The sequence below is a fragment of the Punica granatum genome, chromosome 1, assembly GCF_007655135.1.
Source record: "Punica granatum isolate Tunisia-2019 chromosome 1, ASM765513v2, whole genome shotgun sequence".
Lineage (NCBI taxonomy): Eukaryota > Viridiplantae > Streptophyta > Magnoliopsida > Myrtales > Lythraceae > Punica > Punica granatum.
The window spans coordinates 2,293,385-2,420,031 of NC_045127.1; the positions used below are offsets into that span (position 1 = coordinate 2,293,385).

The following is a 126,647-nucleotide window of genomic DNA, read 5'->3' on the forward strand; positions in this document are numbered from 1 at the left end:
ATATTTTTATATAAATAATTTTCCATATAATTTGACCGTGGGAATGAACCAAACTAATATACTAGATTCTGTGGAGATTTGGTGAGTGCAGTGCTCCACGTGTAAATATGAATAAATTTTTCCCTTTGTCAATCCCGATTGTCATGACATGATGACGAGTCTCCATTGGACTGGTTCTTTCTCTACCAATTACGTGCAGCCATCAATTTGCGATTTGGAAAGTGCAAAGCGTGCACCTTAATTGGTTAATTAATTATTAATCATCATTAGTTATAAGCTTAATTAATCATTCGGGTGATCAAAATCAAAAGTATTACAATTGATTTCAAAAAGTAATTTTATTTCAATTACATAGCATATGAAGGACGATTTAAGTCTTTGATTTATCGAGTTCCCTTCATTCATACAATTCATTTTCCTTATAGTTGCCAGTTGAGTAGGTTTCCTTGATAAAGACGTGCTTCTATGTTATAAGAATTAAACGAGCTCTCAACGATATATACTTTCGGCGCGCTAATATGAGAGGACTCCTCGTCATGGTCTGAGAGTAAAAGTGCAAGTATCACTACCATTAATGTCCAATATATTGGACTTGGTTTGTGGGAGATTTTTCAAAGCATATGCATCTTATTAAAAGTATCTTATAATATATGCGTCGTGTTGAAAAATTAAACTCCAGCACGGATGCGATTGATGTGGACCGAGCTTTTAAATCATGTCAACTCTTTGGTATATATGTCGCCGGCTTTTGAGTGATGGTGTTGGGCACTAGAGAAAATGGGTGGCGGTCATGGCGGTGCCCCTATCATGTTCAACTTTGTCATCTATGTATGGGGGATGAATCTTATACATATTGAAGTATTATTATTTCCTCTGCACCAAAAAAAGAAGATGATTTTAATTTATAAAGGATTCAGAGAGAAAAATGCTCTCTCATTGGGAACTTTATTTTCGATGCAAAACCTAACAAGATCGTTAAAAACCCATTCATAAAGACAATTAATGGCTATATATGTATAGCTAATTAATAAATCAAGTACAAGTTATTATAAGGCTAGTTGTTAGTCCAAGCGCCACTTTACAAACCCAATTTTTTTTTTTTGTAAAGGATTGTTAGTTTAATGGCTTTGTGACCAAATATTTGTTGTGTACGGTACTGATTATGTGTATAGGGAAATCGAATTAATTTAATTTCCGATTATTGGTCTTGTTAAGGGGTAGGAAAAGAAGATAAAGTGATATCCCCGTACCAGAAAGTCATATATGGGAAAATCGATTGCAAAACCTCTTCGTTTCAGAAAAAATTGCATACTACTGGACACTATTACTGAATCGATTTATTTAAAAAGAAGACCTTATATATCTTTTAAAGCATTTCATGAACATGCATAAATTGACTCTGAACATGGAATATTATTCTCGAGCAACATGCTTAGAATATCTAGTGATCCTTAAAAAACTAATCAATATCAAAAGATGATATAATATAGTAGCGCACACCCTCGCCTGCTGATCTAGAAGTCTCATATTAAATACCTAATAGAATTATTCAATTTTTCTTTCATTGTATTAAACTTTGAGCCTTTTTTGTAATAAAAAAAATTAATTAATTTTTTCCCCACCCGTGGAATCCAAAAGGGAGATGGTCTTTTTTTTCCCTACCTAATCGGTGGCAACAATCAATGACAAGCGAGACTGTTTTAGCCAAAACTAATAATAATGTTTCGTTGAGGAGAGGAGAGGAGAGGAATTCATATTTCAAAATTTGTCAAAAAGGGCATGCAATATGCAAACGCAAATGTCCAATAAATGAGTGGATGCACGTATGCTAACTCAACTCAACTCATATTCATTCACGAGAAGGCTTCAACAATAATTGTCTTAGTGAATGGCCACTGACTCCATCCCCACTTTTAGTACCCTCACACCCCCCACGAGTTGTGGAGAAAGTCTTTATTTAAATTTTCAAGGACATGCAATTCATCCACTCAACTCAATGAAAATATCTTACTATCCCTATACATTATTATACACATACGTTATATGATCTAAATGTGATTGATAATATAAAATAAAACCGCGAGTCATGTTGTCACATATTTATGTGAGAGAGTTTTGATCTTCCCGAACTTACGTACTAGACCTTGTCTAGGGTAATGCAAGAGACCAAAGTTTGGCTTTAATAAAGTAAAAACTCGATATTTATAGTATGGGAAAACGATACTTATAAGTGATTTTCGAATCCGTCCCTCCTTTTGTGTAAGACTCAACCACACAAAGAAAAGGGTCATATGCGCCTTTGAACTTTACTTGAAGAATCTGATAATTTCATTAAGTTGAGTTTCGCCTTCGGATCGTTTTGCCCGTGATGGCCACTGAATGTCCTACAATATCATATCTACCCACCATTTACCCCAAGGAAATCTAGATTTTGCTCTCTGACGCCACCACCACCTTTAAAGAACTCTTTCTTTCTTTTTCTTAAATTTTTTGGGTTGTGGTAGGTTAAATTTTTTGTCCACCTTCATCTGTTAATATATTCATGTGTATATATAAATATATATATTCATCTTTTTTCTTTTATAGTAATTTTTTTATCAACATGTTTTTTCTTGGATCTGATTGGTCATTGCTGGATATTCTCTGTTTCTATCTGATTATAAATTTGCATCCTTGGATTCCATTCCTACACATATTTCACTTCCAATCTCTCTCTCTCTCTCCCCGTGTTTTATGGACACATTTTGGTGACCATTTGTTGTTATCATCACATCCTCAGTAAACGTTGTTATTCGATCCTCAAATCCTCGGATGTTCTGATCACATATTATACCCAGGTAAGATTCTATGTCCCACCAACATATCGTGCATTTTTTGTCATTTCCGGGCCTTCGTACCTGATATTGAAGCGTCGCTGTCGTCCTCCATCTCGAATGACTGTTCTCTCTGTATCCAACATTGATTCCCTCAAAGTTTCAGATACTAAAGAGGTTTAACTATCTCTTAGCATTCGATAATTGCTTCCTGCACCTTATATTTGTTAGCACTCGAGAACCCACGGGTTCTGTGCACATAATCAATAAACGTACCTCATTTCGAGTTGCTAATGAAAGGGTTCCTGTAAGCAAAATCACCATTACAGTTCAAATTACTGTACCTAGACTAGATCAATATCACGCTTTCAATTTATTTCTGTAAAAAAGAAAAAGAAGAAGAAGAAGAAGAAGTATTGATCGAATAATTAATGCCATGATAAGGATAAAGGGGACATGTAAAAAATGATGTCACAAATACGTACATAAGTGGAATATCTGGTCACTAGTGCTAGAAGCACTTTTCAGTGTCAACGGTATCATAACGAAAAATAATTAAATCCCAATGTGGGCCTAAATTATTAGAATAATTAGTCAATGATTTCCACAGTCAGCCAATAATTCAGTACGAAATTGCTGGTTAAAACGAGATTGGTCATCACTCGCGACAATACTTATAGCAAATGGGATGTGTATCTTTTATGTTGTTCCATGTGCATTACACTATTCTGCGAATTTCCATTTTCTTCCACAAATAATTCATATAAATAAATCTAGCTTCCTTTGAAGATTAAAGGCTAATGTTATAGGTAACATGTTCCACAATTGAATTAGTGACAAATGGACTTGTTCACTAAAAATATATATTAATGAATGGGTTCATTCTACGCAGTTTTGGCATTTATTCTCCTCTTCTTTTTTTCATTATATTCGACAATGATCGAAAAAATAAAAGAATAAAAAGAAGAAGAATGAGGTTGGTCAATTACATTGATTGGAAGAGGAATAATGGTTTGGGAATGATTAAGTGGTCGCTTAAATAATTGATTGGAAGACGCATAATTTTCCCTTTTGGCAAATATAGCCTAATTAAGAAAATCCCAAGACAGAATATAGAAAAGGTGGTATTAGATCCTCCCTATATAAGGATCAAATAATTAGGCATCAAAATATACAAAAATAATTTTATAAAATGATTGAATTCACCATTTTATGAGTTTAATTAAGTTTTTTTTTTATTTAACACGATTCAGTGAAACTTTGAGTGTATATATATATATATAATTTAATCTGAAAATTTGAACTATCCTATCCTATCCTGTGTAATTAAGAAAACACACGCGTGTACAATATTCCAGTGAGGAGGTTATATATTATCTTCTTAATTAATTCGTAGACAAAATTGACTGTCGCTTTGCTTGCTTTATTCTAAAGTATTATTATTATTATTATTATCTGGAGAAAGCTATTGGTCACTTTTATTTCCTCTTTCGGCACTATATATATTTCTTTTTTCTATTTTCTTAGCAAAGAATCGTATATGTTTTCTTTGTTGTTTAAAATATTATCGATTTCTTACTTATTAGTTTATAAGAGAATAATTTGTCCGAAATTGATATTTGGATAATATTTCTTGATTTTCCCCTCGCGGTTAAATTTGCCCATTACTTAACTCAAACGACACACAAATGTCAACGTCAACTAAGGCAAGGCGAGTAATGTCTAGTACGCCTTTAAGGTTATCAGAACCGGACCGGATGACGAACCGAAAGGGTATGAGTTCATGTGTTTATGGGTCCAATCGGAAGTTTGATGGGTTGGACCGCACGTTTAATTAAAATAAAATAATTATTCATATTATTAAAATAATTATGTTAATTAAGATAGAAGTATAATGATTTCAAAAAAATATAAGAATGGTGTAAGAAAATATTTATATTTAATATTTTTTACTCCAAAATAAATATTGAATTTTAATAAGTATTTAAAAGTAGAGTTAAAAGAACAAGAAAGTAGTTGTGACTTGGTTGGTAGTATGTTATTATGGAAAGCAAGATGTTATGAGTTCAAATCTCTACACAACCAAGTAATTTTTACACTAAATAGGAAACTCATAAAACCCATGGGTCCGGCGGTTCAAATCTATAATTTGGGATTTCAGGCAAACCGGAGTAGACATAGTGCCGGTTCTTGGTTCTGATAACAAAGGTATTAATTCGAGCCTCAATTACAAATTTTAACAACTCAAACCTAAGCTAAAAGGAAAAAGCCGGAGATCTCAACCACTCGATTATATATAATTGTATATATAGTTAGGTTTAATAACCTAGGCTGCTATGGTTGTGCTTTTCGAAGAAGGACACTGTTTGACGTCGTCTTATCTCAAGAGGCTACTTGGAAGAACTTTATAATAATAATAATAATAAGGATAAAAATATATTTAAGGAGAATATAAAATATACATTGGGCTTTATTCTCCTTTTGTCGACCACATCCAACTATGTTATTATTTCGCTGACTTTACTTTGCGATCTTGTTTAATTTATTAGTTGAAATTAATTTTTATAAGTAGTTGCCTTACCTATATATGCATTATCGACTGAATTTGCTTCATATTTCAGCTCTTTGAAGCTCTATTATATATAGCAAATTAATACGCCCGATACTTTGATCATCGGCAATCACAAGAAGGACGCTGTTTGACGTCGTCTCGTCTTAAGAAGCTACTTGGAAGAACATAATAATTAATAGTAATATATAATCATTAGTAATAATAAGGATAAAAAAATATATAAGGAGTAATAATAATATATAATCATTACTAATAATAACGATAATATATATATATATATATATATATATATATATAAGGAGAGCATAATATATACACTGGCGAAAATTCTGTCACTGGGCATTATTATCCTTTTGTTGACCACACCCAATTATGTTATTATTTCGCTGATATTACTTGACGATGTTTTTAAATTTATTAGTTGAGTACAATAGTGATCTTACGTACCTATATATCCATTTTTGACTGAATTTGCTTTATATCTCAACTCTTTGAAGCTCTATATATTCTATAAATAGCTAATCCACCCTATACTTCGATCGACAATCATTTCTAGTTGAGGGAGAGTGAAATCGATCGTGATCTAAGATCGATCCAACTTTCTCATCTCTAGCTAAATGATGTGATGAGTTGCTTAGAGAAACAATGAATTAAATTCACCAGAGGAAGACCAGACCAAGAGGTAGGTGTGAATTGAGCACTGCTTGTGAAATTTCCTAACTCCTACGTTAATTCCTTCATGTTTCGTATACTTATGAAGAAGGCGACGACTTAAGCGAGCCTTCTGATGTTATATATATGCGTGCATAAGTGTAAGGCCAATTGCAATCTCTTGCCAAAGATGTTTCTCATCTTGGCTAATCCATGTATTCAATCGATTATCGACCGAATAACAGTTATGCTAATGCAGATACAAGCTGTAACGACAACAATGGCAAGGCAAATACGAGTGGTTGTCATCTTCATCTACTTGGCCATATTCTTTAAGGTGAGCCTTGCGAGGACCTACTCTCGGGCAAGCATTCAGCAGGAGGTCACGAACTATTGCCTGAGCTGGAGACTGGCTGTGGAGGCCAACAATGTGCGAGCGTGGCGTACAGTCCCCATGCGGTGTCTGCGCTACGTTGAGACCTACATGATGGGTGGGCAATACGAAAAGGACCTTGAGCTGATCATGGACCAAGTCCTGAGCTATGCAAACAGCATCGACGTTGCCAAAGACGGGATGGATGCGTGGATCCTAGACATCGACGACACATGCATCTCCAACGTCTTGTACTACAAGGAGAAGAGATACGGGTATGAAATACCGATATTACTTTGGTCTCTGCGCACAAACAATTTGAAAAACCTCCATTACGTTCTAGCATTTCCCGATGTATTCCAATTGCTAAATTATTGCACGCCACCGTGCATATATAGGTGTGATCCATTTGACGTGGCCGGGTTCAAGTCATGGGCCACAAAAGGGCAATGCCCAGCAATCCGGCCGGTGTTGAGGCTATTCAACAAGCTAATCAATGGCGGGTTTAAGGTGATACTGCTCACCGGCAGAGACAACGAGACCCTCGGCCAGTGCACGATCAATAATGTGCAGAGTCAGGGGTTCGTCGGCTATGAAAGACTCGTCATGAGGTAAGCACGCAAGCATGGCCTCCCTCGTCTCCTTTCACTAAGTACGGCTCGGCAAGACAGGACGAACTCCACGAATTCGAGTACAGATTTTTGAAGTTTGGAGTGTATATAAGCTATGGAATATTCTGCAAAAGGATTGTTAGTTGAGTTGGAAAGAGTCTCATATGATGATGTGGTTATATATATATATATATGCAAAAAAAAAAAATTGAAAAATTGAAAATTTTCTCAGTGATGTTCTTCATTAGGATGGGCTAAAGTAATTCCTAATTATTCTTTTACAATATGATTGATTGATCGATTAATTGTTTGAATAGGACGGCAGCGTATAAGGGGCAGAGCGCAGCGACGTATAAGTCGGAGATAAGGAGGCAATTGGTGGAAGAAGGCTACAGAATCTGGGGGAACGTCGGGGACCAGTGGAGTGATCTTCAGGGCGATTTCCCTGGCAATCGCACATTCAAGCTCCCAAACCCCATGTACTTTGTTCCTTAAACATATCAAATATGGTCTCCAAAAAAAAAAAAAAAAAAGAGTGACACGAGCCCAGCTTTTATCATGTAATCAAAAATCAAATGTAAGATCGACCCTCCATAGCGACGTCAATAACAACAAAATCAATTTACGTACTATTGTCCGTGATTATTTGTAATTTTTTTTTTTTGCAGTCAAGCGTATGATTAACTCGCTGAACATGGCATGACTTATTTACTTATTCGTAAAAGAAAAATCAAACACTTCGGAAAGGTAAAATGGAAAATAGTTTTGCTTGGGTGTTCTATCTTGGCCATGCTTGCAAGGTTGTCGTTTCAATTTCCTGGGATGGGGATTAAGTAAATTTCCGAAATATGTGGATTCATCTTTGAATCTTTCAAAATTTAAAACAAAAAAAGAAGAAAAACCATTCATTCAAAAACAAAAGATCTCGAGGTGTCCTAATCTCAACATACTTCGCACGAAATTTCGCATCTCCCAACCGATACATTCACTCTCGTGTGTGGTCTCTTCGGAAATTTCTCACCTTTTTTTTTTTTTTTAAAAAAAATTGTTTGTATATTAGCCGTTTTTGTTGGCTACTAAATCCTTACGTTCAGTAATATCTGCTGCTCTCCCTCTCACTTTTTGTATCAAGAGAACGCATTGTTCCATTGCAAGTGTATAAGAAAAATCGATCAGTCGGATAGACCGAAACGAGAGTCGGCAAGATGAACGACGGGGATGTGTCCAAGCAGATACAGCAGATGATCCGGTTCATCCGCCAGGAGGCAGAGGAGAAGGCCAACGAGATCTCTGTCTCTGCCGAAGAGGTCCCCTTCCCATTCCTAGCTATTTTACATTATCGGATATGAAAAATCAGAGCATTTGAGAATGGATCCGTCCTATCCTCGGACAATGTACACGTTCTACAGTCGTGATGGTCATAATTTGTGGAAGTACGAATGTAATAGCTTAAACCATGTATATTAAGAGATTGGTTAGGGTTGTATCTATAACTTTGCTCCTCGTCACATTCTTGACTTCGAATCGTATTAGATGGCTGTAGAACTCGCCCAGGTGATGTGCTTGGACTGGTTTCCAGAGGGATTGGTTGAATTTATAATTACGTAGCTGTGTTTTGTTTAATTCCAGGAATTCAACATAGAGAAGCTGCAAATTGTTGATTCCGAGAAGAAGAAGATCCGGCAGGAATATGAGCGGAAGGCGAAGCAGGTTGAAGTGCGAAAGAAAATGTCAGTTCATGCTCAAAACTGTTCCTTCAATCTCGCTTCTATTACTGTCTAGCTTGTGATCGACGTGACACAGTAACAAAAAACATCATGGAAAACTGCAAAGTAAATAGTATATCGTCTTATGAAACATCGGTATTTGGCTGTGCAGAGAGTACTCGATGCAGCTGAACGCGTGCCGTCTGAAGTACCTTCAGGCTCAGGACGATGTTGTCAACTCCATGAAAGAAGCTGCAACCAAAGAGCTTCTCCGTGTCTCAAACAATAAGAATTCGTACAAGAAACTCCTTAAAGACCTGATTGTACAGGTGCTCGAATAAGCTCCAATATTTTTTTCTTAAGCAATACGGCATTTAATTTTAGCAGGGCCGGCTTATTCTGAGACTCAGGATTGTTCCTTGCGTGAGGCAGAGCCTGCTGCGACTGAAGGAACCAGCGGTTCTGCTTCGATGCCGGGAAGTGGACCGGAAGCTCGTGGAGTCCATTCTGGAAAAGGCGAAGAAGGAGTACGCCGATAAAGCGAAAACGCAACCTCCCACTATTACACTTGGTGAGGGTGTTTTCCTCCCGCCACCTCCCAAGAGTGCCGATTCTCATGAACCTTCCTGGTATATTTTCTGCTATTCTTCAAATAAACTGGTCACGATGTATCTATCGGCTCTGATGTGTTCGTCTTAGATTATCGTTGTCTTGTTTGATAAACTATTTTTACTGGTTTCCGAAGCTCGGGTGGAGTGGTCTTAGCTTCACAGGATGGAAAGATAGTCTGTGAGAATACTCTTGATGCTCGGTTGGATGTTGTCTTCCGGCAGAAGCTGCCTGAGGTAAGCAGATCGATAGAATTCAACATTCTTTTTTCCGACTTTTCTTCTATCTTGAGTCAGTCTTCCTGAACTTTCCACTGGTTGCTGCAGATAAGGAAGCGTCTTCTTGGACAAACTACCGCGTGATTAACCATTGCAACATATACATAAATATATTCTTCTCTTTAGGTTCCACACCGAGGTTTCATTTACCATTCTTTTCCTGTTCGATTCTTTTCCGTGAAGTTTGTTCGTAATTAGCCTGCGGTCTTGTTATTATATCTTGAACATCCTACTGATAAGGTGATGTGATCTCATTGTTTTGTAATAAACAAATGGAATTGAACTCGAATAGTCCCATGATCCTCAAAGAAATATCGATTACATTGCGAAAAAAAATCGGACAACTCTAGGAAACCGAATGCCTCCTACTCCGAGATTTTCTACCAGGTTTCTGTCTTTTCCTACTGCTCTGTGTGCCGAAAATCCCAATCCTCCCGAACCCTCTCGATATCGAATTTAACAATGTCTTTCCATTCCCTGCCTTGTCCATCATCCCCTGTTTCATGACCCTCTGCTCCTTCTCAAGTTCGCTGAGCCTCACTCTCATCCTTGATATCTCGAGCTTGAGTTCTCGATTCTCCCTCCTTAACGAAGCATAGTTATCCCGAGGGGACATAGGTGCACTTGGAATCCCGCTGCTCATCTTTTGGGAGAAAAATCCATCACCAGAACTTCCCGAAAAGGCAGTCTTTAGTCGGAGCTGCTCGAAGTAGAGCACGCGAACGGTCATTTGGAGGGGAAGCCGATCATTCTGTGCTGCATGGTTGCAGGCTTCTTGAGATAACTTCTGGCAGTCTATGAACTTGCAGAGTTTCTTGCACTCGTGCTCGGTGAGTGGGTGTGCCTGAAAATCCAATAGTTAATGAGATGAGCCAAAATGCATTCTCTAGTAGTCATCGCACATCGATCATTGCAACTTTTCCGAAAACTTAAAACTTGGAGGTGAAGTCACCATGATGTAATCATTATTTGATATAATCGAGTGCAGAAGAATTGAAACTTTACCTTTAGATATATATCAACCGCTCGATATAGTGCATCATCAATCACGCGGGCATAATCTGGTAGAATCTCGATCATAGCACTGAACTTTTGCAAGCTCAGGTAAGGATCGGGGGCAATCTCTGCCAGATACGCATCGATGAGCCGTCCAACCTTGAGCAGCGAGCCATGACCAGGAGAATTAAGCATATCAGACTCGTATTCACTGTTGGCTACATTTTCTTCCTCTTCCTCCATACGCTGGAGGTAATTTACCAGTATTCGGTGAACCGTGTCTATATCAAACAAGGAATCTCCAGGTCGAACTGAAGGAATCAAAAGATCATCAAGGGAGACCATTTCAAGCCTAAACGATATCCTCCTCTCGAGCTCAAGTCTGCAAGAAACGTCTGCATCAACCATTATTGCCATCCTCAGCAATCCGAACAAGAAGCTCAGGGGCACCGAGGAGTTCTTATCCGAGGGCATCAGAGTCACAAGCGTTTCCACGACCTTCCTCTGATCTCTGTCTCCGAACCCACGGTCCGGTTTCATCCTAGACAAGCTCCAAATCTGACCTCTCCCAGCACCCTTCAGCGAGTTCTGCCCATAATGCATTAGAGACATGATAATACTATCAGGCCGAATCCCAAGTCCTCCCATTGCTCTAATGACCCTCTGATAAGATTCGATCCCTAAACTCGATAGGTCTTCAACCCACCAATCTAGGCAACCGCCCTTAAATTCCGATGACCGATCATCACATTCTAGCCTAGACAAGCCTGACACCAGCTGTTCTTTGCAAGCATTCATGGCTATAGCCTCGACACATTTCTTGACAATCCCAACCTCCTCGGCCATTGGACCCAGGGATTCGCACGAAGTTAGGACTTCCACAGACTTCTCGAGACTCTGGCAGACAACCTCGTCCAGGAATGCTTCTGTTCGGGAAACAAGGTTGTCTTCCCTGTAGTCCTCAGTCATCTCCAGGAAATCTGCAGCGCAGCGGAGGCCTGCAATGTTCGCGGTCATGATCTGGAAGTTTATCCCATAGCAGAACTTCATGGCAAGCTCGAAAGAATGGGGCCCACCAGGGAATTCGGGAAACTCGAGCATTGAAACTCCCGAATCTTTGTCGAAGCTGGCAATGAGCTTCCGTATTCTCCCACTACGAGCCACCAAGGGAAACTGAAACACAATCCAGATGTTTCAGACCATCCATTACATTTCGGAAAAAGGAAAGATAGTTAAGGGACCGTACCTTGTGCAGCAAGAAAGACTCCTCATGGACAACTATCGTAATGTCACCAGCTACATCAGAGAAGATACTGCATACAGATAAATAAGACCTTCACGAGCTAAAAGAAATCGTCACTCAGCACTCAGCTTGGAGATCAGAAAATCCGACAAATCGGTACTCCCATTGTTTAAACAAAGAAAGCAATCTGGAAGATCAAAGCAAGAACAAGTGCTCGCATGTAGAGGAAGTTCCAAACTTCAGAGTGCCAGCAGAAGCCCGTTGAAGCTGCGATATCAAGAACAAATCCCGGGCAGAATTCGACAGATCTTTTGGGGTATAAAGCTTATATTTTTGGTCAAGACACGGGATCCTTGTCTCAAGCTTCAAACAAATAAAAGCACACCAGACAAAGTTTACATGTTAAGACAGAGCAGAGTACCGAGTAGTGAAGAAGCTGCTGTTGCTGCTGAGTTTGGGAGAGCGGTTAGAGGAAGGAAGAGGATGCTCAGACACCATTTCCCCTCCAAGCTCCAGTGTTCATCAATGGAGTCAAAAAGAAAGCATTGGCTCCTCCTGGACTAATTATAATGCCAATGGAAAGAAGAGACTGCCGATATTCACCGAACAAATTATTAAAAAAAGGAGACCCATCTCCTACAATGATTCAGAGAAGCAGCCCCCACCTCTGATCTCATCGGCTGTTCGCTTTTGCAGGGGGCGCCACTACTGTGCTCCTTCCCTTTTGCTTTTCTTCAATGCTTTGTCATCTTCTGCTTTAACGTCTTCCCATCCTTTGATGACCAGAAATTAATAAAATAAGAATGATAATGATCAGGAGCTTTAAAGCTTTTTTTATTTTTTTTAATAAATGGTGCAACTTTCATTGATAAATGGAATATATACAAAGGTTACATCCACTCATCCAATGGGCAGTTTATATACAAAGAACTAGCAAAATTTATCTAAAACCGAAAGACTTGGCTATAATTGAATTGCTATTAAAGAATATAGAGAATTTACTAGAGTGTCACACACACCAAATGGTGTGAATGTATTCTTATTTATAGTAGATGAAATGCAACAATTGTGAAAATATATCAAAGATTACACAATATCATAAATATCAAATATTCTTTGATATTCCTAATTGATTTTCTCCATATCATATCCCTCGATTCTCTCCCTAATACTCCCCAGCAAGCACAACGGGGAGGCCGCACGTTGAGCTTGAAACTGATTTTAGCAAATGTAGTGTGAATAGACCCTTCGTAAGAGGACCATTGAGTTGATCGGTCGCCGCCTGATGAAGTGAATTAGAAATGGCTTGGAAAAGCTGGCTTTCACGTCCTTGGCAGTGTAAAAGCCCGTGACCACAAGTAGAATAGGTTGAAAGGGGAAAAAATGCAATAGCCCAGTTTTAAAGGAGATTGGGCGTGAAAGGTTTAGAGGGAAAGACCAACAGAGAGAAAAGCTGTGAGCATTGGCAAAAGAGAGACTTGAGAAGACGAGGCCGTGACTGGGGTTCGGGACAACCAAAAATTTAAGGAAGGTCGAGCACGACCAGTGGTTGCAGAAAAGATAATTGTCGAGATTTGGGGTGGAAGAAACGAGAGAGATTCCGCAGACAAGTCTAGAGAGAGAGAGAGGAAGGAAAAACTCGAAATTGTGTGACTCAAATCCAATGCTGACTATCGCTGCAGTAGGACAAAAGAATTTGAGGTATTCTTGTCGATAAGCGGGAGACGGAGACAATCTGCAGGGAGGAGAGATTTATTTCAGACAATCTAAGTAGGCGAGGAAAATGAAGCTTTCCCGGGTAGAACTGTGAAAGAAAGGTAGAGAAATTGGGGTTGACAAGTGCAAAATTGAGGTTGCATATTTAGCGGAAGCTTTAATCAGTAGCAGCAGAATGGTCCCGCTCTGATACCAAGTAAAATTTCCACTTGGGCCTACACAAACTTGAGCTCATCTGTAACCCAAAAGCTTAAGTTGATAAGTGGTGGTACTCAAGCCATATATTAACCCATGTATTTTCCTTTTCTTTTTCCGATGTAGGATTTATCCCATTTTACTCCTCAACACCCGCCCTCACGTGCAACGTGTGGTCTATTTCTGCTCACACGTTGTCACGTGCCCTTAAACATCCGCCCTCAACAATTGATCTCGAGCCGGGCTCATCTTCCGTGCTTGGATGAGGGGGACACTAACACGAGGCGCACTTTTGGCTGCACTCGGACATACTAGGTCTGGCGTGGTGTGAGTGCATGCGCATACGCGCGTAGGCATGTGGAAGCGTAACCCGCTCTGAATGAAGACTGAGGGTTGAAGTCAGGTCAGCCATGGGAAGTGTAGGAATGAAGAATTTAGAGGATCGAAAAAGAGAGAAAAGAGATAGGTTAGCCTAGTTAAGGTCGACCATGTTACTGGACAGCAGGCTCTGATACCATAAAGAATATAGAGAATTTACTAGAATGTCATACACACCAAATGGTGTGAATGTATTCTTATTTATAGTATATGGAATGCAACAATAGTGAAAATATATCAAAGATTACACAATATCATAAATATTAAATATTCTTTGATATCCCTAATTGATTTTCTCCATATCATATCCCTCGATTCTCTCCCTAATAGCTATATTGATATCAACATTTGGAACAGAAAATATTTTCATCCTCAGAACTTCAAAAACTTAGCGAATCAACTCAGCAACATCAGTAGCCTACTGTTGGAAAACTCTATTGTTTTTCTCAGCCCAAATCTTGTATATATATACTGTCCATAGGGTCTTCAAGCATGTTGTATCCAAAGATCTACCCTTCAAGGAGGAGACCTAAAGGAATTCAAATTGTTAATTGGAGTGTTGATGAGAGAGACCAACTCTACTTAAGATGCTTCTTCGAATACCATTTGTGACCCATAAAGAATATTAAGCGTTTGTTTTCCCAACAATATTCAACTCAACTCAACTCAACTCCACTCCACTTATCTTCAATTTAACATCACAATCATTACTTTTTTTATTTTTAATTTTTTTTAACCATTCAATTCAATTTTTAATATTAAAATTTTTCAACTATTCATTACTTTTTCACAATTCAACAACACAATCATTACTTAATCATTATTTTCTCTCAATTATTTATTACTTTTTCACACATTTTCTCATAATTCAACAATACAATCATTATAAACCAATTAAAACCAAAACTCAACTCAACTCAACTCTCAATCCAAACGCACTCTAAATGGTCTCGGGATTCTTGCTCTTCCCCAAGAGCTTAACGTGGAAAAGGAACCTGACTTGTCGATTGTCAAGATCACCATGACTTGGGTATGTAGAGCAAGTCCTCCAACCAAGCATTTTACTCCTTTTGCTTGAGGGTCACTGCTTTGAGGCCAATGCCATCCATTCTCTTTCAGAACTTTGCTAACCATTTATAGAAGGAAAACACAAGGATCTACGACTACAGAAATCGGCTAAGCATCACACTGGTAGCCATTTGTCATGTCAAAAACTAATATTTTTACTGGGCCCCACCTTATGTTCAATAAGAGGTCTGATCCATTGTTGCAGCTTAAGTATCTTTCTCCAGTTCCAGGAGCAATCTCCATGAACTTTCAATGTCCAAAAACATATCCTCTTTACGAAGTATCTTTTCACCCAGGCCACTCACAGGGAGCCTGAGTTAGTTAGGATCATCCAAATGTTCTTCATGACACATGCTTTGTTCTAAACTTCTATGTTTCGAATGCCTAGACCACCTTCTCCCTTAAGCAGATAGATTTCCTCCCAGCCGACCTTTCCGTCTCCCTTATATTCATTTGAGCCTTTCCACAAGAAAGCTCTACATCTTTGATGCACCAACTGGACAACGTTCTTGGACAATATGAAATTGGCACACTAATATGAAACCATACCAAAGAGGACTAAATTTATCAGTTGAATTCTCTCTGCATGTGAAAGACACTTTGTTGTCCATGCTTTTATTCTTTGAGTAATTCTCTCCATTAGACTCTCATAATGAAAGCTTGCCGATGTAAGAGGAAGACCCAAATACCTGATGGGTAAGGATCCATTCCTAAAGCCTGTAAGCTGCAATAGTTCCATAGATCTTTCTTCATTCAGGCCACCACAATAAAGCTCTGTTTTACCCTGATTTAACTTCAACTCGGACCAGGCATGGAACAATGTCTGCTTGATCAGACCCCATAAAGAACAATGTCTGCTTGATTTTATCATCAGATATCTCAGCAGGTAACATGTTATTCGTGGCATCAGACACTTTTTTATTGATCAGAGGAGAAAGTTGATCAACAGAAACAATAGAATTATTATTTGTGGAAAGCACCGTGTACAAGGATGTAGCTTCGTTCTTGATTTCCTCATTCTAGTCCAACTTCCTTCCTTCAGAAGAAACCGGAACTTTGATGGTGTTTCTTGAGGTCCTTTCCCTGACTGACTGGTGGAAAAAAGAAGTGTTTGGTTCCCAAGTTTGAGCCATTAAACTCGAGATTTCTGCTTAAAATAGCTTTTTTCAGGTTTAATCACCTCCATGTAATTCTTACATGCCTCCAACTCCTGTTGAACAAGATCCTCTCCTTCTGAATCATTTAAAAACTTTATTTGAATGGCCTCCATAATAGCTTTTAAGCTTTTATTAAACCGAGTGTTTCCTTTCAGTAGTTCACACCACTTCCCTTTTTGGGTGGGCAGCATGATTTCACGGCACACACTTCTCCATAAAATGTTGGCAAAGTGCTGTGCGATCACATTCTAAAGGCGATCGCGTTTGACCCGCTTCGGAACTCGTTCCACTTAAAAAATGCAACTTTGAATGGACAAAGAGAGGACCTTTAAAGTATCTTCATCGGAAATTCAGGCAATACAATTTATTGAAAAAAACGTAAATTTAAACAATATCCTTGAAGTACTTGTTAATACTCACTTTTTTCCTCTCATCGGAGTTCATGAAAAGTACCCAGAGGGTATGAATCTTTGGAATCTTTGACGCTCTATTTCACCGATTCTCACGGGAAACGGTGCATGGCAAGTGCACTACACTGTTGAGCCTAACTAAAGAAAAGAGAGTTGGGGAGGAACAGATCAATGATAATGGGGCAAACATTTGTGTTCATGTCCTGAGACAGACAAGAAAACAGAGGTAACTGTCGAAGAACAGCATTCAGTCCTAACAAGTGACAGTCTATGAAGGATCCTTCATTGAAAATTCTCTCCCTGTGTTCAATTAGGCCTTTCAAACATTTGGGTTGGGTCTACTTCAGAGATGGACTCAGAATTTCGAGTAAGTGATGAATAATGGTGGATTGAATTGATGAGGTCGGAGCATGCCTGTAGAGTTTGTGACCGATGTTACGGGATTTTTCGGGCATGGTTCGGGTAGACATCATTGTGATTTCCGCTGATTGATTCATTAGTTGTTGAATGACTCGAGTTTGGATTTAAAGGCAAAGCAGGGACGAACTCGGGATTAGGACTTGAGGGATGAGATCCTAAATAGAGCGAATAATAAGATAAAATTTTCAAGTTACGGGAGATGAATATAAGAAATTCTATTAAAATTCAAATAACTATATGAAAATTTCTATGAAAATTCTGAAGAAGCCACGTGAATTTCTGTGAAAATTCTAGGGATGACCATTTCATCCCCTCTGTCCATCCTAGAGTCAAAGGATTTTCCGACAGAGACGGAGCAATCCCATGCATTTTTGCAATAATTGGTGAATAAGATCTGACGTTCCTCAATTATATCAGACATGGACCCCGTGGACATGTGGAAATGTGGCCCACTGGGCCCAAAGATGTTTCGGGGCGGCCCCGTCTTGACACTTAAATTTTACTCGATATCTGTCCCGTGCGTTAATATATATATATATATATCAATTAATAACTTATCCAAAAAAGATAATAAAACAACAATTGCGTACATAATAAGCCTCTTTTGTCTTCTTGCCCAATAGGGGGAGGGTGTTGACCTAGACTAGTTCAGACCAATTGCCATGGAGCACGCACGCATTCTAATTTTTTGTTAATTACGATAATCATGAATAGTTGATACCTGACAATGTCTCATTAGTTTTGTCTCGTCTGAGATCTTTGGATATACGAAGAAAGTCTTAAATATTCTTATCTCACGATAATATGATAAAAGAACCGATTAGATTGCTATAGTTAAGAATAATAACGTTAATTACTTGAATGCTACTTAATATTCATTCTCTCTCTTTTTTTGGGTGAATTCTCCTTTTTTTTTTTTATTTTGCAATTTCATTAGGATCATCAAAAAACTTTTAAAATTGTTTGAAACATCCTAATCCAGAGTTTAACAGTTTATCTCAGTTTAATAGACGTGGGTAAGAGCCCTAACTAACACATCCATCTGAATGGTTCAATCCTAGAAAGGTGCATGTTCATTGGAGGATTATTAATTATTGACTAACAATTGGGAAACTTAAGCCAATTAACCGTTAATTAATTCAATAATATGGTTTATATATAACGGTCAACTCCTAACTGAATTTTAAAAAATTGGATTACACTAAATAGCCTTTCGCTTCGACTTCCAGCACTATTCAGGAATCAGTCCACTTTCCTCTCACTGTCTTCTCATCCTGTCATGAAATCCATGATGACCGATAATCGAAAGTGCCATTTTACCAAACCCTCCCTTTCTATCTATATCTGTAATTTTCATTTTAATTCTTGACTGAGCCTTCGGAGATACAAACTTACGGGACTGTCGGAGTCCTTTCCTTCTTTGTGTTTGAGGGAATCCGGAAGTAGGAATTTTTTGGTTCTTTTTATGGATTTCTATGCGTTGTGACTTGCGAATTCCCTCCCTGTTCATGGATTTCTATGGGCTTCTAATTGTTCTCGTTATAATTATAGAGATTTTTGTGCAAGTGACCTTCAGTGCGGAGCTTTTATTCTTTTTGCCTGTTTTTATGCACTGCCGTGTAATTCAGTTGCTGCTGCTGATGTCGATAAGTTAGTTCTACTGACTACCGATGGCTTTTTGCTAATTGTCCTTGATACATATACGGGCAGGAGATGGTTCGGTGTCGGCTTCTCTTGCTTGGCATTCTTGTTGCTTTAGTTGCATTCTGCTTTGCTCAGCCTGCCTTTGGGCAGATTACCCAAAGAGAAGAAGGTCCCATCAATTTCTTAACCTCGTTTGTATCTATTATCGTTGATTGTCTCATTTCCCAATTTAACTAAGTCGTATTTCACTGCAGTAATTGCCCTGAGAGCTGTCCGTCGTCAACTCAAAGATCCTAGGAACAGACTGAGGAACTGGAGAAAAGGTGACCCCTGCACATCCAACTGGACGGGAGTGGTCTGTTATTTCAATCCGAACGATGGTTATCTGCATGTTCAAGAATTGTATGATCTATGACTTGCCATCACATTCTTCTCTTTGCTTAATTGACACTGTACTCACCGAACCACTAACTCTGCCGTATAAGTCTCTAGTCTTGCCTTTCAGTTTTTCTTATATGTTGCAGGCGATTGATAAGGAGGAACCTATCGGGAAATTTAGCTCCCGAGCTTGGAAGATTGGCACATATGACTATCTTGTATGTGAATGCATTTCAATTATGGAACTGTGCTTCATGATCCAAGGATGTCGGTCTTTGTTTCACTTAAAAAGTTGAAATGCGAAACTCTTTTGCCAGGGACTTCATGTTTAACAATATAAGTGGAAGCATACCCAAGGAGATAGGCAACATGACTTCGCTGAATCTTTTGTATGTCAACATTCGCACCGTTTTGGCTACTCGACATGGACCCTGCCAACAATCTCCGGGAGACCGCTTATAATATGGGTGTTTTTCTTGCAGACTTCTTAGCGGAAACCAGATATCAGGTCCTCTACCAGATGAGCTCGGTTATCTCCCGAATATAACTAGGTTTCAACTGGATTTGAACAACATATCTGGTCCACTGCCGAAATCATTTGCGAATTTGCCCAAAGCCCTGCACTTGCAAGTCTTCCAGAAAACCTCGATCATCGCATGCTCTAAAAATATCTGTAGTTTTCCGGTGTAGGTGTTTACTTGCATTGCCTTTTCCATTCTGCAGTCACATGAATAACAATTCCATCAGTGGCCAGATTCCTCCCGAGCTCCATAAATTACCTCAACTCGTACATTTGTAAGTCCGAGTCTTCAATCATGCACGTGCTTTTTGTCCCATCCGTTAACTGTGAAAGAGATATTTTGCAGCCTGTTGGACAATAACAACTTATCGGGGTATCTTCCGCCAGAACTTTCTAGGATGCCGAAACTAAGGATCCTGTGAGCTGACTTCATTCTCATTTTACTCAACATATACCGTCTTAAATACCAAATCATTATCAATTGCTGGTGATTGCCGAGAAGCCGTAGTTTCTATCAGCATACAATCTGATATTATATAGATGTCAATCAGTGGAAAGTGAAAATGATTTCATCAGTTGCCGTAAGCAAGAACATGACAGTGTCAAATGGGTATTGAAGTTGCTTGGCTAACTCCATCGTACTTTATGTTGATAATTAATCTTGGGGTTTCAAAATTAAACAAAATGCACTGATGTCCTATTTGGCTCCTCGTTGCTCAGGCAAGTTGATAACAACAACTTTGAGGGGACCGAGATTCCACAGTCCTATACCAACATGAGCAATCTCTTGAAGCTGTAAGATCTCTCCCTCCCTCTGTATTTCTCTCCCTGAACATACTGGTAGATTTATTTGATTTCCGATCACTATTTCGATTCCCTTCTCTATTGTTTAACTCTACAGGAGCCTTAGAAACTGCAAGTTGCAGGGTACTGTTCCTGACTTCGGCACCATACCGAAACTTCTTTATTTGTAAGTTTCTGGTTCTCTTGTTCACCAGTACAAGCTTTATATTCTCCTTACTCTATCAAGATGAAGAGCCCAATCTACTAGTCAATGCAGTCTATATGCAAAAAATAGGCTTTATACTTATCAAAAGACAAGAAAAATCTACTAGTGAACGCAATATATATGCGGAAGAGTAAACTTTAAAGCAGCTTGGAATTTGTTGGAATGCACTAGAATCCTTTTAATTTCTCCAACGTTAATCCAGGTTTTTATGTTGCAGAGATCTTAGCCATAATAAACTAAATGGAACAATACCAACAAATAGGCTTTACACCGGTATCACAACGATGTAAGATTTTTGAGACATCATAGTTACTTTTCCCGATGCTTGTTATATCCTACCGCGACTATGAATGCTCTCGAAGATTAATCCGATCCTCATGAATGGTGCAGCGACCTGTCCAATAACCAGCTGGGTGGAACTATACCGTCAAACTTTTCTGGTCTTCCCCGCCTTCAGAACCTGTAGGGAGATCTGAAGTTGATTTTGCAATTGCTTTTCGAGACATTTTTTTACCTCCATTTCAGCAGACTGATAGAATTCCAATGTAGGTCTCTGGAGAATAACTTCTTGAGTGGTGATGTCCCAACGGATATATGGCAGAATAGGACTTTTGCTTCTGTTGCAAGACTCGTATTGTAAGCAAAGACGTCCTTTTCGGAAACCAAATTATCTTTTAGTTGCTTTTGGACATATTATTCTACAGGACGTCCCACTCTTGGAGATTTAGATAAGCGTCCTGATTTTGCATGTCTAATATGATTTCACAGGAATTTCCGGAGCAATGCTCTTACAGATCTTGCCGGGAGTCTTAATCCTCCATCCAATGTTACCATAATGTAAGTTGGTGTGTGCTATGAAGAAATGATTATTAAATGGAATGGAGCTCGCACATAAGAGTGGTCCAGCTTTTGGTATAGGCATAGACCAAACGGAACCCATCCATATTAGAACATGGCATGCTAAAGCTATTTGGAATCGTAATAGTAATTTCACGTATGTTCTTTCCTTAATGCATATACAGGCTTGAAGGTAATCCCATTTGTCGAAGAGCGAACGAACTAAACATCGCCAACTCCTGTGGGAATCAAACTGACACAGGCGAGTCCCCGCCAAGAAGTAGCAATAACACTTGTCCCAGTGCGTATCTCTGCCCTGTCTCCGGAGGCTATGAACTTGTCCCTGATACTCCAGTCGGTTGCAACTGTTCTGCACCAGTTAGGGTTGGATTCCTTCTCAGGAGTCCAAGTATATCGGATTTCCCTCCGTATTTCGATATGTTCAGACACTACATAACCTCAAATCTTCATTTAGATCTCTATCAGCTGCAGATCAGTACCCCATTCATCTGGGAGGAAGGTCCCAGACTTCGGTTGTTCCTGAAATTCCACCCCCACTACACTGAGGATCATTTCAATGAAACCGCTCTCCAAGATCTTGTAAACAAGATCGCGACGTATTCAATTCCCGGGAATGACACCTTTGGTCCATACGATCTGCTCAATTTTACATTCAGAGGACCTTATGAATATTGTACGTGTATCTCATGTTCGTATAAAACGCAAGTTATCTATATGTAAAATAGTTTGGGCGATGGAGTAGAGTATCATTATTATATTCTGCAGATGATATGATCCCAACAAGTTCGAGCATGAATAAGGGCGTCCTTGCTGCAATAGTGCTAGGATCCATCGCCTGCGGGGGCATCATTATCATGGCTATGGCATTTGTCTTCTATACCATCCGTCGCAAGAAACAACAAGACCAAGACCGGGAGAAACAGACAGGTTCATGCTTTCCCTAACAGTTGTTTTCTGCTGTTCTGAGTTCTCTTCCTTTGACTCCTGGTTCGTTCCTTAAGCAGTTCCAAAGATTCCGATGAAAATTGATGGCATAAAAGGATTCAGTTTCAAGGAACTCGAAGAGGCAGCAAGTAATTTTGAGATCACGAGCCAGATTGGCCAAGGGGGGTATGGAAAGGTCTATAAAGGAACCTTAGCCGATGGATCAGTCGTGGCAATTAAACGAGCACAGCGAGGTTCCCTGCAGGGCCAGAAAGAGTTCTTTACTGAAATAGAACTACTGTCACGGCTCCATCATAGGAACCTTGTTTCACTAATTGGGTACTGTGATGAACAAAGTGAGCAGGTACAATCCTGAACATTTCATTTAAATTTCGTTTAAAATTTTTGCTGAGGATCGTATCAGTATGGCAGCAGCTTCTTATATATGATCTATTATTTATTCCTGCAGATGTTGGTGTATGAATTCATGGCAAATGGCTCTCTCCACGACCTACTATCTGGTAATGGTAAGATTCTTCATTCTAGGAATAAAAGTAAGACCATTACATCAGAAAACTCGTTTTGAAATGCATCTCTTGGTATGTTAGATGATGCAGCTAGACATGGAAGTCCTCTGAATTTTGTGGCGAGACTGCGCACGGCATTGGGGGCGGCGAAGGGTATCCTGTACCTCCACACAGAGGCCGACCCACCCATCATACACCGCGATATCAAAGCAAACAACATATTGCTGGACAGCAAGTTTAATGCAAAGGTCTCAGATTTTGGAATCTCGAGACTCTTCCCTGAAGCTGATGCCGATGCATCCGTGAGCGCTCATGTATTCACATACGTGAAAGGAACACCAGTAAGCCAGCGTTATTTATTGTCATGAAAATTATCTCTAAGTCGTTCATAATGTCAGTTTTAGTGCAATTTTTAATACATTGAGCTTCTTTCTGTTCTGTTTCGACAGGGTTATGTTGATCCCGAATATTTTCAGACCCACAAATTGACAGAGAAGAGTGATGTTTACAGCCTCGGAATCGTATTCCTGGAGCTCTTGACAGGGATGCGCCCCATTTATCATGGCAAGCACATTGTCCAGGAGGTACTATAACATAGTTTGCCCTCTATCGTTCTCTGACTGAATCTAAAATCTTCTACGAATCGGTCTGTTCCCTTTTGCTCGGTGTTTCTCGTGGCAAGTAGCTGCCAAGTAATTAAAACTAGTCCGAAAAGATTGTATCAATGACCTATTCATTGTTCAAAGGGAGGCAAACTAACTCAAAAACATTCTGCACTGCAAGCTTGACATGGCAGCTCTGACAAAACACAGCCCACTGATTTGATTAAGCAAGTTTTATTCAGCAAACGCTAATGATGCTTCCCGACGTATAATTCATTTCCAGGTACTGGTGGCTTGTCGGGCAGGTCTGATGTTCTCAACAATAGACCGGCGCATGGGCCCTTACCCTGCCGACCGTGTCAAGAAGTTCATGGCAATGGCTCTCAAGTGCTGCGAGGAGGAAGGGAAGGACAGACCCACGATGCTTGAGGTGGTCCGGGAACTCGAAAACATTACTGTGACGTTGCCACAGTCGGACACAGTAACACCTGAATCGGACACTTCAAGTTCTGCGACATCGGGCTCTATCCTGTCATCTATTTACGGAAGGGACTCTTACACATCCTCTAATTTCCAAGGGAGTGATCTTGTGAGCGGGGTCATCCCCACCATCCGGCCTCGTTGAACATGCCGGTAAGTGTGCTTTTCTACATTTGCTGCATCAACGTGTAAACCTCGTAACATCTGGAGTTTGCCTTATCCAAGGATGCCGCAAGATATTGGAACGGTTGGTGTTGAATTTCCCAATAGATGTATATGATGTAATATATACAGTGGCATTTACTTGATGCGTGAACACATACATATAACACGATATATTTATATATAGAAAAAGCCAATTCTGTCAGTTTCGACTCGGTTTAAGAAGGTGACTGTATCAAAATGTTATTGTCTAATTTCAGCAACCTTGCGTACTTTATTAAGTTATTATTATGGTATCTAATTTATGATTCAACTCTTATGAGGATTGGCCATCTTTAGGTGTCTTTCAACTGTCACCGATTGGCATCTCTAGACCTCTCCCTCTTGATCAAACCTTCCCTTGTCGATCCCCGAGTATAGACTCTTCCCCTCATACAACTCTGCTTCACTGGCACATCCAATGCCTTCGCTCGCATCTTTCCTCTTCCTGTCTCTCGCTGTGTCTGCGAACGAGCACATCTTCCACCCTCTCTTTCCAGCAACATCCTGACCTCTGCAGGATCAATCCTCGTAAACAAGTCCCGCGCATAGATCTGAGAGCATAAAACCGTGCCACTTCTTCATGTCTCTGAACAATCCGGGTTGGTATTGTGAGATCTATGGGGATCTCAACATGACTTTCGCGCCACTCAGAGGCTTCAGCTTCCACTCCTCCAAGGAACAAGTTCGACCGTCCTCATCGCCTTCTCGTCTTCTCAGATCTGCAAAGAAATGATAGTCGAAAGTGACAATTTACTGATCAGGACATGGAAAGACCTCGTGAAGGTTAAAGAGAATATTGCTTCCCAATCAAGTCTCATTCTCCGCTGAACTGGTGTAGAACAGTGAGTAGAAAATATTTTCTTGTCTTGGAGTAATCAAAATTGTATAGGAATACACGACTCAGAGACAAAAATCTAAGGAAGATATCAATCAATAAAAATATACAAAGAAGGAATATACAAAGAATCGGGAGATATATTATTTAAGACGAGCCGACGGTGGTAACACCGATGGTGGACAAGGAAACCCGAGTATAACCCTTTCACGTTTCTTTGTATTAATTTTTTCCCTCCTTTAATTATCTTTCTAGGCCAAGTCTTTTCTTTGGGGAAACTCTAATGACGCTACCCAATATAGTTCGTTTCCAGTACTGGCTGCTTGTCGGGCATGTCCAACGCCCTCAATAATAGACCGAGCATGGACCTACAACTTTCTGACTGCATCAAGAAGTTCATGGCATTAGCCCTCAAGTGCTGCGAGGAGGAACGGAAGGACCAGCTCAACGATGCTTGAGGTGCTTTGAGAACTAGAAAACATAACTGCAATGCTGCCACAGTCGGACATTAGAACACCCGATTTGGACACCGCTGGTTCTGCGTTATCAGGCTCTATCCTGTCATCTATGTTCTATGGAAGGGACTCAGACACCTCGTCTAATTTCCCGGGAAGCGACCTCGTGAGCGGGGTCATCTCCACCATTCGCCCGTTGAACACAACCCATAGCCGTACTTTTCTACATTTGCCCATCAGTTTGTCCAGCTTGAAATAGTAAAAACTTTAGCTTGCTTTCAGTTTTCGAGTTGGATAAATTATTCAACTCAACTTCATTTTGTACAATGATTGTAAATGTTAACAAATACATTGATATGTGAGAATATATATATATGTATGAATATATAGAGTGAAAGACGGTGAATTTATTATTACAAAATTAATTTTAAAAATAGTTTGAAAAAAGTATGAGTGAAAAAATATTATTAAATGAAAGTTTAAAAATGATTAAGAAAAAGTACGAGTGAGAATGTAATATTAAACGAAAGAAAAAAGTAAAATAATTATTATTATATTAAATCCATCTTCGCTTCCCCTGATCACAGAAAAAGGCACTTGTTTGATTTGATGCATGGAAGGATTTAATCCATTCCTTATGAAAGTAGACAAGACAAACACAAGCAAAGTTCACGTTAATCTTGTTATGCTGTTGTCAATTCAACGTATATATTTAATGCATATGTATCATGATATATATATATATATATATATATATGTATTAGGATAGGTCAATTTAACGTTTTAATGACCACGTAGTTGGCTCATCTTTAGAAGAAAATATTTCGTTCAGTGTTGCTTTCAATCTCTCATTCATAATTATCATATGATATCTAAATTTAACGATTTGTTGATGTTGATACTTGAATATCATCGACGCGTGTTTATGAACTAGAGGTTGATTACCACAGAGTTTCAACACGAAAGTCGAGATAAGACCGCTGGAGCAAGTTAAATCTCGTGTATGGCAATGGCTTCTTTTAATACTGAAAAAAAAAACACAATGATATTTATGAATAATCAAGCAGTTAAAAGGCTGCCTCTATGTAATAATAAGGGGATAAAATTAGAAATTAATTTGAAAAAAGAAATTATAAATCCAAAATTCATTTATGCAGAAACTTAAAAGGGACGGGCTATCATGAGCTAAGAGTGCTCAGGGAGCCTACTTTGAAATCCTTCATTGAACGAATCATGTCATCCTGTGAGAGTAATTCGAATTGATATTCAATTACCAATTGAAAAAAAAAAAATTCTTCACCTCCATGAAGTTATTTTGGTTGATTTGCGCAAGGTTAGTAAAATATCACGAAATCTCTTGATTCGAAGCAATGTTTCATCTCCACAATTGGATTGGTGGTGGTCCTAAATTCACACCACTTAATAAAATTAGGTGAAAGAGTTTAATTTTCTAGAATTATTAAATTAATTTATCCTTTGTTTATTTCATTTAAGAATGTGAATGTAGAGACACTCAATCGGGAGCTAAGGATGTAGTCTAAAATCTTATGAGACAAGCTCTCATCAAATGAATTGTGGCATCTCATTGCATAAGTCTGGGGAGCCAAAATTAAATACCTATAAATAAATAATAATAGATAGCCACTTCCATTACTGCGTTGGACTTCATTTTCTCGAATTCGGAAACTGCTGCATCTACCTCGTCAATTGAAAATTCAATAATCAAAACAAATCTTTTTTTTGCTCCAAAACAACTGCTGCCATGTGCTGGAAAAATTGAATATTCAAAACAAATCAAGCAAGTGCATTTGGCAATTATGTATAAACGTATATAATGAATATTGTGCATCAGGAATAACTTGTCAAATGTCCTTTTTTAAAATAATAATTTCTCTCATGCTCTCCACATCTCAAACATTATCAAATCGAGAATTTATCTGTCTTCAAATCGTTCAAGATGCAGAGAATTTACAAATAAATATAGAAAAATAAATTTCATAATAATATATTATAATATTGTAAAATCACAATTACAAAATATAAACTTGTCTAACACATCAAAATGCTAGATAAACTAGTGTTCAATATGCGTGCGTTGCATAGGTTTGTGTTCATTTATTTATATTTTCTACGAATAATAATTATCACAATTTAAGATTCTAATTTACTTATTATTATTATTATTGTTGTTGTTATTGAAAATAAAAGTTCTCAACAATCAATTTTCAAAAATAATTTTCAATAGAATTGCATGAATGCTTTTGAATAGTTCAATAATTTTACAATCAATGTTCTTATCATGTCCTGTAAATTTATTTAATTTCTTTCATAATTTTAGTTTGTGTTATATATAATTATATTATTTTATATGTTTTAAATCTTCTATATTATTTTTTAAATTTATGGAATCGTCCTTTCGGATAAATATTGTTATTATTCTATATAATATTATTTTTTCAATTAATAAAATCTTTTTTCGTGGATAAGGACTGTTACTGTTCTATATAATGAGACATTTTATATATTATATAAATATATGTTAACTCTATCTTGTATATATATTTTTATATATTTCTTATTGTTTTAGCATTTATAAAAAAGGTAATCATTTCTATGATTTATGATTCTTATTTTAACACATTAAATTTTACTCTTTAATATGCTCATACATATATATGTTTAGTTTTTATGATAAATTATATATATGTCTCATTAATTTTAGTAAGAATATCAAAAATTTTATATCAATTTTATATGCTAGGCTCAATTTTATTAATGTCACGTTAACGTAATTGTTTATATACATTTATCACTTAAATATAATTAAGAAATTCCAAAAAAAATTCTCTTAATTGTATTTAGTAAGAGATTTAGGTGCATTTAATTGCATTTATTAAATATTTTTAATTATTATTCTTTGTTTTTAAATTTTTCTATATTCTTTTAATTTTCTTTTAATTATTATATAGTGAGTAGGAGATTTAGATAGATTAATTGAGTTTACTAAAAAATTGTAATTATTATCTTTTTTTTAATTTTCTCTTTCCATATTTTTAAAATTTTCTTTTAAGCATTTTTATATACCCAATCTCATTTATTATACACCCAAGTAAATTTTAGTTATATATAGATTTTAACAAATAATTGAAAATGATTAGTGGATAAGACGTTTCCAAAAACACTCTTGAGGATAGATAATTCTCAGCAATATTAACGGAATTATCTAATTCCGAGATACAATGCCCATGAGGAGTAGTCGTAGCTGCCATGAAAATTCCATCTTCGCTGCCCCTGACCACAGAGGACTCATCCAAGGCTTGGAATTGAATCTTCCACCAAGTGGGCTCCATTCATTAATCTTCATATGCTTGACCCCAATTGAATATAATCCACATCCAACTAGTTAGACACGGGCCTTCTCATCATCGAACCGGGTCCGAATAAAACACGTCCCAAGTATCCAAAATTAATCGAACACACGTCACGATCCACATCAAGATGCAAGATTTAGGTGTAAACACATGTATACGACTAGCATACTTAGAGTTGGACTGATCGACTAGTCTACACCCCTAGCTGAGCCTAAAAACATCCAAAAGAACGCATGATCACTTGCAAGGTAATCTCTGACTCACTTAAGACCTACATTTCCTCACGTTTGCCTTTACCTTTGAAGACTCTTAGACTAACAAGACATTGGAGAGCGATCCAGACCCGTTCGACTCGACTTTTGTTTGTTGAAAGTCTTAAGATTTTTTTTTTGTATGCTCTGAAAGGGAAAGTTGGAAGATGATATGTTTGAAGCAGTCAAAGTGATTTAAGGAAAGGGTGAAAAGATTCCGCAAGGACGATGGGTTGTGTGTCACATTATACAGTTTTTAAAAGAAAGAACAAATTTTTTTTCTAAACATCTCAAAAGGAACAAAAAAAAAAGGTGGTCATCAAAAGCATTCTATCTATAGAAAGAATAATAAAAGAACTTTAAAAAATAAATCCAATTCTATTCTTTGGATTAAGAGAAATGTTGAGAGTAAAAAAATTCCACACGGAAAAATTAAGAAAAATATAATAGATTTATAAGTGATTAGGTACCACAACTTATCAGTTCGAGTTTTTGGGTTGGAAATGAACCCAATTACTTATAGGCTTAACGAGTATTTCACATGATATCAGAGCGGGTAACATTTCAGCGCGCATATGTGTGGGTTCACATCACGCTATTTGAAATGTCTCTTTGTCGATGGGCAATCAAAGTGCGCCCATGTTTGGCCTGAGTGTGGAACTCGTAGTCTTTTTGAAATCTGAGTGCGGAGAGAAACCCGCCACAAGTTGCCACGTAAGGGCGGGTGTTGAGAGTAAAAAAATCTCACGTGGAAAAATTAAGAAGAATCTAATGGGTTTATAAGTGATTGATTACCACAACTTATCAATTTGAGCTTTTGTATTAGAAATAGACTCAATTGCTTATAGGCCCAATGGGTATTTTTACAAGAAATATCTGATCTGAATCGAGTGAAATTAAAAAAGAAAAAGATTATCATCCTGTCATGAAATCCATGACAATTGAAAGTGCCATTTTTCCGAACACTCTCTATCTATATCTGTAATTTTCGTTTTAATTATTGACTGAGCCATTCGATTTCGATGTAACGACATCAATTAGGAAACTGTGGGAGTGATTTGCCTTCAGTTGACTGTACACAAACTCACTGGACTGTGGGAGTCCTTCCCTTCTTTGTGTTCGAGGGAATCTGGAAGTAGGAAATTTTCGGTTCGGTTCATGGATTTGTATGTGTTGTGACTTGCGAACTTCTGCTTCTGTTTACCATGTGCTTCTAAATTGTTCTCCTTATAGTTCTTGAGATTTTCGCGTGAGATCGTGACCTTCCGCGTGGAGCTTCTATTCTTTTTGTCCTGCTTCCATGCATTGGTGTGTACTTCAGTTGTTGTTGATGTTGATGAGTTAGTTCTACTGACTCCCGACAGGCTTTTTGCTAATTGTCCTTGATACATATACAGGCAGATAGAGAGGGTTCGGTGTCGGCTTCTCTTGCTTGGCATTCTTGTTGCTTTAGTTGCATGCTGCTTCGCTCAGCTTGCCTTTGGGCAGATTACTCAAAGAGAAGAAGGTCCCATCAATTTTTTAACTTCGTTTCTATCTATTATCGTTGATTGTCTTGTTTCCCGATTTAACTAAGTCATATTTCGCTGCAGTAATTGCCCTGAGAGCTGTCTGTCGTCAGCTCAAAGATCCTAGGAAAGGACTGAGAAGCTGGAGAAAAGGCGACCCCTGCACGTCCAACTGGACAGGAGTCTTCTGTTATTTCAATTCGAACGATGGTTATCTACATGTTCAACAATTGTACGACCCATGACTTGCCATCACATTCTTCTCTTTGCTTAATTGACACTGTACTTGCCAAACCCCTTCTCGACTAGCTCCCTCATACAAGTCTCTAGCACCGGCCTTGCAGTTTTTCTTATATGTTGCAGGCGATTTCTCGGGAGGAACCTATCGGGAACTTTAGCCCCCGAGCTTGGGAGATTGAAACATGTGACCATCTTGTATGTGAACGCATTTCAATTATTGAATTTTGCTTCATGATCCAAGGATGTCGGTCTTTGTTTCACTTCAGTTGAAATGTGCAAATCTTCTGCCAGGGACTTCAGGTTTAACAATATGGGTGGAAGCATACCCAGGGAGATTGGCAACATGACTTCGCTGAATCTTTTGTATGTCAACATTCGGACAATTTTGGCTATTTGACAAGGACTCTGCTGTCAATCTCCGGGAGACCGCTTATAATATGGGTGTTTTTATTGCAGACTTCTTGGCGGAAACCAGATATCAGGTCCTCTACCAGATGAGCTTGGTTATCTCCCGAATATAACTTTGTTTCAGCTGGATTTGAACAACATATCTGGTCCACTGCCGAAATCATTTGCGAACTTGCCCAAAGCCATGCACTTGCAAGTCTTCCACAAAACCTCGATGATCATCGCATGCGCTAAAAATATCTGTAGTTTTCTGGTGTAGTTGTTTACTTGCATTGCCTTTTCCATTCTGCAGTCACATGAATAACAATTCCATCAGTGGCCAGATTCCTCCCGAGCTCCATAAATTACCTCAACTCATACATTTGTAAGTCCGAGTCTTCAACCGTGCACGTGCTTTTTGTCCCATCCGTAACTGTGAAAGAGATATTTTGCAGGTTGTTGGACAATAACAACTTATCGGGGTATCTTCCGCCAGAACTTTCTAGGATGCCGAAACTGAGGATCCTGTAAGATGATTTCATTCGCATTTTACTCAACATATACCTTCTTAAATACCAAATTATTTACAATTGCTGGTGATTGCGGAATCATATTGTTGAGAATTGTGTCTTGAATTTTGACCCGATTCTATTTTCTATTTTGTAGATTTAAATCTCTATTTTTGATGAGAGAATATTTTGATAATCTTGTATTTAGAAATATTTTCGATAGAGATCAAATAGGAATTTATTCTGTTGAGAGTGAATTGGGGTACTATATATATGTCTCTAAAGGTGCGGGAGAGCACGTAGGGTGTTGAGAGCGATATGTCGGTTTCAGAGGCCCTTTGTGGGTTCGGGTTTGACTTTTTGGTTTAGGCTTTCATTCCTTGAGCGTAACTCCTCTCATTTGTACTCTCCATCATTATTACGCAATGAGAAGTCACCACCATTATTACTCAATGAGAAGTTACCACTAAGACTCCTTTGTTGGTGGATGTTTCCTTCAAACTTTTCCGCCGCGTTTGAGGGTTTTATCATGTATATCTTGTGTTCAGTTCTTCTTAATTCCGCATTATCTTGATAAAGAGTCAATACCCAACGTAGATGTCAATCAGTGGAGAGTGAAAATGAGTACGTCAGTTCCGTAAATTGTACTTCCGGTTGATAAATTAATTTTGGTGTTTCAAAAGTAAACAAAACGCTCTGTCGTCCTCACAATTCTGCTCTTCCTTGTTCAGGCAAGTTGACAACAACAACTTCGAGGGGACAGAGATTCCAGAGTCCTATACCAACATGAGCAATCTCTTGAAGCTGTAGAATCTCTTCCTCCCTCTGTGTTCTCTCCCTGGACATGCCGGTAGATTTTAACGTTATATGTAATTGCTGATTACTATTTCGATTCCTTTCCCTACTGTTTGACTCTCCAGGAGCCTTAGGAACTGTAAGTTGCAGGGCGCTGTTCCGGACTTCAGCACCATACCGAAACTTCTTTATTTGTAAGTTTTTAGTTCATTTTATTCACCCGTACAAGCTTTAGGTTTTCTTACCCTGTCAAGAGACTCAAGACGAAGAGTGCAAATCCACAAGTTAATGCAGTCTATATGCGAAAGAGTAAACTTTAAAAGCAGCTTGGAATTTGTCGGGAAGTACAAGAATCCTTTAGGATTGCGTTTGGTTTTCAAATTGGATCATTATCCAACTTAACTTTATTTTATATAATGATTGCAAGTGTTGATAAATATATGGATGGATCAGAATATATATATATATATATATATATATAGATGTAAAAGTAGATGGTGAATTTATTATTAAAAATTTAATTATATAGATGGTTAGGAAAAAGTATGAGTGGAATATTAATATTAGATAGAGAAAAAGATAAAATAATAATGAATGCAGTGTTGAATTTAGGGAAGAATAGACTTGAGTTGGGCAGAGTAAAATTTAAAAACCAAACAATACTCCGACATTAATCTTGGCTTTTATGTTGCAGAGATCTTAGCCATAATAAACTCAATGGAACAATACCAACAAATAGGCTGTACTCCGGTATCACAACGATGTAAGATTCTTGAAACATCATAGTTGCTTGTTCCGATGCTTGTTATGTCCTACTGCATCTATGAATGCTCGAGAAGATTAATCCAATCGTCGTGCATGGTGCAGCGACCTTTCCAATAACCAGCTGGGTGGAACTATACCGTCAAACTTTTCTGGTCTTCCCCTCCTTCAGAACCTGTAGGGAGATCTGAAGATGATTTTGCGACTGCCTTTCGAGACATTTTTTTACCTCCATTTCAGCTGACTGATAGAATTCCAATGTAGGTCTCTGGAGAATAACTTCTTGAGTGGTGATGTCCCAACGGATATATGGCAGAATACGATTTTCGCTTCCAGTGCAAAACTCGTATTGTAAGCAAAGATGCCCTTTTCAAAGACCAAATTATTTTTTAGTTGCTTTTGGACATATTATTCTATAAGGCTTCCCTCTCTCGGAGATTTAGATAAGCGTCCTGATTTTGCATCTTTAATGTGATTTCATAGGAATTTCAGGAACAATGCTCTTACAGATCTTGCGGGGAGTCTTAATCCTCCCTCTAATGTCACCATAATGTAAGTTGGTGTATGTGCTATTGAGAAATGACCATTAACTGAAACGGAGCTCGCCCATATTAGAGCACGGCATGCTAAAGCTATTTGGAAGGGTAATAGTAATTTCACGTATGTTCTTTCCTCCATGCATATACAGGCTTGAAGGTAATCCCATTTGTCGAAGAGCGAACGAATTAAACATCGCCAACTCCTGTGGGAATCAAATTGACACAGGCGAGTCCCCGCCAAGTAGTAGTAATAACACTTGCCCCAGTGCATATCTCTGCCCTGTCTCCGGAGGCTATGAACTTGTCCCTGATACTCCAGTAGGTTGCAATTGTTCTGCACCAGTTGGAGTTGGATTCCTTCTCACCAGTCCTAGTATATCGGATTTCCCTCCGTATTTCGACATGTTCAGACACTACATAACCTCAAATCTTCGTTTAGATCTCTACCAGCTGCAGATCAATACGCCATTCATCTGGGAGAAAGGTCACAGGCTTCGGTTGTTCCTGAAATTCCACCCACACTACACTGAGAATCAGTTCAATGAGACCGCTCTCCAAGATCTCATAAACAAGATCGCAATGTATTCGATTCATGGGAATGACACCTTTGGTCCTTACAATCTGCTCAATTTTACTCTCACAGAACCTTATGAATAGTGTACTTGTATCTCGTGTTCATATAAAACACCCCATGTGTAAAATAGTTTGGGAGACTGAGTAGAGTATCATTATTATATCCTGCAGATGATAGGATCCCAACAAGTTCGAGCATGAATAAGGGCGTCCTTGCTGGAATTGTGCTAGGATCCATCGCTTGCGGGGGCATCATTATCATGGCTGTGGCATTCATTTGCTATACTGTGGGCTGCAAGAAACAACAAGACCAAGACAGGAAGAAACAGACAGGTTCATGCTTTCCCTAACAGTTGTTTTCTTCTATTCTTAGTTCTCTTCCTTTGACTTCTGGCTTGTTCCATGAGCAGTTCCAAAGACTCCAATGAAAATTGATGGCATAAAAGGATTCAGTTTTGAGGAACTCGAAAAGGCAGCAAGTAATTTTGAGATCGCGAGCCAGATTGGCCAAGGAGGGTATGGAAAGGTCTATAAAGGAACCTTAGCAGATGGAACAGTCGTGGCAATTAAACGAGCACAGCAAGGTTCCCTACAGGGCCAGAAAGAGTTCTTTACCGAAATAGAACTACTGTCACGACTCCATCATAGGAATCTTGTTTCACTAATCGGGTACTGTGATGAACAGAGTGAGCAGGTACAATCCCGAACATTTCTTTCAAATTTTGTTTAAAATTTTGCCGAGGATGATATCAGTATGGCAGCAGCTTGTTGTATGATCTGATCTATTATTTATTCCTGCAGATGTTGGTTTATGAATTCATGGCAAATGGTTCTCTCCGCGACCTACTATCTGGTAACACTAAAGATTACTTCCTTCTAGGAATAAAAGTCGGACCATTACATGAGAACTCGTTTTGAAATGCATCTCTTTGTCTGTTAGATGGTGCAGCAAGACATGGAAGTCCTCTGAATTTTGCAGCGAGATTGCGTGTTGCATTGGGGTCGGCGAAAGGAATCCTCTACCTTCACACGGAGGCCGATCCGCCCATCATACACCGCGATATCAAAGCAAGCAACATATTGCTGGACAGCAAGTTTAATGCAAAGGTCTCAGATTTTGGAATTTCGAGACTCTTCCCTGAAGCTGATGCTGATGCATCTGTGAGCGCTCATATATTCACATACGTGAAAGGAACACCTGTAAGAAAGCCTTATTTATCGTTGTCGTGAAAATTATCCATAAGTTGTTCATAAAGTATGTTTTAGTGCAAATTTTAATACGCTGAGCTTCTTTCTTTTCTGCTTTGCAGGGTTATGTCGATCCTGAATATTTTCAGACCCACCAATTGACGGAGAAGAGCGATGTTTACAGCCTCGGAATCGTTTTCCTGGAGCTCTTGACAGGGATGGAGACCATTTCTCATGGCAAGCACATTGTCCAGGAGGTACTATAACAATGTTTGCCCCTGTATCGTTCTCTGATTGAATATGAAATCTTTCACAAATCGGTCTATTCTCTTTTGCTTGGTGTTTCTCGTGGAAAAGTAGTAGTCAAGTAACTAAAACTCGTTCAAAGGGAGGTAAACTACCTGAAAAAAATTCTGTACCGCAAACTTGACATTGCTGCTCTGACAAAACACGGCCCTCTAATTTCGATTAAGCAAGTCTTCTTCGGCAAACATTAATGATGCTACCTGATATACAATTCATTCCAGGTACTGGCAGCTTGTCGGGCAGATCTGATGTTCTCGATAATAGACCAGAGCATAGGCCCTTACCCTGACGACTGCATCAAGAAGTTATTGGGGTTAGCTCTCAAGTGCTGTGAGGAGGAAGGTGAGGACAGACCCATGATGCTTGAGGTTGTCCGGGAACTCGAGAACATTACTGCGACGTTGCCACAGTCCGACATAATAACACCTGAATCGGATGCTTCCAGTTCTGCGACGTCGGGCTCTGTCCTGTCATCTATTTATGGAAGGGACTTTTCCACGTCCTCTAATTTGCAGGGGAGTGACCTTGTGAGCGGAGTCATTCCCACCATTCGCCCCCGCTGAACACGCTGGTAACTGTAGTTTTCTACATTTGCTGCATCAATGTGTAAAATTCGTAACATCTGGAGTTTACCTTATCAAAGGGTGCTGCAAGAATTTGAAGATTTGGTGTTGAATTTCCCAATAGATGTATAAAAAATAATATATACAGTGACATTTACTGAATGCGTGAACGTATATACAAGCCGATATATCTATGTGGAAAGAGCCAATTCTGTCAATTTCGACTTGGATTAAGAAGTTGACAGTATCAAAATGTTATTATCTAATTTCAGCAACCTTGCATGCTTGATTTTAAGTTATTACTATGATATCTAATTTATGATTCAACTCTTATGAGGATTGGCCATCTTTAGGCCTCTTTTCAACTCTCACCGATTGGCATCTCTAGACCTCTCCCTCTTGATCAAACCTTCCCTTGTCGAAACCCGAGTATAGACTCCTCCTCATACAACTCCGCTTCACTGCCACATCCAATGCCTTCGCTGGTGTCCTTCCTCTTCCTGTCTCTCTCTGTGTCTGCGAACGAGCACATCTTACACCCACTCTTTCCTGCAACATCCTGACCTCTGCAGGATTAATCCTCGTAAACAAGTCCCGCACATAGATCTGAGAGCATAAAACCGTGCCACTTCTTCATGTCTCTGAACAATCGGGGTTGGTTCTGTGAGATCTATGGGGATCTCAACATGATGCTTGCAACTTATGAGGAGGCAATTTGAAGCTGTTTATCCGTTAGTTCTTTTAAATAAGTAAACAGTCCAATTGACGGTTCCAACCTAACCCCACTTACAAAAATAATGGAAATGATTAAATGGCCTTTCGCGCCACTCAGAGGCTTCAGCTTCCACTCCTCCAGGTAACCAGTTCGACCGTCCTCATCGCCTTCTCGTCTTCTCAGATCTGCAAAGAAATGATAGTCGAAAGAGCCAATTTACTGATCAGGACGTGGAAAGACCTCGTAAGGGTTAAAGAGAATATTGCTTCCCAATCAAGTCTCATTCTTGTAGTAATCAAAATTGTATAGGAATACACGGCTCTGAGAAAAAAATATAAGGAAGATATCAATCAATCAAAATATACAAAGAAGGAATATACAAAGAATCGAGAGAGATATTACTTAAGAGGAGCCGACAGTGGTAACCCCGATGGTGGACAAGGAAACCCGAGCATAGCCCTGATCGGGGACGTTTCTTTGTATTAATTTTTTCCCTCCTATAAATATATTTCTAGGCCTCCTGGACTCATTACTAATTCCTAGAACTCTGGTGAACAATCCTTGTTCTTCCATCCTAGAAACCTAAATCCGTTCCTTGTCATCGTCACCGTGAACTACATGTCCGCTGTCCCGCATGGCCTGACTGGCAGGAACCCCGTCCTCCTCCGAGCCTCCCCCAATAGTGCCCGGTCCAAGCCGTGCCTAGCCGGTAATATAAGTTGAATTTGGTGACAAAACAATACTAAAAATATATTCAAGCCAGTGATCTTTTTGATGAGTTTGCTCAAGATTAGAAAAGTAATGGGCTGTGTCGGGGTGGATAATATGAATTTTACACTTGGCTCACCTAAATGGCCCATCAACCCGAACTTATGCAGCAATGGTTGAGTCTTCTTGGCCCATGCCCATCACCCCTAAATAGCACTTTATAAAATTCAGAAGAAAGTATAAACTAACTCTTCGATAAAAACTGTAAATCAGCATATCTTATAATTATAATAAAAGTATAATTCAGTTAGAATTTTTCAAAGGCATTTTGAGCTAATTTTTTATTTCTACAATTCAATTTGCATGGGACTCAATAGGTGGCAGTATTATTTAGCCAAGCCTAAAACCTAGAGAATCAGCCCAATAGTAAAGCCCAAGCGCACGCAAATATTTTTTGTGCATTAGAATTAAAAATATTAATTATTATTTGATTTAAGGCTTGTAAAGATAATGCAGGTATTTGATATAAAATTTAGTCTATATATCTATAAAATGAAAAATTATTTGAAAAATCCTGAACTATTAATTTTTTTCTCATATCTTTTTTTTAATAGTAATATTATTTACTATCAATTTTATTCCAAATCTATCGTATCAGTCAATTCAATGAATTTTGATCACATCAACTATATAATTAAAATAATAATCAAATTTTTTAAAATTTTCATATTGACCCTCTCTTCTCTTCCTCCTTCATTCTCGTGTATCAAAACATGTGTTTCAGTGGATACCGTAATGCATTGAGCTTGTTTCTCTTCTGTTTTGTAGGGATATGTCGATTCTGAATAATAGTATTCTTAGAACTCTTGACAGGTATGCAGTCCACATTTCTCATGGCAAACACATTGTCCAGGTACTCTAACAATGCTTGCCCTCTATCGGTCTCTGATCGAATTTGGAAATCTTTCATGAATCGGTCTATTCCCTTTTGGTCGTGTTCTTCGTAGGAAGTAACGATCAACTAACTTGTGACAAAAGATTGTGTGACCTGAAAGTATAAAGGCTATCATCATTGACATGTTCATCCTTCAAAGGCAGGTGAACTAACTGAAATAATTCTCTATGGCAAGCTTAACATAACAGCCAGGACAAACCATGACTTAATTTCGATTGATCAAGTCTTTTCTTTGGGGAAATGCTAATGACGCTACCCAATATAGTTCGTTTCCTGGTACTGGTGGCTTGTCGGGCAGGTCCAACGCCCTCGATTATAGACTGGAGCATGGGCCTACAATTTTCTGACTGCGTCAAGAAGTTCATGCCATTAGCCCTCTAAGTGCTGCGAGGAGGAAGGGAAGGACCGGCTCAACGATGCTTGAGGTGCTTTGAGAACTAGAAAACATAACTGCAATGCTGCCACAGTCGGACATTAGAACACCCGATTCGAACACCGCTGGTTCTGCGTTGTCAGGCTCTATCCTGTCATCCATGTTCTATGGAAGGGACTCAGACACCTCGTCTAATTTCCCAGGAAGCGACCTCGTGAGCAGGGTCATCTCCACCATTCGCTCCGTTGAACACAACCCATAGCCGTACTTTTCTACATTTGCCGCATCAGTTTGTACAACTTGAAATAGGAAAAACTTTAGTTTGTGTTTGGTTTTCGAGTTGGATAAATTATCCAACTCAACTTGATTTTGTACAATGACGCAAATGTTAACAAATATATTGATATGTAAGAATATATATATATATATGTACCTATATAAAATGTAAAGATTACTTCCTCCTAGGAATAAAAGTCGGACCATTACCTCAGAACTCATTTTGAAATGCATCTCTTTGTCTGTTAGATGGTGCAGCTAGACATGGAAGTCCTCTGAATTTTGCAGCGAGACTACATGTTGCATTGGGGTCGGCGAAAGGAATCCTCTACCTTCACACGGAGGCCGATCCGCCTATCATACACCGCGATATCAAAGCAAGCAACATATTGCTGGACAGCAAGTTTAATGCAAAGGTCTCAGATTTTGGAATCTCGAGACTCTTCCCTGAAGCTGATGCTGATGCATCTGTGAGCGCTCATGTATTCACATACGTGAAAGGAACACCTGTAAGAAAGCCTTAATTATCATTGTCATGAAAATTATCCATAAGTTGTTCATAAAGTAAGTTTTAGTGCAAATTTTAATACAGTGAGCCTCTTTCTTTGCTGCTTCGCAGGGTTATGTCGATCCCGAATATTTTCAGACCCACAAATTGACGGAGAAGAGTGATGTTTACAGCCTCGGAGTCGTTTTCCTGGAGCTCTTGACAGGGATGTACCCCATTTCTCATGGCAAGCACATTGTCCAGGAGGTACTATAACAATGTTTGCCCTTGTATCGTTCTCTGATTGAATGTGAAAGCATTCACAAATCGGTCTATTCTCTTTTGCTTGGTGTTTCTCGTGGAAAAGTAGCAGTCCAGTAACTAAAACTTGTTCGAAGGGAGGTAAACTACCTGAAAAAAATTCTGTACCGCAAACTTGACATTACAGCTCTGACAAAACACAGCAACTCATTTCTATTAAGCGAGTCTTCTTCGGCAAACATTAATGATGCTACCTGATATACGATTCATTCCAGGTACTGGCAGCTTGTCAGGCAGGTCTGACGTTCTCGATAATAGACCAGAGCATAGGTCCTTACCCTGCCGACTGTGTCAAGAAGTTATTGGCATTAGCTCTCAAGTGCTGTGAGGAGCAAGATAAGGACAGGCCCACGATGCTTGAGGTTGTCCGGGAACTCGAGAACATTACTGCGACGTTGCCACAGTCTGACATAATAACACCTGAATCGGACACTCCCAGATCTGCGACATCGGGCTCTGTCCTGTCATCTATTTATGGAAGGGACTCTTCCACGTCCTCTAATTTGCAGGGGAGTGACCTTGTGAGCGGAGTCATCCCCACCATTCGCCCCCGCTGAACACGCCGGTAACTGTAGTTTTCTACTTTTGCTGCATCAATGTTTAAAATCTGTAACATCTGGAGTTTACCTTATCAAAGAATGCTGCTAGAACTTGAAGATTTGGTGTTGAATTTCCCAATAGATGTATAAAAAATAATAGATACAGTGACATTCACTTGATGCATGAACGTATATATAAGCCGATATATCCATATGGAAAGAGCCAATTTCGACTTGGTTTAAGAAGGTGACTGTATCAAAATGTTGTTGTTGATTCAGCGGCGCACATATTTGATTTAGTTAGTATTATGATTTATGATATGATATGATATGTAAGTTATGATTCAACTCTTATAGATTGGCACCATTAGACCTCTCCCTCTTTATCGAACCTTTCTCTGTCGACACTCGAGTATAGACTCTCCCCCTTGTAGGCTGCTTCACTAGCACGTCTGATGCCTTTTCGTTTTCCTTTTGCTGCTGTCTTCGGTTCCGCTTCCTCTCTATCTCTGTTCGCAAGATGAGAACCTCTTACACCTACTCAGAGGCTTCAACTTCGACTCTCCAAGGAATTACCAGTCCGATCCAACGTCCTCATTGCCTTCTCATCCTCTCAGATATGCGAAGAAATGATAGTTGAAAGTGCCATTTTACTGAACCCTCTCTCTCTCCCCCTCTCCCCGCGATTTTGTTTTAATTTCTTGACTGAGCTCTCTTATCCTGACGTAACTACATCGATTAGCATATCTGATGGCTTTCCTAAGCAGCAGTTCACCTTCAGTTGACTACAAACAATCTTGGGGGACCGTCAGATTTCTCTCGCCCTTCACCTTCGAGTTCGAGTTCTCCGAACAAGGAGAGGGGAAAGAGACTACTTGGTGGGATTGGTAAGAGTATAGGGAGGAGGAGAAGTTGGCAGAACAAGATGGAGGAGAGTGGAAGCAATGGGTTAAGACGAGTTATGACTAGAACATGGAAAGACCTCTTAAGGGTGAAGGAGATTATTGCTTCCCAATGAAGTCTCATTCTTAGTTGGTGTAAAACAATGAGTACATGAGGAAAATATTTTCTTGCAGTCATCAAAATTGTGTATAGGAATACACGACTCTTAGAAAAAAATATATAAGGAAGACCAGATATCAATCAATGAAAATACGAAGAAGGAATATACAAATCTTCGAGAAAGACAATTAGAAGGAGCCGACTGCGGTAACGCCGATGGTTGGACAACACGATCTTCCTAATAGGGCTGCAAGGGACGTTTCTTTGTATTCTTTTTCCTCCTATAATTATCTCTCTACGCATCATAGCCTAGAAGTCCCTTAAGATGTGCAAAAATTAGGAAGCCTGGGAAGATCATTAGGAGGACGGGAATACACAAAGATAGTCCCGCGAAGCCCTACCGTGTTGCGCACCACAACCTCGCCATCGTGGGCTCCTTCTAATTATCTTTCCCGGTTGTATGTATATTCCTTCTTTACAATTTCATCGATTGATGTTTCCTTGTATTTTTTATTTCCTTTGCTGTCGAGAAGAGCTGTGTATATATATATATCTTCCTGTAGAATTGACGTTGAATACAAGAAATATTTCCTTGCATGCTTGCTTTACAACGACTGAGAATGAAACCCAAACCTGTTCCATGTCGTGGTCGCCGTGAACAACTTGTCCGCCATCATGGATTTAGCTCGAGGGGGGGGGGGGACGAGGTCCTTGGAGGGGCAATAACAATATAAACTTTCCGATTTAAGGGGCAAATCACAGTAATTTTATGAACATTTGAATGAGAAATATAAATTTCCTTAAAACATCGGAATTTTAAGGGGCAACTGTCCCCCTCAACCCCCTCGGTCCATCCCTGCCCGCATGGCCTAACTTGTAGGAACCCCGTCCTCCAAGCCTCCCCCAATAGTGGGCGGTCCAAGCTGTACCTAGAACATAAGCTACCACCAAATTCAAGAATCGATAACAAACCAATACTAAAAATATTTTCAAGGCAATGATCTCTTTGATGGGTTTGCTCCGAGATTGGGGAAGTAATGGGCTAATGTCGGGTTGGATAATATGAATTTTGGACTCAGCTCACCTTAATGGCCCATCAACCCAAACTTATGCTGTATGGGTTGAGTCTTCTTGGCCCATTCCCATCCCTACTAAATAGATAGCACTCTAGAAAAATCAAAAGAAAATAAACTAATTCTTCATTAAAAACTATAAATCAATGTATATATAATAAATTATAATTTAGTTCGAATTTTTAAAGGTATTTTCAGCTAACGTTTTATTTCTACAATTCGATTTGCATGGGACTCAATAGGTGGCAATATGTGTTGAGCCTACCCAAAAATTCAGAAAATCGGCCCAACAACAACTCCCCAGCGCACGAAAATATTTTTGTGCAGTAGAATTAAAACTGCTAATTATTATTTGATTTAAGTCTCGCGAAGATAATATAGGTATTTGATTTAAATTTAAGTCCGTATAAATCACGAACTATTCTCAAATTTATTATAATTTTCTTTTTTTTTTCAATAGTAATATTTTTTAACTTTCAATTTTGTCCTAAATCTATCATATCAGTCAATTAAATCAATTTTGATCCCACCAATTATACAACCAAAAAAAAAAAACCGGTGTTTACTAAATTTTCATATTGACCCCACTCTCTTCTCTCCTCTCATTCTTATGTATAAAAATATCTATGTTTGGACGCATTGAGTTTCTTTCTCTTTTGATTTGCAGGTATAAGTCGATCCTGAATATTTTCAGACCGACAAATTGACGGAGAAGGGTGATGTGTTTACCTCGGAATAGTACTATTCCTAGAACTCTTAACGCGGGTAATGCATCTCATTTCTCATGGCAAGCACATTGTCCGGGGAGCTAGGTACTATAACAATGTTTGCCCTCTATCGTTCTGGTCGAATCTGGAAATCTTTCATGAATCGGTCTATTGCCTTTCGGTCATGTTTCTCGTAGGAAGTAACAATCGACTCGTAACGAAAGATCAGTTACGTCACCCGAAAAGAATAAGGATTATTATCATTGACCTGTTCATCCTTCAAAGGCAGGTGAACCAACTCAAATATAGTTATGTATGGCAAGCTTAACATAAAAAACATGGCGTCCGTGATTTCGGATTGACCAAGTATTTTCTTCGGGGAAACTCTACGATGCTACCCGATATAGTTAGTTTCCAGGTACTGGCGGCTTGTTGGGTAGGTCTGACGTTCTCGATCATGGACCAGAGCATGGGCCGACCCCCTTTCCGACTGCACCAAGAAGTTCATGACATAGGCCCTCAAGGGCTGCGAGGAGGAAGGGGAGGACTGTCCCACAATGCTTAAGGTGGTCCGGGAACGAGAGAACATTACTGCAATGACGCCGCAGTCAGACATTAATAAATCACCCGAATTGGACGCGTCTATTTCTGCGATGTCACGCTCTATCATGTCCTAGAATTTGCAATTTTCCGAGCCTTTTTGCTTTCAAACAGATGTAGATAATAATATTATATTATACCAACTCAATATTTTTGGGATTTCTTTTAAGGCCAATTCTGTCGACTTCATTGAAAGCAAAGGTTTGATTTGATGCATGGAAGGATCGTAATCCTTATGGAAGTAGACTAACACACACAAGCAAATATCCAAAAATATGCTTCTTTGACGGCATCTCTTGACTTTATTTGCGTTCACATCTAATAATTAGAAAGGTGAATCATATCGAAATTACATGTTACTTCTTTTTTTTAAAAAAATTGAGGATTAATTCATAATATGTAAAAATTACATGATAGGGTATAAGATAAAATGCTCAAGAAATAATATTACAAGATCATAAATAATCAGATCTTTCCAAACATACTATATAGAATAATTGAGGTAAAATATAAAGTAGTAGTGATTCAAGATTTCAGTTAATAAACTAGAAAAGGGTCCTTAAGCCGTATATCCAGGGAAAGAAGAGGAACCATCGGAGAGAGGGGAGAGAGGAGGAGCGAATATGGCTGCTCAACAAAAGCCACCGACAAGGCGGTGGAGGGGAGAAGATCGATCATCGATGAGGAGGATGGTGGGCTCCTCTCTTCGGGAGTGTGGGCAGGCAGATCCGAAGGTGAGGGTCGAGAGAGAAGAGAGAGAAGGAGGAAGAGAGAGAAGAAATGCTACATGTTTTCTCAGTAAAATTCATGTTACTTGTGTTATGTTATTGTCAATTTAAAATATACAAATATATATAGTTTAGATTAGGTCAAACATATAGTACAATTGGCTTCAAAGTAAATTCGTACAAGGCAGTTCGTCCGCTAGATAAAACTTTGGCAAACAGTTTAACCATAAAATTGTATATGATATTGACATCTCGTTAAGTTAATACAGTAAAACATGACTCAGGCCTTATCTAGCGGTGAGGTTTGTAATTGAACAAATAATATATATACTCCTCTAGTTTTATAAGATCACGCGCATGGACCAATTGGTCATTACAATAACCACGCAATTGGCCCATCTTTACGGGAAAAAAATGTTTTGTTCAATGTTATTCTTAATCTCTCATTCAGAATTATCATATGATATATTTAAGTTGACGATTTGACGATGTTAAATAACATCGAGACATGTTTATGAACTAGAGGTCGATTGACATGACAAAGTTTCAACACAAAAGTCGAGATGAGACCACCGAGCAAGTAAAAATTCTGCGTATGGTATACCGGCGATGGCTTCTTTTAATACAGGAGAAATAGTTCAGGGGGTTGAGTTTCCATTATTGAAAGACGAGGGACTTCTAGCTGAAAGGAGAAAAAGTTGGGAGCGCGTGTTTCACTCGCGGTCAAACGTGTGGGACTGTTCCCCTCGTCGTTAAATTTCTTCTGTTTATATTCCGGAGGAACGGAATGGCGGGTGAAGAAAGTCCACTCCCGCCCCTCTCTTCTCTTCAGCAAGAGAGAGGAAGACGACAATGGCGACGCAGAACGAATCAAACCAAAACCATATCCATATCTATATATGTATGTATATATTATGAGTAAAACTGCAGGGAAGTTGGGAGTAAAATAATCGGAGCTTACGAATATCTGCCGTGTCTTTATCGATTATATTAATGGCCGATGGATGCAACCAACCTGACGACACCGCCGCATCACTCTCGGCAGCAGATCGCTTTCACACTCGATGGAAAGGCATGGATGCAATCACCATCTCCTACTATTTGATGGCTTTGCCTCTCTGGTTCTAGGGTTTCGAGCTGCGGGACTTGAGTTATTATTGCGCGTTTGACTCGAAGTTTAAAGTAAGTTCTCATCGTCCTCTTCTCTCTGTTCCAATGGCGTTCGGACCTTGAGCTCAACTATACGCATGGAAGTTGATTATCTATGACGAGCTGTGACAGTCCTTTTTTTGCTTAACAATGTGTAGAATTTTCTTCGTTGCTGCTTTCCAGATTTTGACTTCATTTTTATGTTACTTCTTGAGAGTATTGAGATTTCATTTCTTATCTGATTAGTTCTTTGGGGGAATGGACTTTGATTGTTTACTGTATCGGTATAATGCTTCATGATGGTGACAACGGGCTACCCTTTGCTTCTTGTCGTATCTTACGTTTCAGGCCACAAGGATGCCGAAGCCAATGATGTATGGATGTATTTTCACCTTTTATTGTTGCTGCTTGGCTCTCCTTGCAGCTGCACAAGTAACCGATCCTTCTGAAGGTGATCATCTGTAAACCTTGTTGAGCTAGCAATATATATATCTAAATATACTCGATCAGTAGAAACAGAGAACACAGTATATCAGGACGTTCCTATAATCGCAGAATGGTTTCCGTGTTCACATATATAATAATCTCTCATGATAGAGCATGCATTTGACAAAAAGGTTGTATATGTGCCATGTGCAGTTAGCGCATTGCGAGATGTGAGAAGCAGTCTAGATGATCCTATGAAGCACCTCCAAAACTGGAGCAGAGGAGATCCGTGTGTGTCGAATTGGCCAGGAGTTTTTTGCTATGATACCGTCGACCTTGATGGCTATCTGCATGTCAGGGACCTGTATGTTTTAGGTTTAACCACTTCTGTGCTCTATCCCGCTTATACTGTTTTTGAACTAATGATGTTGACCGGCTATTTCCGTTTTGCCATTGTCATCCAGGCATCTGCTTAATATGAATCTTTCTGGAAGCCTTTCACCTGCTTTGGGAAAACTAACCCTTCTTCAGATTCTGTAAGTTGGAAATAATCATGCATGTATTGACAAATTGATTTGTGCCAAAGATGTGTTGCATTAATACTAACATGTTTTTGGTTCTGTTTATTTCTAAAAGGGACTTCATGTGGAATCAAATAAGTGGGGAGATACCAAAGGAGATTGGGAATATTGCCTCCTTGAAGCTCTTGTAAGTTGTTTCACATTCCAGTGAATATTAATGTCACTAAATTTTGGAAAACAATTCTCTTCTATCTTCCTGAACCATTGTTGCACCCAGAAAGGAAACATAATAGAGCTGTTTATCCTCTCACCACTGCCCATCTTTTATTCATTACTAAGCTTCTATTGATTCTGCCGGTATGTAAACAGGATCTTGATCTACAATTGGACTTCATATCAAGCTGTACTATCTTCTTCTAAACACAAGGATTGTGATGATTTTCTTGCTAAGATTATGGTTGGGCTATCAGAATAATTTTCTGTAGGCAAGAATAGTTTATCCTTGACTTTGGACTTAAGTTTTATAAGTTTAAGATGAGTATATGATTATTTCAGAGTCATTCCCAGATAGGTTCTTCACTGTTAAATTGAAGAAACTTACCTAAATAGGTTCTTCTGCATAAACTGCCTGGTACCTCTGTTTTGATCTTAGTGGTTTTGGTTGAACAAATTTAGTTGAGTGAGTTTCATGATTTTGGGAACAGGCTCTTGAATGGTAACAGTCTATCAGGCTCATTACCCGATGAGCTCGGCAACCTCTCAAATTTGACTAGGCTTCAATTTGACGAGAACAATATATCAGGTCCACTACCGAAATCATTTGCTAACTTGAGTAATTTGAGACACCTGTAAGTGGATCTTCATGCACATTCTTTATTTCATTTGCCTTGATTGCATATACTAATTTTACAATCTAAATGCCTTTGTTTTAACTTTTGCAGCCATTTGAACAACAACTCAATCAGTGGGCAAATTCCTCCTGAGCTTTCAAATATGTCCAGACTTCTTCATTTGTGAGTGCATATGGATTTTGCTTTTTCAATATTGGTTTCTTCTATGTATATGAAGACTATGCTGACCCAGTGAAGGAACTGTGTACAGACTTTTGGATAATAACAACCTGTCTGGGAGTCTTCCGCGTGAAATCTCATACTTACCAAAGTTGGCTATCCTGTATGTTTCTTCACAATGCATTTGTTCTTTTGTCATATAATCTTAGCTTAGAATTCCTTTTTTTTTTTTGCATTATATATTGTATGAGATACATGCTTTTAGAGAGAATATTTATGATAGTTTTCATCACTATACTTTCTTAGTGGTACTGATTATTTCCTTTTCCTCTTCAGCCAACTTGACAACAACAACTTTGATGGTTCTGAAATACCAGCAACTTATGGAAATCTTTCGACATTATCTAAACTGTGAGTTGCTGTAAAGAGTATTTTGAGCACTATTTATTCCACCAAGTAATATATGTATCATCAAGGACTACAACTTCCATGTCTCGCAAAAAATTAATGTGCCTGTGTGTGGTTCTAGGTTAAGACTGATGACACAATGGGAAAACCTCTCTATTATGTCTCATCTTTGGTTCTTTAAAGATTTTGGACTGAGTGCACCTATATTTTTTCCGGATAACAAGTGCACCTATTTAATCCCAAGGATCTTTTCATAGGTTTTCTGAAATTTGATTGGCCATGTTCAGTGACTGCTGGATGCACAAAATATATTAAGCTAAGCACATGGAATGCTTTGATTATGTTTGAATTGATGCATCTAAACAACAATTTTGTCTCCTCTTCCTTGTTGGAATTCACATATATTCTAAATGCAAATTCAGTATTTGACCTACAGCTAAAACTGGAACATTATATACGCTTTATGGTTGTGTATTTTTCTGATAAGAGTAACTTCTGCAAAAATGCTGCATAGATCTATCCAACAGAGTTCTGATAATTTTTTGACCTTTGACGAGGCAGGAGTCTTAGAAATTGCAGTTTGGTGGGGCAAATACCTGATCTGAGCAGGATCCAAAATCTTAGCTATGTGTAAGTTTGGTGCTATTAGTTATATTAGTATTGCATTTTTCTGAGCTGTATATTAGGATATAGAATCTTCGTAACCCCCCCCCCCCCCCCCCCCCCCCCCGATAATTTGTGCGCTGTGTTTTAAGTTGAAGCTACTAACATATATCTCATTTCGATATTTTTCCTGCAGTGATCTTAGCAGGAATCGTCTCTCCGGACCTATACCATCAAATAAACTTTCTGAAAATGCGACAACTATGTATGTGGTTTATGTCCTTTTTTTTTTTTTTGCCCTAGTGATTAGGGATCTGTGCAGATATGCTATATTTAATAAAAAGAACTCTCTGTACAGCTAGCTGGATTAAGATTTAATATTCAATTGCCATTTCATCTTTGATTGCAGTAATCTGTCAAACAACAATCTCAATGGATCTATCCCATCAGGTTTTTCGGATCTTCCTTCGCTTCAAAAACTGTAAGAACTACCTATGTCCTTGTCCTGCTAAATTTTGAGTTTCTACTTATTGGTACTTCCTTTGTGCATGTTTTTGTGAGAGAAAATAAAGGATGCTATTATGTAGTCATTCAGCAGTTCATTATGTAAATGTGTTGCACAAACAACATGATGCTTCTACCATGTCTGCGTTTCTTTCTTTTATAGGTCTCTTGCGAATAATACACTGACTGGATCCATCCCTGCAAGCTTGTGGCAGAATATCACCTTCATCCCAAATGCTAAGCTTACAGTGTAAGACCTCCAAGCATAATTCGCTGCAGAAAGCTGAATGAAATATTATTTACTAACAGAAAGCTAACTGAAAATTTATTTATTTCCATATTTATCTATCACTTAGCTATTTCAGTCCGAGAATATTATGAACTGGCCATTACTCTTATTTGCGTGTCAGTCTAATGCCCATATTTTTGTGTCCACAGTGATCTACAGAACAATTTGCTCTCGACCATTGCAGGACAACTGAATCCTCCAGAGAATGTCACCCTTAGGTTTGAGTCTACTCCTTCTCTTTGCCCCTTAGAGTTAAGCTTGAAAGCTGATTAGTATATTTAATGTTTGTAGCCTTTCTAAGTCGTGGTTGTGAGGCTGTTATTTTCTCTTAAACCATCTTTTGTTTACAAATTCAGGCAGTAGTTTCCTTTAAATTTTGAAGACATGGTACCTATTAGCACGGCAATTCTATTGTTGTTAAGTTGATGTTTGCTTATTGGACGGAATCTAGGGGGTCCTTAGGGGCATGTTAGGTTTCAGTTCGTGAAACTTCTGGGGTTTAATCCCTATGAATCACCAGATCCTCGTCTCTCTGATTATCGTATGTGTCATGGAAAGTTCAACTCAATAGGCAGATTCAGGAATATGTTGTATAGCCAGCTCATTATAACATAGAAACATAAAGTTGAGACATTCAGTTGGATTTTCTGGGCAGGATATGTTTCCTGATAATTTCCGATGAACATCACCATGGAAAGTGTCTCGCTGCATGATCAACGTTTCTGTAACTTTACTAGCAAAAATGACCAGGCTTGAATTTAACGCAACTGATGTTTCCAGTTGTCAGTTCTTACAAATTTACAGCGCCTCTCTATTTCCATTATTAGCATTTTTGTTTCTAGATACAGCATGCAAAAAATTTGTCCTTGAGACATAATCCTAGAAAAATGATGAGTAAGTTCCAATCATTTTTTGTTTGGGGGTTCACTTTACCTAAAATGTTATGATCTTAAGGTTATAACCTATAAAACATCACCTTTTTTTCCCTGAAGGATGAAAGTTTACTTCTACTGATTTGTTGTCAAGAAGATGTATTCTGTATGCTCTGAGTACTTCTAATCCCAGTTACTTATCTTCCTCGTCAATATCGGCAGACTCGGAGGCAATCCTGTTTGCAGTAATGCAAATGTACCAAATATCGCTCAGTTTTGCATATCTCAGACTCAAGGAGATGAGCAACTTCCGAATTCAACAAATTCTACTTGTCCGGTTTACTCGTGCCCTACGGACAATAACTACGAATATGTTCCTGTATCACCTGTGCCTTGCTTTTGTGCTGCGCCTCTCAGGATAGGCTATCGGCTGAAGAGCCCCAGTGTTTCTTATTTCCCTCCGTACATTGATCTCTTTGAAACTTACTTGACTAGTTCTCTTAAGTTGGAGCGGTATCAACTCTCTATTGATTCATTTTCCTGGGAAGTTGGACCCCGGCTCAGGATGTATTTGAAGATATTCCCACCAGTGAGCAATCAGTTGCATTATTTTAATGCTACAGAGGTTCAGCGGATTAGACGCATCTATACATCTTGGGATTTTCCTCGTACTGACTTATTTGGACCATACGAGCTCCTCAATTTCACTCTCCTGGGACCTTACTCCTCTTGTATATACCTTCCTTTCTCTCTCCGTAAAGTTAAGCTATATTCATGGCTTAACTAGTCAAGCTTTTTTCCCTTTCCTTCTAAAAAGACTCATGCTTGGTTCTTTTGGTGCAGCGGTGCTTCCAACGCAAAACTCGGGCATTAGTAAGGGGATAATAGTGGCCATTGTACTAGCAGCAGTTGCCTGTGCAGTGTCAATCTCTGCTCTAATCACATTCCTCATCATTAGAAGGAGCAAGGGAAACCAGAATTCACTATCGAGGAAACATCTTTGTAAGTCTCTCGCTATTTTATGTTACAGCTTCTTCTGATAAACATCAATCTTACTACAAGTTCTTGTCGCCTCTGCAGCATCGAAAATTTCAATAAAGATTGAAGGTGTGAAAGCGTTCACATTCCGACAGATGGCACAAGCTACCAACAACTTTAATAGCTCAAGTAAAGTTGGACAAGGAGGCTATGGGAAGGTTTACAAAGGTATTTTATCTGATCACGCAGTTGTGGCTATAAAACGGGCTGAAGAAGGATCACTGCAGGGCCAAAGAGAATTCTTAACAGAGATAAAATTGTTATCGAGGTTGCATCATCGAAACCTGGTGTCCTTGGTGGGATACTGCGATGAAGAAGGGGAACAGGTAAATATTCTCCATTTTTACGGGCTTTTACTATGATTTCTTCGATTAATTTTGTTCATTTTAGATAAGTAAAGTACTTTAGTTATTATCGTCTAGATGGATTAGAATTATCATCGATTGGATAGGTTCTTGCCAACTTTAGCAGCTTACGTTTTTTATTGCATTTCCAGATGTTGGTGTATGAGTTCATGCCCAATGGCACCTTGCGGGATTGGATTTCTGGTATATGGTACTTCTATAAAAGTTCTTTAAACAAGTATACATGCATAATTTATTGCCAACATTTTCGAAAGTCAAAATAACGGAAAGATGCACTGTATTTGGACAAGATCATCAATTTACTTATCACCTTTTCCTTGTTATGCCGACATTGATATTCAGCGATTCGCAGGTAAGACTAAGGAGTACCTCAACTTTGGTATGAGGCTACGGATCGCCTTAGGTGCAGCCAAGGGAATCCTTTATCTCCACACCGAAGCTAATCCTCCAGTTTACCACCGTGATATTAAAGCCAGCAACATCCTCTTGGACTCCAAGCTCACTGCCAAAGTCGCCGATTTTGGTCTCTCACGGCTTGCTCCGCTCCTAGACGAAGAAGGAGCTGTTCCTCATCATGTTTCAACAATCGTCAAGGGAACGCCGGTACATCTTTATTATTTTTCAGTTGGAGTTCATATCGCGTATTCCTCCGAACTACTTTCTCAAAGGTTGCGTCCGATGAATATGACTTTTAACTAGATCTGCATATGATTACTTATGCAGGGATACCTTGATCCGGAATATTTCTTGACGCACAAGTTAACAGACAAGAGTGATGTCTACAGCCTTGGAGTAGTATTCTTGGAGCTCTTGACCGGAATGCAGCCGATATCACACGGCAAGAATATCGTTCGCGAGGTAGCTTCTCCTGCTCCCCTTTTTCTAGCTTATTCTCACGAATGATACCGTTCCTGACATTCTTGTGAGAATATGGATACAATCGAGTGCAGAACAATTGTTTTCAGCATTTAAAATCGCGGTTCCATGTCAGGTAAATATGGCGAATCAATCGGGAATGATGTTCTCAATCATAGACAGCAAGATGGGCTCTTACCCATCAGAATGCATCGAGAAGTTTGTGACTCTAGCCCTCATGTCCTGTGATGACAAGCCCGACAGACGTCCATCAATGCTAGATGTGGTTAGGGAGCTGGAAAGCATCCTCAGGATGATGCCTGAGACCGATGCTTTATTCTCGGATACTGCCTCAATGTACTCGAGCAAGTCGTTCGCTGAATCTTCTTCCTATGCAAGTCGGGAAAGGTACCCCTCTTCTACCGTGTCAGGGAGCGATCTCATTAGCGGAGTTGTTCCAACAATATCACCTCGATAAATAGCGGCTGTTGCGCGAGTCTATGATGAGTTCCTATACTTCGAGAAGTGATTTTGTGTAATTATTGTGCATATAAGTTACGAGTTTCCATCCGTTTTGACTTTGTAAATGCAATATAAACTTGAATTCCGTTAGAAAAATGACCTAATTGGAAACAAAATTGCACCTACAGTCGGAAACAGAATCATCTACTTCTTCCCTTAACCCAATTCATCTTCTACTCTAAGGGCCCCTGCTTCGATGAGTCGATGGCCTGTGAGCCCGTGAACCTTGCCAAAGCCACGAAGGACATCCCACCAAGCACATTATTTGAGCACCTCAGGACCACCACGAGGGTCCGAAAAGCCACCTCAGGGAGCCACCTCGCGAGCAAGAACTCGATCCCATTCAGTGACTGGTAGCGGAAGTTGCTGCTGATGCCCATGTGGGTGGCCCAGGTGAATGCGCTTAGCAGGGTCGGCGGGGGCTTATTGGGGGTCTCGAAGCTTGGGTCCATCCGCTTCCTCATTAGGATCAGTCCATTGGATATCACGGTCCCCACAAGGCCTGCAGCGAACCCGACAGCCGCGAAGACGGCGCCCTTGTACGCTAAGGTCCCGAGGCGGTCGATGAGAGTGTAGGGGCCGGTCTCGAACATGTGGCTCGCGGGGCAGCTGGCGAAGATGGACGGGAGGCTTGGGGAGGACAGAGAGGCCGTGGAAGGTGCCAGGAGATACATGAGGAGGAAGTTGAGGATGGAGCCAACGACGAGAGTCGAGAAGACGAAGTCGAGCTCGTTGAGGCCAAAGTTCGGGCGGGACGACATGTCGCCGAGGATGCAGGCGGTGAGGCCCACGAGCTCCTCCATCAGGACCTTGAATGGGAATTGCGGGTCCGCAGCAACCCTCGATCTCCATCCATTGACAAGAAGACCCAAAACTCCGAACCCCGCAGAATGGGACGGGGAGGAGCTCTCGGAATTGTCTCCGTCCCCGCTACCACCTCCTCCTCCGCTGCCGCCGCCACCTCCGTCGCCGCCTCCACGGCCGACCCCGCAAGAAACACCAAGCCTGAAACCCAACTGGGTCCCATTGCTCGCGATCTCACTGAGGGACGGAGAGAAGGCAAATGGGGTGAGAGATTGAGCTGAGAGATTGAAATTGGGTGATCCTCTGCTACTGTGTTCGGTAATGAGGAAGGGACCGCTATGGAGATGGGCAAGAGCCGCCATTGATGGAGCTCCTCGCTGGCTCACGCTCACTGCCTCAGAGGATCGAATGAACCGCATCAAATAATATCCTACAAAAGCGCTTTTTATTTTTTAATTATTTTTTTGAAAAAAAAAAAAAGTTCTTTTGGGTCGAAATACGAAAAAAATGGTTCTAAGCTAACACAGAAGGTTGGGCTGAAGCCCATTGAATTATCAAGTAAATGGGCCAGGCCCATGATTTAACCAGAGGGCCCATTTAAATCTCAGATTTAATTCTCTTCGCCTTTTTTCTCTTCCCGCGCGTTTCGGTTGACTGCAAAAATCCACCTTCAGCTGCTCATTCCGGGTCCAAGGACTGGCCGGTTATTCGATGCAAGCAGTTACCAAGTTCACGTAGCGGTATCTTTAATGGTCTCAGACAGCATTAAAAACCCGATCGAGTTCACGGGAGCTGCCGTATGCAAAAGTGTCTAGTTTCTTCGGGGTGAAAACCGCATCGGCTCGAAGACCATTAATCTCTAATTTGCGCAGCGCACGGCAAACTATTTGCTTCTACTGAAACGACTCTGTGGAATAATTTATTATTCGGTCCCTCGGAATATGACAAATTACGTAAGACCCACCGTTTCATAGGATTCCTCTAACATCTAACTTAGCATGTGCATGCAGAAAGACAGAGGAGGGATCTCTCTAAAGGTCTCCCTTTATTTATATCATTCATCTGTGTCTCTTTGGTAGTTGACAAATCCTTCTATATTCCCTTTCCATTTCCATAACAATTCAAGAATCCATCTCCCTCCTACACCCAACAGCCCATACACCCTCCCCAAACACAAAGAAGTCCGTCTCTTCATCTTCCCGGAAAAGCCATTTCGATATATCGTCCCAAAGTTGTAGCTGAAAATCGCCTTGTGTCGATCAGTCCCGAGGCGTTTAGGGGTGTTGATCGGTCTTAAGTTGTCGTGATGGCTAGGGGTGCGTATGCTCCCGGTGCATGTAGCATGCCGAGCTCCAGTCAAGCACAAGGCAACAACCAACGCACTGCCTCTCCAACTGCCATATATAAATACGGAGCACAGAGGAAGGTCCCTAAATGTTCGTAACCACATGGGAAATCTCCCTTCTCCCAACAAAACAAACTGCTGTCGATCAGGATAGCCATGGTTGTCTCGCATGAACCAACCAATACAGAGACTTGAGATGGACTTACAAACTTCCAAAGGCATTTTCGGAATAATGAAAACTACACCTACAGCCTATAAGGATATTATAAACATATGTATATTACATATACTATTTTATATTTAGCAAAACTAAGTAGCATCAATTACATTAATAAATCCAAAGAATATTCCCCTGTGGTTACATGCAAAACTGACCTCTGCCATGTATTGCAATACATGGCAGACTACAACAAATACATCATTTCTCTTCCTTTTTTTTTTTTGTGGTGTTGTATTTGTCACTTTGTAGCAAAAATAATAACAATCACACAAATCATAGTAAATGGAGGTGAAGAAAATAGACCCCGAAACCAATAATACCGTCGGTTCACTGTAACAACTGTTAGGCTATGCTTGTTCAAAACCATCTCGAAGAACATCATAAAGATGCAATATCCCTCTCTCAGCACCCCGTCTTTGCACGTTTCATCCCAATGGTGTTGAAAGATGACATGCTTCCACTAGGCCCGGGACTCTCTTCTCGGAAACTTGAATTGAGTATCGCGAGTTCTTGCAATTGCCGCCTCTTGATGTAGTCCTGCGACTCGCCCTGCACAAGAAATGTTCGGATGTTTCAAACAAGAGCAAGAACCACCAAGAAGCAGTCTCTCCTAATAAAAAGTTACCATGTTCTGGATAGTTTTCGATTTCTTTACATGAAAAGTGTGTTATGACTTTTCTTTTCCTGATAACAAGGGCAAGTTTTTGTGCTTATATCAAGAAGCACATCCTTGTTTATCCATTACTTCCTCAGTGATTGTGTTAATGGATAAATGAAACTGAAAATTGTGCTGCTATTACATGATCGAACAGCCTCTTCGTCTCAACTGTAAAAACTTCACACACGAAAAGAAAAATAAGTTCTCGGTTTCTTTGTTTTCTCTACGAGTTTCATGTCTTGAAACTGAACAAGCTTCTTGAACTCTATGCTCGGATTAATGTATAATCCCGAGGATGCTAGCAGATAAAAAATTATCATCACATATTATCAACCTAACATCAGGTGCCAAAATCATCTAAAACCGTTCAATAATCACCAAAATTTCATCTTATTGTTGGACAGTCATCTGCAGAGTGTTATTTCAGCTGTCTCCCAAGGTGAAAACAGAATTGTTGGAATAATATGTCATACCACAGGTTTCAGCCATCCTTCGATTACTTCCTGAGCCTGTCTGAGTCTTTTATCAACAACATGGCCAGGTAACTTAGCCTCGATTAAGATATGAAGCGGGTCATTCAGGTTCTCGTATCCCAGCCTTCCCCTAATTGCCTCATCCTGCGAATAAAATTATTTCAGACGAATATAATTAAGAGGGGAGAATTAAGAAAAAGGAAAATGCAAAACACAACCCAGCAAATGAAATTGCCAAGATTCATCATGAAGCCTATTTCTAGCTGTCAAGAACTTATCAATCTCTTAACTGGAAAAAGAATGAAAAGAGGACTCGAATTCAAAAAATATTTCCACCATCTGTGTGGTTAAGTGAGATATGTGACATCCACTGCAATGTATGTTGCTGTATATTAACTCAAGGTCAAGAATTGAAAGACATTCTCATGAAGATGAACTCCCATTACTATATGACCTCAATGGGGATATCTGTGCACCTTTCTCAAAACCTCATATCGACCATAGCATGCCATACACATTGCAAGCTAAGACATCAAAAGCGGTATACATCAAGAAATGAAAGAGGAGCAAAAAGATAGAATACATCTATCAAGACAATTGAAAGGCCAAGCCAGTCGAAAAGCCCACAAACCTCCTGCAGGAGACCGCTCCAACCTCCCAACCCTCCCGCACCAGAATAGTTTGACATTATGTTGGGAGATGCCATGGGACTTGGACTTCTCTGTCTCACTCCATCAAATTCTGCGAAACTGTGGTTTGGAATCATCCCAGAAACCCGCAAAATTTCTGCATTTAAATCAGGGTTCAAGTTAAGAGAATTTTTAATTAACCTGTGCATGGTGACTATCAACAGAAAGGATGTTCTAAAGAAACATTTCAGTAGTCTCACTGTTATGACAAGAAGGTCATTACATTTCATATCCAGAGAGAAGTCATGAACACCAAAAAGGAACATCGAGAAATAAAACTACATATAATGCCATGGCCACAACTAAACAATCTCCTCTTATCTTACTCTTCCATCCACTTTGTTATTCACTTATTACAACCCAAGGAAAGGACAGTTACTGCCATCAAGCTGGCTCTAATTGCAATACTTACTGAGGCAACTTGGTTTACAGCGGTTTGAGAAGCAAACACAATTAAAGCACACTGGCACGTGTTTATGGAAGTTAACAAGCACTTCATTTATCTCCATAGCTTCTATTAAAGAATAAAGAGGCATAATGACAATGTATACTAGAACGTTCTTACACGCACTGCATTGGAATTTGTAACTCTGGGACTTGAAACTAAAACCAACTCTCTTTAAGGTTTAGGAAAGGACATCACAATCACGGAAACCGGAAAACATCTCGACTTGGTAACGATTGAACGAACACACCAGTCCCAAAAGGTTTGACAAGTAAGAATGGATTTGCTGCTCAAGGACCACACAGTTTATACACTGAAACGACACAACTGCCCACTCCCGAACATATGAACAGGCTCATTTGCACACAAAGTAAAGACCAAAGTAAACAGATAAATAACCAAACCAAACCAAACAGCAGATACAGATACAACAAATCAAGGAAACCCTAGATCCAAATACTTAGAACTGAGGAAGAGGGCAACCTTGATTCAGCAGGCGGCTGCAAATGGGCAGCACTTCCATGAAAGGCCCGAGCTTCTGATGCTCTGATATAAGCTCTGCCAAGTACTGACTGCTACAAAAGAAGAGGGAACAACACAAACCCAGTTGATTTGAATCAGAAACCAATCCAATCAAATCAACAAGACTGCCTTTTTCTGTATCTTTCCAGTGAATCTCCATTGGTTTCACTCGAAAGAGATTACCTTTCTGCAACATCCGGAGTGTGTCTGATAATCTGAGGAGAAGCAGCTCTGACGGGTGAGAAGTTGGGATTGTTATACAAACCTGACATCTGGAACCGAAAGGAGAATGAGAATGAGTTGGCGAAAGGGGGGTTTTAGCTGTCTGTTGTTGCAGGAGGAGAAGCGAAAGGGTGGATGGAAGAGCAGGAGGAGGTGGAACAGGAACAGCAGCAACAAGAGAAGGCTACTCAAGAAGGGAAAAGCAAGGAGAGGGCAGGTCCGCAATGAGTAAAAAGTGAGAAATAGTAAAAGAGTCCACAAGTCTCTGAAATTTGCAGAAAGCACTCCCAATCATTTTATTTTAATTATTTTCTATTCTTTTTTTTTTTTCCTTCTCCTTCTCTATGATCCAAAAAAAATATTCTCTATCTTTCTACCTTGGATGAAATTTCCATTGATTCAACCAAGATGAGCAGTACAGTTAACAAATTGCATTTCAAGTTACCGCCTTTGCCTGTAAAGCAGTTCTCGACCTATTGTAAAAATATGGTCACTAGAGTTAGGTCGATGAATTGAATAAGGATTACATAAATTGAATGACATCATGTTCGTATACAAAGTACATATGTCATTAATCTGATCGGCATAAATCTTCGGCATGTGATCATGTAGTTTATTGACATATATGAATTACAGACTGTGCGACAATTCGAAGCAAACTGTATGGAACTTGATATCGATTATTAGGTTAAAAAGCACCAAGAAGAATTATAAGTTCACATAGTGCACGAGGAAGATTTTACTCGAAAAAGAACCTCCAAAAAAAAAAAAAGGAATATTTTTTTAATATATAAATTTACCCTTTTTATTATTAGGTCGAGGGGAGCTCTTCAAGGAAATGTCACTGTAGAGATGGAGAAAACGTGTTCAGCATGCACCAAACTTAATCAACATTGAATACCATAAGAGGGGCCCTACATAGACCAAAATTGATCGACTGACCAAAGACAATGATGTCTCTTGCTACGGTTCCACCACATTTACTCCATGGACCCTTAGCCCATGAAATCCCGGAGATCGATGCAACGCTCTTCGCTCGATGTCATCCCATCCCATCCCTTTTTTTACCTGCTTTATTGTGTAAATTCCCTCGTGCCTCTCACACAAAATACGAGTTTGCATGGATATAATGAACATGTCGAATTAACAGTTACTAGGTCCCGGAAGATTCATATCTCTGGAGCATTCAAGTGTCGGGGTCCTTCTGCGAGATTGGAAATATCGATTGCGTTTGATTCTTTTCCATATTTAACAGGACAAAATCGAACCCTGTTTTAGCATGGCCCAGGATATTCTCATCATCATGCCCGTTGAAGTGGGACCCCGAATGCACATAGAATAGAAGAGTCATTATCTCCTCTCGATTCTATGCTGGGAACGGGAAGTCGCAATGTTCCTTAACGACACGATCCTCCTCCATACAATACATCCTCGTATCATGTTCGGGATATTCTGGCATTCTGGGCCGGACCTGATATGTTGGGCCGGGCAGGCCGTCCTCCTTTTTTTTTTTTTTTTGGGGGGGGTGTTGGGGTGGTGCGTCGGGGGGAAGAACGCATTAGCAGCATCAATCATCGCCATTGCTGCGACCTGCGAGCGGCAACGAAGTAGAAGAAGAAGAAGACGAAGAACTGAAGAGAGAGAAGCAAAAGCAATGACGTTAGCGTGGTTGGAAGCAGCACTTCCGTTGGGAATCATCGCTGGGATGCTCTGCATAATGGGCAACGCTCAGTACTTCATCCATAAAGCCGCTCATGGCCGTGTAATTCTCTCTCTCTCTCTCTCTCTCTCTCTCTCTCTGTTGATCGAATCCCTCCTCCTTGTTGTTATCCATCTGCGATTATCAATTCCTTGACTTGGTTTTAACTGATTCGATCGGCAGCCGAAGCACATTGGGAATGATATGTGGGATGTGACCATGGAGCGCCGGGACAAGAAGCTCATGGAACTCGCCTCCGCTTCCTCCTCTCCATCGAATTAGATCATATTCAAGTTCTTCCCAACGGTAATCTTCTCCCTCCTGCGGCTCAATTGCCGTGCGTCACCTCAATTAAGCGGTTTCATCTAGTTCAGTTTGCGATTCACAATCTAGGGTTTCCGATTCGGATTGTTTTTGACCTTTTGCTGCAATTTTTTTGTTTTTATGGACTCATCGTGTAACTTTGACCATGCTGAGCACGCCGAGCTGTTGGATTTGTGAGAAATTTTCGATGCATTCCCTTTTTCTTTCAGCTCAGAGTCGTGTCACTGAGCTGCACTTGCTCCCTTGCTTTCGTGTTCGAGCTGCTTTTGAGCTTGCATTCTTATTAGAAGTCTTCCGTTTAGAGTGTGCTGCCTTTAAATAGTTCCCCCTATCGTTTCATCTGTGGAGATTGGTTTTAGCATGGATCTCAAAGCAGCTAGAGAGGGTTTTTACGAAATACTACGGAACGTCTGTCGAGGAAGACAAGCATTTCCTCTACACGTATTTGGTTGCATTTGCATTTGCAAACCGTGAGCATTGACATGAGACTCTTTGTTCTTTACATGTGAGGTATTTTGTGAGGTAAAGCTCACATGTGAAATAAGCTCTGATATGCATCATTCTTCCTATATCACCATGATCAGAGCCTTAGATATGTCAGATCCTTGGAAAAGAGGGTCTTAAATATCAGAAAATCTCGTTTCTTCCGTTACGATGTGCGCCTTTCGTTTACTACCACTCATAAGAACTCTTAAACAGAAATTAACAACAGGTCTTAACTCCCAAGTGTCTGCCTCCTTTACATACATTTGAAAGAGCTGTATGCAAGTCTGATAGTGCTTTAAGGCGTTTCTTCTGATATGCAAAACAATTGTATCAAGAGAAATCCGAGCAAACCCATTCACAAAATTGAAAATGCCATTACTTGTTATGTGATTCCCTGCTTGGTTTTGGAATGAACTCGTGGTGTAATGTTTCCTCGTGCAGGATGCTTCGCCGAAAGACTCGTGATGGAATAATGGCTGCTGATCTCAAGTTCTATTTTCTGTTACATTTGAAACTTCCTTTTGGCTTTGTGGTAATGTTCGGGGAATTTGGTGCTTGAATATATACTCTTTATCTTGAAGATAATACTATTGGTGATTGGCCATCTTCGTCAATGTAGAAAGATCATTTGCCTTTATCCTCTCATTTGATCGAGATTGCTTTGGCTCAAGGTTATTGGCTATGCATAGGATGAGATCAAATACGAGATGAGTAATTCTTCATCGAAATTGATAATGATGGATTGAGTTTCGGCTTTCATGAGAAAGTTATAGAGAGCAGAGCTGAAGCAGTATTCTCTTTTGCAGTGAATGAGATGCGGGATGGAATGGTTGGTTTTAGGCAGATAATTTAGTTTACTTAAATTCTGCACTTTCAACTAGTTGTGTCACACGGATATCACTGCATTTGTGGCGATTGTACAGTCCGAACTGAATATGATTGCGGGGCAGACCATAAAAGACTTGAATTACCCCAAGATGGTCAACTCATCACCGGGTGGATACCACGGACCCCTTGATATATACATATAGCCAAATCACCTAATGTAACCTCGTTCTTCTTATAAGACACCGGTAGTGCCATGTACGCCAATAATTTATAATGTTATATAGCCGTATGTTCCTGAACATGCTCCGTTTCTGGTTAATATTGGCATTCGGGCGAGAAGCTCGCACCACATGTTGTGTGATGGCTATGGAGGAAACCGCAAAAAGCTTGGCTTATATGATGACAGGAGAATAGCGCGTCAATTACAGGAATATACAGTGAAGTGTGACACTGACTTGGAATTATCCTTTGTACGAAACCATAAGAAACAGCTTCTTCCATCCAGGAGAATGATATGTCAAACGTCGAGTCAAATTTGCAAAATATAACCAATGGTGATGGTAAATTGCATATTTCTTACCCCAAAAAAAAAAATGATGAATTCCGTATCAACTGATTGCTAGCTCGACCATGTCCCAGCCCGTTCATTAGAGCCTAACAGATTGTTTATTTCTGGTTAAACACGAGAAGAACAGACTAGAGAGGAGGAGGAGGAGGAGGAGGAGGAGGAGGAGGAGTAGTAGTCCGTAGCCAAACAAATAAATTGTGCTGTGGGGCTGAGCAAGACGAGGAGGGAGGGGACAGCAATCCAACAAAGCAAACAAAAGGATTTAATGCTTCTTTTTGGAGGGTAGTCAACAGTGTGGCCGTAAAATCTCTCCTCTGCTTGTCTGCTCTTCCCTGCTCTGTCATGCCAATGCACACAACACACACACACCCATATTTACATGCATGAAACTGAAAGCTCATTCATCCTAATTATTACAAACTCAGAGACTGACTGCTCTCCTCGGCCCTGACACTATTGCATGCTTCTCTCACAGCTCCTTTGCTTTGACCAGAACAGTATAAAACGTTCTTGGCGGAAAAAAATTGTGAATGAAAGATCCCACTATTCAGTCGGTTACTGGGACATAATCATTATAGAGGAGAGATGGCCGAGTAGTTCAAGGCCTAAGAAAAAATTTCCATATAGCCCATATCAATTATTCAGATAGTTACAGCCATGGAATGTTTTCAGGCAACAGTCGGCTCATTTATACAAAATTCAACTGTACCCATATAGAGAGAGAGAGAGAGAGAGAGATATATATATATTGTGCAGGTAACAACTTTTATTCCTTGTCCATGGACAGAATTCAATTTTTCATGGAATTACAGAACCAATTCGTTCCGAAAGGCATAAAAGAAGAAGATTGAATCCTAGCTAGGACATAATAGCCTACTCAAGAATGTAAGAGATATGAGCAACACAGACACCATTAAAAGAGGTGCTTATATATCAGTAAAAAAAAAAGTGAAGAGATTCACAAAAGACCTGAATTCCGAGGAAGATTGTACAGAATTTTGCGTCTCATGGCACGTAATTGTGCTCGAGCATTGGCTGTGTTCGAGTCCCAAGAGCTACGGGGGTCCTGGCATCCCTTATAGAAGTCATACTTAGGGCTTCCCCTGCATCTGCTTCCCTCTCCATTCGTGAAATCTTCCTCTTTTCCCGCTGCTTCTTCGAACACAGACCAAGAATTGCCAACAAAATCAACAGCAATAGCCCGCCCACCACAGATCCGACGATTATCCAAACCTTCTTTGATTTCCCCTTTCCTTTGACAGACTCGAAAACAACCGAGAAATGCCCCTGTTGGGTCGTTGAACATTTGTTTCCCGTCGACACATTGCTGAAATTCACCGAACCCTGCAGATTGAACCACACACACTTAGGAGTTGATCCTGAGGGGGCTTGGCTCATGCTTGAGAAATCGACCATTATGGGATCTCGCATCGCCATGATATTCAATTCAGGCAGATTTGTGGCTGAGAGGTTTGTTGCGTTGTAAGCGAGGAGGGCAAGGACCGGCGCTAAGTAGGTGAAGCCGGACAAAGGATAGTAGACCTCAGACCAATTGCCCAAGTTCTGGTACACCAAAACAAGCCTCTTCACATATGGCCTTTCGCCAACTCCTTTCGGGATCTCAAACTCCTTGTACCTGCTAACCCCTCTAGATTTCAAGCTCCCTCTCACAAGCCTCATCGCCGCGATCTTGATCCCGGTCAAGTTCGAAGGGGCAGTCCCATCATAGGGGACTCCAGTCCTTACCCTTGGACGAACAAAAGCCCTGTAAGCGTAGTCTTGGAGAATCGCATCAAGGGCACGGGCAGAGCTCCAGTTCCCAGGATTCTGGGCTGACCCAGTGAAAGACATCCCGAGCAATGACAGCGCAAGGAGAAGCATCGAGAGACTCCGAATCAGAGGCCCCATCGATGCTCCGAATACGGAAGATCGGCCGCAATCTTGATTCTTCTTGCCACTCTCTCACAGCCTCAAAGAGCCAAGAATCTTGATTTTCTGTTTCCACTTAAAAGACCCACAAAGTCAACTTACAAAGTATGCCAGCTTCAGTCAATACCCCTCAAGGAAGTCTGAATCATATCAAAATCATCACCAACCAACCAACAAAAGCACACGGCAATTGAATTTCTGGGGCTAACCCAAGAAAGGAAACAGTGGGGACTCAATTAATAGGGATATCATCCCGTTTGGTAGTGCAATATGAGAGAAGACTCGGGCTATTGGCTTTCACTCCTCTAGGTGAAATCCTTTGACGAAGCAGCTTCCCTAAAAGGCTCGGTCAACACCTGAACATGGTAAAACGGTTCAGAGGAGGAAACACTGAAGAATCTCAAGATATACTGTGAAGAGTTAATGCAATGCTCGGATTGTTATTGGCATAATTAGCCCACAATGATTCGATGCCATGCCATTGCCATGCTAATCCAGTTTTCACTGCTCGGAACGGTCGAAATCATGATTGACCTTCGGAGAGAGATTGGGAGATTGATTATTGATTAATGAACATCCCGGGGTCAGTTACGTCCAACATTTAATGTGCCACATTCCACCAATAATCTGAGCTGACCCACAAGAAATCAAGCCATCCCCGAAAAGATGTAAAAACCCACCAAGGTACCTGATATATTGCCGTTGAGGCAGAGCAGCTTCAGACTCGGCAATGGCGGAGGGGGACTGGCATTGCTTGCAGAGGGTTTCTTTGATACCGTAGGAGAAAGCCCAAAAGCTCAGAGTGACGGACCCAGTACCGGGGCTTCACAAGGTCGCCAAGAAAGCGAGCTCGACAAGAATGCTGCTGAGGCAAATGTCGGAGGCCATGATCAGGGAGGGGAGGTCGAATCGGTGAAGAGGGCTCAAACTCAGAGGGTATGTTTGCATTGTTGATTGAATCAAAGAGGGTGGGGGGATTGAATTGATGGTATTGAAGGAGTTGGGTGGGAAGAAGGCCCAATAATTGAGAGGGAAATTTGCAGGCTTTATGCTGTACGGAGGTCGTTAGGTTTACTGGAAACAGATAGAGAGAGAGAGAGAGAGAGAGAGAGAGAGGGAGGGAGAGATGGGGAAGTGGGGAAGGAGGAGAAAGTGCACTGAGAGATTGAACAGAAGAAGGGGATGGAGATAGATAAGCTTTCAGTTGGTGAGCCGATGATGGCTAGTGGAGTGGAGCAAAGCAAAGAAGAAGTTGCGGGAAGATAGAGAAAGGAGGGAGAGAAAGCGCTATTATATATATATAATAATATTACTAAAAAAAAAATAATTGCAGAAGGAAGAGGAAGAGGAAGAAGAAGACGACGACAATTGTTGGAGTGCCACCCATCGATGGAAAAGGAAGCACTGTTTTTTTTCCCTTTTCTCTAAAAGTCAGGAATTATTGCAACTACATTTTTATTTATTTAATTATTTTGAGCGATTATTCTTTATTACTGGGTGTCACAGACAAAACAAGAAGAAGAAGAATGGAAAAAATAAAAAATAAAAATCTGAGACTTACAGTTCTCGCCGACATAAAAATTGGCTGTCAAGATCACTAATATATTTGACAAACAACCCAATTTATCCGACATCCGACGGATAAATGGCTTGCACCTCATCAATGCCGGGCATATTCGATAGATAAGCTCTCCCAACCAGGCATATGAACAGAGAGTCAAACATATGACCAGCTTGGCCTCAGAAGGGTCGCTATCCTCTTAAAAGACAGTATTCTTCTCCCTCTCTATAACAATACAATGGCTAGCAAAGATATTACCTCGTGAGCAGTGAATTGACTACATCACAGGCAGTACAAGAAAAATCTATGGGCGATTCCCTACAGTAGCTTTTTATCATAAATGCTGCCACTGATGGAAAATTAAAATAACCTCAAGAGGTAGCAGCTCTCTTCCCGAGCGGTCGGTTGAAGATCTTGCGCTCCGACAACACCGGTATTCACGTGTTTGGATTGCCCCGTTACACACAAGAAGCAGTCGTGTTCGAATGAATGCACGAGATGTACAAGGACAAAACTCATAAGACTTGTTTACTATATACTTTCATTCAAAGTCAGATTATAATAATCGTAACTTGAGATAAGCCACGTTACAAATAAATACAACTGGAAAAACTTATTGGAAGCACCGAATAACCCGAGAACACGGCTCGCATACATACACCAAAGAATAGCAATTCAGTCAAACATGTCGTCAAAAACCAAACCCATGTCCCCTTTTCCTCTTCAGGAACCAAAAAAAAGAATGAGAGAAAAAGAAGAAAAAGGCAAACGAAAAGAAAAATAAATGAACAACTAAAGAACCGATGCCGAACAAATGTATTGACTGCAATGAGGAGAGGAGGAGGCTCAGACCTTGGCAGAAGATCCCAAGTGCCCTCTCTGATCTTCTTCCTTCTTAACTGAAGAAACCGAATTCTCCAGGGACTCCTCTCTTTTGGCTTCCTCTTCATCTTCCTGTAGGATGCTTAACGTCTCCGACTTAAGGGACCCACTTGCAGAAACGGGAAGCATGACGGGTGAGGGTGGGGATTTTGGGGAAGAAGGCGACATGGAGAAAATGCTTGAGACCGAAGGGATGGGATAGACTTCTGTCACCTCTTCGATGCCCTCGTCCAGGTACACCACATCCTGCATTGTGAGCTGATGGTACTCGACGATTTCCCTTAGGAAGCGGTTCTCACGGGCATAAGTTTCGTTCTCATGAGCCAGTCGAGCCTTCTCAGCAAGAAGTGTCTCAAGTTGAAGGCGTATCTGAGAGAGTTATTTGGTTTATCAAAAGACAGATCATATCAGGGATAGATCCATGGTCTACTCTTTCAATGGATTCTCAACCAAGATCTTGGTGGAACACTTCCAATAATTTAAGATGCAACCAGAAACTAATATAGCTCTGAAGCCAAGATGCATATGTAGAACCGAGAAAATAACAAAATAGAAAATGAGAAAGTACCAAGTCATCATCAGCTGCATTGCCTCCCTTCTCCTTGCCTTCTCTAAGGACTTTATTCTCCTCTTCGAGTTGAGAGCATCGCAACTTAGCAAAAGCCAAGTCTGCCTTAACTGTTTTCAGTTCACGTAGAAGTAGTTTGGCTTTGGCAGCTGTAGCCATTGCAACCTGAGATCCAAAAAAAAAATAAAACATGGCCTGATCATCTGTCTTCCAAAAGCTACGGAACATCAAAAAACAGAGGCCACATTGAACAGAAGACAACCATTTTAGCACGAATGCCATCATAGAAATTATAATCTGAAAAGCACGGAAGAAGAATATTTACGTCCTGAAATCTCATGATAATAATGTAGGTCAATTAACAAACCTAAGCTCGATGCTGAACTAATTCAGCACAAGCATCATCCTTGCTGTAAAGCCACATCACAAACCTAAGATTTCTATCCTTTTATTTATGATTAGCCTTGGCAAACAAGTGTTGTCTTAGGCAGTTACACACAACATAGTTGCCACCTTACGTCGCGAGATGCCTTCAGTTGATTTTCATGGTTGGTTTGGTTCTGTGGTTGTAGAGGGTGCCATGGGCTATTCGCACCAGGACTGTCATTTGGAGTCTCTGGAGTCCCTTTTCTTCTGCTTTGCAATTTGCGTGTTTCGTGGATTATGTCTTGAGTCTTACTCTCCACAATTGTACGACCTTCCTGCAGACACAAATAAAGATATTACGATAACTTTAGATTATCAAGAGGAATACATTGATGGACTGCACAAGAAGAGAGAGGCGATTCCTAAGTGACACCAAACATCCGAATGAACATGACAATTGAAGGTCACGAAAATGTAGAGTTCAGTAGCCAAAAAAAAAAATGTAGAGTTCGGCATTAGCCTCAAAACAGTAGAGAAAAAGGAAGTGAACAAAGTTGCTGAAGTGAAGATTAAAAATCACAACAACAGTACTTCGAACGCTGGAAATTTGTTCTAATAGATTTGCGTAAGTAGCACGTGGAGACTGGCCCATAAACCAGACACTGGAATTTGAATAATAAGACACGAAAAGAAAACAACTCTCTTTCTAAAAATCTACACATTACAACTGAAAATAGAGCCTGGTAAAAACTTTTAGCATCGTTTCTATCTTCTCCAAGCAATAGTAAATTCAAACAGCAGGATCTAGCTAAGGAAATACACAGCATCAAGTTTTCTTAAGAAAATGAAAAAAATCGGCAGAGATATTCTCAGCATATCAATTTAGCCAAAGCAGTTTAGCGACACCTCAAAAGCTTTCTCAAAGGTATCTCCAATCTGATTCAGGGAAGAAGTGATCTGGTCCAAGCGCTTCCTGATTGAAGGATTATCCACTCTACGCAAGCTCTCTGATAATGGATAAGGTTGCTGATACAAAGAAGAGCAGATGGATTGAAATTCAATAGCGAGTATTAGATACAAATTCAACAATTTTGCTGAGAACATATGCAAAACTACTGCCTTTGACATAAATCATAGAACTCACTTGCCCATCTTGAGGGCTATCATACATCTGCGGCTTCATTCCAGTAGGGTTTTCAAACTGTTGAGATGCATTTTCATCCTCAAGAATTGCCTTAGCTTTCCGAGCCAGAACACCCCAAAAGCCAGATTTGGAGTCACTATCAACTGACGAATCCCCCCCATATGCAGCAAAGCTCTACAATTCAGCCACGGAAACATGTTTATTGAAGAAATAAGACCTTACAATGAATCCTCCATTAGTCAATCTGGTCCCTTTCGATCAAAAGAATCACAGAGAATTCATCTATGATAATAATATGAAACGGAAGAGCTAAGCATTGAAATGTATTCAAAAGCAAAACTGGTGGGGCTTGATTTCCTGAAGAAGCAAAAAATCCTAAACTTCATGCCCAAATCACGTAAAATCGCCCTTACACCAAACTAAATCAAGGTGGGGACTGAAGCATAACTAATTAACCGTCAAATATGCATGCAGCAGCAGATAGAATCCGGATCATTTACGCACGGAAAATGAAAATCGTCGAGGAAGAAAAAAGGAAAGCGAACCTTAGATCTAAGGGCGTCACTGTCCCTGTTTCTGTAGCCAACAGCAGAGTCTCCGTACGCGGACGAGAGCGACGACTCGCGGTGCGCGGCGGAGGCTCTGATCGCCTGAGCTGCGAGGGAGGAAGAGGACGAGGACGACGAATGATTGGAGGAGGTGAAGCAATCTTCGTGAGGCGGGTAGTGGATCTCCTCCTTGAAGGTCGACGACCTCGCGATTCCCTGCCTTCTCCTGTACGCCATCGCTGTTCGCCGCCTGAGCTCAGGAGAAGATTAGATTGTCGTTGGGAGATCTGAAGAGATCGGAGCCCCTAGCCGTAGCCGGAACCGGCGGGAGCGCCACCGTGGGAGGCCGTTACCGCCACAGCGCGAGGACGAAACAGGAAATGGAGCTTTTATTCCTTGCTGATGATGGCTTTCCTTCTCGAAGAGAGTTCAGCGGTAATAATTGGATTTAGCAAATTAATTAATCTCAATCAATTAATTAAGAAAATTAATAAATGGAATGGATGTGAGTGGGGGAAAGCCTATTCAAGTCACGTCTTTAACGAACTCCTCCCCGTTTTTTAATCCTGCGAGAGTAGAGAGAGTAATCCTGTGGAGCCGAGTCCACAGATTTGCAACTGGGCAACCGTCAGATCAGATACCTGAAAGAGGTATCCAACGGCTAATGACTGACACATACATACATATATATATATATATATATATATGTATGCCATTGGCTTTGCGTCGTTGCCTGTTTTTCATGCAGTTTGCTTAATACAATCGCTCGAAGAGAATAATTTCTTCGGATCTTAAGCTGGATGATCGGTTAGAGTTACGGAGTCATGAAACATAAAGGTTCGAGAAGATTGTCTGCTTCCGATATGTCTCGGAAAGTTTGAGCCGATTTTGCTAGCATCTTCATTAACCTTAAATAATGTATTCTAACTGATAACAGTACGTTGTTAACTAGTATCGCGGTGGTGCTTCTCTCTGCTGAGACTCAAGCTTCCTTGGACCCCGTGATAGCCCGTGTCCTCCTCTACCCGGGATGTACAAGCTCGACCCCATTCCCAGCCTTGCGAATCATGTCGAGGCCAATAAGAAACTGATACTGAATACCAGAATTGGACAGAAGGTCCTGTGGGAAGAGACCCTTCCAGCCAAGGAACCATTCTGCCACCTCAAAGTTCGGCCGCGAACAGAGCCAGTGATAAAGAACCTGCAGCCATTTGACAAAGAAGCTCCGCTCCATCAAGTCTGCCATGAGATGAGTTGGGATTGTAGAGGCCCATGTCATGACCCAATGGAATCGGTCTAGCTTCTGTTCCGCCGGATTTATGTTCAACTCCTTCAGGACTATAAACCAGCGCATAAGTTTTTCCCAACTAGCAGAACTGAAGACCGTCTTCCATGGTGACAGTATAGTAAAAGCAGAGGCATCGCTTGCGTGCCAAGCATGAAGAACGCTGCCGAGTTTAATCCGGATTGTCTTAATTATCCCATCTAGCTGCTAGCCCAGCAGAGGCAGCCTCGGGTGGATCCACACGTGAATCGGGACAGTCTCTCACCGTGGATCCCATGATTCAACAGCACTTGACCATTTCGGTATTATGATGGCGTCTACTATAGACTGGAGCACTACGGATGGAAGCAGCGTCTCCCACATCTCCAGGAACCCGAGCATGGGCTCGTAAATCCACGGCTCCCAAGTATTAATGCCTGACATTCTAACAGCAGGCGTAATGAAGGCAGTGTAGGCCGTCTCCAATGTGTCCTGTACACCACCCAATTCCTCCCTGCCTTGCACCAGCAAAGGCTTCCACTGAGAAATCGTTTTGAACCCGTGCAATGGGTTGTGAAGCGGATCCCATCCTTCGAACATTCTAATAAGCAGTGGCATAGCAAAAGAGCAGGCAATGGACGATTAGTCCTCATAAAATCTAGTCTGCAAATCGGCGAAACCTACCTCAAGCGTGTCGAGAGTCAGTGTTCCTGTGCTCCCCTCTTCTTTGATCCGGAGCAGTATTGCAGCTATCTCATCCTCGGCATCGAGCAGCTTCCTCTGATACTCCGCTTCAGCCGGCAACATCTCTTTCTCCTTCCGTAACCTCGATGCCATCTCCCTTTCATTCCTCAGTTCCTGATCTATCCTCAGCATATCGAGGCCAGACTCATCCACCATCAATTTCACGTTATACCGGAGCTCGGGCATCAGCACCGTCTCGTCCTCCCCAGCCTTCTCTTCTTCTGCATACAAGTCCTCCAAACTCGACAGGACTGGAACCTGCAGTCCACGCATGTCGATCACCTTCTGGAAAACTGCAGCACGCTCTTTCGGCCTTTTGGCCAACAACTCGATCAGTGCAACTGCATCATAACTCTCTTCCTTCTTCTTCTTCTTCTGCACTTTCTTCGACCTAAGCCTCTCCCTAACAGCTAGCCGCCCAAGCGACGGAGGTTCCTTCTCCTCCTCTCGCTCCCGCAACCCCGCACCCAACTTCGTGACAGTCTCTCTGTAGTCGTTGAATCCCATGCCCATGTTCTTGGGCCGCATCTTGACTTCGATCGGCGTCACAATGCCCTGCCCATTCTTCCCGAGCCCACCTCCCCTGTACCCCATCTTCTCCATCATCTTCATTGCAACCCCGCCAACAGACGCATCCCACCTCTTCTCCTGAGTTTCACGACTAGGCCTTTCCTCTTAGACAGAACTACCACCATCTTCATGCGTCGGACCGTCACCGGCCACGCCCCCCGAAAGAAACTTGAGCAGCCCAGCCTGCCCGACCTCCCGACCCTTCCTCCGCTTTCTCGAGGCGTATTCATCGTCCGACTCTGACTCGTCAAAGACACCGTACAGAGCGTCCTTCCGCGTTCGGGATCGCTTGTCCTTCTTCGTCTTCCGGCAATAGAACTCCCCGCCGAAAAACTCCCCGCCCTAGTAATCGTCGAACGATTCCATTCGCGACCAAGGGAAGAGAGAAATAAACTGTCGTCAATGGAATAAGCACAGCAGCAGGAAACGGATCCTCTTTGAGATTTTTTTTTTTTGGACCACCTCTATGAGATTTCGAGCCAAAAATAAAATAAAAACTTTGGGATATATATTATGCATTTATTAAATTTCAAAAATTTTTGATATCTTATTTTTTGATATTTCAATTTCAAAATTTTTGGATAATTTATTTCGATTGTAAATCGTTATGGATGATAACTAGTCATGTGCAACATGTGCTTGTATTTTTTTTTCTAATTTTATTATATATAATATATGTGCTATAAATATTTAAAAATAGTGATTTACAATCAATAATAATAGTATATTAGACGGATAAGACTAATGATAATTTAATTTCATGAATAAGACAGGAAAACAGTTACATAAAAGAAGAAAACTCAATATAGTTTTGAAAAATCCAACATTGTAAAGATTATACATAAAGTATTAAAAAGAAAAGTTCCAACTATATAGCATGATGATGAATTTTTTTCTTCAAAGTTATCAAAATTTAATAACTAAACTAATATAAATTTTGAAAAATCCAATGTTGGCAAGATTATACATAAAATTGAAGAACCCTAAAGTTCTTCAAAAAAAATTATGAGTGAAAAAAAACAAAAAGTTGAAAAACTCACTTAAAAAAAATCTAACTGTGGACCTAAAATAAATTGTGATCAATGTGAAAATAAGAAGAAATATAATGGTAGTAATATTTTTCAGAGTCAGATTAATCACAATTATGTATGGTATATCCATTATTTATAGTGTATCATACATAATAAAATATAAATAGTGCATCATATCTTTATCTATAAAAAATATGATTTGATTTGCTTTTTGAAAAATAAATATATAATACATCATATCTAAAAAAATCTATATCTATTTGTTTCAAACAAATTTAAAATTCTTTTATAAAAAAAAGCTCAAAATCTGAGAAAATACAAAATCTATATCTAGATGTTTTAAAAATAAAACTAAAATTCAATTTTTAAAATATATACAAATAAAAAATCCGAGAAAATAATAATCAGCCTTATAAATCTATATTTATTTGTTTTAAAATTTTGAAATTAGAAAATAAAAAAATAAAGAAAATTCAAAAAATCGAGAAAATGATTAATGGTCCTACAAATCTATATCTATATATTTTTAAAAATTCATAATTTTATTATTTTATCACCTGACGGTGATATGTGCCTCCTTAGGCTCCCTTGGGCCTCAAGAATATTATCCGAGATTTCTCGGTTGATTTATTATTTTCCCAAGAAGTTCACACTGATTTGCATTTTCGATTTTACTAATATATATATATATACACATCTTTAGTCATGCCAAAACATAATTAGCAGCGCAATCACATCAATCTTGAAAGCTACGAATGCAATCCGATAAACTTGCCAACAAAATTATTTTTGACAAGCATCAAAAGTTAACGAGTCAATTCCTCCAACAATCTTTGTATACCCTTTTTCATGTACATGACAAAAAGTTGTTCAATATTCAAAAAAATTTCTCACAGCTGGAGAGCCAAATCTTCAAAGTAACCATCATCAAATGATCCTTGTTGGTTCCCCCTGTAACCACCAAAGCCCGCATCCTTTGCTTCTCGATCGAGGTCTCCCTGGTAGATGCTCTCATTGGTGAACAGATCGCTCGGAATACAAAAACCCGAGTTATATACTAACCTCTCCTGCTCCACTGACTTCATCTGATCGAGCTTCATCTTTAGATACGGCAAATCAAACTTGAACTGGGGCGTTGGAGGTGTAAGGTGGCTCGGGCCTGCATGAGCATACTCTCTGTGGCTCATGGCCAGACTCATGTTCTGCAGATTCCCCACGTTCCTTTGGAGCCATGGGTGCGATAAATTCTGGATAGTTTCATCATTCCCCGAATTGTAATTATCTGCCCGATATATCTCCGAGGCTGCTTCGGATGTCCACGTTTGATTCTTTGTGTGGAATGGATATGAACTTAACTGACCACTTGCCCTCTCGACTCCAGGAATGACGGGAGAGTCTGTCTCGTAGATCTTCTGACCAATGATCTGGGGAAAATCACGAGAGAGGCTTGATTTTTGCTCGATAGGAGTAGCCTTCTTTCGTGCATCAATTAGGCCAGAACAGAGTTTCGAGGTCGTGCACCCGAGCACGACAGGGCGCCTCTGCGGGCGATCCCGTAAACTCAGAGGCTTCAAGGGTGATCGTGCAGCATCTGATTTGTCATGTGAACCCAACTGAATCGAAGTTGAAACTTCATGAGCTTGAGTTTTCGGAGCAAAAGAACTGAACTCTGAAGTGGGTATGCTGCCATATGGGTCGGCATTGAACAGTCCGAGTCCCTGCAGCTTCTTCTGGGCAACCTTTTGAGCCGTCGGACCTAAGTTTTTCGCAAATGACATCAGACTTTCTGCATAACTGATCTCCTGCTGATTTATCTGGACAGGGCAGGGAGAAAGATTAAAAGGTTTTGCAAAGTGTGCATAGATCTCAGCATGATGATTAGAAATTCTAAGATGATCAGAGATCAATCCCGGACCTAGATATGCCCAACAAGTGTGGATGCATTCACGAGGAAGAAGGAAGAGCACTTACGAGCATTACCGGCTGCATACTATTGGACATAGCATCCATGAAAATCGAACTGCTCTCAGTCAGCATAGATCTCCAAGACCTGTACGTGGAGCGCCGGTCTGTATCCATAACATAACATGTAAGACAAATATTACCTCTCTACTAATGTCAGTAATTTGATGAGAATGCAATTTCGTACTTCTACATGCGGTGACCTCTAAAATGAGCATATTTTCATCCCATCCCAAAGTGGTAATTGAAATCTAGAAAACCGGAACAAACGGTAACATTTTGTCGACTTACCTGATTCCCTTCTTCCATCGGTAGCCTCCCCAAGAGTAGAACCTATTTGGACTGTTCGACTCATTGGGCTAAAGAAACAATGTGTGCTCTTCGATGGTTCATGTTCTACTGCACCCCCTGATCTTGTGTTCGATGTGGCTTTCCGGTATGATTTACTGCTGAATGATGCCCTGCAGTTCTCAGGTTTAGTGAGCTTCCTAGTAGATCTGCGTCTTGTATCTGAGAATTGTCGTTTGAATTCTTCAGGGTTAGTTTTCAGAAGGTGAAAGACCTTCTTTGTTAGTTCGTGGATTGCACGAGCCTGTACAAAACCGAAGCAAGAATCATCATTTGGTAAATCCGTTACTTATTCTTGCCGGATTCAGCATTTAGATGTTGAAAAAGGAAAAAGGAAGACGGTACCTGTCTAAAGTACATGGTGGAGGAAGAATTGAAGTGCATCGCATTTTTGGTGATTAAGAATGCATCATGCTGCACAAAATTTGAGTTTGGGAAGCAGATTAATTTCTCGAATCAAAGCTGGCATTTGATTATGGAAATGGTACAGTAAACTTAGGAGAGAGGAGGAAGTGCGACCTCAAACTGTTGAAGGTTTTCATACATTACTTCATGAAGCTTAGCTCTCATCGTCCCGAAATCCATTGGCTCTTCAATAATTTCGTAATAATTCTCAACCTGAGGGACAACAAAAGCAGTTCCAAAAGTTGATAAAATGATGATTAACATTCCGAGTGACAATTGGAAAATGAGAACAGACACGGACCTCATTTGGATCAACTGGTTGTGCAAATATTTCGTAAGTATCTCTCCTGCAATCGAAAGCACAAGTCAACTCTGAGAAACACGGAAAGACAATATTAATTCGTAAATATGAAGATGCCGTCATGCTAGATACATACTTTTGTAGAGTGTCGAGAACCAGCTCGAGCATTTGCTTCTCAGGCAACTTGGTCGCCGATGGCACAATCGACTGTTGCCCTGAGAATGGTAGTAACCTGGTGAGAGAGAGTGGTTGCTGATGTGTTCAAAATTTTCCTGTTTAGATGGATGACCGAGACTCACCAGTTTCAGTGTCATGTTCTTCGTCATTGGGGCTTCCCTCAGGTTGATCTTCCTGGCTTGGCAGGTCATCACTCTGCAAATCATTTCCACGTCGTGCATCATTTAGCACCATCATTTACTTCATCTCGACAGCAAAATGCTGGAAATCATACAATTTCGTCTCCGAACATACGAGATTGACTCTAAACCGTAAGAGTGCTTGATGTTTGAACCCGAACAAATCAGATGACACGAAAAAAAGAAAGATGCCAATATCAGATTCATAAACTCTAATACCCAGTCGCACAGACACCTTAACTAGTGCTGCAGGCATTACCCGACAGTAACTTGAAGAAACAGGCCAACGACTTGGAACCGGAACCCTACGGCCCGGAAAAAAATAAAACTGGCAATTTTGTCATACGGATAGAATTAATTAACAAACCTTTAGGGAAAGAAAAAGGACTAATAGCAAACAACGAAGAAGTTGATAAAGGAGCAAGCCTCGAGAACTGGCAGAATGACTTAGAAGGGGGCCTTCCGAAATCGGGATCAGGAAAGAGGACGGGCTCGAGATGAAAGGAAAGGAGCAGCAGTAGATTAGTGAGTACCCCATCTTCAGTGTCTTCAACGGCTTGCAGCTTTCTCTTTCTCCGGGCTCCTCTAGTCCGGCAGGCAGAAGCCGGTCCCTCGAGGGCACCACCCATCCCTTTTCTCGTTTTCTGCGCTTTGCGAGCATTCAAAGCAGAGATTCTCGTACTCCTCCTAGGTCCCTCGGCCCACCTCAACATTCCCAAATTTCTTCTGCATCATGCCATCATCATTAAAAATAAGAATAAAAATAAAAACCATAAACCTCCCACTCTGCCAAGAACTCAGTTCCTCGCCACAAATTCCTAGCCCCCAGGTTCAACCCACAGTAGTAAATTAAACAAGAAAGAACATCATCTGAGCTCGAAAGGCAGAACCCATGTAGTAAAAACCCGTTCCTGCCATGGATTTCAAGCCCAGAAACATGCCTCATACGGAAAGCAAGGAGCATGATCATGAACTAGCTCGAGAGCAAAAACCCACATTGTGAAACCTCATCCTCGTCAATAAATTCAGCCTCACTTCAATCATTAGCTTAATGGAGAAGAAAGAGACATCACGAGCTCGAAAAGGCATAACAGAAACCACATTGAGGTAAAAACTCCCTCATCGTCAAGCTCAAACATGTGTGCCCACAGAGAACAGAGAAGCCTCGTGGAAGAAAGAAACCCACCTGGACATTTTCTTAAATGGCCCAAAAAACTTCCTTTTCTTCTTCAGGAGGGGGTGGTTTTTGTGTTAATACAAAGAGGGAATGAGAGATTTTGGGTTACTGTTCCATTGGAGACAGCGGCATACTGCACACAGCTCGCAGGTGTTTATTTGTTTTCTTTTTCTGAAAAGATACTTCTAATCAGCTTCCTAATCAGAGACTTGGCATAAATCTGTGGATTTTGTGGTTTAGTTTTGTTCCTAATCAGTCCGATTTCGAACTTTAATCAAGAATGGAAGGAATTCTCGATATGGAATGTATCACTCTGCGTGAAAATTCTGACAAGAGAACATGCCATAGTAACCGTTTGTGCCAAAGAGCTCCTGGCGACATTGTGACCTGCAAGAAAAAAAGGTTGCCTTTTTTTCCGACAATGATGGTCTCCTAATCATCAAGTCGATCACTTTTCAACTCTGTGATTCATGCTGATTAGTGTTGATTTACAGACACAATAACATTAGAATGATGCAATTATTCGTTTATTATTGCCAAAAAAGGGAGACACGATTTGCTATAAACCCGAAACGATATATATCGAAATGCATGAGTCTCGATTGCTTTCTTCCGTTACTTGATTTCTTGTATCTTGGGTTCGTTTTAGTTACATCCCGCCCGTTGAATAAACGGATTTTCGGTAAGAACTGAATAAACGGTTTGCCGAATAAGTGGATACATACTAAGCGAGCTAGCAATATAATGACGATATTTATTAATTGTATGAAATTAACAGTCTCGATTATCATGTTTGTTGCGAGGTACGATAACATTTGCAAGTTTTAGGCATCCCCTTTACGATATAAAATCATTTTCTTTTCCACCAAGAAAGAGTAATTGAAGATAAATTTTATTGCTTTTGTTTTGAAGCAAGAGAAAATAGAAAGCAATAAAAATACTTATTAGGTGGATAAATGAAATAAATCAAGTTTATTTGGTAAGATGAATGCTTTATGGGATTCGATAATATTTGGAATATTTTTGTGCGAATTGAATTATTATTGCACCAACTAGAAAAGACACAATTTTAGCCCAAATAGGAAAAGAAATAACTAAATAAATATAAAGGATACGAATAATTTGTCGTGGGAAAAAGTAGAATGAAAAGATATGAAACTCGTAACGAGCCCAATTGCCTGGCCACACCCACATGATGTATGTAGCCTGCGGGTCTTTGGAATCTCTTCTACATTAGGAAAAAATCACCACTAATGGTTAATTATCGGATAAAGCATCAATATAATGCACGCATCCGTCTAAGGAAAGCAACTATTACGCGTGTTAGTCCCTATACATGTAGAGCCTTGGTAAGGTCGTGCACACGGTAGGACTAGAACATTGTGTCACCCGATTCCACTGTGGCAGGTTCATATAGCATATTATCACACTTGGAAGGTCGAGTAGAGATCGTCTCATTTATGACTATTCTAGTAAATCATAGATGAGCTAGTCAGATTTTTCTTCTTAGTGGCCGATCAGATCGATATCATGGATTTATAGTATGTTCATGTAATATGCAGTTATGGTTAAAACATAAACCGATAGCCATCTTATTTTATCAACTCGTTTATTGTGAGAATTTTAAAATTGTAATCACTATGAGAGCTTATCACGAAGAAATTATTACTGTATTGATATATGTTTGGGAGCCATATCAGGCGTTACGGTGGACTGACCCCTTGACAATTGTGTTTTCAATTATTTATTACAGGAAAATGGAGAAAAGGAAAAGCAAAAAAAGAACAAAATGATTCTTTTACTTTTAATTATTATTTAATGAAAGGGATTGGATTGTATGCGCAATGCGCCCCCTCTCGCACGCCTGAAGAGAAAGAATAGAGAGGAAACGCTGCCTCTAGACGTACGTACTCACTCCGGAGACGGAGACGAAGACGGAGACGAAGACGATGACGGATTGGTTGGTTGAGCTGACCTGAGAACATCTCTCCCTTTTACCCTCTTCCCCTCTCTCTCTCTCTCTTTCTCTCGGTGGTAGCTTCCTACAATGGTGAATGCATCATCGCATTCCTTATCGCCATCGGCAGCTTTGGTTCGACGATGCGTTGAATTTGAGGCCTGATCGGTTCCATTGAAAGTCAACGGCCTCGGTGTGTCCCTTTGATCGGATCTCGGGCCTCATCTGATTTCATCTTGAGCTTCACCATCGCGGTCGAGCTTGAAAGTGACTGACCGGCCCTCGAATTTGGAGTTTCGATCCCTAAGAATCCTTTTTTCTCTGGTAAGAATCTCTCTCTTTGGGGCAATTCCGGCATTGATTGCTGTTTTCTTTTCTTGTTATTTGTGGCTTCTCGTTGCTTATCCATGGTTCCGGATATGGACATCCTCCGTGGTTTTTCTAGATATTCATCCTGAGATAAGATTGGGATCTGAACGATGTCCTTTGTATGTTTGCCAAAAATGTCTGGTCTTTCATAAATGCATAGTTCATTCACCTCCACCATGACAGTGAGTGTCGCTGATCGTTTGGTGTCATAGTCCCTAATCTGTTAGCAATTGGGCTTTTGCTGTGAGTTGTATCAATTATGTTCGCAGGCATAAGGTTTGTGAGCTGTGAGCATCAGTGAGGTTGGTCTCTGTATTGGGGCATCTCATTTAGCACTATTTAAGCAAATACGGCGCTTTACCTTCTCGCCTTTTATAGTCTCGGTTTTTGAACAATGTAAATACTCAGTTATGACTTAGCGGTATTTTCTTGCATAAATTGATCCTGACTGGCACCTGCTTTAAATGGTGAATGCATTTGGAATCTTGATTGATTGAGTCTCCGGTCAATATTCTTGATGCTTGACCATAGTACTCGTACTTTTAGTGCCTCTCTTAATTTGTGTGCATACTCTACATTTGGCTCATCAGGAATTGCAATTATATTCTTTGTTTTCTCTTCTTTTGTAGCGTTCAATGGAGGACGGCTCACAAATGCCGGAGGAACAATCTCCCTCTGTTGTGCATGGCCATGGCCTCGTTGATAGTTTTGCAACAACTGCAAACTCAGTCCAGCCAGCAGCATGTGCCCTGTGCTGCAGAGATTTTTCACCTGATAATCCCGTGACTGGTGACTGTGAATTGTGCGGGGATTGTAAATTTTTGTGCTTAGAGAATCTCGAGAACCCAACAAATGGTTCCCCTCAGAGAAGGATTTCCAGACAAAGAAGAAGAAGTGGTAGGAGAACCAGCAGATACAGCAGTTCTGAGTCTATTGAAGATCTTTTCTCCCAGCGGTTCTCTCAGATGATTAGTATGATGAGACAAAACCATGCCGCTTCCTATGAGCATGAGGAGCAGTATATAGATGGTGATACTTCTATCAGGTCATGGCAGCAGACTAGTTCCCGCTCCACGCCAAGTGGATCTAGAAGATGGTACCGCATGCTGTCTGATACTGAAAGTGATGGTTTTGACAATATGGATTCTCTGTACGGGGAGAGTGAATCTAACTTGAGTTTCAGTCATTACCGTACATTTAATGGTGAGAGCGATGCTGTTTCTATGAGTACTTATAATGGAGGCGACTCTGATGCTTCTGTAGATGAGCAGAGTTTTCTCGAAACTGACATACTTGCTCGGCCAAATGGAGAAAGTGATCTCGATAGTGATACTGACATTGATCCCATGAATGCTGGTCTGAGCCAGTGGGACCTGGATAACCATGAAGAGGATGAAGGAGAAGGGGAAGAAGATGGACAAGGTGAATGGGAAGAGACTGATGCCGAAGAAGATCCATCTCTGGAACGCGGGGGTCATCTTGGAAACTCTCCAAGCTCTGCCCAAACTGACCGGAGTGAATTAATTGTATTTCCCGATTTTGAAGGTGCAATTCGTCTGACATTCAGAGGCAGGACCCGTGACAATGCTCGCACCATCATCAGTAACATGGTTGACTTGGGCTTGCCTTCATATGATGGAAATTCTGGTGATTATCTGGATGCAAGAGGATTTGAGGAGCTGCTCGAGCATCTCGCAGAAAATGACACTTCAAGAAGAGGAGCCCCTCCTGTGTCTGTCTCATGCATAAACAGCTTGCCTCTTGTCACCATCAGTGAGGAACATGTGAAGCATGACAGTATTTCCTGTGCAATATGCAAGGATGCTCTAGCAGTTGGCGATAAAGCAAACCAGCTTCCCTGCCTTCACCTCTATCACCCCTCCTGTATATTGCCATGGCTGAGTTCACGTAATTCCTGCCCACTGTGTCGCTATGAACTTCCTACAGACGATAAGGACTATGAGGAGAGTAAGCAAGCTAATATTCGGAGGATGCGTAATGTTGAAGAAAATAGGCTGCAGAGAGCAGTGGAGGAGAGTTCCTATAATGAGGTTGAAATAACTGAAGAGCAAGAACCAAGTCCGAGTGATATAGAACCGGCGGATGTATCTGCGGGTGATTCCTCCGCCAATGGCTCTCAAGCTGAAGGCAGTAGAAGAAGATGGTTCCACCTAGCTGCCACACCAATTCTTGGACTTGTGGGAATGGCCCTTGTGCTGTGGTTGGGGAAACCTCTTATTCAGAGGGGACAAGCAGCTAACCCTCTTAACATTTTCGAAGCGGGTCAGTCTCGAGGTAATTTTCTTGATGCTTCACCCACCCCTAGAGAGAACCGAAGCAGGAGATGGTGGTCCTTCTTTTGAAGCAGCTAATGAGTCATCTTGTGTACGTCCTCTTCCCCCATGACCTAATCAATAACTTCCTGTTCATGACCTGAAGTGTTTCTGGTCTCCAGTTCTAATATACGGGTTCCATGATGGGAGATTGAATTTAGTTTCTGTGGGAATATGCCCCACTCGAAGTTACTATATTTGTGCGGTCTCTTCTGCTAATGGAGAGTCTCTTGTAAAGATAAGAATCTGATTTTCAGCAAGCTCGAGAGAGCTCGGCTGCAAGTAGTGGATGCATTTTATCGTGTTTTGTGGATACTTGTCTCGATTGCAATACGTATGCTGTTACTTTCATTGCTCACATCAAAATCATGTACTTATGTTTTTGCGAGTTTATTTCATTGGCTCTAAGATGCTTCTTGCACTCCATTCTGTTCTATTGACTCTTAAGTGCCGTCAAGATATGAAATTTCGAGAACAGATGGCGAGAAGTGATCAGTTCGGTATAGGAGTCGATGTGTTTGCATAGCTGGACTTTATTTACACATCAGAATTTTTTTCTCTAGATAGACCGAGGGCGAGAGTTAAAAGTAAAATCGCCAGAGGTTCCGAATGATTTCTTGCAATGAGCAATGGCAGCCTGTATCACGTACTCTACCCAGTGATTTCTAGTGCTGTTCTCGTAAGTCTCTTGGTTGATCGGGGAGCACTTGATCGAACTCGGGCAGCTCTCTGTCTTCTTATTGATCCAAAGATGCCCAAAAAAAAGTGGGACCGACTCCTCTAGTGATTGGTTCTTCTTTGGATCCCGTTGTGATCCCACCCTTATTATTATTATTATTACTACTTTGATGTACACTCTAGTATTTAAGGGGCCGTTTGGATTCAGAGTTAAAATTATTTTGATTTTGATTTTGATTTTGATTGTGGAAAATGAAAACTGGGGTGTGATTATAAATTTGACTTGGGAAACGTGTGTTTTTGTTGTGTAGTGTGTTGAGTTAAAGTTAAAGTTAAAATTTTTGAATTGGAAAATGTATATTTTTGTTATGTAGTGTGTTGAGTTAAAGTTAAAGTTAAAGTTAAAGTTAAAATCAATAGGTTGTGAATCCAAACGGGGCCTAAAAGTTTATTTGGGCTGTGACTAATTCAGTCAAGTCGAATCAGCCTACGAAGAGATAAAACTCTCTCGGTGTAAATTTTTTACATTCACAATAACTCAAATTCAAAATCTTACTTAAGTGAAACAAAAGTTAAATCGCTTGAACTAATTCACCTGGATTGTTATTATTATTATTATTATTATAAAAGGGGAAGGAAACTTCTATACGGGCCACGTTTGGCCTTCATAGACTCCAGCTGCATCAAGAACCACCACCTTCGTTGGGCCCAAAGAGGGTATTCTCCTTGCACAGAGAGGTGAGGCTGCCTTCAGGGGGCTCCTCCAATGCGGGTGAGGTCAAGGCCGAGGCCCTCTCCTCGCCATGTTGGCATGGGCAATCGAAGAGGCTCTCAATTAGAGATGTTAGCTTACATGTTTGGTATCTATGAATGGAATTGAATGACATAGAATCACCCATACAATATGGTTGCATTTTATATGGGCGATTTCATTCCTATCATTCCATTCATGCGCGCGAAACGTGAGGGGGTACAGTTCGCAGATTGTATCAAATGCTTATAAGAAGAAAGTTGTTATATCAGAATGCTACACTTGAGAAAAGTCTGTAGTGAACCGAAGGTGCGATTTTCCAACAGTAATAAATAAATTGCTTGGGTATGATAACGGCGCCGTTTTGTTTTGTTTTTTTTTTTTTTTTTGGGGGAGGGGATGGGGGCACGTCGAGCGGAACTGAAGAGCTCGAAGCACGGTCGTTTCAGTGGAGCAAGAGAAGGGCTTCATTCTCTCTCTCTCTCTCTTCCCGCCAATCTCTGAGCAAACACAACTCGATAGAAACCCTAGTAGCTGCCTGCAATCAATCTCCACCGCCATCCCCCCGAATCGAGTTTACTGAGAAAGAGTGTGAGAGAGAGTGAGAGGCTGCCTACTATGGCCTTCAAGCATGTATTGACCGCAGCCCGTCGGTCCGGCTGCACTCTTTCGTCCTCTTATCTTTACCGGACCGTCCGATCCGCATCCACCTCCCCGGCTGCTGCCACTTCGGTCGCCTCGCCCTCTGCTCCGCCCCACAATGCCATGATATATGACGGCCTGGCCGAGGCAGTGAAGTCCAAGCTGGAGAAGCAGCTCGAGAACCTGGATCCGAGGTTCCTCAAGTACGGCTCCCCCCATCCCACCCTCGTGGACCACACCCGTATCCTCTCCGCCCCAGAGACCCGCGTCACCACCACCCTCCCCAATGGTCTCGGTGTGGCAACCGAGTCGAACTTTGCTGCCCGCTCAGCAACTGTTGGTGTCTGGATCGATGCTGGCTCTCGTTTTGAGACCACCGATGACACCAATGGCACTGCTCACTTTCTCAAGCACATGATCTTCAAAGGTGGGTAGCTGATCCGTCCAAATTATTTAAAAAAAAAAAAGAAAAGAAATGCTCCGTCTTTCTTTCTTGTATGTTTCCATTCATTTGGATGCGGCGATTTTGCTTTGCTTTGTCTGGTGGCTAATGATGCTTTGGTTTCTAAAAGGTACTGACCGGAGAATGGCAAGGGAACTAGAGGAGGAAATAGAGGACACGGGAAGTCATATGAATGCTTACACTTCGAGGGAGCAGACAACTTATTATGCCAAAGCGATGGACAAGGATGTGAACAAGGCGCTTGATATTTTGGCCGATATCTTGCAGAACTCCAGGTTCGATGAGAATCGCATTAACCGCGAGTGCGATGTCATTATCCGTGAAATGGAGGAGGTACTTGTCTATCTCTATCTGTACTTTTGTGTAGCTGACCTGATGCTTGAGTGGCCTCTGCAAATTGCAAATTCTTTTCGTGGTGATCCTATGCCTAATAATGACACTTTCATTAATTCCTTATCAATCTTGCCGTCATCCTTTTGGTATAAGATTGTTTCTTTCGGTACCAACCTTTATTTCTCGTTTGAATGTCGAAGCTTAATTTAGTCTTGGCTATCTATCCCGGGTTGATTACTAGTCTGGCCCATAAAAGTTCAAACCTTTCTCTGGCATTTTTACTGTTGGATGGGTCTCATCTGGCGCCATAAATCATATGTTTTTATGGATACAAGAATGAAGATGCGTCTCCTTGAACCTTGATAGTGGCTGTTTCACTGTCCTTCTATGTTTCTAAGGAGGTGTGCTTACTGTTAAAGCAAGAAAAACGAAAGACTGCCATATTTTTTTTTTTTTGGGTGCATTTCTGGTCTCAAGATAAAAGCTCTAGCTTCTAAGAATAAGGCCTCAGTCATCCAAATGATACTTATGAATACATAATGTTGGCTTATTTTTTAGTATTAGTTTGCTTATTTGCTCTTTCTGTTCACCCGGAGCCGGAGCTTTGTCCCGTATCTGTTGCATAAGGTTTATTAGCATCTAATTTGTTCAAAATGCTCTAGGTTGAAGGACAGACTGAAGAGCAAATAAAATCGGGAAGAAGGACAAAGCAAATAGCAATGCCTACATTAAATCAATTGATACGTCATGGTAGAGAAGAAAAACGGCGTTCGGACCGCACTCGAGCTTTAGATCAATGTCCCCAGAAGCAAGGAGTATGCCTGCGTATTTCAACGAGAACACCGAAGAAACCAAATTCAGCTCTACGTAAGATAGCCAAAGTACGATTGAGCAATCGAAATGATGTATTTGCTTACATTCCAGGCGAAGGTCATAATTTGCAGGAGCATTCGATGGTCTTAGTAAGAGGAGGTAGAGTGAAAGATTTGCCTGGTGTGAAATTCCATTGTATTCGAGGAGTCAAGGATTTGCTGGGAATTCCGGATCGAAGAAGAGGCAGATCAAAATATGGTGCGGAAAAACCCAAATCGACATGAATGGAAGATGCCTGTGGAACTTGTTTTTCTCGGGTCTATATTAATAGAGCTCGACTGAAAGGAATATGCCCCCACTTTAAGTTACTATTTTTGTGTGGTCTCATCTGCTAATGGAGTCTTGTGTAAAGATAAGAATCTAATTTTCAGCAAGCATGAGGGAGCTCGCTGCGAGTACTGGACACGTTTTATCGTGTTTTGTGGATCGTTGTTTCGATTGCAATAAATATGCTGCTGCTTTCGCTGCTCATATCAGAATCGTGTACTTAAGTTTTTGCGAGTTTATTTCATTGGCTCTAAGATGCTTCTTGCACTCCATTCTATTGACTCTTTAAGTGCTGTCAAGATATGAAATTTCGGGAACATATGGCAAGAAGTGATCGGTTCGGTGTAGGAGTCGAAATGTTTGCATAGCTAGACTTTATTTATGCATCCGAACTTTCACTCTGGAGAAATTACGGGCGAGACTTACAGGTAAAATCACGGGACATTGGCATAGCGAACGATCTCTTGCAATGAGCAATGGCGGCCTGTATCGCGCTCTCTCCCCCATGTGTTATAGTGCTGTTCTCATAAGTCTCTTGGTTGATTGGGGAGCACTTCATCGAACCGGGGCAGCTCTTTGTCTTCTTATCGATCCTCCCTGCCACCCCCCGTCTCGAATTTTTGGCCATCTTGTGGTGGAAGCGGAGGGTCTCCTCGAGTCTCATCTCTCTCGGCGATTCACCCAGAGTCTTTCCCTTAGCAAGAACTGGTCGATTTTTCACCAGTGACGCCATAAATGTTCGGAATTGCATTACTCGGAACTTGAAAAGAAACTGCATGACTCGAGCACCGTTCCTCGTCTTCGTGGTCTTCGATGTGTCCCTGTACAGATCAAACTCCGATGATTAGTATAACATCACAAAGCCCCCAGAGCGTTCAAAGACACGACTTAAGAATGCCCTACTTTGACCTCGGCAGCTGTTGATGGCGGCTGAGATAGTTCTCTCGGGTAGAACTGGCGTCATGTTCTTGACCTGTCTCCGGCAAAACCTTCAGGCTCGACACCACTGCGTTCACCAACCTGCACACAGCTGCGAACTTTGCTCCTCCTCCGCCGCCACCCCTTCCCCGACCACCAGAAACCACCCTTTCCTCCTCCTCCTCCTCCTCTTCCCCCTCCTCCCCCCGAAGACCTGTACCATCTATTCTCGCATCAGAGCAGCTCGAGCTCAAGCCTGATAAAATTGCCGATTCATTAACGCCACGGAATTCCACTTCAGGAATCTCACGACTCTGCAGCGAAGACGAGCAGAGTTTCGGGAATGGAACAGTGGAGGAGATCGATATACGGAGCTGTAAATCCTCTTCCTCCTCCTCCTCCTCCTCCTCCTGTGATTTTGCTTCTCTGCTGCCGTACTCTCCATTATGGCAGTAGACTTTGGCCCCACCACGGTCCACCTCGATTTCAATGTATGACTCTGAGTCGCTGTCTCCACCTTCGCAGTCGGAGAAGAAGCGGAGGGAGGAGGAGGTGAAGTCGGAGCAGCTCATGAAGGTGAAGCTCTCGCACTCTGCTGCTGCTGATGCTGTCTGCAACTCCTCATCATGGTCACCGACTCCATGAGTTATGCTCATACTTCCCATATCATTTACATAATTGCATAACTAAATCAATTGCTAAGCGATCGATCGATTGAACAGCTGGAGAGAAATCACGATGAAGATCATGGCTATGGTGGAATATATATGCATGCAGATAAAATACTGACTAGTCAATAAAGTTGACTTTTTTTTTCAAGGTCATGATTTTACTTTTGCAAAATGGAAAAAATTCACGATTAGAAAAATTTTATCTCTTAGAGTGCTTACTCATTCTATTCTGAATTAGTTGAGATTCATTAGACTTTCGGTATCAGGAATGGAGTCAGAATTTTCATTGAACGGAGGTAAAAATACAACTTGACATAAATAGCACATAAATATTTCTTTCAGCGGAGCAAAATACTTAATTTTCATGGGAAAAAATATATATAAGTAAACTTTGAGAGAAAAATTCAAAAGAACTCAAATTTTAGGGGTAAGGGGAGCCCATGTGGCTCCGCCCTCATCCGGTACTAGGTGATGCACACCGAAATCACATGAAAAAAAAAGGACCCATAAATAGATCACAAGAAAAATTATGAAAAACAAACGCCCCGACTCAACCAAGTACCAACCATAATTGCCTTATCTTTTGTTCTTCGATTGGATAATTGCAAGATCAATAATAGGAATATTTTCAGCTCTCGATCCTAATAATTTAGCATTTAAAGTATTATTCTTTATTAAGTAAAAAGATTGGATTTTATATCCACCGAAAAAAAAATCTCGGGTTTACAGAAATTAACAAAATGATTACCTATTTCGGTTGCTTTAGAGAATCAATTACGCTAAAGGGAATATTGAGCAGATAAATATTGCCCAATATCATTGTACCACACGGATATACACGTACATTATTGGCTGCTATTAAGTTCAAACCAAAGCTCGATTTTTTTTTTGGTTCCTTTTTTAGGTTTCAGTTCAAACAAATAAGAATATTATCGATGTGGTATTAAATTGTTTACCTTTTCTTTGAATGGTCAATTTTTACTTGCCCCCATGAGGTTCTTTTCTTGACTAGTATTAGCTATGAATCCGTGAATGAATAATTTTAATCCATAGTAACGTGTGCAAATTTGTTGTCTTTGCTCCCCCAGACATATTCAAAGTCAGTGAAAATGACATTCTATCCCACGTATAGCTTTGTTTAATTTGATAATAATGACAAAAAAACAAATTATTAGTATTAGTATCTTAAAAATGTGTAAGTATAGTCTCAAACTGAGGAGTCAACATCACGATCTCGTTCAAAGGCCCCAAGATTCAATTATCTAGCTTGATTTGGGCATGGAAATCTTGGCATGTACATGACAAAAACCCATGTTTTAAGGATGTGTTTGAACGCGAATCGTTCGCGAGTTGGAATGCTATTATTGGAATATACCCGGATGAGTCGCAACAACATGCACACGTTTGTCGACTCGTCCTTCTCAATAAAGGGCTGAGAAATAACATACCAGCAACGATTATGTCTTCATGAAAGCTCACGTATTATGAGCGACAACTAATCAAATATCTAGAGGTTGAAGAAATCTTATATACATCTACACAAGCATATATATATATATATATATATATATATTTGTGTATTTGATTCTCGAAAGGGGCCTCCAAACTACCATATGTGGGCCCTCTGGTTTTTCTTTGCATGCCCATTTGTGGGCCCTCCATATTATGGTTCTATTCTTGTTCACTTTTTCCAATTAATCTTCAATAGAAAGGTGACAAGTGTCTGGTATTCCAGGATTTAAGGATTTTTAGATTACGAAGTTCCATTGACAGTGACAATTTTTTCATCATGTCCCGAAGATTTAGCTCCCATGTGTTGCGCGTGTGTTAATCAATCAAAATGACTACGAACCAACTTTTTGTTCGATAGACCAAGAACTTGGACTGGACATCGGGTCTGTTCTAGCTCGAGGCCAATAAGTCGGACCGCATAATGGGTCAATTCTAGCCCCATTTAATTGGGCCTCGTTGCAGACTCTAATCTTTAGGCAAGCTCAAAGAGTCTAGAGTTCCATCATTATGTTCAAAGGCCATAACTGGACCCTACCAAATTTAAGACGCGTGAGTGAGTTTGGAACTGGTTAGAGGTCGAGTAGAAACTCTATGGAGGCGTGATCAACATAAGTTTGTGCTCGGATTGATCACATATATCTTGAATATCTTCGGACGGGCTATCTTCGGAAGAGCTCGCCTTTGCTTCAGAATCTGATTATATATAGTTTGTCGGAAATTTACTGCAATTCGAAACACATTAACGGCTGATTTTTCTTTTTTAAAAAGCACGAAGATAATTATGCGATCATCAATAGCAATGTTTGCATAGCAGAAGCTGATTGCAAGAATATCATCATTGCTCGATCATGGGATGCTCTAAAGAGAACGAAAATTGACGAGTCAACTTCTCGGTCATCACCAATAGTACAATAAGCAAAGCAAAAGCAAAGTGCATACAAGTGGTCTTCTTCTTCTTTTTTTTCCTTTGATTGGATGCATAGAAGTGTTCACGCTTTGGCCATGACACCCTTCATCATGTCCTTGAACTCGAAGAAGTCGACCCGTCCATCTCGGTTCCTGTCGACAGACACGATCATCCGCTGAACACTGGCGATCTCATTCCCCTCCGACAGCCCCAGCTTGCCCAGCACCGCCTGCAGCTCCCTCGCCGATATGTACCCATCACCATCCTCGTCGAAGACCTAACAACGTTCGATTTCACGAAGTCAGACGTCAGTTAATTGAAAATGATCGTTACTACGAATCGTATATAGGACAAAACTTAAGGCCAATAATTTGATACTCGATCTATCGTTCACACACCTTGAAAGCCTCGCATAGATCCGATTCATCTTGGGAGTTTTCGTCCGCCACGAACCCGTCTGAGTTCCCAAAAAAGGTGTCGTCGAGCCACTTGTGGAGGGAGACAAAGTCATCAAAGAGCATGCCCGAGTTGCCGGGCTGGATGTGGGACGCGATAGAGGATTTAAGCTCGGAAAGTTCCGTGTTGAGGCCGAGGGCGGACAGGGCCTGGGACAGCTCGAGGACCGTGATGGTGCCGTCCCCGTTCTTGTCGAAGAGGTCGAAGATCCTCCTGAGGCGGAGAGAGTTGAGGCTCGGGCTGCGCAGCCTGAACGAGGCCGCGGACCGCCTGCTCAGCCCACGGCCGAGCTGCTGGCCGCACGAGGCCGAGGAATGGTCGTTGACTGACCCCTCGGTGGTAGCGGAGACCTCCATTAGTATTATTACGTGTTTGTATTGTTAGCTGGAGAGAGAGTCTTAAGGAAAAAAAGGCTATCGGGGTAGAGAAGTGGGCGGTGGGCTTTTATTATTAACAAAGGCGTGTTGGCCGCCGTTTCATTTGGACTTGTCTTCGGATATGACTCTTATCGTCCGGTCAGAGATTTCTAGATTGAACAAATTTTCTTTTATTAATAATAATAATAATGATAATGATAATAATTAATGTTTGTCTCTCGAAATTCATAAATTGGGGAGGGGATATGTAGTGGATGTACCATACCACGGCAGCTACTTGCGTTGAATTGGACCACTCCACTTGTATGCAGGCACGATTTATTAACCACTGACTCGGAAAGAATCCGGCCTTGGTCGTGGATTATGAAAATATAACCATATATATTTAATATGCTAACGTGGACTGGAGAAACATTACTTATCTCTCGTGTTATGTAAGTCGCTTTCATAGCCTGTTGAAATCATTACCATGATCAATGCATAATTATTGATTCTCTCACTTTTTTTTTTTTGCAAGTTGATTCTCTTACTTTTCTGACTAGAGGAATTCTCATTATAAGTTGTTACACTAATTTAATGTTTTTTTTTTTTGTGATTTTGGGCTTTAAAATGTCTAACGACCTTATATGTAAGTGAACGGTACCCTATAAGAGCTTTTAGTCCTCTTAGGGCGGTCATATCGATGAATGCGTAGCACGGAAAGTCGAGAGCGATGTCACCATTAAGTCGAGAGCGATGTCACCATTAAGTCGAGACGAGAAGTCTCAAATATGTAGGATTAAGTTTTAATTGCTTCGTGGTCCTCAGTGAATCGAAGACTGGCCCAACAATGAATTTGGGCCTAAGGCCTCTCCGATGAAAGCCCATTGGAATCTGCGACCAAAGATATCCCTGAAGACTTTGTTTATCAGCGTCTCCTCGGAGAACTCGAAAATCAAAGTGTCGTCAAAATCCCTAAAAAGGCCAGCTTTTTAGCTTTAGTTGCACGCTTGCGGCCGTTGTCTCCCTCTCCCTCCCTCTCCCTCTCTCCCTCTGTCTGCTCCCTCTTTTCCACTTCCCTCGACAACGGAGCTCTCTCCACCAAGCTTAAGGTTAAGGTAACCCTCCCCCACCCTCAAACTGTCTCCTTCACTCTGGCCCCGTTTCTTGTTTCTTCATTGCTTGATTGATCAGTAGCCTTGATTGCCAAGGTACACTCATTAGGTTTTGTGTTTTCACTGTAACGTTCGGTTTCTTACGCTTCGCCCGTTTCCGATCAGCCGTGCACTCTGTTCCTTCCAACTCTTTTCGGTCTTTCTAGGTTTTAGGGTTTCTTGTTTCTTTTCTGTCGATTAAAAGGCGGTTCCTTTGTCGGATGTTTTCTGAACCCTTGATCATCTCATTGTAGGTTTGTTCTTTTCTTCCAAGATAGAGCGCAGATTTCTTTGTGACTTGTTTGTCAGGGGCTTCTGCATTCTAATTCGAGTAATAAATTTGAATATATGATGCTGATTCTTATGCTTTTTTTAACAGGTTGATATTTTTTTTCTCTGAATCTTGATGGATTCTCGAGAAACGATGACTGTACCGGCGAAATTTGAAGTTCTTATTTGCTCGGATGAGGTCAAGAGCTACTGTGGTAGCTTAGGGTCGTCTGTCATTGCTAAAGATCTACTTATCTCGAGAACCCCTGCAATCGGTGAAGAGAGGGCCTCTTTGGTGCCAGGCACTCTTGATGTCAATGGGGAGTGTAGAGACCCCCTCCTTGATCTCAAGTCCACAATACTTACACGGCCCATCAAATTAGACCAGCTGGATTCTGCTAGGGACATCAGCGGTGAGGATGACAGCCCGCACACGCCCAAGGAAGATGTTTTCGACCCGTTTGCCCCTGGTTCAGAGGACCTGCTCCGTGCCCCTCAGTGCAAGAAACGGCTTGATGAATGGAGAATCAGTGTGGCCCGCCGCCTCAACTTTGGCTCCTCGACTGAGAAACCGGGTAAGAGACCCCATGGTGGAAACGGGACCCATATGTCGGATGAGGAGATGGTGGAGCATGTGTACAAGAATCTCTTGGAAACCATCTTGGAGAACAGGATTGCAGACATTCTTGCAGAGATGTCGAGCATGGAATGGGCTGATGAAGACTGCAAGACTCCCACTTCAGGACCCAAGCTTAATGGTATTGCTGAGACTTGCCCGGGGCCTCCCATGAAGGCTGCAGCCAAGTCCAGGAATATAGATCTGAGCTTATGCAGAAAGCTTCAGTTCTGATTCTCTAATGTTGTGGACCTGCATCTCTAACCAACGGTATGATTAGTATGGTTCTGACTCGAAAACAATTGGTGCCTTCGTATGGTCTTTTGATTTATCAAGGAAATGTGATCTAGCTGATGATAATAATCTGTCCTGCTGAGGTTGCAGTAGTAGAATTGTATATTTGTACAGTTGACTCTCGGATTTTCTGCTATTTGAGTTAGAACTAGCTGTTTATTTTTCTCGTCATTCTCCAACTGTGTATCAATCATCTTCCAATTGTAATCCTTTTTCGCGATATTGTGCCCACTTTACTCGAATTTCCTGGTGATTGCAAGTTTACACGATTTCTTTGTCTTCTGATCATTAGATCTATTTTGATAGGAAATAAGCTGGAGATTGATTTTGCTTTCTGGTGGTGGTTGTCGTGGTCGTAATGTTTCGGGGAAGACGAGATTTAATGACCCTTTGCAATGTGTGTCGCCTGAGGAAATAGATGTTGAATGGAATGGAGTGAAATGATGATGTGAAACATTATGTATGTAATCGATTCCCTTCTACTATAATATTGGCTTTCTGGACCTCGGTGTCTCATTGAAGAATCTCTTCTGAGAGCAGTGACCAAACTTGAACTACTATTCGGTTTCTCATGGAGGGTGGCACACTCAGGGCTTAGGTTCAGGCTAGGATTTCCAATAGAGGATTACGCTTGGATCAAGAAGTCCTGAATTCAACCAGTTTAGATGTGGTGGTCATTTAGGGCCTTGGTTCAGGCTAGGATTTCCAATATTAGATTGGGCTAAGATGCCGTGGCCATTTTAAGCTAAACGAAAATGTAGTTCAGAAAAGGTGACTGTATGGGAGAAAATGTTCGGTGATTGTCAGCTATCAAATGCGAAGAGCTCTATAAGTTCAAGCTACGTAAGCACCGGTAGCATGCCGTGTTTGAAGGTTATACCGGGAGCATGCCGTGGGTTGCGCTCACAACCCCCACTAAAATAGCATAGCATGGAGCAAGCATGCAATGGTTTGGTTTGGTAGGATTTGTTAGGCGGTTCATGGAATAGTCACTTTTCTAGTCATAATAGGGTCCACACCAAAATAGAATAAGATAAAAGCAATTTAATTGAATTATTCAATTGAATCAGCCGTTTTGCAATAAGTAGCCGTTCAAATAATCAAATCGGAAGAAACTAAGGTTGTGTTTGTACTTATATAGGCCATAAAAAAGTTCGATCGGGTTTCTCGGTCCTCAATCCGTATCGAGTCGGCACGGTAATGATGCACATGATACGACCCGGTGTGGTTTATTTATGATTAGGAATCAGCTTGTTGGGAACTCCTAGTGGTTGTGCGGTGCGGATAATATCTACCATCACTCAAATGGGTTGGATCATGCTTATTGAACTCGCATCTTCTACCTATCATATATGTTGGATTCGGGTTTGCCCATGCACAACTCTTTGGTTTCTCATGGAGCGTGGCACACTCAGGGCCTAGAGGTGCAGGCTAGGGATTTCCGAATGGCAGATCAGGCTTAGATCAAGAAGTCTCGAATTGAGCCGGTCTAGATGTGGTGGTCATTTGCAGGTTTGATTCGGGCTAGGATTTCCAACAGCAGATTAGGCTAAGAACAAGAATGCCCAGAATTCAAGCTCTTCGGTGATTGTCAGCCATCAATGCAAAGAGCTATGTAAGCAGCGGTAACATGCCGTGTTTGAAAGTTATACCGGTAGCATGCCGTGAATCGCCGTGACAACCCCCACGAAAGTAGCGTAGCATAGCAGAGCAGAGCACGCAATGGGTTTGGTTTGGTAGGATTTGTGTACTTTTTCTAGTTCTTATGTGGTCCAAAACCAAAAGAGAATAAAATAAAAGGCAATTGAATTGGGATTATTGAATTGAATCGGCCTTTTTTTTGCAATAGGTAGCCGTTCATTTAATCAAATCGGAAGAAAACTAATAAAAGGAAAGACCTGGGAGCAGCTACCAATGTCCCCTCGTTACATTTCCACCGCGATGTCGGCCCGAGACATGTTGGATCCAATTTCCTTCAACTAACCCATTTGATTTTATAGTTTGATTTTAAAATTTTAACTCTAACTTTAATTCTATCCACTATATAATAAAAGTCAATAATACAATTATTATTTTTTTATTTTTTTAAAATTTTTTAATCATTCAATTCAATTTTTAATAATAAATTCTTTCAATTATTTATTATTTTTTACATTTTTTCTTATAATTTAATATTTCAATCATTACAAATTAATTAAAATTAAAATTCAACCCAACTTAACTTTAAAACCAAACACACTATTTAACCACGGGCAAATCTAGATTGTTGAACATAAATAGAAAAGATACAAACTCGACGTAAGTATGAGCGGACCCATGTGAGTCGTGATATTATCCACCGCACAAGCACTAGGAGATCTCGACTGGCCGATTCCGACTCATAAATATCACACTCAGACCAGCTTATATTGCGTGTTATCGTTATTGTGCCCGACTCGATACTGATTGAGACACGAGAAAAAAAAAAACCCAATTTTTTTTTTTGTATGGCCTATATATATATATATATATATATACAAAGCCACCTACCAACTTAATAGTTAATAATCCTCGTGCCTTACACTACTACTACCTTGGCTCGGTCAGGCTCATGCTCATCAGTCTCTATCTATTACTCTGACAAAAAAAGAACGAAATTGCTTTCTCCCGCCGGCTGGATATTTCTACGGAGACTCTCCGCCTCCGAGGACCGGAAATGAGCGAGGATACGGGCGGCGGCGCGGTGGAGTTCGAGCGGAGCGTCATGGAGACCTTGAAGCGGTGCGAGGACAGGAGGGACGCACCGCTCGTGTGGGCGGTTGAGGTCGCGAAGTGCGTCGGCGCCGCCGACATGGAGCTGCCGAGCCCCGAGCTCGGGCAGGTCCTGGTGTCTCGCCTCTGCTCCAACTTCGGCAACCCCTTCCTCTGGAAATTCCTCGACCAGGCTCTCGCGTCACGCCTCGTCTCGTCATTCCATGTCCTCGCGCTTCTCTCTCCCAGGTTCTTGCCGTTTTTCTTGTGTAATGCGATTCGAGTTTCAGTGAGCTGACTGAATTGGATCTCTCCTTGATCAGAGAGAATGGAAGTATTCACGGGGCTTGGTGATCATGTTGTCACCGCATACGTCTTGATCATGTTGCACAGAATTAAACAGTGTAGGCATTAGCTATGGTAGATATTGTCAATCGCACTGCATTGCATATATTACTCAAGCAGTTGCAAGTTTTTCAGTCGAACGAAGAGAATCCGGAAAAATGAGGGTGAGGATGAACTTGACTGGCAATGTCCTTGCTGTTCCTCGGCTTCGTTGCTGGTGTAATATTGGTTCATTATGATTTTCTTTTTGGATAAGGATCCATTCTGATTTTCGAGAACACCCTTTTGGCGTACTATGGCTTATCAACAATGCTGAAGAGATTAATTCATATCTAGGCACTGCACATGCTTAATCTTGTTCTTTTGACAGGATACTATCCGATCGACAGTCTCAGCCAGAGGCTTACAAGCTATTTCTTGAACTCATCAGCCGATATATATTTTCTTATGAAGCTGTTTCGACTGATGCTTGCAAAGACAAGTAATCCTCACACTCTGACTGTTATCTCGCTAACATGTAGAATTTTTTATTTGTTTTTTTTTAAATTCAATAATTTGTAAGGTTGAAGCAAGGAAGGATTTACCTCAATGTACAGTAACAACTTGGTTCATATATGTCCGTCTGCATGCTTTGCCTCATGTATTGAGAAAATCAATGCATCCTTGGGACAGTAAGCGAGGTTAAGAAGTGTTAGGTCCCTAAGAATGTCGGCATAAACCTGCTTTATTGACTGCGTTTCTTGGTTGGTTGGACGGTAGTCTCTTTCGGTGTACCGTCACTGTACAATCTTTTATGCGATTCATTTCCTGATTTTCGTTTGACTTAAATGGTTTAATGATTTTGAACATACTTGAATGATATGAAAATTATACCACTTATTGTTATTTTCTAAAATTAACTAGAACTTCTAGTCGTACCATGCCTCTTCCAATGATATCTAATGGAATATTGATGAAAGTTTGCAGGATCATAAAATCTGTTGATGCCGCCATGCAGCTTTCCCAGGCTTATGAGCTCCATATTACAGAGCTGGGACATGCATATGTGTTGTTCTTCTTCAGCACTGTAGTTGGCCTAATAGATAGCACTGTGGATGATTGGGAATATCAAAATACTACCAAAGATAGGCCAAGTGGTATACCTGGAAGCATGGATCTCCAGAAAATGGATGTAGATTTAAAGGGGACTCAAAATGACAAGAGGGTTGAACGTCGTGATTGGATGAGAAGGACAAATTCTCTGATGGCCTTAGAGGTACTAGAAAAAATATCAGAAAGCAAAAAAGGGGCAACTTTGCTGCGTGTTATTCACTTGAATATGTAAGTACTTCCTTTGCTATTCTGCACATTTTTCACGCATGGCTTTTTCCGTTTTGATGTCAGTCAACTAAAAACTTTGGAAGAGTTGGATTCCTTAGCTTTGACGGATAAAATATCTATCTTCCATTGATTGTTAAATATTTGTCGTGCAGAATGACATCTAACATGAGCATATTTTAGTGAAATAATGCTTCTTCTCAGAGTTTCTATTCTTATTATAATTCTCATTTTCTTTTCTGGAGTATACTTTTATTACACATATAATCTGGTGCCTGTGATTATCTGCAAAATTGTTTTCAATGATGGGTAAGCCAATGTAACATAGTTCAATTTTTGTCATTTATTTTCTTAGGCCGGAAAAATTCGATGGACTTCTGAAGAGGTTGTGCTTTCATGAAACCTGTAAAATGACATCGCCGAATTTGATTGCGGCTAAGCAGATTTTTATTAAATTGTCAACAAATATCCAGAGAAGTTTGGCTTTTGAAGGCCAGTTGAGCCAAAGAACAGTCACTGAAATGCTTGTTGATATTGAGTCATGCAACTTTGTGCCTTGTTGGAACTCCAAATCTGCTTTGCCTGCATGCTGGGTTCTCTTTGACATATATATGGAGAGCACAATGGATCCAAAACAACTTCCTATAACCTCAGCTGTTGATATACTTACAGGTGACACTCCAGAAAAGCACTTCCATTCTTAAGTACTTAGTCGCCTTTTATATTCTCGTGTATGTTCAACCAAGTATAAGAACCTTATCCCTACTTTTCAAGGACTGACCAATAAAAGAGCCGGAAACTATACGGATCTTCAGTTAATTTTATTCTCTATATCTTCGCTGCAGAAACAGTAATTACACTCCAAGTCTTAAACCAGGCAAGCTGGCAGGAGACCTTCTTGGCCCTCTGGGTTTCGGGCCTTCGGCTTGTGCAGAGAGTAGCTGCTCTTACTATAATTGGTTGCACTTTTTTAGTTTATTAAAAATTGTGCTTAAAATCTTCCTGTTTTGTAGGAACGAGACCCACCAGAAGGCCCTATTCCGCATCTAGAGGCCCGTCTTTGTGTCCTTTTGTCTATTGTCCCGCTGGCAATCGCCAATATTTTGAAGGATGATGTGATAGTGAATTCTTCCCCTCCACAAGACGCCAAACCATTAACCGAGATGGAATTGAAGTATGGACATGGGGTAAATGGGAAAATTCGTACTCCAAAGAGAGATGATCTCATTCTGGCGCTCCAATCACTGGGACAATTTTCTAGCCTCCTATGCCCGCCAGAGTCAGTCTTGGATGCGGCCAACAGGGCTGCTGCAAAAGCAGCCGATGTTATTTCTCTATCCAAAAATACAAATGATAGCAAAGGTTCTGATTGTCCTAGTGGCTCATCTGTAAAAGCAGGTAATGTTTCCCAAAGCGTAAGATTCTCTTTCTTCTCAGCACCAATTTCGCTCCTTATCACATACTTACAAATCTTTTAACACTTAAATTTTTATGTTTTTGCAGGTGGGAATATGAGGCACCTAATAGTGGAAGCTTGCATTGCGAGAAACTTAATCGATGCGTCAGCATATTTTTGGCCGGATTATGTGTCTGCTTCCGTAATATCACTTTCAGATGCAACTCCAAAAGAGATGTCTCCTTGGTCAGTGTTTATGGAAGGAGCACCACTCACGGAGTCACTTATAAGTTCTCTTATTGCAACACCAGCCACAAGGTATGAGAAAGATTGATCCTCAACTTTTAAAGCTGATATGCCTACTAATGTATCTGTTTCTTTCTTGATCAAGTCTTGCAGAGATTAAGAAGGTATCACGTATTGCATTAAATGGTTCAGAAGAGGAAAAATCAGCAGCTGCAAAGATTCTATGTGGCGCATCACTTAGCTGTGGATGGAATATCCAGGTATTGCCAATGATTAAAGTTCTATCAATACCCCCACAGATTTTTCCTTTAACAGAAATCTACCTCAAACTGAGAATGATCAACAGTCACTGATTACTATGTAAACTAAACTGCAACTGCATTGTAATTAATTAAGTAGATTTTACTGGCTCCTTTTCGTATATGGGGGATGAGAGATCATTAACTCCTGCTCGTTCAAATAAAAAATTAGATATACGGCCTGCTTAATATTTTACCTGCAAAATCTGTCTTTCTAGATCCCTACATGAATAAGATGGTTGCTCAAAATATTTAATTATATATAGGCTGGTAATGAAGGTTGTCAAACAAAATATAAAAAATAAAATACTATTGATAAAGGTGACCTTCGGATATTTGATGTCACTTCTTTCTTCTGCAGGAACATGTCGTGAACTTTGTTGTCAAACTTCTGTCTCCTCCTCTGCTTCCTGGTCATGATGAGAGCCAGAATTACTTGATGGATCACATGCCTATGCTTAGTGCGGTCCTTTTCGGTGTTTCTCCCATTGAGACCGTGCACATACTCTCTTTGCATGGTGCGGTGAGTGAAGTGAATGCATTTCTTTTGATTTGACTGATAAAAATTTGGATGCATAGGTCTATACAGTTTCGGCACAATGCATTCTGAGTTGGATTTTCAGTGACTCGCTATTTTTGGGTATTACACTGCCCGCTTTAGTTTGACCTTTTTGCTTGCATTTCTGGTTTACCAAGTATGATAAATGAAGAGCAGAACAGCAATTGATTTTCATCTTACAAACAGCAGAGGAAGATATTTCATTCAACATATTCTAGACCGTGCATAGGCTGTCTCAATTTTGAGCCCATTATACTTTGTTTTCTGATACACATCAAAGAAATTTCTGAACAAAGCATTCTGTCGTTTCTTATAGCTTGATATATATTGAGTTTCAGATGCAATTGTTTTGATGTAGAGGTTTCATTGATTCAGGTCCCGGAATTCGCAGCTGCTTTAATGCCACTATGTGAGGTGTTTGGATCACTTAATCCTGCACTGAACAATCAATCTAAGACTGGTGATCAGCTCTCAGTCTACAGGGTTTTTTCTGCCGCATTTCTCGTTCTCCTTCGTCTTTGGAAATTCTATAGACCTGCTATAGAACGGGGTCTGAAGGAAGGAGATGGAGCAATTGGAGTAGGGCTCACTCTAGAATACCTTTTGCTATTACGAAATAGGCGTTTCCCATCAGCAACGGTTAATCCTTCTCCTCAGGATAAAATGCCAATGGACTTAGATCAATTTGACTCTCCATCAGATAAACCAATTTACATTGATTTCTTCCCTAAATTACGAGCTTGGTATTGTCAAAATAAAATCTGTGTTGCCTCACCACTTTCTGGCCTCTGTACTGGGAATTCAGTGCACCAGGTTGCTAATAGGATTATTAGTACGGTTTACTCAAAAATGACTATGGGTGGGCCCTCATCTGATAATTCAGCGGCATCAAGCGGCACCTCATGTGGGTCCTCATCAACTGGTGGAGAAGAACCATCAGAGAGACCTCTACTTCCTGCATGGGAACTGTTAGAGGCCATTCCTTTTGCTCTGGAATCGCTTTTAACTGCTTGTGCATATGGAAAGCTCTCGTCACGGCACTTGACGACAGGTTCAGTTGCTGCACTCTTTTCCCGATTTGTTCTTTTATTCTTTTTGCCCTAAGCGTATAGTGTTATTCCCTTGTAACCACTCCTTTTGCTCATTATGTGGGTTCCCACAGTGTTGTGGTGTGGAATACCCAATCAATATATTATTTCTGGTCAGTTATGGGCTGCACTACTCATTTGCTACAGCAACCTCTTCCTCATGTCACGTGATTAGTGAGAACTGTCTTCGTGTCTGAAAATAAGTCAAAGCATTTTTAAATGTCAACTTTTGCATTTATGAGTTGGTCGAGTCTTTGCAGATCCATAATGAATCCTAGTGTGCTTGTAGGTTTGAGGGACCTAGTCGACTTTTTTCCTGCATCACTTGCAGCAATCATCAGTTATTTCTCTGCAGAAATAACTCGAGGCGTTTGGAAATTAGTTCCAATGAATGGAACTGATTGGCCTAGTCCAGCACAGATTCTTCCGAAAGTTGAATCTGACATGAAGGGAATTCTTGCAGCTGCAGGTGTCAATGTTCCAAGCTATCCATCTGGTAGACTTCTATATCTTATGATTTTCGCTTTTTTATCACTTATAATCCATCTGCCAACCTGCATTTGGTGTGGTACGTATAACCTGGGGGTCACTCTTCCTCTGAGAAGCACCATGCCTCAATACTGAAATGAAACATCGAAATTTTTCGGTTTTACACATTAAGTTCAACTGGGTAGTCGTCAATACTTAGGAGATATATCTTGACTCCCTTTAGGTTTGATCTAGTACCGACAAAAATGGCACCGTCACTATTTCTCATCCTTATGGAATGAAACTCAATCATTCTAACCTTTATTTTTTATTGGTGCCACCATCAAGTTCTCAAATGAATGATGTTTTCTTCTTCAGATGGCAGCACATCAATGCTTCCGCTTCCAATGGCAGCTCTTGTCAGTCTAACTATCACCTTCAAGCTCGACCGGAATATTGAGTATCTCCTTGCTGTGGCTGGCCCAGCCCTTGAGAACTGTGCAACAGGTTGTTCTTGGCCCAGCATGCCCACAATCAGCTCCCTGTGGGCACAGAAGATTCAGCGATGGCACAAGTACATCGTTTATTCCTGCTCCCGCTCTGTATTCAGACAAAGCAAAGGTGCCGTCACCCAGCTCCTAAGAAGTTGCTTCACTTCGTTCCTCGGGATCCGCAATGGCCCTGATTCTCCATTAACTAGCCAGGGAAGCATAAATGGGCTGCTAGGCCACATCTCACCCCAAGGCGGGCTTCCTAATTCAGCTCCAGGATTGCTTTTCCTCCGATCTTGTCGGCTAATCCAAGATGTTGAGCAGGTGAATGATGTTATCGTGGGTTTAGTGGCTGAGTTTGCTCGGGACTCTGTGGACCTATCTGCCAAGACAACTTCAACCCGCCTGAGATCAGCCCACTCATCCCTCTCCATCACTGCAGCTCGGGCTAAGGAAGTTTCTTCCCTTGGGGCAAGCCTCCTGTGTGCAGCTGGTGGACCGCGCCTCGTCTACGAGCTGTATCGGAGGACCATCCCCACATGGCTCCTCTCAGCCGAGGAAGTTAAACTCAAAGAGGTAAGCTCAGCCTCCCGCATAATAGAGGGCTATGCAATGGCTTATCTAATGCTGCAGTGTGGCGCCTGCACATGGGGTATCAAGGACAGGCCCTTGTCGTGGGGCTTTTCCTCTCAGGCCACTCGGGTCGTTGCAGCACACATGGACTTTCTCGCGGGGGTGCTGGAGGGGAATGTGTTGCTTGGGTGTCACCCGGTTACTTGGAAGACTTACGTATCATGCTTGCTGGGTTTTATAGTGAACTTCAACCCTGTCTGGGTTAGGGAAGTTAGGAAGGAGACCTTGAGAAAATTGGCTTGTGGGTTGAGAAAATGGCACAAATCGGAGCTGGCGCTCTCACTTCTTGAAAGAGCAGGGATTCAAGCAATGGATCTTGTTGCAGAATCATTGAGTTCTATCGGGTGAGCTCTGTCTGTGGCATTTTTTGTAGAAAATAGTTGGGTAACGGTTTAATGTCATTCGAGGTTAGGAAACTCTGGAAGGTCCAGAATCCAAAACTTGAGAAACAATGTACAGAATTTTCCCGGACAGTAAATCAATTTCTACATTCGGCATAACTTCATACTCGACATTTTCGGTTCTTTTCATAACCCCAGCTCTCAGGTTTAATCGAGGAAATGGGAATTTGTATCTGCTACATAGGAATGTTCTAATAGCTAACGAAACACAGAACATACCGCATAGGATAATTGCTTTACATGTCACCAAAGCAACCTAAGTTACTTCTTCACATTGCTTTCCAAATCCATTCCCGTAAGCGAACTCCAGAACATTTCCTTTCAGAAGATAAAAATTTCGAATCCTCTACGAGCTCTTCTGTACAATTGCAAAGCTTTCAATGACTCCTTATGGTCAGTTACATTTTGCTTTGCTTTACGAGGTTGGGACCATGGAGTTTTAATCTGACTAAAGTAAACAATGGAAACACAAACGAGCAGATCATCGATCTCGCAATTGGAGGAAGTGGAGATTCTTCCTCTGTACAGAAGATTGTGTCTTCAGAATTGCAGAAAGATTCATCCACAGGGCTTGAGGATCTGAAATGAGCAGAGCAAACTTGCATCCACATTCATCAATGCGCCTGCATTATTAAACTCCCCACAATAGTTCGGAGCTGAAAATATAGTAACCAGCTGCCTGTCCGCGAAAAATTCATACCCATCTTCGACCACCTGTTCCATCAAATCATACACACAAATCCGTAAACAAGGGTACATTTTGAAGCTGAGCAAATCGTGCTGCCAGCTGATCTAAAAGTATTGCAGGCATGGTTGTTAATATATGGCATTTCGTCATTATTGCATTGATGTTATCGAGCTAGGGGATATCATGTCGACTGAATTTATCCCTCTTAGTGAAATCAAGCAAGAAAAATGTTTTAGTATATCAACTATGAGATGGTCTTTTTCTTATAAGCTTTCATCTTAGCGTACCCTAACATTCAAGATCAACCAATGACAATCTCCATTACTTACAGGGAAGAAACTACAACACGAACCTGATGTGCCCGACAAATTAAATCAAGGTTGTGCTTCTTCAAGAACTCAGCCACCTTATCTGCCCCAAAGGTGAAGGATACTCCCCTATCATTCTCACCCCATCCTTTGATGTCCCGATCAGGATCGGCCCAGAGTAGATCACACAATAACCCCTGATCGGGCACATCATTGGGCCTCTCTATAGCCTTGATCTGATCCAAGCTCTCCAGTTCTGGCGATAGCCCACCATGCATACACAAGATCTTGCAGTCAATTACTGCTGCAGCAGGCAAACAGTTGAAGCAATCGGTGAAAGCCTTCCATAGACGGACACTAAACCGTCTCTTGCACTCGTCATAGAAACCATAAATTCTGTTAATGGAGGCACACTCATGGTTTCCTCGGAGGAGGTAGAAGTTGTTCGGGAACTTGATCTTGTATGCTAAGAGGAGGCAAATGGTCTCTATGCTCTGTTTCCCTCGGTCCACATAGTCCCCAAGGAAGAGGTAATTCGCGTCAGGTGGGAAACCACCATACTCGAACAGTCTGAGCAGGTCTGAGTATTGCCCGTGTATGTCACCTACAAATTCAAAACATCAGAAGGCAACGCCCAAAGATTTGTGCAATGCAGTAACCTAGATACTACAAACGTCTAGGCGTTAATATCAGAAAATCTGTGTTTTCACCACTGTGATTTTGTAGTAGCCTAAACATGAAGCTATAATTTTGATTTGATCTTTGCCGAAGTGAATTCCCGTAACAAAGAACATATCAAGAGCCGATGGCAAGCTTTCACAGAAGTGGTCATGAGGGAACAATGAAATAGGTCCCAAATCACATACAACAAAAAATCGATTCACCCAGTAACACCATGGCTGACTGATTAGAGGCCGCTAGCTAAGTTACTATCCCTAGAGCCTCATAATAACTGAAACGTGGATATCATGAAAAACCAAGTCTAGATTCATTGTCCTAGGGCAGAACGCACAAGTGATTCGACCAAGATGGATCGAGAAGCCCAGGACTTGAAGAATGAACTGAGTACATCCAAGGACGAGGCTCGCTTCAGACAGATATTCAGTCACGACGAATCGCAGCCAATCTTAGAAAAAAAACTGAGCATTTTACATCATTAGGCATCCGTGTGGAACAAGAAAAAAGAAGACAGCACGCAAACAGAGGGAAAACCATCATCGACCAACTGGGCATATACCATTTTCAACCAACGAATCATAAGCCTCATTCACCATCACCAGCACCAGCCTGATGCTATATGAATCAATCAATTCCATATGAAAAAACACACACACAAACACATATATAGAGGTGGGGTTTGTTCAGATACCGCAAATGTTGACGGGGGCCTCCAACTCGAGAAGGTTGGGCTGGGAGAGGAAGACTTGCTTGGCAGCAGCACAAAGCTGTCGGATTTCGGCCTCGGAGAGCTGGATTCGCTTCCCCCTGTTCCTCCTCCCCTCTAACAGCCTCTCTATCAACCCTTCCAAATCCTCCATCCTTCCCTTTCCTCCTACTCCGCCTTCTTCTCCTTCACCTCTCTCACAATCCACACAGTTCCCAATGGTGCCGGTTCCTTCCTCTCCTCGTTCTTCCTGAAACCCTCGTCATCTCCTCCTCATTGTAAAGCAAAGCAATCTCCTTTCTCCTCCCTCTAACCAACAGCGGAAGAGCTGCAGCTGATGGGTGACGATTGATCAAAGATCAAAGATCAAGGTCAAGATCACAGCGGGGGATGGGATAACAGAAGAGAGAGAGAAGAGCGTAGAAATAGAGAGAGAAGTTGAAACGATGGATGATGGATGGGTAAAGAAGGAGAAAAGGTCTGGTCTGCCCTGCCCTGCCCTGCCCTGCCCACTTGGGAATTTGCAACCTTTCTTTAGATATTTTCGGTTCTTTGTTTATCCAATTGGACCGACGACGACATTTGATGATGTTCCTTTTTAATGTGCCTTAGTCATACCATGACGAAGGTTTTGGTGAATATTTCCCTATTATAGTGCTCGGGATCGGACAAGTCATCCGGTACGTTCTTGCTTGTCATGACGGGACCGAATACGAAACGAAAGGCCATGTTTGCATTTACATAGTGATCATCGAGACCTATCTATGTCGTGTTAAACTTGTGGAAAGGGAAGCCATGGCCTCATGGAAGGAGTCAAAATCACGACGATAGGCATCTTTTTATTGAGCTCGATTGATTGATAACATACGAAGAAGCAAAATTATCTAAGCTCAAAAAAAAAAAAAAGGCAAAAATATCTCTATCCTTTCTGGGAAGATACTTGGTTCTAATTTAGTCATCGAATCAGAAAACAGTCCCCTTCTTCTTATCCATTTCTAGGAGGACTCAATAAATGCCCGCAAGAGTAAAATTCATACCTTCCTTTTTAATTTTTAATTTTTAATTTTGACCCCTTATTAGCTATTACTACTATTATTATTATTATTTTTTATGTTATGGATCAGTCTATCAATTTAATCCGATTCATTTCGAACCATCAACTTACCAACAAACTCATCGACATCGTGGTAGTTTTTATCATCATAGCTACTTCCGATCACACATTGCACTTATTTTCCTTCACCTCGTTGTAAGATTTTTATCGTAAATCCGAATCCAAAGAAACATTAATCGGAAGACCCATATACGGCGAAGAAGAAAACACGTACTGCATCCATATGAATCTCACATCATATGATCATGAGCATTCTTTTCTGTTTCGGAGCCAATAGCTTTCGAAGTAAAACATGCATTTTAAAACCATATTCAGGGCAGACGGATCCATTTGCCACATAATGTCATTAAACCGGAACAGATACGTCGTAGATGAAGAATTCCCTAGCTGGGAATATAACATCGACTTAAAACAGAAAACAAATCAAGTCTTCCAGGATGGCTCTCGGTATGGTAGTTGAAGTGATGAAACTTGGTCTCTAATATTGAGACTTGTCCAGGCTATCGAAGTAAGGATGGTCGAGTGCTGCTTTCGCCGATATCCTTTCAGCAGGATCATATTTGAGCATTTTCTGCATCATTTGGAAAAAAAACATATTGTAACAGGTATCAGTAGCTCATAAAATTAATGCTTTTCCTTTTGCTCCATTTGATCTCATCTGATCCAAGTAACTCATAGGTTTATCAGTTTCGATCAACGAATATAATCTTCAGCACCAACTCTAACTCGGCTACCGTTGCCAGAAATCTGTAGTCTCTCATGCCGACAACAACCCAATTTTCAGATGAAGTAACAAGAACGCATTTGGACCAGAATGGACAAATGGCGGCCTCTACTACTGCATTTTGTGTACGAAAAACATAAGAGTTGCAATTTGTAAGTGCAGTAGGGATACTAGGTGGTTACCGATAAAAGGTCCACGCCATCAGGTCCCAGGGATGGAACAGCACGAGCCAAGTTCTGAGGTTCCCAGTGCGGATATACATGCCAATCCCGAAGGGAAGTAACTCCAGGCCACTGCTTCTCGGATGGCGTCCCCAGCAACCTTTCAAAAGGCACAATGTGTATAATGCATCATACCGCAAAATCAATGACACAAGAAAGTAAGCAGAAAATCAACTGCACAATATGCCCTGAACTAAATGCATTTTTGTTGTTAAATGCCTTTAGTAGCACGAGTTACCCTACCAAAGCTAAATGTTCCTCGAATAGCAAGCAATCATCTATGCAACAATTCAAGTAACCCGAGTAATCCCAAGTTCTGATCACATCAGGACTATACTGCGAACAACGAAGAATTCACCCTACAATAATTTGAATAGCGAAGATCATTTCGGATCAAGGATAAGCATTGGAAACCACTGAAGTACCTGAATATATGAAGCAGCTGTTGAAACTCAGAGTCTCCGGGAAACAGGGCCTGTCTCCTCACCATCTCAGCTGCAATTAAAACGAGAAACCATCATCCAAAAGGAGATTCAAGAATACAGCGAAGCTTTCACCCGTAAGTTGATTTCACAGAGTAGAATGACATTTTCGCAGAGAGGCACTGCCAATTGCTAGATCACTGACTATAAACAATCAAGGAAGTGCTAAGTATATTACCGAAGATGCAACCAACAGACCACATATCCACGCCAGTGGAATAGTGAGTTGATCCCAACAGCACTTCAGGGGCTCGATACCAGAGAGTTACGATCTGCATCCACAACAATGATCAGGATCACCATCATCATTTCCTCGGAAAAAAAAAAAAAAACCGATCAGACAAAAACAAAGCTGAGACTGCAATATTTTGAGACCTCATGTGTGTAGCTCTTGAGAGGAACTGTGAAAGCACGACCGAGACCAAGGTCAGCAATCTTCAGGATCCCCTTCTCCTTGTCGACGAGCAGGTTCTGTGGCTTCAGATCACGGTGGAGCACACCGTGGCTGTGGCAGTGAGCCACGCCCTTGCAGAGCTGGTACAGGAAGCTCTGCACGAGGGAGGGAGGGATTGGGCGAGGGTTCGGCCCCTTCCTGTGGGAGTCGATGAATTTCTTCAGATCCGTGTCAAGGTACTCAAACACAAGGTACAGCATGGGCTTCCCGCCGCCCTCCCCGTCCTTCTTCTTGTGGCTGCCGTCGACGTGCTCGACGCAGAGGAGGCGGACCACGTACAGGGACTGCGATAGCATCTGGAGGAGGGAGACCTCCCGGAGGGCCGTGGGAGGGACGCCCTCCTCGTCCATCTCGAGGCGGGTCTTCTTGAGCGCCACCAGTTGCCCCGTGGCCCTGTCCTTGGCCTTGTAGACCTTTCCGTAAGTGCCCTCGCCCACCTTCTCCAGCTTCTCGTACTTCTCCATCTCTTCGACCTCTGCTCGCAGCTTCTCCGGTCGATCGGAATCGGATTGATGAGGAAGAGCAAAGTAAACCCTAGCTATGGCGAGTGAGAGCGGAGACTTGAATTGATATAACGGATCGATGGAAATGAGGGAGACGGTGGGGAGAGAGAGGGGGGCGCGTGTTCCGCCGCTTCGGCATTTGAATTTTGAACTGCGCCTGCCACGTGTCGATTTGAGAGGGAAGTAGCCAACGACAATATTATATCACCACCCCGACAATTTTCAGTTATTTCTTCTCTTTCCCCTGAAGTAATCGAATATTTCTTTTTGGCCACTATGTGATCAGATCTCCGGGCGACATTGCTCCACTTTACAGTTCAATGCCTTGATCGCCTGATCGGATCCAACGGAGCGATAAACACGCGGGCTCATTTTTCCGGTTTTTAGCGTGAATCGTAGCGTTACAATCTGGAAACGATGTACTCATTAAGCTCCTATTATGTCTTGCTCATCAAGGCATTCACATTTCGATCTCATCGAGCGGACACAAACGTATTTTACTACTACAATCTGTAATGGGCCTTTCACGGGGCAGTGCTGGTGCAATTGAAGGACAGATACGTCTGCCGTTGTGCGCCTTCTGATGAAGCATCAAACATCTTTATGGCAATGAAAAGCGAAGTTAGGAGATCGGTCAATATTTTATCAATTTCGGTGACAATTGCTTGAACTTCGCTGGACGCTTTCAAAGAAACATTGAAATTCAAACTCCATAAAAGAAAGCAAGGAGAAGAAGCAAAAGAAGGCATCAATCCGAAGTCTCAAGTTGAAAAATCCCATAAAATAGTAACACCACCAACCGAACCAACCGGTGGGCGAGCTCAAAAATTTTCGACTTATTAACCGAATCATGTATAGCAGGTTGTGATTAGCATTCACCCCTTCCCAGGTGAGTCAATTCAAAATTTAGGCAAATATATGTCTCTTTCATTCTCACTATGATCGCCTCTAATTATCAACCACTTCAATGAGGGTCGGCTCGTAATCACTAGGAGCCTCAAACCCATGGAGGTTCATCACAGTCGCAGCTACATTTGCAAGGCCGCCGTTAGGCACATCGCTGCGGAATCTAACACCGGGGCCGAGCCCAGGGCCACCAATAGCAATCGGGACCTGAAAAAGAGGCGATTTGGTTATGGATCTGTACGGTGGTGGAATATCAAAGCAATGGAATGGAGTTATACGCATTATATTGTCTCGGAGGCATTCCCTTTCAACCACAGAATACCAAAAAAAAACCATAAATGGAACAGACATCACCATAGAATACGAAACTCTAGCACTATACGGTGCTTCCATTTGATTCCTTTGCTGTCACAACATGCTAGACGTGCAGCAAGGGTATTGAACACGTTTGTGCAACTCTTTTCCTTGTTTTATCTTAGGTTTGTACTCATTATTGGATAAACTTTCCTTTAGGGGAATTATTTTGCTTATGGAAAAGGGACTGTACTTACAGGTTCAAGTGTGTGGGAAGTGAGGATCTGAATGTTGCCGCTCTTGTCAAGAAGAGGCTGCCCGGACTTGTTCCGCTTCACCATATCCTCAGCGTTTCCGTGATCGGCAGTGACAACATAAATCCCACCGACTTGCTCTATCGCATCGAGGATTATCTGCAGATCACAATTCACGAGGCTCTCTTTTCAGTCCATGCAGTCAAAGAGAATACTTCTACCACAATAGAGACACGTGACTAAAATTTGTCTTATAAGTAACATAAGGAGAAGCAAATCCGTATTTAACCTTTACAGCCTCATCAGCAGCCTTGCATGCCACAATTGTTGCCTCAATGTCTCCCGTGTGTCCCACCATGTCACTATTTGGTAGATTGACTCTTACCTATTGCATCCAAGAAATGCAGCAAATAGTCATCATAACTGCTGTAAACAGAAACACCGAGATATCGACGGCTAAAGAAAAGCAACCTAGGATATTAGAATATATTTGTTTCAAATTTTCTATACAACCACATGAAAGCTCCATAATTTACCTGGTCAAACTTTCGGCTGAGGATGGCATCACGGGCTTTCTCAGCGATCTCAACAGCCTTCATCTTTGGTTGGACATTGAATGTAATTCCAACATCACTTGGAATTTCAACATACTCCTCCATTTCAGGATTGAAGTAACCAGAGCGATTCCCATTCCAGAAAAACGTGACATGACCAAACTTGACAGTCTCACTGGAAAAAAGAATTGGAGAATCAACATTAACATACAGATGACAAGCAAAACAAAAGCAGTAGCAACTGAATAGCTGATTGAAGGGACAATAGATATCGGAAAATGTCAGCATGATAAGCCACAGCCCATGGATTGGTGTCACAATAAATGCCGAAAATAACTCTGCTTTGCTCATGACAACAGAATGGATGTGATTGTGGATCTAGCTCAACCAAATGCTCACACAAATAGATAAAATAACAATTTTAATGAAAGAACTAATTGAGATAACAGCTAGAAATTAATTGAGAGTAAGACGAGGAAAAAAACTATCTGGAGCATCAAAGTCAAAAACCAGGCATGGTTTGCTGGTTGGGACTTACCTGCAAGCAAATGTTCTTACACCGTTGTGCACGAGATATTCGCCGGATGTTCTGTCTATCTCAGGAGGAGAGACCAAGTAATGGGTGGGAAGCTTCAATTCACCATCATACTGGAGCAAGCCGGCGTACCGGATTTTAGGGACTCGGACCCGATCAAATTTATCAAAATCAGCATATTCTAGGGACTTCGCAATCATAACCATGCGATCTGCCCGGAAGTTGAAGGTAACAACACCATCGCCATCGACAATTGGTCCAACAGCCTTTCCGCTGTCATCAACAATGACAAAAGGTGGCAGATATTGGTCATTGGCACCAGCTGCTCTTAATGTCTTCACTGCTTCAACAGCACTTTTAAACTTATGAGGGGCCTCACCAAGAACTTGGGCATCCCAACCCCGCTTGATAACATTCCAATCATTCTGCAAAGAGGTCCACCACGGTCAAATTCCCACAGGACTGCTCATTTCAGAATCATAGAAATGAATAAATCAAGAAGTTCGCTCATAAAGGATATATGTGACTGTGTGAGTGTGTGCAATTTATCAGCCAATGTTCATGGATAGCTCTTGCTCCCCATTTTGGTGGGGGGGGGGGGGGGGGGGGGGGGGGGGAGTTGCACTTGCACTTTAATTTAACTAATCAGAAAATATTACCTAACTTGCAGGGATTGCCATGGACTCCTATAATAATACATGCCTATATACATTACATGATAATGTTAGGAAAGTTTGATCATGCACCTCATATCTGTCCATGGTAACATACATGCGACCACCACCAGAAGCGATCTGTGCATCAATACCCTTGGATCGTAGTTCTGCAAGGTCTTTCTCAATGGTTTCCACAAAACCCACACTTGAACCATCCAACACGTCACGCCCATCAGTGAGGACATGAAGACGGATCCTCTTGGCACCACGCTCGCTAGCACCTTTCAGCAGCAACTGCACCAAAGAAGTGACATCAGCAAATGCCAGAAATAAAGTAAAGTATAGAGCACCGTAGCACAAAAATTACCTGCAACTGATCAAGCCTGGAGTGGACTCCACCATCACTCAATAACCCAATCAAATGAAGTGTGCCCAAAGCAAAACATTCCTTAACATAGTTGAAACCTTCTCCATCAAAAATTTTACCGGAAGCAAGAGCAAGGTCAACAAGCTTTGCACTGCATAATGAGAAACGTGCCCATTAAATTCTTGGAATTTTCCTAATCACATTACCATTACATGGCATAGCATTGCCGGAAACATGGATACAAAATGAAGAATCAAACTCACCCCTGAGCAAAAATACGCCCAGCACCAAGAGCGTTGTGACCGACCTCGCTGTTACCCATGTCATCCTCAGTGGGGAGGCCCACAGCAGTTCCGTGAGCTCTCACAAGCCTCCACTTCTCAGTTGCACCCTTTACACACAAAAGGGACACGACATCTAAGCTCAGTCGGGAATTTTCAGTCAACAAACTATTGCATCAAAACCAAGAATAACGACGAAACACAGGGATGGATCAACCAATTGACTACTGATATTAGATATAGCAAATTGCCAAATTCATTGGTTGCATGATCTTAACAGGCTCAAAGATTGGAAGGACGCAACAGTTCATCAGCCAAAGATTCCCTTTCATCATCACTAACTTATTCCTGATTTTAACCTACTCATGATGGAAGAACATGTACAATTATCCATTACTACGAAATCAAACCAGCCCAAAATCAGGCACTATCAGCTAATCAGATCCCGCTTGGTTCAAGAGACCAGCATCAGATTAGAGATCGACAAGTACCTTCTTGAGGGAGTCCATGACGGGGGTCTCAGCAATGTGGATGCAGTTGTACTGATCGGGCTTGGCCTCACCCCAGCCGTCCAACACCACCACCGCCACCGTCTTGCCCTTGGGCAGCTTCGGGTGGTCCGCCAGCTTCCATGAGAACCCCGAGCTCCCCATCTCTCTCTCTCTCTCTCTCTGTTCGTCTACACACTCGACCAGAAGCAGAATCACTCAGCAATCACCGCCGAAATATCTATGGCCGAGAATGGAAAATATCAGCAGCAGAAAGATCGAACGAAACAGTCCAAGATCAAATCGCACTCAATCAGATCTCAAGCAATCGCTCACCCGGACGAAGAAATCGGAAGATAATCAAATGAACCGACCGAGTTCGGAGCTAACAACGACAAAGGCAGGTGAAGCAGTCCGCCGTTGGTTATATATAACCAATGGGAGCTCCCGCAGATTGGAAGACGGCGGCCGTCAGATTCTCGGGAACTAATCTGGCACCGTTGATTTTAGGGCGCGCGCGCGTGGAACGTGGACCGGAACAAGTGGGGAGGGTGCAATTTCACGTGATTATTCGGATATTCCAAGGAGGAGCTGCTGTGGTTGGAAAACCATACGGAGCGTTTGGTTAGCTCAAACTTTAAGCTGAATATGGCGGTTGATTCATTACCATTCAAGGTTATTAGGTTGTGTTTGGTTCTAGAGTTAAGTTGAATTTGAAATCAAACATATTGTTAGTGATTTTCTTCTCGGTAGAAGATTATTGGTGATTTTTAGATCCCGTTTGATTTTAACTTAATGCACTACACAACAAAAATACACGTTTCCCAAGACAAATTTATAATCTCATCTCATTTGTCATTTTCCACAATCAAAATCAAAATCAAAATCAAAATCAAATTTACTTTAACTCTAAAATCAAAAGCACCATTAGATTCCCATTAAGATACATTTTCACTTTTAATCATAATGGTATTATTGCATTACCATGTTTAATATGGACAGATAATCTTAATCTAGAATCCAAGATAATCATCTAGAATCCAAGATAATCACCCCCTGGGAAAGTATTATCAGCTCCAAGTTAATCTATTTCATCCGAAATATGGGAATCTAGTGAACCCAAAAATTAATATATTCCCAGTAGCCGACATCATCTTTATCTCGTAACAAAAGCTATGCAAGAGAGAATAAGAAGACAACTACTATGCCCTTCTTCTTCTTTACCCAAACAAGGCGTTGGTGACGTGTTGACGGCATGGGGCAACAGTGGATCAAAGCTCAGACCGGCATGTCTTGTGTTAGTTGACACCCGCACGTCACAGTCCGCATGCAGCGAATTTCAGCCAATAGAAAATAAGCGGGTTGTTGGGGACTTGAGATGGGCCCCACTGCTTCTGGCTCCTGAAATTGGGCCTGGGCCTCAAACAGTTCCTGCTTCATTGGGCCTTACCTTGCTGTGGGGTAGAGTTATTTTTTACTCCGATCGTCATCGATGGCATCAATGGACCTCAGCTAGACTCGATGCAACATGCCTAGGCTAGTACTCACGGCTCGTATCGACCAAAGTTAGACTCGCTCATTCGGCTATGGAATCGTGAAGACAAGACAGGACCTTGTTTAAGATCTTTTCTGACTGATGGGATCATGAGTAAAATGTAATTATACGTTTGGTTTCAGAGTTAAAATAACTTTAATTTTGATTGTGAAAAATGACAAATGATTGTATAATGTATTAAGTTAAAGTTAAAGTTAAAATTTTTGTGATTTTAACTTCGAAACCAAACGGAGCATTTAACATTTGTCTCGTGATAACAGATCATCGAACGTACACGAACTGGATCATTGTATATGATAGTGATAAATCCACATTATCTTTGATTCCACTCTTGATATCTATCTATCAAATTATAAACTCTCGGTTTACTAATTTCATATTAGAACAACCTTATATGGATGCACAAACAATTCATCAAGATTTCCTTTCTTTATTTCTTTCTTTTGGCCACGTGCGACAAGGAGTTCATTGACTTGCATTTTCCTCCATTCCGTTCATCATTCGTTTTAGTAAGCTTCGTTAGTTATTTTACTATAATAAGCAACTGTACGGCTAATCTAAGTATGTAAATAATGCTTATATGTGTGTGTGTGAGCGCATGGCCTTTCCGAAGAGCTGACCATAGGAAAATTATTTTTATATGGGAAGATATATCATATAATAGTTCTTTACATCAATGTTAAGAGGGAAATTGTAATTACTAATTAAGTGGAAGTCAGTTAGGTTATGTTAACTCTCAAATTAAATAAAAAGTTATTATCATGATGTGCAATTATTAATTTAAGAATGGAACCAATTTCGGAAGAGAGGAAATGCATGAATCTACCCTGTCATCAACCCTTTTCCTCAACAATTATCCGTGGTTCTCTCCAGCAGAGGCTCTCTCAACGCTGCAAGCAGAGGCCAAATTCTTACTGTTGGCTGCCTCGATTGCCCTTGATCACGGATGGGATAACATCAATTTCATTTGTGATGCTCTCTCGCTCGTTGATGCGATCAATAGGCCCTCCCAGGCCCCTTGGAAAATTAGGACTATCATTTCGGATGTAGTTTTCTCTCTTCGATCATTTGTCTTATTGGGATTGTTCATAACTCACGACTTAGGCCAATTCGGTCTTAAGTCAAATTTTGATTCCTTTTGTATGCTTGAGGGTTATCCGACACTACCTGTACATTTATTTTCGGATTAATAGTAATGCTAATAACCATTTACCTATCAAAAAATATAATATATGTAATTATACACTATATAACAATTACCATAATTAAGCATTGCTTCGACATACACAAGCTCTCAAACATAACATTAAGGACAACAATACTCAATTAGTAATCTTTTGAAGTAAATTAAGATATTGGCCAGTGAATATTAAAAGAAAACGACGATTATAATTTTGATTCTATGTATATAGTTAAGAAATAATGAAGGTGACGAATTAGGAGCAGTCATTGGATGAGGCCACCGTCCATTACATGGAGAACTGATGAAATAATTAAACTTTCTTTCGCATTATGTAAACTCTTGCCCCGTGAAGTGGAATGGAGACCTTATGTATATACAATATGGATTAAATATCACATTGCATCTTGACAAACTTTGTATATACCGAATGTAATTTGTCTATATATGTGTATATATAACGTCCAGAGTTTCATAGTACAAATAGTGCCGGTTAATTAGAATATGTATATAGGAAGATGATCGGTGAAAGAAAATGACGGGGAAAATTTAATAATTGCAACTTTTTTTTATCGTGGCAAGTTGGTCCCGAAAATGTAACATATATTATATGTATGTGCTCAATCGATCGACCTGAAATCATATAGATCGAGCGAAATTAGATTAGAAAAATGATGACAGTGGAGACTATAACTCTAATGACAATGGTGGCTTACCTACTTTTTATATGATAGTCTTCCCCACGTTTCGGTGAACGGTCCTCCGATGCCATCACTGGCAATACCCCATCTAAAGATGGAAAAGCTTTTCAAAAATGTTAAATCCGTCTAATTTATATGTTTAAAAATCTTGTTTATTTAAAATCTTACTTATAAGAATCGAACAGACTTGGATATTATGTCTATTACAATTTATGTTATTGTAAATAAAATATTTTACATATATGCACAAATTACAATGTTATTTTATCGTGGAAAGAAGCTATACATTTGTTTTTCTTTCAATTTTTTGGAAAAATTAATAGGGAAGATATAGTGGCAAAAAAAAAAAGGATAGGGAATATGTATTTTCCATTCTATGGTAGGAGCACAACATATATATGTAATAAAGTTTCAAGTATAGATCCGATGGTTAGCATTGTCCACGTATATTAACAACTAGTATAATTTGCCTAGGGTGATCTTCCAAAGCTGCGTTCTGGCATGAGAATTCTATATAAACTTCGATCGCCTATTTTCTGATTGTAAATGATAAAAATAATAATCTTTATATGCATAAGGTTTCACGGATAATAACCTTCTATATATATATATATATATATATCATACTAAAATTTGGTCTTACACATGATTGAATTAAATTAGAAAGGTGGAATAGATCAAAATAACTCTACCCGCGACATTGGAACAACCAACCAACCATATATAAAAAAAATTTCACTTTATTCGCATTTACTAACTGATAAGAGAAAAGAGGAAGGAGAAATTCACAAGGGATGACCAATTTTTATCTAAGATTAATATTTTATTTTTCTTTCTTTTTTTCTTTCTAGCAAAGGAGAATAATATATGTAACCGGAAAAAAAAGAGAATAATACATCACTCTGTTTCCAACCCCAAATAAAAAAAAGGAAAAAAAAAAAGAGCACACAATTTATATACATCCCCACGCTCAAGAGCCTGATTTTTTATTAAAAAGGAAAAAACCAAGCCCCCTGACAATGGCCAAAAAAAAAACCCAAAAAAAAAAAAGAAACAGAAAATTAAGGCGGGGAAGATATAATCGTGGTCGAAAATCGAGCAGGCGAGTCGGAGACGGTGACGATTCAATCGGCGAACTATGTACGCCTCTGCTTGTATTATTTACCAATCGTGCTGCATTTTTTTTTTTTGTGTTAAAAAGTTGATTGCATCCGCAGGTCGGGGTCGATCGATCAGCTGGCAAGCATGCGACTTAGCTGGAGAAGCGTCTAGAAGATCCGAACATCTGGTCGACCAGGATGACGAGGGCCATTGCCATCGCCGCGTCAATCATCTCTGGATGCACCACCAGGCGGAACACGTCGCTCCCGACGGACTCCTTCCGCCTGATCTCCGCCACCATCCGCCGCTTATTGTCGTAAATGGCGCAGCTCCTCTGTGCGTACGATCCCTCGATCTCGTACGCCAGCTGCTGGCTCCTCGGGCTCCTCCACGAGGAGGAGGAAGGTGAGGAAGGGGACGACGGGGATGCCGTGCCGTTCCCGGAGCCACAGCTCACCTGGGCCAGGCACTTGGTGTTGAGGAGGTTCGACTGCTTCCTCGCCGTGAACCGGGGGTTGACGGCGGTCTCCCCTTCGAACACTTGCCAGTTGTCTCCCAGGCTCAATCTCTGCAGAATAATATCGGTCATGTCAGTTCTAAAGGTCGTCATCGGAGTGCGCAACGCCGCCACCGCTTTATCGAATGAACATCATATCAACATAGAGCAACATATGATGGGCAAAGGTATATGTATGTATAATGTTAATACCTTGCGACGGACGGTGAGGAGAGGCTTGCCGGAAGCGTCCATGAGGACGACCTCGCTGCGGTTGCCGGCGACATAGTTATCAACGCGGAAGACGAGGTTGCCCTTGCAGTCGTAGACGGTGAAGCCGTTGCAGTTGAGGAGGAGGGACTTCCTCCAGACGGTCAGCACCTCCTCCTTGCTGTTGTTGCCAAACCCAACGGAGGGGGTCTTCGTCGTGATGATCGGGGAAGCGGCGGCGAGGGCGGCGTTCGGGTAAACCTTAGTCATTCCGGGGACGCGGTACATCCAGCCTCTTATTACCAGCTAGCTAGTTATGTCGTCTGCCCAATTTCCGTGGTGTAGAGAGAGAGAGAGAGAGAGAGAGAGAGAGAGAGGGATTATATTTGTCGTCGAGGATGTGAAGGATGCAATGAGTAGCAGAAACTCAACGCTCCAATTTATATATAATGGGCGAGGTGTGGGGCAGAGTAAGAGAGAGACTCCAAAATGGCATAAAAATGGCTTTAGGAAGCACAGAGGATTAAAAGGCGCACTCGACGGCAACAATATAAATTGGTCTAGGTGATTAGGCGTTTATTCGAGATTTGAATCTTGAGTTTTGTAAATGAAAATTTCTTATAGAAGGTGGTTTATCATTCAATGAATTGATTCGATTCGAACTAAATTAGTTAAAATTTCATTAATTTTTTAATATTAACGGTATTAGTCGAATCTTCTAGACTTATCTTACGCTAAGAGTCTGTGGGATGATCAGATATATATATATATATATTTTCAATAAGACCATCGGATATATTAATCAATAAGTTGAGGTTACCCGATTTCATTTATAAGGAGGAGGCGCGCCGGACTCGGTCACAGCCGAAAAAGTCCACCGGGTGCGCCTCTGCCCATCAAATGACATCGACTCCCCGCCTCAAACACGTCTCTCTCTCTCTCTCCCCCCTTCTCGTTTCTCCTTTTTCTTCTTTTTATTTTTATTTTTATTTTTCATTGGGTCTAATAAATTTTCAATGGTGAAAAACGAGAGCTGGCCTAATTAAATTTTAGGTGGGGCATCAATTACATTATCTAGTACTGTTTTTATTTATTTATTTATTTATTTTTTTCAGAAAGAGAATTAAGAAACAAATGAATTTCCTCGTAATTATGTTAAAAGACTGTTATTCCAGCTAACATTTGAAGGCATTAGATATCGGACGCTGGTGTCTATGAAGAGCACGCCGTAATTAGTTAACTGCATGTATCTCATCGGACCATATCAACATCGGTTCGGTTGAACTGGGTAAGTCTCATTGGAACGGCAGTCGTAACGATTTGTTTGCTGTTAGTACATAAATATATGTTGTGATCCTCTTTTGCTCGGTTGCTTATTATTATCACTTTCTATATGATACATGTGCCTCGTCCACTCGTTGGGTTTGTATCATCTTTGTTTCATAATAATAGTTTGAAGAAATTAGTTTAATTGATTATAAAAAAATTTATTGGAAATTCTAATTTCAAGCCCAGCTTGCTTTCTTTTTAGGTGGAATCCAACTCGCTTTATTTATTTTTTGTATGAACCTTAGTATCCGAAAATTTAATTAGGCATCGACTAATCCAGTCAAGTTGAGTTGGTTCACTAAGAGTTAAAACTCTCACAATATGAATTTTCTGTATTCACAAGTACTCGAACCTGATACTTTATTTAAACAGAATAAACGTCAAAATTGCTTTTGGTTGAGTATTATTAAGGATTACGAGTTCATTTTGGAAATATCAAAGCAACACTACACGCATGATTTCATTGTGAGGTTTTGCTCATTGCACAAACTTCTCAACCTTTACTTTATAGAATTGATGATGAAAATGGATAGACGTGCCCAAAAGGCATCAGGTTACATTGCTTGACATTTCGTATAATTCATGAGCTATACGATAAACTCGATGATTTTATTTATTTATTTATTTTTGTAAAATCAAATATTAGGCGCATATAGTTGTCTCCGAAAATGAAAGGGATGGGTGGCGGGCGATGGAGAGGTAAAGGGAATATTTAAAGCAATGGCAACAACGACAAGCTGGGGATGAACAATGATAATAAGATATAACATATTAAATCAAATTATCAAAAAACCTATATATATATATATATTATATCTCATATTAGCCTGCCAACTATGTATCTCAAGTCTATTAATTAGAACTAATTTTTATTTAGATACGGCTTGACCTTGAGTAAAATATAATGTTGTTAATAGATTTCGAATACTTGCAAGGAAAATTGTTTGTTATATAAACGTAATTTGTCAGTTGCACCATTTGCATCGTTAGCCTGCCTTATCTTTATTTCCACGTAACATATAATAAATACAAATTTAAAACAGAAAAGAATTATTTATTACAATGAGAACAAAGAGTGGAACAAAAAAAACTACTTTATATATCTTCTTTTACCAAAATTAAAATATTAGTAATCGCGTGGCTGAGGAGCGATTCGCGGTGGTGAGAGGGACACCTGGCATCTCTCACTCTCAGATATTTTCTATGCTATTTATTTTAGTAATTTATCATAATTTTTAAAAATAAATATATTTGTTTTCATCAAGTCGAATTTTTATTATTTTTTATTCATGGGACATTTATCCCCCATTGGTGGGAGGGTCTGTGACCCTATCAATTGGCTGGGGCCATTTTCAAAGTGGGAGACCTTGACCAGATCCATCTAATTAATAATAATCTAGATAAAATTGCAATTATTATCAGTATTATCTTAGATTAAATTATTGGTGCGTTAGATTTTGATTAGAATTAATTATGGAAGAGATCACATAAATAAACCAATGCTGATGCGACATAGCTCATCTGACTTCTTATTTCATTCTTATTCGATAGGTTTGACATCTCATTATAGCTTAGCCGTTAGTTGCGATTGGTTTAACATCTAACGAAACGTGGTAGCTGCTTGACTAAAAACTCCGTGTCTTTCACTCTTTTGTTTATCCATAATATTGTAAAGCTAAAAAGATGATTTATTAGGACAATTTTTAATTTTTTAAGAGGTTATTTTTCGAACTTATTAAAACATACAACTGTGAAATTCTCGATAAAATGCAGTAACTTAATTTTCACCTCTTGCTATTTACTTTTGTGTGTGCGTGAATGCGAGTCTCTAAATTCCGCACCTTCTCTGGCATGTCGATAGATTGTATCAATTTTACTTACAAAAGAATGCCGTAGTTATATATTTTGGTCGTGAATAACACGTGTTTGGAGACTAGTGTGGATATGTATCTAATTTTTCTTAAAGAAAAATATCTACTTAGCACGTATTCCGGAGCACCATTATTTGAGACCTTCCTTTACAAACCATTTAGGCTAAACTTCTAGTTCTATACATGCTTCCTCCCTAGGAATAAAAAACAACAATTCAGATGATTAAATAGATTTTTTATTTTGGGAAAACACTTTCATTTAATTTACGCTTTTTTGGGAATAAGTGTTTAATTTAAAAATGATATCCCGACAGACATTTTTTATTTTCTAAGTCTGCTAATTAGCTTTCGCTTTTCCATTTGCCCACGCGAAAATGCAATTTCCCATAATTATATTTTTCTGGAGAGAGAAAAAGAAAAATGGAATTAGAAGTTTCCAAAACCAGAAAAACCTAGCAGCTACTAAGGTTTAAAACTCACTATTTTCCTCGTGATCATATCAAGTTCTCGACAATCATCTAAGTCAAGAAATAGCCCTCATTTGGGGGACTGAATTCAAAAAATCCGATTTGATGAAAATTATTTTAGAGTAGACCGACACGTAAACAAATTGTCATCGTAATTCAACAATACGATTAAAACCCGCATGAAATTTTGAACATACATCATGATTATTAATAGTATTAAGAGTCCGAGAAGAACTGACATCATCATATCGCAAGCTTTGAGAAATTCACTGGTTATATGCCAAATTGAAGGAGAAAGAGAATAATATTGAAAGATCAAATTATTTTTTATGGGAAAAAAAGGGAAATTAGTCGGCAACATTTGTTTTCGGATATGGAAATTACATCGCTTGATATTATTTTGGTGCATTTCTATTGGTTCGTGAGGTCGACCGAATTTTCACTTTCCTACTTTTCAATTAGATTTTGCCGTGTTTTCATTTGTGGGTCCGGTTTTTCCACAACATTCCTGAATCTAAAATACATTTTGTAATTACCAAAAAAGGAACATTTTGTTACCAACGCAACCTGTTTTCAAATAATTCGAAGTTCTGAATATTGTGAATGAAAAAATTTATATTATAAGAGTTTTACTTCTTAGTGAAGTGACCCGACTTGAACTGAATTAGTTGAAACTCATTGGACTTCTGGAATATCATACTATACACAGAAAAAAAAGTACATTTTGTTGAAAAATAAAAGGAACTTGGTGTAACGACACAAGTTATCAACGAAATCATGAAATTTCGAATTTGATCTTTATTAGTGGCACTTCCATGTCCTATTTAGTTTTTAATAAAACATGAACCTCTCTGATAATTCAAAAAGATATATTTAATTTGTGCACCTGGAATATATAGGACCTAATAATGAAAGGTTTAAATCGAGAAAATTCTCGTACATTGTTTTGTCTCGATGTTTTCATCTAACACAGCTGCAGGTTCCTGTAAATAGACAGGCTAAACCGGATTATCGATAATCTATTAAACTAACTACTCATAATTCAGGATTATTAGCTACACTGACTGGTGTAAATGATAAATCTAGAGTAAAAAAAGAACAGTTTGCTTTTTGCAGTTTTGTTCCCGATGCAGATACTCGGCATGCATCGCATCGATGTAACGTTACGTGGGATCGGTTGGACGGAAACAAAATCCCGAAGAGAAGTGCAACTGTGCAAGTCCGTAAAGTATGTGACACCGCCATAGCTTAGAGTTGGGGAAGATATATCTTCAGGTCGGTGCTTGGGCGGTTTGCTAAAAAAGAAAATGATGCAATGTGGGACCCCAAAAATTTGTGCGCAAATGATTATCATAGCAGCAGACAGAGAAGGGTTGGTGAGGTGAGAAAACTATATATCACCGTGAGATTTTTTGTGATGAAGTTTTAGCCCTCCAACCCATAATGATTTTGTTGACGAACGACAGTTATTCGTATCGTTATAGCTATATATCAAAAACCATTTTCCAGACTGGATGTCCGTTTATCGTATTTGTTTCATTGGTTAGATGACGATAAAAGAAAAGATCGGCGTAATCACCGAACTTTAAAGTTCTTTCGAGACGATTACGTAAGCTTATGTATCGATGTACTCGAGAGATAAGATATATAGTGATTAAAATGTGAAGGGAGATGGAAAGAAGCGTGCGCTGTTATTTGTGAAAGGGACAACCACCCAGTTTTCGTTTCATTGCAGCCATAACTTCGGAGTGAGATAATGGACAAATTCCTTGGACGGGACCAGGTCCATGTTGAATCGATCACGACCATCGGATGATCATAACTCGTCACAAGAAGTGTGATTGGATTACAGAAATCAATTTTCGAGACAAATCAGACAGACACCTATATCGGTATCGATTCGTATCTTTTTATTTGCAATTTTCGTTAAGATGTCATCAAAGGTCGAGATTCCCACATTAAAAGTCCAAGGAGAAACCAAACAATCGACTTCTTTTGTATTATATCGTCTGAACATTTTGGCCATTTCTAACCTCATCTCAACCCTTCCTCTCACTTATGGTTCCATCACCTTATTCTCCTCTCCACTAAAGTCCATCCCATTCCTTCACTCTTCCTTTTGTACTTTCCACTGGCAGCACTAACAGGCCCTCCCACGTCCCTAAGATTAGTAGCCTTTCAGCTGCTTCACAAGTCATCCCCGATAAATTAACACTGACTCGGCTGTCGGCCTCAGTCGGCGTAACGCACATATATAAAAAGCTTGGTCATTCCTAAGATCCTGAAATAACTCCCAAACCTCACATCATTTACTCCTTTCCCATGAGAATCGAATGGGTGAACCCCCATCAACTTTCCGATTCTAGCCCTTTGACATCGACCAGGGGAGAATCAGCATCTCGAGCCTGCCTCCACTGTTAAAGGCACCACTAAGCAAAGAAAATATTCTCCAGAGCCAACAGAATAGCGCAAGGGAAACACTTCAATTAAAAATCATAAATCACATCCAAGAAAGATGCTTCCTTTTCATACTTGTTTGCAATTAATTCCCGACCCTTGAGCCAACAGAAATAAGGCGAAAGGTTCTTTAAGGAGAATATTAAATTCTCCAGCAAAAGGGAACAAATGGGTGGCCATGCAATGCTGCCGAAACCTTTTTAACTAGCGGACTAAGAGAAAGATGAGTACATTAAATGGCAAGAATCCACACATAGCCATCAACAAGGAATAAGAAAGAGAATAAATGAAAAGCATTGCACAACTTGTCAGCAAAGAAGAAAAATGAGCTGAACCCACCCTTGAGTCATTGTCAGATGCTGACTGGTTCCATAATTATCACAATTTGCACGACAACTGTGGGCTAAACAAAGTTTTGTATAACTAATGTGCAATTTCAGCCTCTCTTACCGGGAAAATAGCGGGGGAGCGGCGGACCCTCTTCACACTGGATCAACTCACAAGCGTTAGATGCTGCAGGCCCCACGGTCTGATGAAATCCCCGCCAGTGAGCAGGGGCCCTTTACAGCCTTGTGATTCTTCCGTACATAAAGCAACGTTGCCATCTCAATCTGCTGGCCTATAGTTAGATGAGGACCTCATGTTCCATGTGGTCATACAATCAAAAGATGGGCGACTCGGATACGGATCCAAGAATGCCAGTCAAGGCAATGTCTAAATATCTCGCCCGCAAAGGCAATGAAGAAGTTAGAGGAGTCAAACAAGGACAGCAGAGTCTACCACATCGTGTAACTAGAAGGCTGGCCCATGAGAGTTCAGGTCATTACGTATCAAACATGGTTATGAATAATTGATTTCTATGAAGAAAATATCATAACTGTCTGCGAGTCTAGTATTTTAGCCAAAAAAATCAACAGACAATTCAATACTTAGCATACACATTCACAGAACAGTCAAACATCCTCCAGCAAAATTTTTAATGTAGAAAAGTTTTTCGCGATAATATCAAACATAAAGACTTGGCAAAAGTGACAAAGAATCACATCAACACTCAACTTCGGAGTGAAGTACTTTTGATGAGTTAGAGCCAGTGATGTACCAATGAATGCCATTACACTCTGCTCTCAGTGTCGCTTCCACCTTACACTTTGCTCTGCTAACTGGA

At 40.6% G+C, this 126,647-nt stretch overlaps 25 protein-coding genes across 39 annotated transcripts; 12 read left to right on the forward strand and 13 right to left on the reverse strand.

The window, feature by feature from the left end:
- Positions 1-2,696: 2,696 nt before the first annotated feature.
- LOC116193253 (acid phosphatase 1-like) lies at positions 2,697-7,652 on the forward strand (the record flags this gene model as incomplete). The annotated part of the gene is made up of 4 exons (XM_031522066.1): positions 2,697-2,837; positions 6,296-6,684; positions 6,808-7,020; positions 7,338-7,652. Coding segments are annotated over 4 exons (921 nt in total), but the record flags the coding sequence as incomplete, so codon positions are not given.
- A 428-nt stretch (positions 7,653-8,080) lies between these two features.
- Positions 8,081-9,902, forward strand: LOC116193026 (V-type proton ATPase subunit E2). The gene is made up of 6 exons (XM_031521752.1): positions 8,081-8,327; positions 8,650-8,750; positions 8,899-9,055; positions 9,159-9,355; positions 9,472-9,571; positions 9,662-9,902. Exons 1-6 carry the CDS (start codon positions 8,226-8,228, stop codon positions 9,695-9,697), a joined length of 693 nt encoding a protein of 230 aa, XP_031377612.1. The 5' UTR covers positions 8,081-8,225; the 3' UTR covers positions 9,698-9,902.
- Positions 9,847-12,551, reverse strand: LOC116193025 (BTB/POZ domain-containing protein At3g08570). Of its 3 annotated transcripts, XM_031521750.1 has the most exons (5): positions 12,274-12,551; positions 11,856-11,922; positions 11,686-11,782; positions 10,619-11,607; positions 9,847-10,457 (listed from the first exon to the last, which is right to left on the reverse strand). In XM_031521750.1, the coding sequence occupies exons 1-5, from the start codon at positions 12,348-12,350 to the stop codon at positions 9,960-9,962; spliced, it is 1,728 nt and encodes a 575-aa protein (XP_031377610.1). In that variant the 5' UTR covers positions 12,351-12,551; the 3' UTR covers positions 9,847-9,959. The 3 variants fall into 3 exon arrangements, with proteins under 3 accessions (XP_031377610.1, XP_031377609.1, XP_031377611.1); XM_031521749.1 differs by having other exon boundaries at positions 10,619-11,782; positions 12,274-12,550; XM_031521751.1 differs by having other exon boundaries at positions 10,619-11,782; positions 11,856-12,119; positions 12,274-12,548.
- Positions 12,552-18,500: 5,949 nt separating this feature from the next.
- On the forward strand, positions 18,501-24,554 carry LOC116187541 (probable LRR receptor-like serine/threonine-protein kinase At1g06840). Of its 5 annotated transcripts, none has more exons than XM_031516286.1 (21): positions 18,501-18,638; positions 18,907-19,009; positions 19,095-19,242; positions 19,365-19,436; positions 19,536-19,607; positions 19,701-19,844; positions 19,942-20,013; positions 20,085-20,156; positions 20,459-20,533; positions 20,640-20,708; positions 20,965-21,033; positions 21,138-21,209; positions 21,297-21,383; positions 21,516-21,584; positions 21,770-22,278; positions 22,371-22,532; positions 22,610-22,893; positions 22,999-23,056; positions 23,138-23,397; positions 23,506-23,640; positions 23,942-24,554. In XM_031516286.1, exons 2-21 carry the CDS (start codon positions 18,910-18,912, stop codon positions 24,281-24,283), a joined length of 2,871 nt encoding a protein of 956 aa, XP_031372146.1. In that variant the 5' UTR covers positions 18,501-18,638; positions 18,907-18,909; the 3' UTR covers positions 24,284-24,554. The 5 variants fall into 5 exon arrangements, with proteins under 5 accessions (XP_031372146.1, XP_031372168.1, XP_031372157.1 ...); XM_031516308.1 differs by having other exon boundaries at positions 23,147-23,397; XM_031516297.1 differs by having other exon boundaries at positions 22,999-23,050.
- A 5,660-nt stretch (positions 24,555-30,214) lies between these two features.
- Positions 30,215-36,842, forward strand: LOC116187559 (probable LRR receptor-like serine/threonine-protein kinase At1g06840). 2 transcript variants are annotated; one of them, XM_031516345.1, is made up of 21 exons: positions 30,215-30,562; positions 30,652-30,761; positions 30,847-30,994; positions 31,126-31,197; positions 31,294-31,365; positions 31,459-31,602; positions 31,703-31,774; positions 31,845-31,916; positions 32,630-32,704; positions 32,819-32,887; positions 33,388-33,456; positions 33,561-33,632; positions 33,720-33,806; positions 33,939-34,007; positions 34,144-34,604; positions 34,739-34,900; positions 34,978-35,261; positions 35,369-35,420; positions 35,517-35,767; positions 35,878-36,012; positions 36,283-36,842. In XM_031516345.1, the coding sequence occupies exons 1-21, from the start codon at positions 30,555-30,557 to the stop codon at positions 36,622-36,624; spliced, it is 2,826 nt and encodes a 941-aa protein (XP_031372205.1). In that variant the 5' UTR covers positions 30,215-30,554; the 3' UTR covers positions 36,625-36,842. The 2 variants fall into 2 exon arrangements, with proteins under 2 accessions (XP_031372205.1, XP_031372197.1); XM_031516337.1 differs by having other exon boundaries at positions 30,220-30,562; positions 35,508-35,767.
- Positions 36,843-39,751: 2,909 nt separating this feature from the next.
- On the forward strand, positions 39,752-40,769 carry LOC116193257 (probable LRR receptor-like serine/threonine-protein kinase At1g06840). Its single transcript, XM_031522070.1, has 3 exons — positions 39,752-39,782; positions 39,901-40,160; positions 40,271-40,769. The coding sequence occupies exons 1-3, from the start codon at positions 39,752-39,754 to the stop codon at positions 40,412-40,414; spliced, it is 435 nt and encodes a 144-aa protein (XP_031377930.1). The 3' UTR covers positions 40,415-40,769.
- LOC116193259 (probable LRR receptor-like serine/threonine-protein kinase At5g37450) lies at positions 40,648-41,248 on the forward strand (the record flags this gene model as incomplete). Its single annotated transcript, XM_031522071.1, has 1 exon — positions 40,648-41,248. A coding segment is annotated over one exon (369 nt), but the record flags the coding sequence as incomplete, so codon positions are not given.
- Positions 41,249-45,894: 4,646 nt separating this feature from the next.
- Positions 45,895-53,786, forward strand: LOC116200748 (probable LRR receptor-like serine/threonine-protein kinase At1g06840). 2 transcript variants are annotated; one of them, XM_031531628.1, is made up of 21 exons: positions 45,898-46,290; positions 46,606-46,708; positions 46,897-47,047; positions 47,148-47,219; positions 47,320-47,391; positions 47,909-48,052; positions 48,146-48,217; positions 48,306-48,377; positions 48,551-48,625; positions 49,184-49,252; positions 49,422-49,490; positions 49,635-49,706; positions 49,893-49,979; positions 50,168-50,236; positions 51,113-51,621; positions 51,734-51,892; positions 51,971-52,254; positions 52,425-52,476; positions 52,646-52,896; positions 53,017-53,151; positions 53,285-53,786. In XM_031531628.1, the coding sequence occupies exons 2-21, from the start codon at positions 46,615-46,617 to the stop codon at positions 53,624-53,626; spliced, it is 2,850 nt and encodes a 949-aa protein (XP_031387488.1). In that variant the 5' UTR covers positions 45,898-46,290; positions 46,606-46,614; the 3' UTR covers positions 53,627-53,786. The 2 variants fall into 2 exon arrangements, with proteins under 2 accessions (XP_031387498.1, XP_031387488.1); XM_031531638.1 differs by lacking the exons at positions 53,017-53,151; positions 53,285-53,786 and having other exon boundaries at positions 45,895-46,290; positions 52,425-52,483; positions 52,646-52,785.
- LOC116200845 (protein RETICULATA-RELATED 3, chloroplastic-like) lies at positions 53,721-54,900 on the reverse strand. The gene has a single exon (XM_031531780.1). It carries the CDS (start codon positions 54,891-54,893, stop codon positions 53,844-53,846), a length of 1,050 nt encoding a protein of 349 aa, XP_031387640.1. The 5' UTR covers positions 54,894-54,900; the 3' UTR covers positions 53,721-53,843.
- Positions 54,901-56,095: 1,195 nt separating this feature from the next.
- Positions 56,096-59,262, reverse strand: LOC116200892 (KH domain-containing protein At2g38610-like). Of its 2 annotated transcripts, none has more exons than XM_031531856.1 (5): positions 59,010-59,262; positions 58,788-58,879; positions 57,802-57,956; positions 57,171-57,314; positions 56,096-56,588 (listed from the first exon to the last, which is right to left on the reverse strand). In XM_031531856.1, the coding sequence occupies exons 1-5, from the start codon at positions 59,096-59,098 to the stop codon at positions 56,442-56,444; spliced, it is 627 nt and encodes a 208-aa protein (XP_031387716.1). In that variant the 5' UTR covers positions 59,099-59,262; the 3' UTR covers positions 56,096-56,441. The 2 variants fall into 2 exon arrangements, with proteins under 2 accessions (XP_031387716.1, XP_031387725.1); XM_031531865.1 differs by having other exon boundaries at positions 58,788-58,876; positions 59,010-59,260.
- A 1,317-nt stretch (positions 59,263-60,579) lies between these two features.
- Positions 60,580-62,197, forward strand: LOC116200923 (NADH dehydrogenase [ubiquinone] 1 alpha subcomplex subunit 1). The gene is made up of 3 exons (XM_031531895.1): positions 60,580-60,810; positions 60,931-61,053; positions 61,999-62,197. Exons 1-2 carry the CDS (start codon positions 60,703-60,705, stop codon positions 61,027-61,029), a joined length of 207 nt encoding a protein of 68 aa, XP_031387755.1. The 5' UTR covers positions 60,580-60,702; the 3' UTR covers positions 61,030-61,053; positions 61,999-62,197.
- A 1,500-nt stretch (positions 62,198-63,697) lies between these two features.
- Positions 63,698-66,284, reverse strand: LOC116200853. Its single transcript, XM_031531792.1, has 2 exons — positions 65,571-66,284; positions 63,698-65,238 (listed from the first exon to the last, which is right to left on the reverse strand). The coding sequence occupies exon 2, from the start codon at positions 64,859-64,861 to the stop codon at positions 63,959-63,961; it is 903 nt and encodes a 300-aa protein (XP_031387652.1). The 5' UTR covers positions 64,862-65,238; positions 65,571-66,284; the 3' UTR covers positions 63,698-63,958.
- A 660-nt stretch (positions 66,285-66,944) lies between these two features.
- LOC116200823 lies at positions 66,945-70,413 on the reverse strand. The gene is made up of 6 exons (XM_031531744.1): positions 69,949-70,413; positions 69,404-69,577; positions 69,166-69,285; positions 68,412-68,594; positions 67,894-68,058; positions 66,945-67,694 (listed from the first exon to the last, which is right to left on the reverse strand). Exons 1-6 carry the CDS (start codon positions 70,186-70,188, stop codon positions 67,290-67,292), a joined length of 1,287 nt encoding a protein of 428 aa, XP_031387604.1. The 5' UTR covers positions 70,189-70,413; the 3' UTR covers positions 66,945-67,289.
- A 559-nt stretch (positions 70,414-70,972) lies between these two features.
- LOC116193271 (septin and tuftelin-interacting protein 1 homolog 1-like) lies at positions 70,973-72,571 on the reverse strand. The gene is made up of 3 exons (XM_031522089.1): positions 71,900-72,571; positions 71,502-71,755; positions 70,973-71,399 (listed from the first exon to the last, which is right to left on the reverse strand). Exons 1-3 carry the CDS (start codon positions 72,569-72,571, stop codon positions 70,973-70,975), a joined length of 1,353 nt encoding a protein of 450 aa, XP_031377949.1.
- Positions 72,572-74,293: 1,722 nt separating this feature from the next.
- Positions 74,294-78,261, reverse strand: LOC116200759. Of its 3 annotated transcripts, none has more exons than XM_031531658.1 (10): positions 78,119-78,261; positions 77,466-77,658; positions 76,876-76,948; positions 76,713-76,791; positions 76,577-76,622; positions 76,390-76,488; positions 76,216-76,284; positions 75,814-76,114; positions 75,541-75,629; positions 74,294-75,374 (listed from the first exon to the last, which is right to left on the reverse strand). In XM_031531658.1, the coding sequence occupies exons 1-10, from the start codon at positions 78,124-78,126 to the stop codon at positions 74,451-74,453; spliced, it is 1,881 nt and encodes a 626-aa protein (XP_031387518.1). In that variant the 5' UTR covers positions 78,127-78,261; the 3' UTR covers positions 74,294-74,450. The 3 variants fall into 3 exon arrangements, with proteins under 3 accessions (XP_031387518.1, XP_031387509.1, XP_031387526.1); XM_031531649.1 differs by having other exon boundaries at positions 74,296-75,374; positions 75,532-75,629; XM_031531666.1 differs by lacking the exon at positions 78,119-78,261 and adding an exon at positions 77,929-78,097 and having other exon boundaries at positions 74,296-75,374; positions 75,532-75,629.
- Positions 78,262-79,941: 1,680 nt separating this feature from the next.
- LOC116200775 lies at positions 79,942-83,160 on the forward strand. Its single transcript, XM_031531678.1, has 2 exons — positions 79,942-80,390; positions 81,065-83,160. The coding sequence occupies exon 2, from the start codon at positions 81,071-81,073 to the stop codon at positions 82,796-82,798; it is 1,728 nt and encodes a 575-aa protein (XP_031387538.1). The 5' UTR covers positions 79,942-80,390; positions 81,065-81,070; the 3' UTR covers positions 82,799-83,160.
- Positions 83,161-84,637: 1,477 nt separating this feature from the next.
- On the forward strand, positions 84,638-86,981 carry LOC116200830 (probable mitochondrial-processing peptidase subunit beta, mitochondrial). Its single transcript, XM_031531754.1, has 3 exons — positions 84,638-85,266; positions 85,412-85,635; positions 86,298-86,981. The coding sequence occupies exons 1-3, from the start codon at positions 84,816-84,818 to the stop codon at positions 86,730-86,732; spliced, it is 1,110 nt and encodes a 369-aa protein (XP_031387614.1). The 5' UTR covers positions 84,638-84,815; the 3' UTR covers positions 86,733-86,981.
- Positions 86,982-87,120: 139 nt separating this feature from the next.
- LOC116200836 lies at positions 87,121-88,424 on the reverse strand. The gene is made up of 2 exons (XM_031531768.1): positions 87,679-88,424; positions 87,121-87,596 (listed from the first exon to the last, which is right to left on the reverse strand). Exons 1-2 carry the CDS (start codon positions 88,356-88,358, stop codon positions 87,185-87,187), a joined length of 1,092 nt encoding a protein of 363 aa, XP_031387628.1. The 5' UTR covers positions 88,359-88,424; the 3' UTR covers positions 87,121-87,184.
- A 2,237-nt stretch (positions 88,425-90,661) lies between these two features.
- Positions 90,662-91,661, reverse strand: LOC116200903 (calcium-binding protein CML42-like). Its single transcript, XM_031531877.1, has 2 exons — positions 91,182-91,661; positions 90,662-91,060 (listed from the first exon to the last, which is right to left on the reverse strand). The coding sequence occupies exons 1-2, from the start codon at positions 91,593-91,595 to the stop codon at positions 90,866-90,868; spliced, it is 609 nt and encodes a 202-aa protein (XP_031387737.1). The 5' UTR covers positions 91,596-91,661; the 3' UTR covers positions 90,662-90,865.
- An 878-nt stretch (positions 91,662-92,539) lies between these two features.
- Positions 92,540-94,171, forward strand: LOC116200866. 2 transcript variants are annotated; one of them, XM_031531822.1, is made up of 2 exons: positions 92,540-92,806; positions 93,129-94,171. In XM_031531822.1, exon 2 carries the CDS (start codon positions 93,156-93,158, stop codon positions 93,867-93,869), a length of 714 nt encoding a protein of 237 aa, XP_031387682.1. In that variant the 5' UTR covers positions 92,540-92,806; positions 93,129-93,155; the 3' UTR covers positions 93,870-94,171. The 2 variants fall into 2 exon arrangements, with proteins under 2 accessions (XP_031387682.1, XP_031387676.1); XM_031531816.1 differs by having other exon boundaries at positions 92,543-92,713.
- A 2,297-nt stretch (positions 94,172-96,468) lies between these two features.
- Positions 96,469-103,998, forward strand: LOC116200737 (mediator of RNA polymerase II transcription subunit 33A-like). Of its 2 annotated transcripts, none has more exons than XM_031531606.1 (12): positions 96,469-96,908; positions 97,375-97,485; positions 97,971-98,324; positions 98,677-98,993; positions 99,167-99,258; positions 99,335-99,719; positions 99,825-100,035; positions 100,109-100,223; positions 100,624-100,785; positions 101,197-101,872; positions 102,199-102,405; positions 102,756-103,998. In XM_031531606.1, the coding sequence occupies exons 1-12, from the start codon at positions 96,625-96,627 to the stop codon at positions 103,847-103,849; spliced, it is 4,008 nt and encodes a 1,335-aa protein (XP_031387466.1). In that variant the 5' UTR covers positions 96,469-96,624; the 3' UTR covers positions 103,850-103,998. The 2 variants fall into 2 exon arrangements, with proteins under 2 accessions (XP_031387466.1, XP_031387475.1); XM_031531615.1 differs by having other exon boundaries at positions 96,748-96,908; positions 97,964-98,324.
- On the reverse strand, positions 103,971-106,787 carry LOC116200860 (serine/threonine-protein phosphatase PP1-like). Its single transcript, XM_031531804.1, has 3 exons — positions 106,268-106,787; positions 104,943-105,502; positions 103,971-104,616 (listed from the first exon to the last, which is right to left on the reverse strand). Exons 1-3 carry the CDS (start codon positions 106,434-106,436, stop codon positions 104,461-104,463), a joined length of 885 nt encoding a protein of 294 aa, XP_031387664.1. The 5' UTR covers positions 106,437-106,787; the 3' UTR covers positions 103,971-104,460.
- Positions 106,788-107,614: 827 nt separating this feature from the next.
- LOC116200913 (cell division control protein 2 homolog C) lies at positions 107,615-109,925 on the reverse strand. The gene is made up of 5 exons (XM_031531886.1): positions 109,199-109,925; positions 109,002-109,095; positions 108,767-108,836; positions 108,303-108,441; positions 107,615-107,967 (listed from the first exon to the last, which is right to left on the reverse strand). Exons 1-5 carry the CDS (start codon positions 109,739-109,741, stop codon positions 107,875-107,877), a joined length of 939 nt encoding a protein of 312 aa, XP_031387746.1. The 5' UTR covers positions 109,742-109,925; the 3' UTR covers positions 107,615-107,874.
- A 590-nt stretch (positions 109,926-110,515) lies between these two features.
- LOC116200784 (2,3-bisphosphoglycerate-independent phosphoglycerate mutase) lies at positions 110,516-114,609 on the reverse strand. 2 transcript variants are annotated; one of them, XM_031531688.1, is made up of 10 exons: positions 114,452-114,609; positions 114,119-114,356; positions 113,610-113,737; positions 113,347-113,497; positions 113,070-113,273; positions 112,327-112,748; positions 111,771-111,963; positions 111,524-111,619; positions 111,238-111,393; positions 110,516-110,893 (listed from the first exon to the last, which is right to left on the reverse strand). In XM_031531688.1, exons 2-10 carry the CDS (start codon positions 114,278-114,280, stop codon positions 110,729-110,731), a joined length of 1,677 nt encoding a protein of 558 aa, XP_031387548.1. In that variant the 5' UTR covers positions 114,281-114,356; positions 114,452-114,609; the 3' UTR covers positions 110,516-110,728. The 2 variants fall into 2 exon arrangements, with proteins under 2 accessions (XP_031387548.1, XP_031387557.1); XM_031531697.1 differs by having other exon boundaries at positions 114,119-114,306; positions 114,452-114,601.
- A 3,666-nt stretch (positions 114,610-118,275) lies between these two features.
- On the reverse strand, positions 118,276-119,787 carry LOC116200877 (protein LURP-one-related 8). Its single transcript, XM_031531831.1, has 2 exons — positions 119,362-119,787; positions 118,276-119,220 (listed from the first exon to the last, which is right to left on the reverse strand). Exons 1-2 carry the CDS (start codon positions 119,644-119,646, stop codon positions 118,804-118,806), a joined length of 702 nt encoding a protein of 233 aa, XP_031387691.1. The 5' UTR covers positions 119,647-119,787; the 3' UTR covers positions 118,276-118,803.
- Between the last annotated feature and the right edge of the window lie 6,860 nt (positions 119,788-126,647).

Bases quoted from the DNA above. Each gene is read 5' to 3' on its own strand.
- LOC116200784 (XM_031531688.1), bottom strand. From the start codon at position 114,280: ATGGGGAGCTCGGGGTTCTCATGGAAGCTGGCGGACCACCCGAAGCTG. The intron at 113,738-114,118 runs GTACTTGTCGAT...TTGTGTGTAAAG, and splicing joins TCATGGACTCCCTCAAGAAG to GGTGCAACTGAGAAGTGGAG. The intron at 112,749-113,069 runs GTGCATGATCAA...ACCTCTTTGCAG, and splicing joins TTACCATGGACAGATATGAG to AATGATTGGAATGTTATCAA.
- LOC116200892 (XM_031531856.1), bottom strand. From the start codon at position 59,098: ATGTCAGGTTTGTATAACAATCCCAACTTCTCACCCGTCAGAGCTGCT. The intron at 58,880-59,009 runs GTAATCTCTTTC...CTTCTTTTGTAG, and splicing joins ACTCCGGATGTTGCAGAAAG to CAGTCAGTACTTGGCAGAGC. The intron at 56,589-57,170 runs GTATGACATATT...TTTCTTGTGCAG, and splicing joins AAGGATGGCTGAAACCTGTG to GGCGAGTCGCAGGACTACAT.
- LOC116187541 (XM_031516286.1), top strand. From the start codon at position 18,910: ATGGTTCGGTGTCGGCTTCTCTTGCTTGGCATTCTTGTTGCTTTAGTT. The intron at 20,014-20,084 runs GTAAGTCCGAGT...GATATTTTGCAG, and splicing joins TTACCTCAACTCGTACATTT to CCTGTTGGACAATAACAACT. The intron at 22,279-22,370 runs GTACGTGTATCT...TATATTCTGCAG, and splicing joins CAGAGGACCTTATGAATATT to ATGATATGATCCCAACAAGT.
- LOC116200903 (XM_031531877.1), bottom strand. From the start codon at position 91,595: ATGGAGGTCTCCGCTACCACCGAGGGGTCAGTCAACGACCATTCCTCG. The intron at 91,061-91,181 runs GTGTGTGAACGA...GAACGTTGTTAG, and splicing joins ATCTATGCGAGGCTTTCAAG to GTCTTCGACGAGGATGGTGA.
- LOC116200759 (XM_031531649.1), bottom strand. The intron at 76,792-76,875 runs GTGAGTCTCGGT...TACCATTCTCAG, and splicing joins AGAACATGACACTGAAACTG to GGCAACAGTCGATTGTGCCA. The intron at 76,115-76,215 runs GTACCGTCTTCC...GGTTTTGTACAG, and splicing joins CCACCATGTACTTTAGACAG to GCTCGTGCAATCCACGAACT.
- LOC116200866 (XM_031531822.1), top strand. From the start codon at position 93,156: ATGGATTCTCGAGAAACGATGACTGTACCGGCGAAATTTGAAGTTCTT.
- LOC116200853 (XM_031531792.1), bottom strand. From the start codon at position 64,861: ATGGGGCCTCTGATTCGGAGTCTCTCGATGCTTCTCCTTGCGCTGTCA.
- LOC116193271 (XM_031522089.1), bottom strand. From the start codon at position 72,571: ATGAAGATGATGGAGAAGATGGGGTACAGGGGAGGTGGGCTCGGGAAG. The intron at 71,756-71,899 runs GTAGGTTTCGCC...ACGATTTCTCAG, and splicing joins TGACTCTCGACACGCTTGAG to TGGAAGCCTTTGCTGGTGCA. The intron at 71,400-71,501 runs GTGAGAGACTGT...TAAACTCGGCAG, and splicing joins GTTGAATCATGGGATCCACG to CGTTCTTCATGCTTGGCACG.
- LOC116193257 (XM_031522070.1), top strand. From the start codon at position 39,752: ATGACGCAAATGTTAACAAATATATTGATAT. The intron at 39,783-39,900 runs GTAAGAATATAT...TTTGTCTGTTAG, and splicing joins GTTAACAAATATATTGATAT to ATGGTGCAGCTAGACATGGA. The intron at 40,161-40,270 runs GTAAGAAAGCCT...GCTGCTTCGCAG, and splicing joins CATACGTGAAAGGAACACCT to GGTTATGTCGATCCCGAATA.
- LOC116200775 (XM_031531678.1), top strand. From the start codon at position 81,071: ATGGAGGACGGCTCACAAATGCCGGAGGAACAATCTCCCTCTGTTGTG.
- LOC116200748 (XM_031531628.1), top strand. From the start codon at position 46,615: ATGCCGAAGCCAATGATGTATGGATGTATTTTCACCTTTTATTGTTGC. The intron at 46,709-46,896 runs GTGATCATCTGT...TGCCATGTGCAG, and splicing joins AGTAACCGATCCTTCTGAAG to TTAGCGCATTGCGAGATGTG. The intron at 49,491-49,634 runs GTATGTGGTTTA...CTTTGATTGCAG, and splicing joins TCTGAAAATGCGACAACTAT to TAATCTGTCAAACAACAATC.
- LOC116193025 (XM_031521749.1), bottom strand. From the start codon at position 12,350: ATGGTGTCTGAGCATCCTCTTCCTTCCTCTAACCGCTCTCCCAAACTC. The intron at 11,923-12,273 runs GTACTCTGCTCT...ATCTGTATGCAG, and splicing joins AGCAGCTTCTTCACTACTCG to TATCTTCTCTGATGTAGCTG. The intron at 11,783-11,855 runs GTACGGTCCCTT...ATTGTGTTTCAG, and splicing joins AGTCTTTCTTGCTGCACAAG to TTTCCCTTGGTGGCTCGTAG.
- LOC116200913 (XM_031531886.1), bottom strand. From the start codon at position 109,741: ATGGAGAAGTACGAGAAGCTGGAGAAGGTGGGCGAGGGCACTTACGGA. The intron at 109,096-109,198 runs GTCTCAAAATAT...TTGTGGATGCAG, and splicing joins TCAAGAGCTACACACATGAG to ATCGTAACTCTCTGGTATCG. The intron at 108,837-109,001 runs GTAATATACTTA...TTTTAATTGCAG, and splicing joins GTCTGTTGGTTGCATCTTCG to CTGAGATGGTGAGGAGACAG.
- LOC116200860 (XM_031531804.1), bottom strand. From the start codon at position 106,436: ATGGAGGATTTGGAAGGGTTGATAGAGAGGCTGTTAGAGGGGAGGAGG. The intron at 105,503-106,267 runs GTATCTGAACAA...TTGAATTTGTAG, and splicing joins GGCCCCCGTCAACATTTGCG to GTGACATACACGGGCAATAC. The intron at 104,617-104,942 runs GTTCGTGTTGTA...TTGATGGAACAG, and splicing joins TAATTTGTCGGGCACATCAG to GTGGTCGAAGATGGGTATGA.
- LOC116200836 (XM_031531768.1), bottom strand. From the start codon at position 88,358: ATGGGAAGTATGAGCATAACTCATGGAGTCGGTGACCATGATGAGGAG. The intron at 87,597-87,678 runs GTAGGGCATTCT...TGATCTGTACAG, and splicing joins CAACAGCTGCCGAGGTCAAA to GGACACATCGAAGACCACGA.
- LOC116200845 (XM_031531780.1), bottom strand. From the start codon at position 54,893: ATGCGGTTCATTCGATCCTCTGAGGCAGTGAGCGTGAGCCAGCGAGGA.
- LOC116193026 (XM_031521752.1), top strand. From the start codon at position 8,226: ATGAACGACGGGGATGTGTCCAAGCAGATACAGCAGATGATCCGGTTC. The intron at 9,356-9,471 runs GTATATTTTCTG...TGGTTTCCGAAG, and splicing joins GATTCTCATGAACCTTCCTG to CTCGGGTGGAGTGGTCTTAG. The intron at 9,572-9,661 runs GTAAGCAGATCG...TGGTTGCTGCAG, and splicing joins TCCGGCAGAAGCTGCCTGAG to ATAAGGAAGCGTCTTCTTGG.
- LOC116200923 (XM_031531895.1), top strand. From the start codon at position 60,703: ATGACGTTAGCGTGGTTGGAAGCAGCACTTCCGTTGGGAATCATCGCT. The intron at 60,811-60,930 runs GTAATTCTCTCT...TTCGATCGGCAG, and splicing joins ATAAAGCCGCTCATGGCCGT to CCGAAGCACATTGGGAATGA.
- LOC116187559 (XM_031516337.1), top strand. The intron at 30,995-31,125 runs GTACGACCCATG...TATATGTTGCAG, and splicing joins TATCTACATGTTCAACAATT to GCGATTTCTCGGGAGGAACC. The intron at 33,633-33,719 runs GTAGGGAGATCT...ATTCCAATGTAG, and splicing joins CTTCCCCTCCTTCAGAACCT to GTCTCTGGAGAATAACTTCT.
- LOC116200737 (XM_031531606.1), top strand. From the start codon at position 96,625: ATGAGCGAGGATACGGGCGGCGGCGCGGTGGAGTTCGAGCGGAGCGTC. The intron at 101,873-102,198 runs GTTCAGTTGCTG...GTGTGCTTGTAG, and splicing joins GTCACGGCACTTGACGACAG to GTTTGAGGGACCTAGTCGAC. The intron at 102,406-102,755 runs GTAGACTTCTAT...TTTCTTCTTCAG, and splicing joins TGTTCCAAGCTATCCATCTG to ATGGCAGCACATCAATGCTT.
- LOC116200877 (XM_031531831.1), bottom strand. From the start codon at position 119,646: ATGTACCGCGTCCCCGGAATGACTAAGGTTTACCCGAACGCCGCCCTC. The intron at 119,221-119,361 runs GTATTAACATTA...ATTATTCTGCAG, and splicing joins TCCTCACCGTCCGTCGCAAG to AGATTGAGCCTGGGAGACAA.
- LOC116200823 (XM_031531744.1), bottom strand. From the start codon at position 70,188: ATGGCGTACAGGAGAAGGCAGGGAATCGCGAGGTCGTCGACCTTCAAG. The intron at 68,595-69,165 runs GTGTCGCTAAAC...TTGTGTCTGCAG, and splicing joins CCTTTGAGAAAGCTTTTGAG to GAAGGTCGTACAATTGTGGA. The intron at 67,695-67,893 runs GTACTTTCTCAT...TAACTCTCTCAG, and splicing joins ATGCAGCTGATGATGACTTG to ATACGCCTTCAACTTGAGAC.
- LOC116200830 (XM_031531754.1), top strand. From the start codon at position 84,816: ATGGCCTTCAAGCATGTATTGACCGCAGCCCGTCGGTCCGGCTGCACT. The intron at 85,267-85,411 runs GTGGGTAGCTGA...GGTTTCTAAAAG, and splicing joins CAAGCACATGATCTTCAAAG to GTACTGACCGGAGAATGGCA. The intron at 85,636-86,297 runs GTACTTGTCTAT...AAAATGCTCTAG, and splicing joins TTATCCGTGAAATGGAGGAG to GTTGAAGGACAGACTGAAGA.